The sequence below is a fragment of the Ranitomeya imitator genome, chromosome 1 (genome assembly GCF_032444005.1).
Source record: "Ranitomeya imitator isolate aRanImi1 chromosome 1, aRanImi1.pri, whole genome shotgun sequence".
Taxonomy (NCBI): Eukaryota; Metazoa; Chordata; class Amphibia; order Anura; family Dendrobatidae; genus Ranitomeya; species Ranitomeya imitator.
This window is the reverse complement of record NC_091282.1, coordinates 648,623,533-648,767,711: the sequence shown is the minus strand read 5'-3', so window position 1 is coordinate 648,767,711 and position 144,179 is coordinate 648,623,533. Positions and strand designations below refer to the sequence as shown.

Sequence of the window (144,179 nt, the reverse complement as noted above, 5' to 3'; positions counted from 1 at the left end):
AGCGAAGGAACAACAGGTACCTCATACCTCCGCAACAACGACCGATGGAACACATTATGAATAGCAAACTATGCCGGGAGATCCAAACGAAACGACACAGGGTTAAGAATTTCCAAGATCCTATAGGGACCGATGAACCGAGGCTTGAACTTAGGAGAAGAGACCTTCATAGGAACAAAACGAGAAGACAACCACACAGAGTCCCCAACAAGAAGTCGAGGACCCACGCGGCGACGGCGATTAGCAAACTGCTGAGCCTTCTCCTGGGACAACTTCAAATTGTCCACCACATGACTCCAAATCCGATGCAACCTATCCACCACCATGTCCACTCCAGGACAATCAGAAGGTTCCACCTGACCAGAGGAAAAACGAGGATGAAACCCCGAATTACAAAAGAAAGGAGAAACCAAGGTAGCAGAACTAGCCCGATTATTAAGGGCAAACTCGGCCAGCGGCAAAAAGGTAACCCAGTCATCCTGATCAGCAGAAACAAAACACCTTAAATAAGTTTCCAAGGTCTGATTAGTTCGTTCAGTCTGGCCATTCGTCTGAGGATGGAATGCAGACGAAAAGGACAAATCAATGCCCATCTTAGCACAGAACGTCCGCCAAAATCTAGACACAAACTGGGATCCCCTGTCAGAAACGATGTTCTCAGGAATCCCATGCAAACGAACCACATTCTGAAAAAACAGAGGGACCAACTCAGAAGAGGAAGGTAACTTAGGCAAGGGTACCAGATGAACCATTTTAGAAAAGCGATCACACACAACCCAGATGACGGACATTTTTTGAGAGACAGGGAGATCCGAAATAAAGTCCATGGAAATGTGCGTCCAAGGCCTCTTCGGGATAGGCAAAGGTGACAACAATCCACTGGCCCGAGAACAGCAAGGCTTAGCCCGAGCACAAACCTCACAAGACTGCACAAAAGAACGCACATCCCTCGACAAGGAAGGCCACCAAAAAGACCTGGCCACCAAGTCTCTAGTACCAAATATTCCAGGATGACCTGCCAACGCAGAAGAATGGACCTCGGAGATGACTCTACTGGTCCAATTATCCGGAACAAACAGTCTCTCAGGCGGACAACGATCAGGTTTACCCGCCTGAAACTCCTGCAAAGCACGTCGCAAGTCTGGGGAGACAGCAGACAAAATCACCCCATCCCTAAGGATACCAGAGGGCTCAGAATTTCCAAGGGAGTCAGGCACAAAACTCCTAGAAAGAGCATCCGCCTTCACATTCTTTGAACCTGGCAGGTATGAAACCACAAAATTGAAACGAGAGAAAAACAGTGACCAACGAGCCTGTCTAGGATTCAGACGCCTGGCAGACTCAAGGTAAATCAAATTTTTGTGATCAGTCAAGACCACCACACGATGTCTAGCACCCTCTAGCCAATGACGCCACTCCTCAAATGCCCACTTCATGGCCAAAAGTTCCCGATTACCAACATCATAATTCCGCTCAGCCGGCGAAAACTTTCTAGAAAAAAACGCGCATGGCTTCATCACTGAGCCATCGGAGCTTCTCTGTGACAAAACCGCCCCCGCTCCAATCTCGGAAGCATCAACCTCAACCTGAAAAGGGAGCGAAACATCTGGCTGACGCAACACAGGAGCAGAAGAAAACCGGCGCTTAAGTTCCTGAAAGGCCTCCACAGCCGCAGGAGACCAATTAGCAACATCAGCACCCTTCTTAGTCAAATCCGTCAAAGGCTTAACAACACTAGAAAAATTAGTTATAAAACGACGATAGAAATTAGCAAAGCCCAAGAACTTCTGTAGACTCTTAAGAGATGTAGGCTGCGTCCAGTCACAAATAGCCTGAACCTTGACGGGATCCATCTCAATAGTAGAAGGGGAAAAAATATACCCCAAGAAAGAAATCTTCTGGACTCCAAAGAGACACTTTGAGCCTTTTACAAACAAGGAATTGGCCCGCAGGACCTGAAACACCTTCCTGACCTGCTGAACATGAGACTCCCAGTCATCAGAAAAAACCAAAATATCATCCAAATACACAATCATAAATTTATCCAGATATTCACGGAAAATATCGTGCATAAAGGACTGGAAGACTGAAGGAGCATTAGAAAGTCCGAAAGGCATTACCAAATACTCAAAATGGCCCTCAGGCGTATTAAATGCGGTTTTCCACTCATCACCTTGCTTTATTCGTATAAGATTATACGCACCCCGAAGATCAATCTTAGTGAACCATTTAGCCCCCTTAATGCGAGCAAACAAATCAGTCAACAATGGCAAAGGATACTGATATTTTACGGTAATCTTATTCAAAAGACGATAATCTATACAAGGCCTCAAGGAACCATCTTTTTTGGCCACGAAAAAAAAACCTGCTCCCAAAGGGGACAAAGATGGACGGATATGTCCCTTTTCCAAGGACTCCTTAACATAATCCTGCATAGCAGTATGCTCTGGCACTGACAGATTGAACAAACGACCTTTTAGGAAATTTACTGCCTGGAATTAAATTTATAGCACAATCGCAATCCCTGTGAGGAGGAAGCGAACTGAGCTTAGGCTCCTCAAAAACATCCCGATAGTCAGACAAAAACACAGGAATCTCAGAAGGAGTAGATGAAGCGATAGAAATCGGAGGTGCATCATCATGAACCCCCTGACAACCCCAGCTTAACACAGACATCGATTTCCAGTCAAGGACTGGATTATGAGTTTGTAACCATGGCAGACCAAGCACTAGGACATCATGCAAATTATACAGTACCAGGAAGCGAATCACCTCCTGATGAACAGGAGTCATACGCATGGTCACTTGTGTCCAGTACTGAGGTTTATTCATAGCCAAAGGTGTAGAGTCAATTCCCTTCAAAGGAATAGGGACTTCCAGAGGCTCCAGACTAAACCCACAGCGATTGGCAAATGACCAATCCATAAGACTCAGGGCAGCGCCTGAATCCACATAGGCATCGACGGAAATGGATGATAATGAACAAATCAGAGTCACAGACAGAATGAACTTAGACTGTAAAGTACTAATGGCAACAGACTTATCAACCTTTTTTGTGCGTTTAGAGCATGCTGATATAACATGAGCTGAATCACCACAATAAAAGCACAACCTTTTTTTCCGCCTATAATTTTGCCGTTCACTTCTGGACTGAATTCTATCACATTGCATTATCTCAGGTGACGGTTCAGACGACACCGCCAAATGATGCACAGGTTTGCGCTCCCGTAAACGCCGATCAATCTGAATAGCCATAGTCATAGACTCATTTAGACCAGTAGGCGCAGGGAACCCCACCATAACATCTTTAATGGCCTCAGAAAGGCCATCTCTGAACTTTGCAGCCAGGGCGCACTCATTCCACTGAGTTAGCACCGACCACTTCCGAAATTTTTGACAATAAATTTCTGCTTCCTCTTGCCCCTGAGAGAGGGCCAACAAAGCTTTTTCAGCCTGAATCTCTTGGTTAGGTTCCTCATAGAGCAAACCCAATGCCAGAAAAAACGCATCCGCATTAAGCAACGCAGGGTCCCCTGGTGCCAATGCAAATGCCCAATCCTGAGGGTCACCCCGCAGGAAAGATATAATAATGCTGACTTGCTGAGCAGGGTCTCCAGAGGAGCGAGATTTCAAAGAAAGAAACAACTTGCAATTGTTCCTAAAATTCAGAAAACGAGATCTATCTCCAGAAAAAAACTCTGGGACAGGAATTCTAGGTTCAGACATAGGAGCATGTACAACAAAATCCTGTATATTTTGAACCTTAACGGCAAGATTATTCAGGCTGGAAGCCAAACTCTGGACGTCCATGATAAACAGCTGGGATCAGAGCCATTCAAAGATTAATAGGAGGAGGAAGTAGCCAGGCTGCAATAAGGCTAGGCAGCAAACTCTGAGGGAAAAAAAAAAAAAAAAAAAAAAACTTCCTCAGACTACTTATCCTCCTACTTCAGCCAATACAATTAACACTTTGTGGGCCGGTTATACTGTCATGATCCCAATGGCAGGGGATCACTAAAGGACAAGCACAGATACAAACAAGCTCTAGGGCGATGGAACCTAAGCTGACCGCGACCCTGAACCTAACACACAAATAAAAGTAGCCGGGGAACGTGCCTACGATGATCCTAGACGTCTCGCTCCAGCCGAAGATCTAACTTCCCCTATTAGAAGAAACACAGACCTCTCTTGCCTCCAGAGAAATACCCCACAGAAATAGCAGCCCCCCACATATGACGGTGAAATGAGAGGAAAGCACATACGCAGTATGAAAACAGTTTCAGCAAAATGAGGCCCGCTAAAGCTAGATAGCAGAGGATACAAAAGTGAACTGCGCGGTCAGCGAAAAACCCTTCAAAAAACCATCCTGAAATTACTTGAACTCATGTGCCAACTCATGGTACATGAGGAGCAATTTCAGCCCACTAGAGCAACCAGCAGCAAAGAATCACATATCTGCAGGCTGGACTAAAAAAACAAATAAAGCAAAACACCAAAACAGGAAAATCCAAACTTAGCTTGACCAGAAGGTTCTAGGAGCAGGGAGCAGAGGTAACAAGACACACTGGATACATTGATAACCGGCGAGGAAATGCCAGCAAAGCCAGGTTAAATAGGAAACTCCCATATCCTGATGGAACAGGTGGAACCCAGAGACCCAGGAAAGACAAGTCACCCAGTACCATCAGTAACCACCAGAGGGAGCCCAAAAACAGAACTCACAACAGACCTCATTGTCTCCTTGGAGGCCCGAATGGCATCCTGAGTGCGGTCCCAAATGTCCCGTGCCTCCACAGCCCAGTATGCCACCGTGGAGTCAGCGGAAGACACAGGCATGGGCACAGGGACACGCGGATGCTGGCCGTAATTAAGGAGGAATGGAGTCTGACCGGTGGAGTCGGCTTCGGCATTGTTAAGGGCAAACTCTGCCCACGGTAGCAAGGATGCCCAGTCATCCTGCCTGGCAGAAACAAAATGTCGTAAATATGTGACCAAGGTCTGGTTGGTTCTCTCTACCAACCCATTCGTCTCGGGATGATATGCCGAAGAGAGATTCAACTCAATACTGAGTAGACGATAAAACTCTCTCCAGAATTGAGACGCAAACTTGGGACCCCGGTCACTAACAATTTTGTCTGGCATACCATGTAGGCGAAAGATACGTTTGATGAACAAGACAGCCAAAGCCCGTGCAGAAGGTAGCCGTGGAAGAGGCACCAAGTGCACCATTTTGGAAAAATGGTCGGTGATCACCCAGATAATGGTGCAGTTACGAGACTTGGGTAAGTCCATCCCGACCATCTCCCAGGGCCTGTCCTCCACTAGCGGAGGGTAAAGCAAACCAGCTGGCCGTTGCCGAAGGAACTTGTTCTTGGCGCAAGAGACACACGTCCGAACATATTCTGTGACATCACGAGCCATATGCGGCCACCAGTATGTCCTCGCCAGTAATTCAGATGTCCTTTTGGAACCAAAATGCCCACCCACCCTGGACGAGTGTGCCCAAGAGAGAATCTCCGGTCGCAAACTGGATGGTACAAAAGTTTTGCCCGGAGGCAAAGACTCTAGCGAAACCGGGGCCACAGTTCTCAAGCTCTCGGTGGGGACAATAAGCCGAGGCTCCACTTCCTCCTCCACAGATGACACAACGGAGTGAGAGAGAGCGTCGGCCCGAATGTTCTTCTCCCCAGAGAGAAAATGGAGGGTGAAATGAAACTGGGAGAAGAATAAGGGCCATCTGGCCTGGCGAGAATTCAATCGCTGGGCTGTCTGCTGGTACACCAAATTTTTATGATCTGTGAAGACTTGGAAGGGAAAACGAGCTCCCTCCAAGAGATGTCTCCACTCCGAGAAAGCCAACTTCATTGCTAGCAACTCCCTGTCCCCGATGGAATAATTCCTCTCTGCTGGTGAGAAGGTCTTAGAAAAGAAGAAGCAAGGATGCTTCCGACCTTGAGCATCCTTTTGGAAGAGGACTGCTCCAGAACCAACAGAAGAGGCATCCACCTCCATGATAAATGGCTTATCAACATCGGGGCGATGTAGGATGAGAGCGCTAGCAAAGTGTGACTTTATGGAGTTAAAGGCCTTGGAGACCTCCTCAGACCACAATTTGGGATTTGCCCCCTTCTTGGTGAGGGCAACCAAGGGAGCTACCAAAGTTGAGAAGTGTGGAATGAACTGGCGATAATAATTAATGAACCCCATAAAGCGCTGCACCGCTTTAAGAGAATGGGGTTCTTGCCAGTCCATCACAGCCTGTAGTTTGGCAGGATCCATAGCCAATCCCTGGGCAGAGATGATATAGCCTAGGAAAGGTAAGGACTCCTGCTCGAACATACACTTCTCCAACTTGGCATAGAGGGAGTTTGCCCGTAGAAGGTCGAAGACTTTGCAAACATCTCTCCGGTGGGAGTCAATATCTGGAGAGTAGATGAGAATATCATCCAGATAGACTACGACCGAGGTGGAAAGCATATCCCGGAAGATGTAGTTCACAAAGTCTTGGAAAACGGCTGGGGCATTACAGAGCCCGAAGGGCATCACCAGATATTCATAGTGCCCATCCCTGTTGTAAAAAGCCGTCTTCCATTCGTCCCCCTCACGGATGCGAATCAGGTTGTAAGCACCCCGCAGATCTAATTTAGTAAATACCCTTGCTCCCCAAAGCCTATCAAAGAGCTCAGATATCAAGGGCAAAGGATACTTATTCTTAACGGTGATGGTGTTAAGACCCCTGTAGTCTATGCATGGACGCAATTCCCCATTCTTCTTCTGCACGAAGAAGAACCCTGCCCCAGCAGGTGACACTGACTTCCTAATGAATCCTCTTGCTAGATTTTCCTGGATGTACTGTGACATTGCCTCCGTCTCCGGGAGAGATAACAGATAGACTCGACCCCGGGGAGGCTCAGCACCAGGCAAGAGATCAATAGGACAGTCATAGGGGCGATGGGGCGGAAGGGTCTCCGCCGCCTTTTTGGAGAACACGTCTGCATAAGACCAATACTGCTTGGGGAGAGAGGATAGATCTGCGGGTACCTCTTTAGTAGCAACCTGAATGCACTCCCTCTGACATCCACCACCACAAGATTCACCCCATCCCAGAATTCTGCCTGAGGACCACTCGATATGAGGAGAGTGGTACCGTAGCCAAGGTATTCCCAACAGGACCTCATCAATTCCCTCAGGAATGATGAGCAGAGATATAATCTCCTGATGAGATGGCGACATGGACAGAGTAAAAGAGATGGTCTGGTGTGTTATCTGTGAGGGCAGTGTCGACCCATTCACCACTTGTACCGTTACTGGTTGGGCTAGCATAACCAGGGGTATTGCATGACGTTGGGAGAAGGCAGAAGACATAAAATTGCCCTCCGCCCCAGAATCCACGCAGAGCTCTACCGAGTGGGAGAATGAGCCTATAGTAATTGTCCCCTTAAAGGACAATTTGGAGGCAAACGTCGCCGTGTCTAGTGTACCTCCACCTACTACCACTAGACGCTGACGTTTCCTCGACCGCTGAGGACATCTGGTGGCTAGATGTCCTGACTGCTGGCAAACATGACAGACCTTGAGTGCACAAGCGGTCCGGGACTTAGATCCCGCTCGTGACACTTCCATGGCCTCATGTGACTCAGGAACCAGGACCGGAGATTCCAGAGGTTTGGCGAAGGTAGGAGCCAGCCAAAACCTCTGCCTACACTGGGCTCGCTCTAACCTCCGCTCGTTAAAACGGAGGTCAATTCGAGTGGAGACAGTTATTAACTCCTCCAGTGTGGCAGGAATCTCCCTAGTGGCCAGAGCGTCCTTAACGTGATCAGCCAGGCCCCTCCAAAATATGGGGATATGGGCTTTATCCGACCACTCCAGCTCAGAAGCTAAAGTGCAGAATTGGACGGCAAAATGACTGACCAAGGACTCACCCTGAGTTAATGCCAGCAGTTGGAGCGCAGTATCATGGGTGACTTGAGGTCCTAAAAATACCTGTTCAAAGTGCTCAGGAACAGCGGAGCACTCTGCACCACATGACCGCCACGCTCCCACAGCGGCGTAGCCCATTCCAATGCCCTGTCCGACAAGAGAGACACTATAAATCCCACCTTAGCCCGCTCTGTGGGAAAACGTGCAGCCAGGAGCTCGAGGTGAATAGAGCACTGACTCACGAATCCCCTACAAAATTTGCTATCACCAGAAAATTTTTCTGGCAGCGGGAGGCGAGATAATGTCGGAACAGGGGTGACAATGGACAAGGTTGCTGCAGCCACGCTAGCAGCCTGTACAGCAACTGCGGTAACATCCACAGCTGAGGTTGAGCTCTCGAGAGCCGCCAACCTACCCTCCAGCTGCTGGATATACCACAAGGATTGCTGTTTGTCCGTCATTACTAGCCAGACCCTGGCGCTAGTATAATGTTAGGGCTAGCGGAACGCACCAAGTAATAAGACAGATAGAGTATAGTGCGTTCGCAGCCCGGGGTCCACTGTGCAGAGATGGAACCTGCTGCCAAGTAATGATGGACTATATGGCGGTACAAAGTGAATACACACACGGGTTAACCTCACCCTGTGTGAAGGAAGTGAACCCTGTTGCGTCACAGGGCCACGGTACCGTACCAAGAGCGCAAGCATGGAGTCTCAGAACTCAAACCCAAGACACAGGATTTGAGTAGATAGACCTCATGCGCTTGACACCACTACTGGGGTGTCAGAGTGACAGCAATAGAAGCATGAGAGTGCATGCAGTGCCGCACTGGCGAACGCCACTAACCACCCAGGCTTGGGTCAGGAAAGCGCTGTGAAAGCGCACGGCGCTGCACTGGCGGTCACAGCAATAAGACGCTGTATTGTGTGTTTACATGCTGATGGCTAAGTCGGGCGCTAGATAGCAATCCTTCATTCGCGACCAGTCAACAGTACCTGAGCATGTGACCCTCGATCTCCAATGGGAGATCTTGCCCTGGGCATGCTCAGAAAGAGAAAAGCAGGACTTAGCCCCAAAAGCATCTGCTCGCTGCTGCCCAACACTGACTTCAATGGCAGAAGCAGGAAAAGCAGCAGTAACTCTTTGTACAGAGTGAGACTGAGCAAGACGCTGGGACTGACGTCTCTGCTGAGCAGACTCCACTGCGGCTGAGGAAGAATGGGAGACCGCAGAAAAGATGGCTCGAGATTTCCCTTGTGCAGAAGCGGGAACTCGACACCTAACACTGCATGGCTGACTTTATGTTGTGACGTTTCCTGTGACCCTCACATTATTAAAATTTTCGGGGACACTCATTACTGGTTGGTTACACTTCTAGACCCACACTACAAGGAGAACTTTCAATCTATTCTTCCAAAGGCAGACAGGTGTACAAAAATGTTGCTGTACCAGAGGGCCCTTGTGGGGAATTACTGAAAAAATTCCCATGTGAGATCGCTGGCAGAAGATGTCAGAGTTTGTTGTACAACTAAGGAGTCCAAGCGAGAGAGACAGAAGTACAATCAAGCTCAGGCAATGGCAAAGTTCTGGGACAGTTTGCTCAGACCCTCCCATCGTGCCAACACAGAGGCAAGGGGTGCTGGCACAATAAGTGCAATGTTTGGGAAAATGCTGAGGGAGTACCTTGCAGATCGTACAAACATCCTCTGTCATTCCTCTGTGCCTTTTAACCCCTTCATGACCCAGCCTATTTTGACCTTAAAGACCTTGCCGTTTTTTGCAATTCTGACCAGTGTCCCTTTATGATGTAATAACTCAGGAACGCTTCAACGGATCCTAGCGATTTTGAGATTGTTTTTTCGTGACATATTGGGCTTCATGTTACTGGTAAATTTAGGTCAATAAATTCTGCTTTTATTTGTGATAAAAACGGAAATTTGGCGAAAATTTAGAAAATTTCGCAATTTTCACATTTTGAATTTTTATTCTGTTAAACCAGAGAGATATGTGACACAAAATAGTTAATAAATAACATTTCCCACATGTTTACTTTACATCAGCACAATTTTGGAAACAAAATTTTTTTTTGTTAGGAAGTTATAAGGGTTAAAATTTGACCAGCGATTTGTCATTTTTACAACAAAATTTACAAAACCATTTTTTTTAGGGACCACCTCACATTTGAAGTCAGTTTGAGGGGTCTATATGGCTGAAAATACCCAAAAGTGACACCATTCTAAAAACTGCACCCCTCAAGGTACTCAAAACCACATGCAAGAAGTTTATTAACCCTTCAGGTGCTTCACAGCAGCAGAAGCAACATGGAAGGAAAAAATGAACATTTAACTTTTTAGTCACAAAAATTATATTTTAGCAACAATTTTTTTATTTTCCCAATGGTAAAAGGAGAAACTGAACCACGAAAGTTGTTGTCCAATTTGTCCTGAGTACGCTGATACCTCATATGTGGGGGTAAACCACTGTTTGGGCGCACGGCAGGGCTTGGAAGGGAAGGAGCGCCATTTGACTTTTTGAATCTAAAATTGGCTCCACTCTTTAGCGGACACCATGTCACGTTTGGAGAGCCCCCGTGTGCCTAAAAATTGGAGCTCCCCCACAAGTGACCCCATTTTGGAAACTAGACGCCCCAAGGAACTTATCTAGGTGCATAGTGAGCACTTTGAACCCCCAGGTGCTTCACAAATTGATCCGTAAAAATGAAAAAGTACTTTTTTTTCACAAAACAATTCTTTTAGCCTCAATTTTTTCATTTTCACATGGGCAACAGGATAAAATGGATCCTAAAATGTGTTGGGCAATTTCTCCTGAGTACGCCGATACCTCATATGTGGGGGTAAACCACTATTTGGGCACATGGTAAGGCTCGGAAGGGAAGGAGCGCCATTTGACTTTTTGAATGAAAAATTATTTCCATCGTTAGCAGACACCATGTCGCGTTTGGAGAGCTCCTGTGTGCCTAAATATTGGCGCTCCCCCACAAGTGACCCCATTTTGGAAACTAGACCCCCCAAGGAACTTATTTAGATGCCTAGTGAGCACTTTAAACCCTCAGGTGCTTCACAAATTGATCTGTAAAAATGAAAAAGTACTTTTTTTTCACAAAAAAATTCTTTTCGCCTCAATTTTTTCATTTTCACATGGGCAGTAGGATAAAATGGATCATAAAATTTGTTGGGCAATTTCTCCCGAGTATGCCGATACCTCATATATGGGGGTAAACCACTGTTTGGGCACACGGCAGGGCTCGGAAGGGAAGGCGCGCCATTTGACTTTTTTAATGGAAAATTAGCTCCAATTGTTAGCAGACACCATGTCGCGTTTGGAGAGCCCCTGTGTGCCTATGCATTGGAGCTCCCCCACAAGTGACCCCATTTTGGAAACTAGACCCCCCAAGGAACTTATCTAGATGCATATTGAGCACTTTAAACCCCCAGGTGCTTCACAGAAGTTTATAACGCAGAGCCATGAAAATAAAAAATAATTTTTCTTTCCTCAAAAATGATTTTTTAGCCTGGAATTTCCTATTTTGCCAAGGGTAATAGGAGAAATTGGACCCCAAATGTTGTTGTCCAGTTTGTCCTGAGTACGCTGATACCCCATATGTGGGGGTAAACCACTGTTTGGGCGCACCGCAGGGCTCGGAAGGGATGGCACGCCATTTGGCTTTTTAAATGGAAAATTAGCTCCAATCATTAGCGGACACCATGTCACGTTTGGAGAGCCCCTGTGTGCCTAAACATTGGAGATCCCCCAGAAATGACCCCATTTTGGAAACCAGACCCCCAAAGGAACTAATCTAGATGTGTGGTGAGGACTTTGAACCCCCAAGTGCTTCACAGAAGTTTATAACGCAGAGCCATGAAAATAAAAAAAAAAATTATTTTCTCAAAAATGATCTTTTAGCCTGAAATTTTTTATTTTACAAAGGGTAACAGGAGAAATTTGACCCCAAAAGTTGTTGTACAGTTTCTCCTGAGTACGCTGATACCCCATATGTGGGGGTAAACCACTGTTTGGGCACATGCCGGGGCTCGGAAGTGAAGTAGTGACGTTTTGAAATGCAGACTTTGATGGAATGCTCTGTGGGCGTCACGTTGCATTTGCAGAGCCCCTGATGTGGCTTAACAGTAGAAACCCCCCACAAGTGACCCCAGTTTGGAAACTAGACCCCGAAAGGAACTTATCTAGATGTGTGGTGAGCACTTTCAACCCCCAAGTGCTTCATAGAAGTTTATAATGCAGAGCCGTGAAAATAATAAATACATTTTCTTTCCTCAAAAATAATTATTTAGCCCAGAATTTTTTATTTTACCAAGGGTTAAAGGAGAAATTGGATACCAAAAGTTGTTGTCCAGTTTCTCCTGAGTACGCTGATACCCCATATGTGGGGGTAAACCACTGTTTGGGCACATGCCGAGGCTCGGAATTGAAGTAGTGACGTTTTGAAATGCAGACTTTGATGGAATGCTCTGCGGGCGTCACATTGCGTTTGCAGAGCCCCTGATGTGCCTAAACAGTAGAAACCCCCCACAAGTGACCCCATTTTGGAAACTAGACCCCGAAAGGAACTTATCTAGATGTGTGGTGAGCACTTTGAACCCCCAAGTGCTTCATAGAAGTTTATAATGCAGAGCCGTGAAAATAATAAATACGTTTTCTTTCCTCAAAAGTAATTATTTAGCCCAGAATTTTTTATTTTCCCAAGGGTTACAGGAGAAATTGGACCCCAAAAGTTGTTGTCCAGTTTCTTCTGAGTACGATGATACCCCATGTGTGGGGGTAAACCACTGTTTGGGCACACGTCGGGGCTCAGAAGGGAAGTAGTGACTTTTGAAATGCAGACTTTGATGGAATGGTCTGCGGGCGTCACATTGCGTTTGCAGAGCCCCTGGTGTGCCTAAACAGTAGAAACCCCCCACAAGTGACCCCATTTTAGAAACTAGACCCCCCAAGGAACTTATCTAGATATGTGGTGAGCACTTTGAACCCCCAAGTGCTTCACAGACGTTTACAACGCAGAGCCGTGAAAATAAAAAATCATTTTTTTTTCCTCAAAAATGATGTTTTAGCAAGCATTTCTTTATTTTCACAAGGGTAACAGGAGAAACTGGACCCCAGTAATTGTTGCGCAGTTTATCCTGAGTATGCTGGTACCCCATATGTGGGGGTAAACCACTGTTTGGGCACACGTCGGGGCTCGGAATTGAGGGAGCACCATTTGACTTTTTGAATACGAGATTGGCTGGAATCAATGGTGGCGCCATGTTGCGTTTGGAGACCCCCTGATGTGCCTAAACAGTGGAAACCCCTCAATTCTAACTCCAACACTAACCCCCCCACACCCCTAACCCTAATCCCAACTGTAGCCATAACCCTAATCACAACCCTAACCCCAACACACCCCTAACCCTAATCCCAACTGTAGCCATAACCCTAATTCCAACCCTAACCCTAAGGCCATGTGCCCACGTTGCGGATTCATGTGAGATTTTTCAGCATCATTTTTGAAAAATCCGTGGGTAAAAGGCACTGCGTTTTACCTGCGGATTTTCCGCGGATTTCCAGTGTTTTTTGTGCGGATTTCACCTGCGGATTCCTATTGAGGAACAGGTGTAAAACGTTGCGGAATCCGCACAAAGAATTGACATGCTGCGGAAAATACAATGCAGCGTTTCCGCGCGGTATTTTCCGCACCATGAGCACAGCGGATTTGGTTTTTCATATGTTTACATGGTACTGTAAACCTGATGGAACACTGCTGCGAATCCGCAGCGGCCAATCCGCACCGTGTGCACATAGCCTAATTCTAAAGGCATGTGCACACGCTGCGGAAAACGCTGCGGATCCGCAGCAGTTTCCCATGAGTTTACAGTTCAATGTAAACCTATGGGAAACAAAAATCGCTGTACACATGCTGCAGAAAAACTGCACGGAAACGCAGCGGTTTACATTCCGCAGCATGTCACTTCTTTGTGCGGATTCCGCAGCGGTTTTACAACTGCTCCAATAGAAAATCGCAATAGTAAAACCGCAGTGAAATGCGCAGAAAAAACGCAGTAAATCCGCCATAAATCCGCAGCGGAAAAATCCGCAGAGGACCAGAATACGTGTGCACATACCGAAACCCTAACCCTAGCCCTAACCCTACCCCTACCCCTAACCCTAACCCTACCCCTAACCCTAACCCTACGCCTACCCCTAACCCTAACCCTAACCCTAACCCTATTCTAACATTAGTGGAAAAAAAAAATTCTTTATTTTTTTATTGTCCCTACCTATGGGGGTGACAAATGGGGGGGGGTCATTTATTATTTTTTTATTTTGATCACTGAGATATAATCTATCTCAGTGATCAAAATGTACTTTGGAACGAATCTGCCGGCCGGCGCCCAGGGAGAAGACGGACGGAGCCCCGCAGGATCGGTAAGTATGATGGGGTGGGGGGGAGCATGGGGGGGGATCGGAGCATGGGGGGGGAATCGGAGCGCGGCAGGCGTGGAACGGAGCATGGGGGGCGTGGAACGGAGCACGGGGGGGCTGGAACGGAGCACGGGGGGTGGAACGGAGCACGGGGGGTGGATCGGAGTGCAGGGGGGTAATTGGAGCACGGGGGGGTGATTGGAGCACGGGGGGAGCGGACAAGAGCACGGGGGGGAGCGGAGCACTGGACGGAGGGGAGCCGGAGCAGTGTACCGGCCAGATCGGGGGGCTGGGGGGGCGATCGGTGGGGTGGGGGCACATTAGTATTTCCAGCCATGGCCGATGATATTTCAGCATCGGCCATGGCTGGATTGTAATATTTCACCCGTTATAATAGGTGAAATATTACAAATCGCTCTGATTGGCAGTTTCACTTTCAACAGCCAATCAGAGCGATCGTAGCCACGAGGGGGTGAAGCCCCCCTGGGCTAAACTACCACTCCCCCTGTCCCTGCAGATCGGGTGAAATGGGAGTTAACCCATTCACCCGATCTGCAGGGACGCGATCTTTCCATGACGCCACATAGGCGTCATGGGTCGGATTGGCACCGACTTTCATGACGCCTACGTGGCGTCATGGGTCGGGAAGGGGTGAATTATTGGGTATCCAAGCTGGACACATGGTAGGAACTGTCTCTCTATACCTTGGAGGTCCTGGCCTGCCCTGCTGCTAGCGTTCTGTCAGAGCAAGTGTTTAGTGCCGCTGGTGGAATTATAACAGATAAGCGTATCCGCCTGTCAACTGACTATGCTGACTGGCTGACTCTTATAATAATGAACAAGGGCAGGATTGGCAAGACTTCTGTACACCACAGAATGAAAACAGGTAAACATAACCTCAAATACAGTGTCTTTTTTGTGGAGGTGTATTGTCATGCACCTCTTCCCAACCACACATGGGTATACGCTTCCTGATTTGGTTTGTGTAACGGGGTCTGCTGTGCTGGAGTACCTCTTTCAGTACCATCCCGTGGTTCAGGAGGTCCACTCTGCTTTAGCTGGATTCTGAATGAAGGACACTGACTGGAATTCCATGATTACATGGGCGCATATAAAATATCACTGCTTCTCCACATATTTCCAGTGTGACAACTCTTTACTCACAGAACACAGAATATATATCACAACAGATACAGAGGGCAGGCCCTTTCAAAAGCGGCAGGCCAGACATACATTACAATAGCCGCAGGTGGCCGGAGACTGCTGAAATTTACTGTGGGAATTACAAAGGTGGGGGAGGTCAGAAGGGGATATCTTGTCTCCTCTGCCCAGGGGCGCAGCCTGTGGGCTGATGCATTAGGGACATATATCTCACATGGAACCTATTATGTATACAAATAACTGCATAACATATTCTGGGTGCTGTGGGGTTCTGTAACACGGCTCCCCCTTTCAGCGACGCGATCGGCATACACAGTCTGATCCTTAACGGATTGGTTTGGGAATGACCGAAGTTTATGGGGTTGGTACAAGTTCCGTTTGTCGACTTAGCCCATCGGCATTACCCTTTTGTTTGCCGGGTCTGTAGTGGATGGTGAAGTTCAGAGGTTGTAGAGCTAAACTCCACTGCAGTAATCTGACGTTGTCTCCGGAGACCCAATTAAGCCAGACTAGGGGATTATGGTCCATTAGGAGGGAAAACTGTCGTCCATACAAATATGGTTGTAACTTTTTGAGTGCCCATACTACTGCCAGGCACTCCTTCTCGATGGCCGCATAGCTTACTTCACGGGGCAGTAGTTTCCGACTCAGGTAAGCTACCGGGTGTTCTTGGCCGTCCAGCCCGACTTGGCTCAGTACTGCTTCAATCCAAACATAGAAGCGTCTGTGTGAACGTTTAGTTGGATCGGGTGCGGCCAATACAGGGGTATTGGTGAGGGCGTCCTTTAGCTGGCGGAAGGCTTCCTCACACTCTGGGGTCCAGGTTACTTGGCGGGGTTGGTTCTTACGGGTCAGATCAGTGAGGGGCTTGGCTATGCTGCTGTAATTGGGGATGAATTTCCTGTAATACCCTGCTGTCCCTAGAAATACCATGACCTGGGTTTTAGTGCATGGGGTGGGCCATTTGGCAATGGCCTCAATCTTGGCTAGTTCTGGTCGCTGTTTCCCACTTCCCACCCAATGTCCTAAATACTGAACCTCCGCTTTGCCCACGTGACACTTGTTTGGGTTCAGGGTGATTCCGGCCTTGTGGATCCTGTCTAATACTGTCTCTAGGTAATTTAGATGCTCTTCCCATGTCGCACTGTAGATGGCGATGTCATCCAGGTAGGCACAAGCATAGTCCTGGAGACCATCCAGAAGCCGGTCAGCCAGCCTCTGGAAGGTCGCAGGGGCATTCTTCATCCCGAATGGCATAACTCAAAACTGGAATAAGCCAAACGGGGTGACAAATGCAGACTTGGGAATAGCGTCAGGACTAAGGGGAATCTGCCAGTAGCCTTCGCATAGATCGATGGTGGTCAAATACTTTGCCCCCGCCAGCCGGTCTAAGAGCTCATCCACGCGCGGCATGGGATACGCATCCGTCACCATTTTCTCATTGAGCATGCGATAGTCTACACAAAATCGTGTAGTCCCATCCTTCTTGGGCACTAACATTACGGGGAATGCCCAGGGACTATCTGATTCTTCAATGACCCCTAAACGCAACATCTCTCGTATCTCTTGTCGCATCCCTTCTCGTACAGACTCAGGGACATGGAAGGGAGGTTGTCTCAGGGGGGTCTGATCCTGGGTCTCAACCTTGTGCCAGGTGCCAGGTGGGTGTACCCCGGTCTCCCTGAAAACATACTCTGTCGCTGCCTCAACAGCGCCTCTGCCTGCTGTCTCTCCTGGGGACCTAGGTCTTCACCCCAGTGTACCTGGTCCCATGTTTTAGACTGAGTCCTCTCCCCTAAGAAATCAGGCAAGGGAGGTCCGGCTACATCCTCTGTTTCAGGTACACAGATGGCTACTACCTCTTCAGGGCGCTCCCGGTTGGGCTTCAGCATGTTCATGTGGAACATGCGGATAACCCTGGGGTCGTCATAATCGGCGACATTATAGGTGGTGTCGGCTATTTTCCCCACTACCTGGTAGGGCCCCTGCCATGCAGCTTGGAACTTGTTCTGCCTAGTGGGTTCTAACACCAGGACCTTCTGTCCTATCTCAAAGGTGCGTTCTCTGGCCCTCCGATCGTACCATACGTGCTGGCGCTGTTGGGCCACCTGTAGGTTCCCATGTACAGCCTGGGTCAGCTCCTGTAGGCGGTCCCAGAATACCAGCACATAGGGTACAATAGGTACCCCTTCTATGGTGCCCTCCCCTTCCCAGTGTTCTAGCACTAAGTCTAGGGGTCCCCTTACCCGCCCCCCGTATACCAGTTCAAACGGGGAGAACCCTGTGGCAAGAATTTCTCCCAGTCCCTATAGGTCCTGGTAAAAGTCCCAATGAGTTGTTTCAACGTTCCGTTAAAGCGTTCACACAACCCATTGGTTTGCGGGTGGTACGGGGCGCTCCTAATGGACTTTACGCTGCACAGCTTCCACAGTTGGTTGGTCACTTCTGCTGTAAACTGGGTACCCTGGTCTGAGATAATCTCCCGGGGAAATCCAACCCGTGAGAAAACCAGGAGCAGGGCAGCCGCCACCATCTCTGCCAATATGTTAGGTAACGCAACCGCCTCTGGATACCGTGTGGCATAATCTACCACCGTCAATATATACCTTTTCCCTGATGGACTGGGTTTGGCTAACGGCCCTATCAGATCGACCGCTACTCGGCTAAATGGTTCCTCCACAATGGGGAGGGGGCATAATTTGGCCTTGCATCGATCTCCCCTCTTGCCAATGCGCTGGCAACTGTCACAGGTCTGGCAGCACTGACGAACATCATAGGTTACCCCCGGCCAAAAGAAGTTTTGTGTCAGACAATGCCTGGTGCGACTGATGCCAAAATGCCCGGCCAAGGGTATGTCATGAGAGATTCGCAGTGACTCCTGCCTGTACTTCTTGGGAACTACCAGCTGTCGTTTTATAGTGGGGCTCGTCCCTGTGTGGTGCTGTTCGGTAACCTGGTAGAGCAGTCCTTGCTGCCATACAAACTGCTCCCCTTCCAGTACTCCTCTCGCCTCCTGTGCCTTCCCACGATATCCCTCTATTGAAGGATCCTCAAGTAACTCCTTCTTAAATTCAGCTGGGGTGGCCCAAGAAATGTGTCTGGCTATGGGAATACGTGTAGGGCTGGGGTGTCTTACCTGGGCCTCCTCTGAGTGTGATTCCCCGTCCGCAGCTCGAGCTTGTCTCCAGGTGGTCACAGGATATGTCTCAGCCAGAGGGCCGACCGAGAAGGCAGACAACATAGGCCCCAAGTCATTTCCCAGCGAGATGTCTGCAGGCAATTCCTCCATCAAACCAACCTTAACCAGACCATCCCCGACTCCCCAGTTCAGGTGAATCCTGGCAGTGGGCAGTCGATGTATGGCTCCCCCTGCTACACGGACTGCCACTGTCCGGTCCATCTTCTCTTGGTCCCGGACGAGATGAGACTTCACAAGGGTCAAACTTGCTCCGGAATCTCTTAGTCCCTGCATACGTTTCCCATTAACCCACACGACCTGTCGATGCTGTTGTCGATTGTCTGCCCGGGCCGCCTGCACAGGGTCTACTTCATGCAGCACTTCCTCCATCTCTTCCATCTCCTGGTTAGTCATAGCCCCCAATGCTGGATCACCTTCACCTTGGTAGCAGTGTACAGCGGCCCGGCTGAAGGTAGCTGTTCCCGCCTTTGGCCACTGGGTACACTGAGACCGGTTGGGACATTGTCTTTGCAGGTGGCCCAGCTGATGGCAGGTGTGGTATCGCGCCCCAGGGGGACTGTGGTAGGTCAGGTTTTGAGCTGGTCCCCCGACAATCTTCTGTGGTTTGGGGGCTTCCAGACCCATGGGAGGACCTCACTCGTGACCATCTTTGATCCGGCCGACTGAGACCTCCTGGCATCATGGTATTCGTCGGCCAGACGAGCGGCCTCTTCAAGAGTCATTGGTCGTCTGTCCCGAAGCCATTCCTGTGTCTTGGGGGTTAGTCCATTAAAGAATCGCTCTAACAAGAAGCACTGGAGGACGTCCTCCTTAGTGGTTGCTTGGCTCCCTTGTACCCATTGTAGCAGTGACCGCCGTAATTTACAGGCCCATTCAGCGTGGGTATCGGTTACCCATTTTATAAGTTCGCGGAACTTTTGATGGTATGCCTCTGGTGTCAGCGCATACCGGGCCAAGATCACTTCTTTGATCCGCTCATAGTCCATACAGTCCTCATCAGGTACCATGCGATAGGCGTCCACTGCCCGGCCTGTCAGCTTGCTGGCCAGAATCTGAACCCGTTCCTCCGGCTTCACTTGATGAAGGGCACACTGCCGCTCAAAGTCCTGCAGAAAGCCATCAATGTCTTCCTCTGCCTCCCCCAACTGTCGGAAGGCATTATACTGGATCTTTTTGTGGCTTACTGTTGAAGGTACCTGGGCGGAGGCCAGAGCTCCCCCTGCTCGCTGACTCTCCTCTCTCCGCTCTGCTATCTCCATCTTGGCCAGCTCCACTTTGGTCCGCTCTGCCATCTCCATCTTGCCTAGCTCTATCCTGGTCTGCTCGGCCATCTTTTCCTTCAGATCAGTACGCACATCAGCCATCACCTCTCGTATGATCTCTACTGCAGGGTTTGGGCCATAGAACGCCAGTCTGTTCTTTACCTCCCTCTGGAATTCAGTCTCCTCCACGTTCACATTGGGGGGCGCTGCACTGTCGTGTTCCATGATGGCTGCTATCAAATCTTCTTTTGTTTTGTTGCTGGCAATTAACCCTCGAGCTTCCACCAGGTCTTTTAATGAAGTCCTCTTTAACCTCTGGTAGTTGTTTTCCATTCATTCCTTTCATCCTGTAGATGGGGTATCACATCCCACTGTCTGCCACCAGTGTAACGGGGTCTGCTGTGCTGGAGTACCTCTTTCAGTACCACCCAGTGGTCCAGGAGGTCCACTCTGCTTTGGCTGGATTCTGAATGAAGGACGCTGACTGGAATTCCTTGATTACATGGGCGCATATAATATATCACTGCTTCTCCACGTATTTCCAGTGTGATAACTCTTTACTCACAGAACACAGAATATATATCACAACAGATACAGAGAGCAGGCCCATTCAAAAGCGGCAGGCCAGACATACATTACAATAGCTGCAGGTGGCCGGAGCCTGCTGATATTTACTGTGGGAATTACAAAGGTGGGGGAGGTCAGAAGGGGGATATCTTGTCTCCTCTGCTCAGGGGCGCAGCCTGTGAGCTGATGCATTAGGGACATATATCTCACATGGAACCTATTATATATACAAATAACTGCATAACATATTCTGGGTGCTGGGGGGTTCTGTAACAGTTTGTTTGGTGTTATCCTCCTCCTTATCCTCATCCTCATCATCCACAACCAGCACAACACCAGGGTGAATGTATTCCGTGATGCAAAAGTCACTCAATTTTTGTGCAAGGGTGTTTTTATGATGCCCATTACTAATTAGAAACCAAAACAAATGTTACTCCCCCAGGGGGGAACTGTCATCAAAATAATATATGCATATTCCTCCCATTTATTCTTATATTTTCTAGTTTTACTATCTCTGGACCATCCTTTTATGACCTAGTGTATTCCTCTACAATAAAAAATATTTAAATACTATTGTATTAAAATTGTATTATTATCCCTGTCTCTGAGTTGTTGCTAGGGACAGACAAATCTCGTTGGACACATTCTGGCTTTTGTTATTTACTTTCATAGGTGGATTCACATCCTTTATTTGTTTTATTTCAGTATGATTTCTCTTTATGTCTCCTAATTCTCCACCAATAGATCACCAGAGTTAACGTGTTCTGTGCTGCTACAGGCAGTCCAATTTTTGGCAAGGGTGTCTATGATGCCCATAGTATATTTTTTAAAAATGTATCCCCCTCGGGGAACTGTTTGTCAGCCCATGCACGTGCATGGGCATTACAAGTATAGGAGACACACTCCTTTACATTGGGCCTAGTTTTTAATGAGGCCTTCAGCAATGTCTCCTCATTCTCTACCACTAGATCACCGGGGTTAATGTGTTCTGTGCTGCTACAGGCAGTCCAATTTTTGGCAAGGGTGTCTATGATGCCCATAGTATATTTTTTTTAAATGTGTCACTCTTGGGCAAATGTTTGTCAGCCCATGCACTGCGTATATGGGCATTACAAGTATAAAAGAGACACACTCCTTTACATTGGGCCTAGTTTTTAACTTTGGGTCAAGGTGGCCCTTGCATTCAATGCATAAGGAAACAGTATGTCAGGACCAACTGAAGAATGTGAAGTGGGTTTCCTGTGGCCATCCAGTACCTGGGTTCAAAGGCTTATTGGGGTGCATATTGCTTGATAGCAGGGCAGGCCTTGTATTCAATGCAACTTTTTTCAGGAGGCTCTCCTCTACCTCTCATGAAAGGGGTATTGGGGTGTGTTGTAATTCTTGGCACCCCAGCTACTCACTGCATAGGCAATAACAGCATAGGAGACCCACTGTTTAATAATGGCCCTTTAAGAATATTAATGCCGCCTGATGCCCCTCTAAAAATAGGCTCTTTTCTTAAGAGTCCCTCCTTCATAAATGAAACAAGATGTGTCCCCTTATATGTCACACACCACATGGCCAGCTAGGGTTGTTAAATGTTACAATGACATTTCCCAGTGAATGCATTTGTATTGGTTGAAAGCAATGTTGAGGTTGAAAAAACCCATCAAAAACGCTGCATGTGAACATAGCCCAAGTGGTGGAGGAACATTTTGGTCTGGGGTTAATTATTTTGCCTTATACACAAGTCATTAGCCTGGAAAGGATGTACCTTAGCATATTTCCCAGCAAAATCCATTTTGGTTACGTTTTTATATGTTTTTTGGTGCACCTGTTAACTGTAAAAATGGCGTGAAACTCTGAACATTGCTTACACCTGTGACCTAGGAGTCAGAAATGCTCCAGGGGCGATTCCTATGATGTTCCTGTGTAATTTCTGCAATGTTTCCATCATTTTCAGATGTTTTTAGACCTTAAAAGGACCCCCGGGGGTATCGCGGTAAAAATACTCGAGTTTCCCATAGACTTACATTGGGCTCGTTGCTCGGGTCGAGTACCCGAGTATTCCACTTTGCTTGACCCGAGCAATGAGAATCCGAGCATTTTAGTGCTCACCCATCACTACTGTGTACGTTATCCTAATAGTGTGACATCACTGTGCACCTTATCCTAGTACTGTGATATCACTTTCTTTATTATCTCATAGTAATGACATAATGTTTTTATTATCTCTGTATTGTGGTATAACTCTGTATATTATTGTTCTGAAGAAATTGCTGTGTACATTATCCCTATAATGTGACATCACTGTACTTATTTTCTCTACTGTGAAATAATTGTTTATCATTCCTGGTCTGTGACATCACTGTGTGCATTATTCCTGTAAAGTGACATCACTGATGACAATTATCCCTGTACTGTGAGATCACTGGGTTCATTATCCTTATACTAGAAAAATATTTAGAATTGAGAGTCCTCAGTGGTTGATACCTTTTAATGGCTAACTGAAAAGATGGTAACAAATTGCAAGCTTTCGAGACTACTCAGGTCTCTTCATCAGGCATAGACTAAAGCAAGTTCTTGCAATTTGTTACCATCTTTTCAGTTAGCCATTAAAAGGTATCAACCACTTAGGACTCTTAATTCTAAATATTTTTCTATCCACTGGCTAACACAGTACCAAGATATGTATTTTTCCTTATCCTTGTACTGTGATATCACTGTGCATTACCCCTGTACTGTGAGATCACTGTGTTCATTATCCCTGTACTGTGAGATCACTGTGTTCATTATCCCTGCACTTTGACATCACTGTGTGTATTATCCCTGTACTGTGATATCACTGTGTATTATCTCTGTACTGTGAGATCACTGTGTTCATTATCCCTGTACTGTGAGATCACTGTGTTCATTATCCCTGCACTTTGACATCACTGTGTGTATTATCCCTGTACTGTGAGATCACTGTTTTCATTACGCCTGTACTGTGAGATCACTATGTTCATTATCCCTGCACTTTGACATCACTGTGTGTATTATCCCTGTACTGTGATATCACTGTGTATTACCCCTGTACTGTGAGATCACTGTGTTCATTATCCCTGTACTGTGAGATCCCTGTGTTCATTATCCCTGCACTTTGACATCACTGTGTGTATTATCCCTGTACTGTGAGATCACTGTTTTCATTACGCCTGTACTGTGATATTACTGTGACATCACTGGGTGCATTATTCCTGTACTATGATATCACTGTGTGCGTTATCCCTGCACTATGACATCACTGGGGACAAATATCTCTGTACTGAGGCATCACTGTGAGCATTATCCCTGTAGTGTGAAATCACTGTGTGCATTATCCCTGCACTGTGGCATCACTGTTAGTGATTAGTGAGTATACTCGTTGCTCGGGTTTTTCTGAGCACGCTCGGGTGATCTCCTAGTATTTGTGACTGCTCAGAGATTTAGTTTTTGTTGACACAGCTGCATGATTTACGGCTGCTAGCCAGCCTGAGTACATGTGGGGGTTGCCTGGTTTCTAGGGAATCCCCACATGTATTCAGCCTTTCTAGCAGCCATAAATCATGCAGCTGTGTCAACAAAAACTAAATCTCTGAACACCAACAAATACTCAGAGACCACACTAGCGTGCTTGCGAAAACCCGAGCAACGAGTATACTCTCTCATCACTAATCACTGTGTGTATTATCCTTTTACTGTGACATCACTGTTTTCATTACCCCTGTACTTTGATATTACTGTGATGGTGCAATATGTTAGCATTTGAGGCCCCACTTTAAACTTTTTCCAAGGTCCCCACTTTGTCTAAAACTGGCCCTGGCTCCATTAGTATACATAGAAAACTGTTAATTCAAGTTTAATCACCAAAGTTCTGAGTCCCTGAGCTACAGTTTAGTGTAAAATAGGGCAGGTCATTTCCTATAGTTACTAATGTAAGATTTGGGGTACTGTTGTGATACTATGTGTCACTAATCCAGGCTCGCTGCCTAATGCTGGTGTGTTAGTTTTTGACATAAACTATGCCCTAAAAAGTTCCAAATTACGAAAAAAAAGATGTTGTTTACATTTTTTACCTAAAGTTGACAGCGTTACAAGCAGGGATGAGGCCAACAACTTATAGACATAAGCCAAAAAATGTTCCAGAATTTGATAAGATTTGTATTATATTTGTATAAAAAGTCACAGAAAAACATTTCGGTAAAAATATTTTTATTAAAGAAACCTCACATATCAGTTTGTAATATTTGCAAATTTGGAACTACATAACTAAAATAACTCACAATTTTCCACAGATGTGTCACTGTTTCCAGAACAAACTAATAGTCATGTCTTCCATATTCATAATGAACCCTATAAAAATAATCTGAATGGCCACTTTATTAGAGACACTTACCCTTTCTCCGATAGAGCTTCCCTGTATGAAATTGCGGTCCTTGACCCCGGGGGGTCCAGCAAAAAATATAGTGAACAAGTTTTTTCATGAATGAGTTTCAACATGAGTCCAAATTAGAAATAAAAAATCAAATAGTCTTAACGACTTCGATTGAGATTTGGCCATCGATAGCAAACTAGCAAGGGCCAGAAATTCAGAAACTGCCAACTTTGTTGGTTTTTTTTCATTTTTAAAATGTGGAGAGTATATACAGTGGGGCAAAAAAGTATTTAGTCAGTCAGCAATAGTGCAAGATCCACCACTTAAAAAGATGAGAGGCGTCTGTAATTTACATCATAGGTAGACCTCAACTATGGGAGACAAACTGAGAAAAAAAAATCCAGAAAATCACATTGTCTGTTTTTTTAACATTTTATTTGCATATTATGGTGGAAAATAAGTATTTGGTCAGAAACAAAATTTCATCTCAATACTTTGTAATATATCCTTTGTTGGCAATGACAGAGGTCAAACGTTTTCTGTAAGTCTTCACAAGGTTGCCACACACTGTTGTTGGTATGTTGGCCTATTCCTCCATGCAGATCTCCTCTAGAGCAGTGATGTTTTTGGCTTTTCGCTTGGTAACACGGACTTTCAACTCCCTCCAAAGGTTTTCTATAGGGTTGAGATCTGGAGACTGGCTAGGCCACTCCAGGATCTTGAAATGCTTCTTTCGAAGCCACTCCTTCGTTGTCCTGGCGGTGTGCTTTGGATCATTGTCATGTTGAAAGACCCAGCCACGTTTCATCTTCAATGCCCTTGCTGATGGAAGGAGGTTTGCACTCAAAATCTCACGATACATGGCCCCATTCATTCTTTAATGTACCCGGATCAGTCGTCCTGGCCCCTTTGCAGAGAAACAGCCCCAAAGCATGATGTTTCCACCACCATGCTTTACAGTAGGTATGGTGTTTGATGGATGCAACTCAGTATTCTTTTTCCTCCAAACACGACAAGTTGTGTTTCTACCAAACAGTTCCAGTTTGGTTTCATCAGACCATAGGACATTCTCCCCAAACTCCTCTGGACCATCCAAATGCTCTCTAGCAAACCTCAGACGGGCCCGGACATGTACTGGCTTAAGCAGTGGGACACGTCTGGCACTGCAGGATCTGAGTCCATGGTGGCGTAGTGTGTTACTTATGGTAGGCCTTGTTACATTGGTCCCAGCTCTCTGCAGTTCATTCACTAGGTCCCCCCGCGTGGTTCTGGGATTTTTGCTCACCGTTCTTGTGATCATTCTGACCCCACGGGGTGGGATTTTGCGTGGAGCCCCAGATCGAGGGAGATTATCAGTGGTCTTGTATGTCTTCCATTTTCTAATTATTGCTCCCACTGTTGATTTTTTCACTCCAAGCTGGTTGGCTATTGCAGATTCAGTCTTCCCAGCCTGGTGCAGGGCTACAATTTTGATTCTGGTGTCCTTTGACAGCTCTTTGGTCTTCACCATAGTGGAGTTTGGAGTCAGAGTGTTTGAGGGTGTGCACAGGTGTCTTTTTATACTGATAACAAGTTTAAACAGGTGCCATTACTACAGGTAATGAGTGGAGGAAAGAGGAGACTCTTAAAGAAGAAGTTACAGGTCTGTGAGAGCCTGAAATCTTGACTGTTTGTTTCTGACCAAATACTTATTTTCCACCATAATATGCAAATAAAATGTTAAAAAAACAGACAATGTGATTTTCTGGATTTTTTTTTCTCAGTTTGTCTCCCATAGTTGAGGTCTACCTATGATGTAAATTACAGACGCCTCTCATCTTTTTAAGTGGTGGAACTTGCACTATTGCTGACTGACTAAATACTTTTTTGCCCCACTGTAGATGATGGTGTGAGAAAGGAAAAGAAGCTAATATGTGATACTGTAGATGTAAAGTACAAGATGTAAAGGTTGTAAAGAATCACTCTAATGAAATCGGCCAGAGGAGGATGTAATGAATTATTCTCGCGAATTGGGTCGGAGGAGCATGTGAAGAATAATTTTGCTGAAAGGATCAAAGGAGGATGGGAATCATTTTGCTGAAAGGATCATAGAAGGATATGAATCATTTTGGTGAAAGGATCAGAGAAGGATGAGAATCATTTTGACAAAAGAATCAGAGGAGGATGTGAAAATTTGTCTCAATAAAAGGGTCAGATAGGATGTAATGAATTATGCTGATGGAAGAAGCCAAAAGAGGACATAGTTCATTGATCTAATTAAATGGGTCAGATGAAGATATGAAGAATCGATCTGATGAAAGAATCAGAATATGTGAAGAATTGTTCTGATAAAAGTGTCAGAGGAGGATGTGGAGAATCTTTCTGAAGAGTTTTTCTTTTTTGCACGACGCCAGAAAGGTTGAACTTGTAACCAGATGAATGTCTCTAATAAAGTAGCCATTTATGTATGTCTGAAGTAATTATTGCAGATGTCAGGTGAAATTACTTATTGATATTTGTATAGTTGAAATAAGAACATTCTCAAAGCATACGGTACCTTAAGAAAATGTATTCAATTTATGAAGTGCAACAACAAGTTGTGCATTTTCACGTCAAGGTTCACGACAGCAAATTAGAGAGCAATCCAATATTGACATATTCCATTTCATCCTTTTAGCAAAGCCAATATAACTTGAGGGCATCAATTACCCAGTCCAAAATCCTTACAGATTTCCTTGGCCATTGTGACCACCACTCTGTGACTTCATAATGATAGCAATTTCATAGAAATCTAACCGGAAACATTGTCGTCTTCCAGTTTACAGCAGCTCAAATTTGACTCCCAGTGACATGACTATAGATGAGAATTTTCTTGTTGTTGAATTTAAATCTGACACCCAACATGCGTGTGTTATAGGAAGTCTAGACCATAGTAATAATCCTCTAGCACTCAGGAGAGGAAAAACCTCCAGTGAAGGAAACCTCTAGGGAACCATGGCTGGAGGATTGCCCTTCCCTTGGGCTGATAAAGCTAGTGTATACAGGAAAACCATCAAAGCAAAAAAAGAAATACAAAATTACACAGTACTCGAGGTGTACAAATTATACATAAATACAAAACAGACATAGATACACATACATGTTAACACTACACAGATATGTTACAAAGAGAAATGTTTTTGCCACTTTTGGTGAAAGGGGAAATGAGAATGAAACAGGAAGTTACATCACTTCATAAACCCTACCCCTGCGGAACTCAATCGCACATACAGACACCTATTTCTAGAAATGACCTTATCCCAGCATATACATATAATTATATGTATTATAAAGCATCTACAGATCTTAAACTTTGATACCTCCCACAGTCATCTGTCATATGTTTTTACATTCCTTAGAAAGAAATTGTGAAATGTTGTTCTTGTTACTTGAAAATCAAATCATCTAAAGAAACAAATTCATGCTTTTCAGTTATTGTTATTTACAATATATAATGTAATATATACTTTAGGGGTGAATATTAAGAACAGAGGTTCTGATGTTCTATAACAGATCGAATGCAACCTTATGGAATAAGGGGTTTAAATACTGACAAACAAAAAATGGAGAATTCCCATGAGGTCACCAAGGGCAAGATTATAGGCTAATATTAACACATTAAAATACCCCTAACCAAAATAAATATATAAATAATAAAATAAATACTAGTAAATATAGGTGGGGATAATCTTTTTTCTTGCTTTGCATGACCAACTACATGACTAAGTGGTATGACGTAGAAATGAGCATATTTTTTCAAATTAGCCATTTTTGCCATGAAATTCAATTACCGTATATACCCGAGTATAAGCCGACCCGAGTATAAGACAAGACCCCGAACTTTGCCACAAAAACCTGGGAAAACTTAATGACTCGAGTATAAGCCTAGGGTGGAAAATGCAGCAGCTACCGGTAAATTTCAAAAATAAAGATACGTACCAATAAAAGTAAAATTATGGTCCCATAAGATGCTCCATAGAGATATTTGCCCCATATAATGCTGCACAAATGTTGATCATGACCCCATAAGATGCTCCATAGAGATTTTTGCCCCATATGCTGTTGCTGTGATTAAAAAAAAAATGACATACTCACTTCTCGTCGCTCAGGCCCCCAGCACTTGCAATGTTCACCTGTCTTCGTTCCACCGCCGGGCGCCGCTCCATCTTCTGTGTCCTCTGCACTGATGTTCAGGCAGATGGCGCGCACTAACCACGTCATCGCGCCCTCTGACCTGAACGTCACAGCAGAGGACGCGAAAGATGGAGCGGCGCCCAGCGGTGGAACGAGAACAGGTGAATATCGCACAATGCTGCTCACCCTCCCCAGTATACTCACTTGCTCCCGGCGCGGTCCCTGGCAGCTTCCCTGATTGTCTTCTCCGGGCGCTGACAGCTTCTTCCAGCATTGAGCGGTCACATGGTACCGCTCATTACAGTATTGAATATGCGGCTTCACCCCTATGGGAGTGGAGTTGCGTCCATATTCATTACTGTAATGAGCGGTACCATGTGACCACTCAACGCTTGAAGAAGCTGTCAGTACCCGGAGACCATCGAAGATGCAGGGACCATGCCAGGAGCAGGTGAGTATGTCACAGCTGCCGCTCCCCCTCCCCCGCCAACCCCCCTGGGACAATGACTCGAGTATAAGCCGAGAGGGGCACTTTCAGCCTAAAAAAAATGGGCTGAAAATATCAGCTTATACTCGAGTATATACGGTAGCTACAAATCAAAATAATTGAAAATCCATTGATTGCCCTGACAAAAGTTATATGACTCTCCTATAACTGTCTCCCTTTAAATTAAATCTGTATTTTTCTATATTCCTCACTAATCTTCTTAACTGCTGCGCTGTCATACACTATTTGTTTATTCAATGCTTTATGGCTTTCTCTCTTTATCTTCATGGCAAAGCTGTGAGATGTGATGTCCTCTCACTATCCAGATTCACCAAAATCCCTGCTATAACATATGACTTGAGCTCTGAGACTGAGACTACATTATCCTTCTCCGACTGCTGTAATCTTATGCAATTGTAGTAGCTATTTTAGGCAATTTGCAAAAAAAATATTTGAATTCACCTTGTTAGGAAAATCCTAAAAACCTCTCAAAAATTGATTTGCATTGAATCAATTGGCTCATATCTAATATGGAGTTATCTGCTTTGGTACATCACTCGAAATCTTGATCTTATAGGTGAAGGCACCACTGTGCTCCCATCCATATCAGTGCTAGTCACAATAGCACCATTGCAATGTCCTCTTAACAAACCAAGTTGTCTGCAAATGTTCTAAGAAAAAGAGTAAAGCTGGCCATACACGTGAGATAGCTGTCAGCCAAACATTAGTTCAGCAGGTAACTATCTCACCCTACTACTTTATACAAATGAGTGCTTGGCTCGGTCAGGATCTCTTGTGCTTTCAATAGACAGGGAGAAAAAGGAGCTACTAGACACTTGAAAACAAAAGAATCAGATATTTAAATGAACCGATCTTTCTCTTCACTGGACTTCAACTGTTGGGAGAGAGTCTGGAGGTCCCCATACAAATCAGATGATTTGCTGATCGCATTAAATTAGTCAGGTTCAAATAATTTCCATCGTATAATAGGATCACGTAGAAAGGCAGTCCTGAAAATGGTCAAAGAGAAATGAAGAAGCCTTTAAGTGGATCATATGCCCTCAGCCTTGAGTTGAAGTTCACTAGGGCAGAAGCACCACTGGTTGCCAAAGTAAGCATCAGATAATCGAGGGATTTCCTACTTAGAAAATCCCTATGGAAGGATAGTCAGGTCAACTCAGGTGTGAATATAGCAGTAGACGCTGTCACTATGTCTCCATATTTAGCGAGAAAGTCACAAGAGATAATCTTTTCCTGGTCCAAATTCAGTTGATATCCTTCAGCATAGACCAACGTTTAAATACCCTAAAGTACAAAAGACAAATCCTTTCTGGTCCACTCAAGCAATAATGTATAAAGAAGTGTTGGATTTTTTTCATAGATCACTGCAAAAGAAGAATGAAACTAAGATATACTGTAAAATGAAATGGTCATAAATAGTGATGCGCGAACTCCTGGATATTCAGGTCAGGCGGGTTCGACCGAACAGTTAAAAAAAGCTTGGTTTTATTTACCAGAAGAGCACCCTAACCCAAACCCGGACCTCATTCACAAGAATGGGGGGTCCGAACATCATGGGCATAACAGCATGACAAACACTGCCTGTGATCGGCAGTAAGATTAAGAGAGCTGTGATTCCCACGCTGTCAGATGACAGCCGGTGTACCTCGCAATGTCACGCAGATGACAGTGCGAGAAACACCCAATGTTCAGGGTGCTGAATCTGAACAGTAGCAAGGACTTCCTGGTGAAGTTTGTGGTTGGGGTCCATGCCCGAACAGTAGATGTTCTGTATGGACCACAAACTTTACTGTGCGGGTTCGCCAATATCTAGTCATAAACTAACTAGAGATGACGAAGCATCATACAAATCAGCATAAAATGTCTAGATTAACTAAACTCAAATACATTACTGTATGCCCTACTAGGGGATATGGACATTGAACGGATCCCCCTTTACAACTCAGAGTAGATAGGATAGAGTGTCTTACACTCTGGAAGACCCACCCTGTCCGTGTATCAAACAGTCAACTACTCATGTGAGAGGCCGGCATGTAATGCTACACTTTACCTGTAGTGGTCACTGCTGGTTAGTTGTATATTCAAAGCTTTCTGGGTGATAACAGCTGATCCAGGAACTGGGCTCAAGATGATTCCTTTTGTTGGCTAATGGATGAAACCTTAAACAAAAACACAAAATTCACTAAAAGAAATGTGATCTTTAATTTTATTCACAGGAACTAGAGACACAAAATCAGATAATAAGCTGATAATTAGCATATAGCACTCTAGAATTGCAAAAGTTTTTTGTTGTTATTGTTCTTCATTATTTGATGATGGTGGTGTTAAATGTGGACTAAATGTAATGCTGACACGACTATTTGCTGTAGGCAAGGACTGATTACAATATATGGGGGTGATGTGAGCTCTGTGTATAATATAGAATTCGGAAAAGAAGGGAATACAATGCAGGACAGGTGTTTATGGGATTGGTGTACATGTAGGGTGTGCGAACACTTACCATCATTGCTTTCTGGCAATGAGAGTCGCGGTCCGATGGTCTGACCGTATGATGAGCTTGGTCCGGAAGGACCATGTCCTGCACACACTCCCAGAGGGCAGTGGCTTCTGTCTGTGAATAACACAAGACTGAGGCTATCAGTTCAGGAAGGACAGATCCACAGGTAGAGATGAATGACTCCAAAGTCTACACTTGCAATTGAAACAACAAAGAAAACCATCCAAGTCCCTCGCTCTTGTCTCCCACCTCCCGATTCCTTTAAGTGGAAAAAGAGTTGAGTTTCCTTCCCACTATAAAGGAGGAAGTGTTTTTAATCCATCTCCTGTTCCTCTTATCCAGCTGCCAACCATCCAGGGCATCAAAGAGGTAGAGTTAGGTGGCAACCCAACTTCTGTGGTTTAGAGGGTTAGAGGGACCCTTTCAAAAGCACACTGTCATGCCTTGGCAGTCAAAAGCAAAGTACCAGAGCAATGACCTGACTCTACTATAGTCATATTTTAAACCTAAGAAGGTTACAGATTTTCATTTTTTAAATACTTCCTCATAATAAACATTTTGAAAGCAGAAAACCAATAGTTTTCCCATTATCACATTGTCACTTACCTCTAGGAATTAGAGTTTACCTGACATATTCTCTCATCAGTAGAAACTGATGATGTCATTATATTACATAGGGTACTGCAAAATACAAACCCTCCAAATGCAAGAAAAAAACATCAAAAATAAATCTACATGGTGCACACTTTACAGTTATGACTAGCAGGGGGGCAGTCAGTTAATCAAAAGGAGTCCAACCTTGAAATACATTACAAACCTCAAACACCTGGTGTCTTAAGGATTGCTTCATGTAACCTTACGTCAGGGAGTTGTGGTCCCTCAACCCACCCTACAGCAAATTTATGAGGCTGGTTTAGGCAAGTTGCCAGAGCAATATGAGAGACTATTAACAAATGATCAAAAAATGTCATCCAAAATACACTGGACCTCAACAGGTACATTTTCCAAAGGTTTTCCAGATGTCTTTACTTTAACGTATCTGAAACCAGCTCAAGTTTAGCCATCAAGAGTTCTTTACATTTCTGGCAACTTCTGGACAAATTACACTGGTCTACAAAAAATATATATATATATTTTCTGGCATGGACTTTAAGAACAGTTTTAGACTAATTTGAGGGTGCTGAATTCAAATCTGATCTTATAATTTCTCTATCACATCACGTTTTTGCGCTATAGGTATATAGCCCATTTTCATGAATTCCATTATAAATATAGGTAGTGTATGAAAAGTGCCGGTTTATACGGTTCACTAAGGTAAATTTAGTTTTCATTTAGTCTCCCAATAAATGTGAGAATATCTTTGTTTTCTTTGAACATGCATAATTCCCATTTGTTATGATAAGAAAGTAACCTAACAGTTTTCAACATACACAACAGTCGTGTGCAGGTACTGTTTTATTTATTGAAATTTTCATTGAATTTTGATATTTTTTGTTTTATCCTGCTGTTTTTCTGTTTTTTGTTTGTGAATCAATACCTAAGGTGTGTGTGTGTGTGTGTGTGTGTGTGTGTGGGGGGGGGAAACAGAAATTCAATGAACAACTCAGGTAACTAACAAATTTTATCTTGTATTTCTCTGCAGGATGTTTTGCTGATCTAACAATGGCCTCTACATCTCGCAGAAGACAGTGCTCAAATGATCCAAATATTTTTTGTTACATCTGTGGAAACTTTACTCTGAAGACTCAGAGGCGCAACATTACTGACTTTGTTAAGAGGGTGTATTTTGCGTACTTCAAAGTAAAACTTGGAGACCAAGACGAGCATTGGGCTCCTCACAAAGTGTGCAAAACCTGTATTGAGAGCTTGAGATCATGGTCTCAAGGAAAGAATGCTAAACTTCAGTTTGGAGTTCCTATGGTTTGGAGAGAACCAAGCAATCATTTAGAAGACTGCTAATTCTGCCTTGTCAATGTAAAAGGTTTCAATAAGAAAAACAAGCAATATCTGAGTATCCCTTCAGCTATTTACTGCACTTCCAGAAAACGTTGACACAGAACTCTCCTCACATTGTTATACTGATGAAGAAGACAGTCAAGATATTGTTCAGCCATGTGATGAAGAGTGTAACAAACCAATTCTGTTTACTCAGTCTGCTTTGAATGATCTGGTTAGAGATCTTTTGTTAGGGGTCGAATTCCCACCTCTGCACAGGGGGGAATCTCGGGCCATCTCCTCTGCGGTCTCCCATTCTTCTCCTGCCGCAGTGGAGCCTGCTCAGCGGAGATGTCTGTCCCAGCGTCTCGCTCAGTCTGAATCTGTACAAAGAGTTACTGCTGCCTTTCCTGCTTCTGCCATTGAAGTCAGTGCTGGGCAGCGGCGAGCAGATGCTTCTGGGACTAAGTCCTGCTTTTCTCGTTCTGAGCATGCCCAGAGTAAGGTCTCTCAGAGGAGATCAAGGGTCACATGATCAGATACTGCAGCTAAGGCCATTGGTCCTTCAGGAAGGTCCTGTAGGTGCTCACGCTCTGTGGCAGCCTCTCATTGGTCCTTCTTGGAAGGTCCTGTACGTGCTGCAACTATTTAAGGCTCGCATGGCCACACGGCCATGCGCTAGTGTTCTTTGTTATGTGCTTTCCGCCAGTGTGGTCATGTGAGAGTGTGTTCAGGGATCCGGCTGAAATAAGCCCCTAGAATGCTGGCACCTCCGGCGAGGAGTTTGTGTTTGTATGTATTCAGGGACCCGGCTGAAATAAGCCCCTAGAATGCTGGCACCTCCGGCGAGGAGTTTGTGTTTGTATGTATTCAGGGACCTGGCTGAAGTAGCCCCTAGAATGCTGGCACCTCCGGCGAGGAGTTTTGTGGTTTTGTGTGCATGCGTAACCACTGACTGCTCTCTGTTTGGGCAGTTAGCCTGTGCCTCTGTGAAGTCTAACAGGGCACAGTGCTTTGCTTTCACGGCTACTCGGTGAATTAACTGAGTTAGTCCAAACCGCCATATAGTGCCGCCATTTGCTAGCAGCAGGTACTCCTGCACGGTGGACCCCGGGCTGTGAACACACCAATATCAATAAAAACATCTCTATTTACTCGGTGCGTTCCGCTAGCCCCAACATCTTTATCTATCAAAAGAGTCTCCTGAACTATTGGCTTCAAGACTACAAGAGAATCGAATGTTAAAACCCGGTACAAGTGTCTCATTTTATCTTAACAGGGAAGCAGAACTGCGTAAGTACTTCCATTCAGATGGCCAGCTTGTCTATTGTACTGATGTTGAAGGGCTACTTCTCTTTATGGGACTTCCAGAATATGATTCAAGGGATTGGAGGCTTTTTATTGATAGTTCCAAAAGAAGTTTAAAATGTGTTCTGTTACACAATTGAAATAAGTATGGCTCTGTACCAAAAGGTCATTCTGAAAAACTTAAAGAAGAATATAAAAACATCAAGATTGTTCTAGAGAGGTTACAATATAATGTTCATGGGTGGTTAATTTGTGTTTGAAAATGGTTAACTTTCTCTTGGGTCTGCAAGGAGGGTACACAAAACACTCTTGTTTTCTGTGCTACTGGGACAGTAGAGCTACAGCAGAGCATTGGGTGAAAACTGAATGGCCTCAGCGACAGTGTTTGGCATCTGGCGATAAGAATGTCATCCATGATCCTCTAGTAGATAGGAAGAACATTGTCTTTCCTCCCTTACACATAAAACTTGAATTGATGAAGCAGTTCGTCAAAGCTCTCAATCACAGTGGAAAATGCTTTAACTATATATGTTTAACTTTTCCTGGTCTTAGTGAAGAGAAGAAAAAGGCTGGAATATTTGATGGACCTCAAATAAGAACACTTATGAGAGACCCAAATTTTATCACATCAATGAATGAGACGGAAGAAAGAGCTTGGAATGCATTTTGTAATGTGGTGCAGAATTTTCTAGGGAATAAGAAGGCAAACAACTATGAAGAGATTATGGAAGAGCTACTAACGAGTCTGCGAAATCTGGGATGTAGAAGGAGTATTAAAGGGAACCTGTCACCTGAATTTGGCGGGACCAGTTTTGGGTCATATGGGCGGAGTTTTCAGGTGTTTGATTCACCCTTTCCTTACCCGCTGGCTGCATGCTGGCCGCAATATTGGATTGAAGTTCATTCTCTGTCCTCCGTAGTACACGCCTGTGCAAGGTAATCTTGCTTTGCGCAGGCGTGTACTACGGAGGACAGAGAATGAACTTCAATCCAATATTGCGGCCAGCATGCAGCCAGCGGGTAAGGAAAGGGTGAATCAAACACCTGAAAACTCCGCCCATATGACCCAAAACTGGTCCCGCCAAATTCAGGTGACAGGTTCCCTTTAAGATTCACTATTTACACAGCCATTTGGACTTTTTTCCAGAGAACCTTGGGGATGTGAGTGAGGAACAAGGGAAGCGTTTTCATCAGGACATTAAAACAATGGAAGAACGGTATCCAGGCTGGTGGGACTCACATATGATGGCTGACTATTGCTGGAGCTTGATGAGAGACAACCCAGAAGCTGTACATCACAGATCAGCCAAGAAAAGAAAGTTCAAAGAACTGCCATTTGCCATTCATCTGTGTAGCATATATATATGTGTTTTTATATTTTGTAGTTTAATTCTGTAAGTATATTTGATTTGCTGTACATAGACTTTATAATCTTTGTTATTCCTTGATTAAAAATATACAAAATGTAGTACCGAAAATCATGTGTTTTTATCATAAAACATTAGAAAGGAGTAATTTTCATCAAAAATTGAAAATATCTCGAAATCCTGATGTGATAGCCAAAAATGGAGTTCATATTCGTAATCAGCAGCCAAAATTGACTTACCGTATATACTCGAGTATAAGCCGAGATTTTCAGCCCATTTTTTGGGGCTGAAAGTCCCCCTCTCGGCTTATACTCGAGTCATACCCGGGGGTCGGCAGGGGAGGGGGGGCGGGGGCTGTCTAATTATACTCACCTACTGCTGGCGCGGTCCCTGCGCATCCCTGCTTCTTCCAGCGCTGCATATTCTTCCTGTACTGAGCGGTCACATGGTCCCGCTCTTTACAGTAATGAATATGTGGCTCCACCTCCCATAGAGGTGGAGCCGCATATTCATTTCGGTAATGAGCGGTAACTGTGACTGCTCAATACAGGAAGATGATGAAGCGGTGGAAGAAGCAGGGACTGCACAGCGCCAGCAGTAGGTGAGTATACAGCGCTGCGCGATATTTACCGATCCTCGTTCCAGTGCGGCTCAGTCATTAGCATCCTCTGGCTTTGACGCTCAGGTCAGAGGGCACGGTGACGTAGTCAGTGCGCGCCAACTGCTGAATGTCAGTGCTGAAGATGGAGCCGCACGAGGAGCAGGTAAATATTGAAAGTGCCGGGGTCCTGAGCGAAGAGTGGTGAGTATGTGATTTTTTTTTTATTGCAGCAAAAGCATATGGGGCAAGTGACTGTACGGAGCATCTTATGGAGCCATAACACTTGTGCAGCACTATATGGGGCAGTGACTGTACGGAGCATCTTATAGGGCCATAACGATTGTGCAGCACTATAAGGGGCAGTGACTGTACAGATCATCTGTATGGGGCCAAAAGATTGTGCAGCACTAAAAGGGGTAAGTGACTGTACGGAGCATCTTATGGGGCCATAAAGCTTGTGCAGCACTATATGGGGCAAGTGACTGTATGGATGATCTTATGGGGCCATAACGCTTGTGCAGCATTATATGGGGCAAGTGTCTGTATGGAGCATCTTATGGGGCCATAACACTTGTGCAGCATTACATGGGGCAAGTGTCTGTATGGAGCATCTTATGGGGCCATAACACTTGTACAGCATTATATGGGGCAAGTGTCTGTATGGAGCATCTTATGGGGCCATAACGTTTGTGCAGCACTATATAGGGCAAATATCTCTATGGAGCATCTTATGGGGCCCTTATTACCCTTTATGCAGGATTATTTGGGGCATATTTTAATAAGGAGCATCTAATGGGGCCCATCAAACTTTATGGAGCATTATATGGGGCTCCTGATTCAATATGGATATTCAAAAACACTTAACCTACTGATGTCTCAATTAATTTTACTTTTATTGGTATCTATTTTTACTTTTGAAATTTACCGATAGCTGCTGTATTTCCCACCCTAGGCTTATACTCGAGTCATTAAGTTTTCTGAGTTTTTTGTGGCAAAATTAGGGGGGTCGGCTTATACTCGTGTCGGCTTATACTCGAGTATATACGGTAAATTATGTTTTAAAACCTTTTGCCAGAAAAATTGCGTTGACCAGTGTTATCAATGTGGAGGACTTTGAGATCCCCATATTCAGTAGATTAAAGTCAGCCAAACCTGCTGATTTCAGGAATATCAGACAACTAGGTAATATGGATGTTCAATTGACAGATATTGGGGAGCTAAGGATCGAAGCATTTGGAAATGAACTGCCTGATCCATTAGTCTAGTGGGAAAATAAGCAGATTGGCCAAGTTATCTAATGTGTAAGGCCAGCCTTAGTTTGGTCTTATAGAGGGACATAAAATGCTGCATTTATGGAGATCTATCCATAGCATGGTCAAGATGCCATGTTGTATTGTAGGGTGACTTCTAGTCCCTGGCCAACTGCAATGTGATGAGTTTAGGTTATATGGGCATCAGATCACTTGCCTTATCCTGTAATGCGCCCTGCACTTTTAAGTTCGATGTGCATTAGGTCATTTAGCTCGTCTCATCATGTGCCACGTCTTTTATTTTAATTTATTTATTTAAAAAAAAAGTTTTACATATCTTTACATAGCCTTTTAGGAACAGAAGGCATCACATCATTAGGATTGTTTTGTGTCCATTGATCTGGTTTTCAATGCTGTTGTGACATCTGTAAAATGTAACACATGACATGTTAGTACTGCTCATCCAAATATTATAAAACAACAGAAAACAAACATAACTTATGGGAGAAGAGAAGGTGAAGTGTGCAGGTGGTTAACCTGAAGGCTCCTCCGCATAACTAATTGTGGCCCATCTCATCCATGAATCTGCTTGAATAGAATTTCTGGCAAACGCTCAACTCCAGTTGTTAGGACTGGCGGAACACACCAAGAAAGATGTAATAGATGCGTTCGCAGTCCGGGGTCCACCGTGCAGGTGAAAAAATGCTGCTAGTAAATGGCAGCGTAATATGGCGGTAGAAGTGAACCCGGTAAAGCCACAGGTCCGCAATACCGCACTAAAGAGTGCAAGCAAGGAGTCAGCGAACACAACCCCAAGACACAGGATTGAAGTCCGATTAGACCACTTGCTGACACAACACCGCAACTGGGTATGTTAGGCAACTATAGTAATTAGAGCACCGAAGTGCGAACTGTGCCGTGCTGGCAGACACCACTAAGAACCCAGACGCGGGTCAGGAAGCGCACTACTGGCGCGTGGCGCCGCACTGGCGGTCACAGCAATAGACGCTGATACGTGTGTGACACATTGAGTGGTTAGTCGGGCGCTAGATAGCAGCCATACTCCATACGCGAACAGTCATACAATAGGGTAGGGGTATTTAATGAACGACTTGCACTCACAACAAACACACGTATACAATTGTACACTAGCGCATGGCCGTGCGGTCATGCGCAGTTTATATAGTTGCAGCACAGGAAGTAGCTACAGAAGTTTTGCGCTTTCAGGACCTGCCAAGAGGACCAATGGGATGTGCTGCAGTGCCTGAGCATGTGACCCTCGATCTCCAACGGGAGATCTTGCCCTGGGCATGCTCAGTGTGTGCAAATAAGGACTTAGTCCCAGAGAAGCCCGCTCGCTGCTGCCCAGCACTGGCTTTAATGGCAAAAGCTGGAGAAGCAACAGCAAGCCTAAGCACCGAGTGAGACTGAGCCAGACGCAAGGACCGTCGTCTCTGCTGAGCAGGTTTACCTGCGGCAGGAGAGGAATGGGAGACCGCAGCAGAAGCGGCCCGAGATTCCCCCTGTGCAGAAGCGGGAACTCGACCCCTAACATTACCCCCCCTCCTAGGGCCCCCCCCCCTTGGGCCTCGCTATGTTCGAAGGCAGCAATAAGCTGCGGAGCCCGAATTGTCTCAGCAGGCTCCCAGGATCTATCCTCAGGACCGTAACCCCTCCAGTCCACCAAATAACATTTTTTGCCACGAACCACCTTGTACCCCAAGATAGCGTTCACCACGTAATCGTCCGTAGACGAACCCGACGTCCCAGTAGATGACTCAGAAAACCGGGACATGTACACGGGCTTAAGGAGGGACACATGAAAGGTGTCGGTGATACCTAGGCGTGGAGGAAGGGCTAGATGGTAAACCACAGGATTAACCTGTTCGAGCACCTTAAAAGGACCTAAGTAGCGAGGTGCGAACTTAGTAGACTCAACTCGCAGCCTGATGTTACGGGCGGAGAGCCACACCAAGTCGCCAGGAGCAAAGGTCGGAGCTGGGCGCCGATGTGCGTCGGCAGAGGACCTCATTCTCTCCTTGGAAGCCCGAATGGCATCCTGAGTGCGATCCCAAATGTCCTGTGCCTCCACAGCCCAGTCTGCCACCCTGGAATCGGCGGAAGACACGGGCATGGACACAGGTACCCGCGGATGCTGACCATAGTTAAGGAGGAATGGGGTCTGTCCAGTGGAGTCAGCTACAGCATTGTTAAGAGCAAACTCCGCCCACGGTAGCAAAGATGCTCAGTCATCTTGCCTAGCAGAGACAAAATGTCGCAGATATGTGACCAAGGTCTGGTTGGCTCTCTCCATCAACCCATTCGTCTCGGGATGATAGGCAGAAGAGAGATTTAACTCAATAGTGAGAAGATGACAAAGCTCTCTCCAGAACCGAGACGCAAACTGGGGACCCCGGTCACTGACAATCTTGTCTGGCATACCGTGAAGGTGGAAGATGTGTTTAATAAACAACGCTGCCAAGGCCCGTGCAGAAGGTAGCCGAGGAAGCGGCACCAAATGCACCATTTTAGAAAAATGGTCGGTGATTACCCAAATGATGGTACAGCCACGAGACTTGGGCAAACCCACCACAAAGTCCATCCCGACCATCTCCCAGGGCCTGTCTGCCACCGGCAGAGGATATAACAATCCAGCTGGCCATTGACGAGGAGACTTATTTTTGGCACAGGAGACACATGCCCGGACATAGTCTCCAACATCACGAACCATATGCGGCCACCAGTACATTCTCGCCAGCAACTCAGATGTCCTCTTTGCCCCAAAGTGTCCACCCACTCTGGACGAATGAGCCCAAGAGAGAACCTCCGGTCGCAAATTGATGGGAACAAAAGTCTTGCCCGGAGGCACAGACTCTAGCGAAACCGGAGCTACGGTTCTCAGACTCTCTGAAGGGACAATAAGCCGAGGCTCCTCTTCCTCCTCCTCAGTTGACACAAGGGAGCGAGAGAGAGCGTCAGCACGAATGTTCTTCTCCCCGGCGAGATAATGGAGAGTGAAGTGGAACCGGGAGAAAAACAAGGACCATCTAGCCTGACGAGAATTCAGCCGCTGGGCTGTACGCAAATAGACCAAATTTTTGTGGTCCGTGAAGACTTGGAAGGGAAACCGAGCACCTTCCAAAAGATGTCTCCACTCCGAAAAAGCCAACTTCATTGCTAGCAACTCCCTGTCCCCGATGGAGTAATTTCTCTCCGCTGGTGTGAAGGTCTTTGAGAAGAAGAAGAAGCATGGATGCTTCCGACCTTGAGCATCCTTTTGATAGAGGACTGCTCCAGCACCAACGGATGAGGCATCCACCTCAATAAGGAATGGCTTATCCACATCGGGACGATGTAAGATGGGAGCGCTAGCAAAATGGGACTTTTTAGAAGTGAAGGCCTTGGAGACCTCTTCCGACCACAATTTGGGATTCGCTCCCTTCTTGGTGAGGGATACCAAGGGAGCTACCAAAGTTGAGAAGTGGGGGATGAACTGGCGATGGTAATTTATGAACCCCATAAAGCGCTGCACCGCTTTAAGAGAATGGAGTTCCTGCCAGTCCATCACAGCCTGTAGTTTGGCAGGATCCATAGCCAATCCCTGGGCCGAGATGATATAGCCCAGGAAAGGTAAGGACTCCTGCTCAAACACACACTTCTCCAACTTAGCATAAAGGGAATTCGCCCATAGGAGTTCGAAGACTCTGCCAACATCTCTCCGGTGGGAGTCAATATCTGGAGAGAAGATGAGGATATCATCCAGATAGACTACAACCGAGGTGGAAAGCCTATCCCGGAAGATATCGTTGACAAAGTCCTGAAAAACGGCTGGGGCATTACAGAGCCTGAAGGGCATCACCAGATACTCATAGTGCCCATCCCTGGTATTAAAAGCCGTTTTCCATTCGTCCCCCTCACGGATGCGAATCAGGTTGTAGGCACCCCGCAGATCTAGTTTGGTGAAAACCTTCGCTCCCCTTAGCCTGTCAAAGAGCTCAGATATCAGGGGCAACGGGTACTTATTTTTAATGGTGATAGCATTAAGACCCCTGTAATCAATGCAAGGACGTAATTCCCCGTTCTTCTTCTGTACGAAGAAGAATCCCGCACCTGCAGGAGACACTGACTTCCTAATGAACCCTCTTGCCAAATTCTCCTGATTATATTGAGACATAGCCTCCGTCTCTGGGAGAGAGAGGGGATATACCCTTCCCTGAGGAGGTTCAGCTCCAGGCAAGAGGTCAATAGGACAGTCGTAGGGGCGATGAGGCGGTAGAGTCTCAGCAGCCTTTTTAGAGAATATGTCAGCATAGCACCAATAGCACTTGGGAAGAGAAGAAAGGTCTGCGGGTACCTCGGTAGTAGAAACCTGTACACACTCACTCACACACCTGCCCATACAAGACTTACTCCAACCCAATATTCTCCCTGAGGACCACTCAATATGTGGGGAGTGGAAACGGAGCCAGGGTATTCCCAGCAAAATCTCATCCATTCCCTCGGGAAGAACAAGAAGGGAAATAATCTCCTGGTGGGAAGGGGACATGGACTGCGAGAATGGAACTGTCTGGTGTGTGATTTGCAGTGGAAGTGTCGCCCCATTCACAACTCTAACTGTAACAGGTTTGGCGAGCATGACTAGTGGTATAGCGTGGCGCAGAGCAAAAGCAGAGGACATGAAGTTTCCCTCTGCTCCTGAATCCACACAAAGCTCGACTGATAGAGTGGAGGAGCCTAACAGGATTGTCCCTTTAAAGGACAGTTTGGAGGAAAATGCAGCTGTGTCTAGTGAACCTCCCCCAATGGTTACTAGACGCGATCATTTCCCGACCGCCGTGGACATTTATTGGCGTAATGTCCTAGTTGATGACAGTTTTTACAAACCATGAGTACTCGAGCGGCATGAGACTTAGGTCCCGCTCGAGAAACCTCCATGGCCTCATGGGAGTCGGACGCCAAGACAGGAGATTCTAGAGGTTTGGCGAAGGTGGGAGCCAGCCGAAACCTCTGCCTACACTGGGTCCGCTCTAACCTCCGCTCGTGAAAACGGAGGTCGATGCGGGTAGATACAGAAATAAGCTCCTCCACGGGTATCTCCCTGGTGGCCAAGGCGTCCTTCACGTGGTCTGCCAGTCCCCTCCAGAACACCGGAATAAGAACTTTGTCTGGCCACTCTAACTCTGAAGCTAGAGTCAGGAACTGGATGGCAAACTGGCTGACCACGGACGAGCCCTGAGTAATAGTCAACAACTGGAGCGCGGTATCGTGGGTAACACGAGGTCCTAAAAAGACCTGCTTCAGAGCGCCCAGGAAGAGAGGAGCACTCTGTACCACACGATCATCTCGCTCCCAAAGTGGCGTTGCCCAATCCAACGCCCTGCCCGACAAGAGAGAGAGAATAAATCCCACTCTCGCCCGTTCCGTAGGGAAACGTGACGCCAGGAGCTCAAGGTGTATGGAGCACTGGCTCAAGAATCCGCGACATAGTTTACTGTCGCCAGCAAACTTGTCAGAAAGCGGGAGACGGGATAAAGTCGGAGCAGGGGTGGCAGCGGACAAACTGGCTGCGGCTACACTTGCAGCTTTAACAGCGACAGCAGTGACATCCACAGCTGAGGTTGAACGCTCAAGAGCCGCCAACCTTCCCTCCAGCTGCTGGATGTACCGCTGTAAACGCTGATTGTCCGCCATTTACTAGCCAGACCCTGGCGCTAGTGTTCTGTTAGGACTGGCGGAACGCACCAAGAAAGATGTAATAGATGCGTTCGCAGTCCGGCGTCCACCGTGCAGGTGAAAAAATGCTGCTAGTAAATGGCAGCGTAATATGGCGGTAGAAGTGAACCCGGTAAAGCCACAGGTCTGCAATACCGCACTAAAGAGTGCAAGCAAGGAGTCAGCGAACACAACCCCAAGACACAGGATTGAAGTCCGATTAGACCACTTGCTGACAACACCGCAACTGGGTGTGTTAGGCAACTATAGTAATTAGAGCACCGAAGTGCGAACTGTGCCGTGCTGGCAGACACCACTAAGAACCCAGACGTGGGTCAGGAAGCGCACTACTGGCGCGTGGCGCCGCACTGGCGGTCACAGCAATAGACGCTGATACGTGTGTGACACATTGAGTGGTTAGTTGGGCGCTAGATAGCAGCCATACTCCATACGCGAACAGTCATACAATAGGGTAGGGGTATTTAATGAACGACTTGCACTCACAACAAACACACGTATACAATTGTACACTAGCGCATGGCCGTGCGGTCATGCGCAGTTTATATAGTTGCAGCACAGGAAGTAGCTACAGAAGTTTTGCCCTTTCAGGACCTGCCAAGAGGACCAATGGGATGTGCTGCAGTGCCTGAGCATGTGACCCTCGATCTCCAATGGGAGATCTTGCCCTGGGCATGCTCAGTGTGTGCAAATAAGGACTTAGTCCCAGAGAAGCCCGCTCGCTGCTGCCCAGCACTGGCTTTAATGGCAAAAGCTGGAGAAGCAACAGCAAGCCTAAGCACCGAGTGAGACTGAGCCAGACGCAAGGACCGTCGTCTCTGCTGAGCAGGTTTACCTGCGGCAGGAGAGGAATGGGAGACCGCAGCAGAAGCGGCCCGAGATTCCCCCTGTGCAGAAGCGGGAACTCGACCCCTAACACCAGTATTTAATTATTCCAATTTTGGGGGGGATAAGAGCAAATATTATGTTGGTTACTTCTAATCCCTTAGGCCATTTTTTATTGTTCAACCCCGTTCTACATATTCTATGCCTCTAAAATCCACAACTAATGTCATGTAAGGGAAATATCACATGCATAATATACCACCAAATCATTTCATTTTTTTTTTACTTACAATCAGTAATTATAGTAAATATTGCAAAAATTGCCAAACAGTCATTACTCTTCACATTGCTGAAGAAGAGACACACAACAATCATAGTAATGCATTGTCAGTATAGGACTGCAATAGTGAGCAAATCACTAAATATTACAGGGTGCTGTTTGGAGATACCAATAATCTGTATAAAGTTATTATGAAGAACTACATAGTTCTTGTTAAAATAATCCTTCAAGGGAAGATCATGTAATATTTATCTCTGACTCTCTGAGAATAATAGGATTGAGCAAATTAAATTTAACATGTCTGATCCTTTGTTTACAAGGAAAATAAGCTTCTGCCAAGGGTGTGTGGCAGTGGCCTACTAACTTCTCCCTCTTTAAGACAGACATGCACTCACCAAAGTGTGGAGCTTGTCCATCCCTTCTAAAAGTCAGGCTGAACTTCAATAGTTAAGAAGCAAAAAAAAAACAATTGAGTTTGGGTTGAAGTTGGCATACATGCAGCACATAAACACATGTTCACATTGGCCAATAAACAGACAAAACCTACAAGAAACAAAATGATCATAAACCCTGCTGTAAGTGTTATCTTTCACCCAAGCTCAATGTCTTTTGTGTTTTCTCTTGGTATTTTTGCATTTTTTGCGTGTCGGGATGTGGCCTCCCTTCCTTGAGCTGGACATTACATTTAAATAGCTTCCCATGGCTGGTGTCCACAGCTCGGGACAAGGTATTTTGTCTGCCCTTATTCACATTGAGGTCAATTCTGACACATGGTAAGGTTTTTAATATTTTAAAGTGTAGGACCATCCCGAACAAGGTCACCTTGCCGCTGGTGGGATGGCTTTTATGCTTTTTTGATCAAGAACGGTGTTTCATAAGAACCCTGTGTTATTTAAATTCACTTTTGCTTTTTACTTATTTAGTTACATCAGCCTTTGTGATCGGTTTGTTTCTTGTAGGTTTTGATCGACTAGTTAAAACTAAAAATTAAAAAAAAATGTATGTTGATTTATCAATCTTCTAATGGGTTTTGAAAATGCCGACTAAGTTCCCCTCCAGACTCCTTGTTTCCTCTATCGGTAGGAACAACTCGTGAATACCACACACAATCTGTGTTGATCACCTCTGCAACCATTGACTAGCTGCAGTAGTCACCAGAGATGAGCAAATCAGCTTGAGGCAAATTAAATTTGCTTCAGATTTTCCAAAGAGATGAGATATTTTTAAGGTATTTTTTTGTAACTCCCTTTGAGTGAATTCTGAAAATAGAATTGTTTATCTGTAGAAGGATGAAAAAATGGGTGGTAAAATTAATCTTTCCTCACACCTGTCCAGCACCACAAGTCCCTGTCCAATTAACCATGCTAATAACCTCTTCACCACTGTCAGCTATTTCAGCATCTCCACTGGAAGTTCCAAAATCCCAAGCACACAACGTGCATTACCCTGAGGTGATGCCTGGGGCAATGAACATTATGATGTCAGAATGTGCATTGTGATGTCAGAAGGCTATCAAATATTTGATTTGCATCTAATAAATCTGATCCGTATCAAATTTTCTGACCAACTTGAATAGAGCTTCAAATTTTGAATTTCGGCAGATTCACTCATCATTAGTCATAAGAGGAAACAAGAAGATCAGTGGGGTCAGTGTTATGGAGAAGTCATAGATGAGGAAATAAACAATGGAGCCTAACAGAAGCATACAGATTTTTAGCATTGGCTAAAGTTTCCACTTTGTCACCCATGGAACTTCACCTCCTCCAGAAATATTACTATAGTGATCATATTTGGAAGAATATATTCTATTCTATGTACTGGTTTGACTTTCATAGAATTTATGTTTCACTACTTCTACATCATATTTACCTGTTTTTTCAAGAAGAGAACTTCCTTCATCGTCCTTATCGTCATTTTTTTTCTCATGTTCTTCCACTGCATCATTTCTCACTATGTCATCCCAATCACCTGAGAATAACAGCAAATGTAATACTTGACAATTTTTTAGAAACATTTCCAGAGAACTGGTTGTCACAGGAACAAGTAATATGTAGATTGGAGTGTGAGAGAGGCTATCAATGTGGCATCTGTTGGCCACTTGTAGGCCTCATGCAGGTTCGTTAGGCTATTAATTAAAATAAATTACCTGCATGACCCTCTGCATACCTGTCCCACTACCACAGCAAATCCTCCATACAGCTCTTCTATCTCTTGTCTTGTATCTTTCTCCTAACTAGGTCTTCCATTTACTACGCCCCATGTCACCATATGGGCCATAACGCAAGTCATTGATAAGCTTTGCTTCTCAAGTGACAGCATGGGGCTTAGTGAATGGAAGAACAAAACAAGTAAGACAGAAGAGCCAATTGCTGGATTTTGTCCTTTTGAATACAGGGTAGTTTGGGGAGAATACTGCTGCAGACAGTTATCTTTTTCTATTTTGTGCACTTTTTTAGTATATTGTAAAGTCTACTCAAGTAATATAGGGGAATTCTGAGCAACACCCCTCTCTAAAAAGTCCATATACCTGAGATGCGTATATCTCTGACTATTTGATTTGAGAAGATTTGCTCAATTGAAAGTGGAAATTTGATTTGCACTTTTTAACTCTCCTTAGCAATATGTGTACTTTTCCATCTGCCACCGCCAATCCTGCAAACCACTCTTCTTTTTATCATCCACCCAGTTGGGTCTTTCTTTCACTAGGCCATTCAACACGTAGGCTGTGTTGTCCATATGTGATGTTCGCTGTGCAAGACGTGATGGCATGTGACTAAATGAATGAAAGACCAAACAGCTAGAAAGATGAAAGTAGATAGAAGAGTTGATCAGTGAATCGGCAGTGGGACAGGTACAGTGAGGGACTAAAAGATGTTAGTATATGATTGATTTTAACCCCTTACCATCAAGCCACATTTCTACTGGATTTGCCAAAGTGAATTGCAAAAAATTCAGATTTGGGTGAATCAAATTGATTCTCTCATCTCTAGAGACAGATCCTTTTAACCTGAATATAATAGCATTTAGATTTCTCTTACCTAAATATTTACTAAATGTTACGTTATTTCATTTACATTTCTATATAAGGGATTAGTGCCCTCTTTTTCTCAAAAAGAGCTTGAAATCCCCTGCATAGACTTTGTGACGGACCGTACAGGGGAAGGGGTGTGTCAACTTCACTCATCTGGAGAGGGGAGAGAATGACCCAGCAGGGATCGGCTCTCTGGTACCACCACTTACCCCAGGTCAGTCAGGGAACTGCACTGAGGGCAAATAGTCGCCAGAAAGGCTTCCCTTATAGGTATGAGTTATTGAGGTGTTCCCAGTGAGGGGGGATATACTGTATATCACCAGTCCAGGATGGGGCTAGATATATATATAAACCTCCCGGCTATCACTGGCAGAGTTCCTCACCAACACAGTACGGTATGCTGCCACCAGTTTCTCATCAGATATAAGCCCCGTCCGAACAACAGGGTTATATTGGGTCAGAAACCAACCGCGGGGTAGAGTATAATAACCAACCGACCTTGAGGATGTGGGGATTCGTGAATTGAGACAAAAGAGCAGCCCAAGATTAATTTTGTATTTAATCGCTGAAATGTGCACTAGAAATATACAAGTATATGTATACATATACAAGACCAGTATACAAGCATACAGTCAGGAGTGTAGTACAAGGGTAGAGTACAGATAGAATTATGTAGCATGTGACCGTCGACACTCTAAATGGGACAGCGGCAGTGCCACTGGGTTCTGCTGGATTTTATCTGTGCAGGGAGACCAAATATGGCTACCGTATTTAATTCCTGGAAGCCATGCTTTAAAACTGAATAACGCATAGTTCTTGAAGTGGCTGAACGATATGGGCTTGTGGGGAAGGAATGTAGATTCCAATTATGTGCTCAGCTAGGTTCAGAGATATTGCATTATTTTATTATAGGTAATTTTCTAGATTCAAAATCTCAGAGCCTTATGCCATTGAGCCTGGAATCTGCGGGGCCAATATGTCTGCGTGTCAGCTTGAGTTTAACAAAGGAAGCCTGTTGGCTGGTAACTGCACAAGCGTTCACACCCTTGTCATAATTCCCAGACTTGGTGCTGGGGACACAGGGTCCATGCCTTTTGAACCCCCGGGGAGAGTTTCTAAGGAATATTTGCTTGAGTTAATTAAAAAAACGTTGGTCTGCTTTGTCCAAGGAAGTGACTTTGGTGGATAATGAGGTCTCATTGTTTGACGTGCATTTGACTTCCCTTTTGGCCTGTGGGAATGCCAAAGGTGGGGGCTGAGTATGGGAGCAAGTACTTTGGGCTAAACTGTATCTTTTAGGGAATTCCATCAGATAGCAAAATTATATCAATTAGATATTATTTTCCCATATCTCACAGACTTTATTTGCCATCACTCAGAATATCTGGGAGATTTCTAGAAAAAGGAAACGCTCATGGACTCTCAAAAGAGTCAGCCATTCCCTTGAAACCCCTTGAAATCAGCCAAAATATCCCAAAATCTGTAATTCTGAAGGTTTTTGTGTCCCAATGGATCAAGGCAGCAATGAAGGGATAAGGCAAAGAATAGCCAGGAACGAGTATGGAGAGGGCACATCCTCTAAAAGGGTTATGACTGCGTCCTATCACTTCTGTTTAATTTCCACAATGTCAGCTGTGGACCTTAAGCTCCTCCAGAAACATCAATGACATTTTTTATGATAATTTAATCTACTTGTTTGATCTCTGCTGGATTCCCCGTGGCCACTGCTCTCTCATTTACTTGGTAACATTGTCTTACTTGTGTCTTGGAAATCAATTTCTCTATTTTCATCTTTGTTCCAATGTTCATCCTCCGTCTTATGTTTCTTCACTTCATTTTCTTTCTTGCCTGTAGTCCACACCCTGTGTATTCCTGTGAATTTCAGTAAATTGCCATTATTTATTTAAAATTATTTCCAATATTTAAAGAGAACGTGTCACTGAATTTTTAAAAAGAAACAAAGTACCTCCTCTAATTCCCTATGCCCCACTGATTCTGGAACAGCTTTTCTATTACTTCTGTGCCTCTCCTTTTCTAAATTATGCCCCGGGTATTAATGAAGCAAATTTTCTCTTCAACTAACCGTGCATATACCACAGCACTACTCTGTGGCATGGCCATGTTGTGATTGGTCAGCATCAAGGGAGAAAAAGAAAACACACAGAAAAGTTTTTCAGTACATGCCTATTTAGTTGAAAGGTAAATTTGCATCATCATTACATGGTGGCATAACTTTTGAACAGATGGAAACAGAAGAAAAAATAAAACTGTTCCAGAATTAGCTGAGCAGTGGCAATTAGAGGAGGTATTCACTTTAAATATAAAAAATCCAGTGAAATTTCCCTTTAAAAGACACTTTTGTATTTGGAGTATAGATCATATAAGGTACATATAGTTGATGCAGCCACATCCTTCCCATAAGACATAGTAAACAGTCTTGTGTCTCCAAAACAAGATCCTGCAGAAATCCTGCAATAAGTATGAAATACATTGTTCAAAATTCTTAGGTACTTTTATAACACTGTACGATGTTGCTTTAATCTGTTCACTTTGGGGGCATTTAAATATATTTGAATAAATAAGAAATGTATACATACAGGTGCTGGATCATGTGTTTACAAAGACTGCTTGGATCTCACAGACTTCAACTCCTACTATCTGGTGGCCGACAGGTTCCCTGCACTTTGAGACACGCATTGGACATGCTATGGTGAGCTACAGTTTTCCTCGCTCTTTGACTCTTTATTTTACCCATAGACATAACATTTTTCAGAAAATATGAATTCCTTTTACTGACCTTTACATGGCTTTCAATAGATATTGCCCGATCATCTGGTTCATAATGAAGTCTTACCTATTTCTGGAACAGGATGCGTTAAGTTATCTTCATTCTGGTGTTCATCTTTCCTCTTATGTTCCTTCGTCTTGTTTTCATCCTCTTCTTCTTGTCCCTTATCTTGGTCATCTGGGAAAGATAAACCCATAGAAATCAATGCAATCAGAGTGAGGTGATCAGCAGTAATTTCTGGGGTCACCTAGTACAAGTGTCTATTTCTCCTATTGTGCCCCCACCGTGAATATGAAACATTACACTGTAATCATTACATCACTGAACTGTTTCTGTAATACATGAATGTGTTGGATCGCTTGTGATGAAAGATGCTTTATTTAGACCCTTTGTATGAATGTCTTTAGAAAGATATTACCTCTCTATTAAACAGATGCTTAGTTTAAAAATGTGCTATCCAAATGTAGCAAAATAAAAAAAATCATACTGACCTGCTGGACAATTGCTTCTACGGTCTACTGCTGATGTTCCTCACTGATCTTGTGACTTTCTCTTCTGGCAGGAAAGGAGTCTCAGGTGACTAAATCAGTGGCCACTGATTGGCTGCAGTGGTCACCAACTGTGTGAGGTGGAAGAATTAGTCTCCAAGCTTTTTCATGATGTTGGCTGGAATGTGATCACTGCTTCCAATTAGTGTCCGCTGATTTTCTTCAGTGTTCAACTGATGTCTGAGCCGACCACCTACAGGACTCTGAGTAGTTCTGGTCAATCATCTGTTCTACTTGGACTCTTGCTGCTTCTTCATTCTGCTGCTGATATCTCTCACTGATCTCATGGCTTTCTCTTCTGGCAAGGAAGCCTTCAGGCGACTAATCAGTCAATCAGTGGCACTGACTGAATGAAGTGGTCTTGATCTGTGTGAGCTTGAAGAAACAATTTCCAAGCACTTGGATACGGAATGTGTCCACTGAAGCAAATCAGTGGCTGCTGATCGACTGCAGTGGTCACCTGTAGGGTTGAGCGAAACGGGTCGTTCATTTTCCAAAGTCGCCGACTTTTGGCAAAGTCGGGTTTCATGAAACCCGATCCGACCCCTGTGCGGGGTCGGCCATGCGGTACGCGACTTTCGCGCCAAAGTCGCGTTTCAATGACGCGAAAAGCGCCATTTCTCAGCCAATGAAGGTAAACGCAGAGTGTGGGCAGCGTGATGACATAGGTCCTGGTCCCCACCATCTTAGAGAAGGGCATTGCAGTGATTGGCTTGCTGTCTGCGGCGTCACAGGGGCTATAAAGGGGCGTTCCCGCCGACCGCCATGTTACTGCTGCTGATCTGAGCTTAGGGAGAGGTTGCTGCCGCTTCGTCAGAAGCAGGGATAGCGTTAGGCAGGGTCCATTAACCACCAAACCGCTTGTGCTGTAGCGATTTGCACTGTCCAACACCACCTTCGGTGTGCAGGGACAGTGGAAGCTACATTTTTTTTTCCCTCAGCGCTGTAGCTCATTGGGCTGCCCTAGAAGGCTCCCTGATAGCTGCATTGCTGTGTGTACGCCGCTGTGCAAACCAACTGCTTTTTTCAAAGCACAAATCCTCTTGTTCCTTCCTTTCTGCACAGCTATCTTGTTTGTTTGTCCACACTTTTTATTTAATTTGTGCATCAGTCCACTCCTTATTGCTGCCTGCCATACCTGGCTGAGATTACTGCAGGGAGATAGTAATTGAAGGACACTCCCTGTTTTTTTTTTTTTTTTTTTTTGTGGGAGATTAAGATTGACATTTCTGCTAGAGTGCCATCCCTGTCTGTGCCATCTCTCACTCAGTGGGCCATAGAAAGCCTATTTATTTTTTTGCTTGATTTGGGTTCTAAAATCCACCTGAAAAAATCACTACATTAATCAGTGGGAGAAAAATATTGGCCTCAGGGCTTGTGTGCCACTCCTGACTCCTGTGTGTGCCATCTCTCACTCAGTGGGCCATAGAAAGCCTATTTATTTTTTTGCTTGATTTGGGTTCCAAAATCTACCTGAAAAAATCACTACATCAATCAGTGGGAGAAAAATATTGGCCTCAGGGCTTGTGTGCCACTCCTGACTCCTGTGTGCATCATCACTCACTCAGTGGGCCATAGAAAGCCTATTATTTTTTTTTGCTTTATTTGGGTTCTAAATTCTACCTGAAAAAATCAATAAATCAATCAGTGGGAGATTAATATTGGCCTTTGGGCTTGTGTGCCAGTCCTAAGCGTGCCATCTCTCTCTCTCAGATAGTGGGCCATAGAAAGCCTATTTATTATTTTTTTTATTGGGTTTATAAATTTTCCCTGAAAAAAAAAAAAAAAGTGGGAGATTAATATTGGCCTTTGGCCTTGTGTGCCAGTCCTGAGCGTGCCATCTCTCTCACAAATAGTGGGCCATAGAAAGCCTATTTATTTATTTTTTTTGGTTTTATAAATTCTCCCTGAAAAAAAAGGGAGATTAATATTGGCTTTTGGGCTTGTGTGCCAGTCCTAAGCGTGCCATCTCTCTCTCTCAGATAGTGGGCCATAGAAAGCCTATTTATAATTTTTTTTATTGGGTTTATAAATTTTCGCTGAAAAAAAAAAAAAAGTGGGAGATTAATATTGGCCTCTGGGCTTGTGTGCCACTCCTGACTCCTGTGTGCGTCATCTCTCACTCAGTGGGCCATAGAAAGCCTATTTTTTGTTTTATTTGTTTTCTAAATTCTCCCTGAAAAAATCATTTTATTTTATTTGGTTTCTAAATTCTTCCTGAAAAAATCATTTTTTTTTATTATTTTTTTTCCTAAAGTCTCCCTGAAAAAAAAAAAAAAAAAAAAATCAGTGGGAGATTAATATTGCCCTTTCTGCTTGTGTGCCAGTCTTGACTCCTGGGTGTGCCATCTCTCTCTCTCTCTCCAATTGTGGGCCATAGAAAGCCTATTATTTTTTTTGCTTGATTTGGGTTCCAAAATCTACCTGAAAAAATCACTACATCAATCATTGGGAGAACAATATTGGCCTCTGGGCTTGTGTGCCACTCCTGACTCCTGTGTGTGGCATCTCTCACTCAGTGGGGCATAGAAAGCCTTTTTTTTTTTTTTTTTATTTGGTTTCTAAATTGTAATTGGAAAAATCATTTTATTTTATTTTGTTTCTAAAGTCTCCCTGAAAAAAAAATTAAAAATAAAAAAAAACAGTGGGAGATTAATATTAACATTTGTGCTTCAGTGACAGTCCTGCGTGTGTGGCATCTCTCTCATTTGGTGCCACCAAAAACAGAGTGTGTAACATTGTGCCTGATTTTCGTTGTGGTCTCACCCACCTGTAAAGGGGTAGCTAAATCATACTGAAGTTATAGCTCACCGTGTAAGTTGTGTGACAGCAACAAATACCGTTAGTTTGGTTACGTTTTTAAAACAATGAGGAAGTCTGGTGGAAGAGGTCGTGGCCGGGGGCGTTCATTGTCAGCTGGTAATGAGGGTAGTGGTAGAGCATCAGGTGGTCGTGGGAAAAAAAATATTGCACCTAAGTCTGGAGCTGTGGAGCCAGGTTCATCGTCTGGCTACACAAGGCCTCGAACGCTCCCTTTTCTGGGAGTAGGAAAACCGCTTTTAAAGCCGGAGCAGCAAGAGCAAGTTTTGGCTTATCTTGCTGACTCAGCCTCTAGCTCTTTTGCCTCCTCTCGTGAAACTGGTAAGTGTAAAAGCAGCGCGTCGTTAGTGGATGTTCATGGTCAGGGACAAGTCGCTTCCTTGTCCTCTTCAGCAAAAACAACAACAGAGAAGAATGCAGCAGGCGACACAACGGGTTACTCCATGGAGCTCTTTACACATACCGTCCCTGGCTTAGAAAGTGAAGCAGTTAACAGTCCATGCCCATTACAAGTTGAATCTGACATGGAGTGCACTGATGCACAGCCACAGCCAGACTACTATGCTGGTCCTTTGACTCAGACCACAACATTGCCCTCGCAGGATAATGATCAAGAATCAGACCCTGATAAGACTATGTTGCCCCATCACGAACGCTATACCACCGACCGACACGGTGACACAGACGAAGTTGCACACGAGCTACAAGAAGAGGTAATAGATGACCCAGTTGTTGACCCCGATTGGCAGCCATTGGGGGAACAGGGTGCAGGCGGCAGCAGTTCTGAAGCGGAGGAGGAGGGGCCGCAGCAGGCATCAACATCGCAACAGGTTCCATCTGCCGGGCCCGTATTTTGCCCAAAACGCGTGGCAAAGCCAAAACCTGTTGGAGGACAGCGTGGCCATCCGGTTAAAGCTCAGTCTGCAATGCCTGAAAAGGTATCCGATGCTAGAAAGAGTGCAGTCTGGCATTTTTTTAAACAACATCCAATTGATCAGCGCAAAGTCATCTGTCAAAAATGTTCAACTACCTTAAGCAGAGGGCAGAATCTGAAAAGTCTCAATACAAGTTGCATGCATAGACATTTAACCACCATGCATTTGCAAGCTTGGACCAACTACCAAACGTCCCTTAAGGTTGTAGCACCCTCGGCCAATGAAGCTAGTCATCAACGCAACATCCCTTCCGGCAGTGTAGGGCCACCATTTTCCGCACCACCTGCAGTATCTGTGCAGGTTTCTTTGCCAGGCCAAAGCAGTCAGGGTCAGGGAATCACCAGTTTCGTAGTAGGAAACACTGCATCTAGGGCACCGGTGGCAACAATACCATCTCCCACCGTCTCTCAGTCTGCCATGTCCACCGGCACCCCCGCTAGTTCCACGATCTCCAGCTCTCCAGTCCAGCTCACCCTACATGAGACTATGGTTAGAAAAAGGAAGTACTTAGCCTCGCATCCGCGTACACAGGGTTTGAACGCCCACATAGCTACACTAATCTCGTTAGAGATGATGCCCTACCGGTTAGTTGAAAGCGAAGCTTTCAAAGCCCTGATGGACTACGCTGTACCACGCTACGAGCTACCCAGTCAACACTTTTTTTCCAGAAAAGCCATCCCAGCCCTCCACCAGCATGTTAAAGAGCGCATCGTCCATGCACTCAGGCAATCTGTGAGCACAAAGGTGCACCTGACAACAGATGCATGGACCAGTAGGCATGACCAGGGACGTTACGTGTCCATCACGGCACACTGGGTGAATGTTGTGGATGCAGGGTCCACAGGGGACAGCAAGTTTGGGACAGTTCTGCCTAGCCCACGGTCTAGGAAACAGTTGGCTGTAGCCGTTCACACCCCCTCCTCCTCCTCCTCGTCCTCCTGCAGAAGCGAGAGCTCGTCCACAGACCGCAGTCGCACAACCACTCCATCCGCAGCTGCCACTGTTGCACACCAGGTTTCCCATTATGGGGCAGCTACTGGCAAACGTCAGCAGGCTGTATTGGCTATGAAGTGTTTGGGCGACAACAGACACACCGCGGAAGTTCTGTCCGAGTTCTTGCAGAAAGAAACGCAGTCGTGGCTGGGCACTGTAGATATTGAGGCAGGCAAAGTAGTGAGTGATAACGGAAGGAATTTCATGGCTGCCATCTCCCTTTCCCAACTGAAACACATTCCTTGCCTGGCTCACACCTTAAACCTGGTGGTGCAGTGCTTCCTGAAAAGTTATCCGGGGTTATCCGACCTGCTCCTCAAAGTGCGTGGACTTTGCTCACATATCCGCCGTTCGCCCGTACACTCCAGCCGTATGCAGACCTATCAGCGTTCTTTGAACCTTCCCCAGCATCGCCTAATCATAGACGTTGCAACAAGGTGGAACTCAACACTGCACATGCTTCAGAGACTGTGCGAACAGAGGCGGGCTGTTATGTTTTTGTGGGAGGATACACATACACGGGCAGGCAGTAGGATGGCAGACATGGAGTTGTCAGGTGTGCAGTGGTCGAAGATTCAAGACATGTGTCAAGTCCTTCAGTGTTTTGAGGAATGCACACGACTGGTTAGTGCAGACAACGCCATAATAAGCATGAGCATCCCCCTAATGCGTCTACTGATGCAAAGTTTAACGCACATAAAGGATCAGGCGTCTGCAGCTGAGGAAGAGGAAAGCCTTGATGACAGTCAGCCATTGTCTGGCCAGGGCAGTGTACAGGACGAGGTAGCGGGCGAAGAGGAGGAGGACGAGGAGGATGATGGGGATGATTATATTTTTAATGAGGAAGCTTTTCCGGGGCCACTGGAAATTGTTGGCGCGGCAAGGCCGGGTTCTGGTTTTTGGAGGGACACAAGTGACGTGGATTTGCCTGAAACTGCCCCTCAACCAAGCACAACCGCAGATTTGAGAACTGGAACTTTGGCCCACATGGCGGATTATGCCTTACGTATCCTCAAAAGGGACACACGCATTACTAAAATGATGAACGATGACGATTACTGGTTGGCCTGCCTCCTTGATCCTCGCTATAAAGGCAAATTGCAAAATATAATGCCACATGACAACTTGGAAATAATATTAGCAACCAAACAATCAACTCTTGTTGACCGTTTGCTTCTGGCATTCCCTGCACACAGCGCCCGTGATCGTTCTCACACGAGCTGCAGGGGCCAGCAGACCAGAGGAGTTAGAGGGGCAGAAATCAGAAGTGGCGTTGGCCAGAGGGGTTTTCTGACCAGGTTGTGGAGTGATTTTGCTATGACCGCAGACAGGACAGGTACTGCAGCATCAATTCAAAGTGACAGGAGACAACATTTGTCCAGTATGGTTACAAACTATTTTTCATCCCTTATCGACGTTCTCCCTCAAGCGTCATTCCCATTTGATTACTGGGCATCCAAATTAGACACCTGGCCAGAATTGGCAGAATATGCATTGCTGGAGCTTGCTTGCCCGGCAGCTAGTGTCCTATCAGAAAGAGTATTCAGTGCTGCAGGTTCAATACTAACAGAAAAAAGGACTTGTCTGGCTACCCAAAATGTAGATGATCTAACCTTCATTAAAATGAACCACAACTGGATTTCAAAATCTTTTGCCCCACCTTGCCCGGCTGACACCTAGCTTTCCTATGAAAAGGTCTTGCCTGTGGACTATTCTGAATGACTTTTCCAATCTCGTAATTTTCTGCACCTGATTGTCCAGCATACGACATGTTTACACCTCACTAAATGGCCAAACTCCCCACACGGGGCCGTGGTATCGCCACTTGGCGCCAGCACCCGTGAGAGTGCTGTTTGTCTGAAGAGGTGGGTGTGCCCGCTTTTGGTCGACGGCACTGCCACTGGGTCCCTCATAGTACAATAAAGTGTCTCTGGCGGTGGTGGTGCGCACCCAACGTCAGACACACCGTTGTAATATGAGGGGCCCTGGGCCTGTACCGCCGGCCACAAGACAGTTCCCCCCCCCCAGCTCAAACAGTGCTCTACCACTTGCAAAATTATCTCTCACAGCTCCACCAATGTTTAGTCTATGCGCTGACATCCTTCAATGCCTGGCACTGACAATACCATTGTATTGACATTTTTGTTATGCTAGGCCTTCGAAGCCTGTCTGCGGTCCCTCCTTCCACTAGGCCTCCACTGACCATTGTACTGCTGCCCTTGTACCACTGGAACCAATTTTAAATTGCCAACAGCCCTATTCTTTTATGTTAGGCCTTCGAAGCCTGTCTGCGGTCCCTCCTTCCACTAGGCCTCCACTTACCATTGTACTGCTGCCCTTGTACCACTGGAACCAATTTTAAATTGCCAACAGCCCTATTTTTTTATGTTAGGTCTTCGAAGCCTGTCTGCGGTCCCCCCTTCCACTAGGCCTCCACTGACCACACCACTGCTGCCCGTGTACCCCTGGAACCAATTTAAAATTGCCGACAGCCAGCCCAATTTTATTATGTTAGGCCTTCGAAGCCTGTCTGCGGTCCGTTCTTTCTACTACTACTACACTGACCAGGCCACTGCTGCCCGTGTTCCCCTGGAACCAATTTAAAATTGCCTACAGCCATCTGTTATTATGTTAGGCCTTCGATGCCTGTCTGCGGTCACTCCTTCCACTAGGCCTCCACTGACCACACCACTGCTGCCCGTGTACCCCTGGAACCAATTTAAAATTGCCTACAGCCAGCCCAATTTTATTATGTTAGGCCTTCGAAGCCTGTCTGCGGTCCGTTCTTTCTACTACTACTACACGGACCAGGCCACTGCTGCCCGTGTTCCCCTGGAACCAATTTAAAATTGCCTACAGCCATGTGTTATTATGTTAGGCCTTCGATGCCTGTCTGCGGTCACTCCTTCCACTAGGCCTCCACTGACCACACCACTGCTGCCCGTGTACCCCTGGAACCAATTTAAAATTGCCTACAGCCAGCCCAATTTTTTATGTTAGGCCTTCTAAGCCTGTCTGCGGTCCGTTCTTTCTACTACTACTACACTGACCAGGCCACTGCTGCCCGTGTTTCCCTGGAACCAATTTAAAATTGCCTACAGCCATCTGTTATTATGTTAGTCCTTCGATGCCTGTTTGCGGTCACTCCTTCCACTAGGCCTCCACTGACCACACCACTGCTGCCCGTGTACCCCTGGAACCAATTTAAAATTGCCTACAGCCATCTGTTATTATGTTAGGCCTTCGAAGCCTGTCTGCGGCCTTTCCTTCCAATAGTTCTCCACTGACCAGACCAATGCTGGCAGTGTACCCCTGGAACCCAGCTGAAAGTGCATGTAGCCTCCTTTTTTTCTTTGTTTTATATTTAGAAAGCCCAGATGAACTACGCTGTGCAACGGTTCAAGCTACCCAGTCGACATTTCTTTTGCGAGAAAAGCCATCCCAGCCCTCCAGCAGCATGAAAAAGTCTGCATTGTCATAGCACTCAGGCAATCAAACAGTAGAAAGGTGCACCTGACAAGAGACGCATGGACCAGTAGGCATGTCCACAAAAAGTTACGTGTCCATTACGGCGCACTGGGTTAATGTGTTGGATGCATGGTCCACAGGGGACAGCCTACAAAGTCTGTCTGCAGTCCCTAATTCCAATTTTCCTCTGCTGACCACACCACTGCTGCCCGTGTACCCCTGGAACCAATTTTAAAGTGTCTACAGCCTAATTTTGTTATGTTAGGCCTACTACGCCTGTCTGCGGTCCCTCCTTCCAATACTCGTCCACTGACCACACCACTGCTGCCCGTGGACCCCTGGAACCTATTTTTAATTGCATAGAGCATCCTTTTTTTAATAGTAGGCGTACAAAGTCTGTCTGCGGTCCACTATTGAAATTGTCCTCCACTGCCCAGAGCACTGCTGCTTGTGTACCCCTGTAACTTTTTTAAGCTGCAGTGAGCCACATTTTTGGTTTAAGTCCTACTACCTGTGTCTGTCTGCGCCACTCAATTCACCTGTGTTCCTTTGAAAAAAGCTGAGCGTCAATAGTCTTGTTTTCAGCCTCTAGGAATTTTAAAACTGCATTGGGGGTACAACTTTGGTAGGGCCTACTAACGGTGTCTGCCTCCCCAAGGTGTGCCCCAGGTTTCCTCGCCATTGCTTCGATCTTAATGCTCTCGTTTAGTAGTTGTTGGAAACTACACTGCATTAGGCCTACAAATTGGGTTTGGGGTGTAGAGAGATGGTGTGTTACACTCCAAGGTGTTCCCCAGGTTTCCTCTCCATTGCTTCGATCTTCATGCTCTCGTTTAGTAGTTGTTGGAAACTACGCTGCATTAGGCCTACAAATTGGGTATGGGGTGTAGAGAGATGGTGTGTTCCACTCCAAGGTGTTCTCCAGGTTGCCTTTCCTGAGCTTCGATCTTCCGGCTCTCGTTTAGTAGTTGTTGGAAACTACACTGCATTAGGCCTACAAATTGGGTATGGGGTGTAGAGAGATGGTGTGTTACACTCCAAGGTGTTCCCCAGGTTTCCTCTCCATTGCTTCGATCTTCATGCTCTCGTTTAGTAGTTGTTGGAAACTACGCTGCATTAGGCCTACAAATTGGGTATGGGGTGTAGAGAGATGGTGTGTTCCAATCCAAGGTGTTCTCCAGGTTGCCTTTCCTGAGCTTCGATCTTCTGGCTCTCGTTTAGTAGTTGTTGGAAACTACGCTGCATTAGGCCTACAAATTGGGTATGGGGTGTAGAGAGATGGTGTGTTCCACTCCAAGGTGTTCCCCAGGTTTCCTCTCCATTGCTTCGATCTTCATGCTCTCGTTTAGTAGTTGTTGGAAACTACACTGCATTAGGCCTACAAATTGGGTATGGGGTGTAGAGAGATGGTGTGTTCCACTCCAAGGTGTTCCCCAGGTTTCCTCTCCATTGCTTCGATCTTCATGCTCTCGTTTAGTAGTTGTTGGAAACTACACTGCATTAGGCCTACAAATTGGGTATGGGGTGTAGAGAGATGGTGTGTTCCACTCCAAGGTGTTCCCCAGGTTTCGTCCACATTGCTTCGGTCTTCCGACTCTCGTTTAGTAGTTGTAGAAAACTACACTGCATTAGGCCTACAAATTGGGTATGGGGTGTAGAGAGACGGTGTGTTACACTCCAAGGTGTTCCCCAGGTTTCATCCACATTGCTTCGGTCTTCCGACTCTCGTTTAGTAGTTGTTGAAAACTACACTGCATTAGGCCTACAAATTGGGTATGGGGTGTAGAGAGATGGTGTGTTACACTCCAAGGTGTTCTCCAGGTTGCCTTTCCTGAACTTCTATCTTCAGGCTCTCATTAAATTGTGGTTAAATGGAACAACTGCATTTGGCGTACCAGTTGGTTTGGGGCCTACTATCGGTGTCTGCCACTCCTTGCTGTTCTCCTGGTTTCCTGTCCTGAAATTCCATTTTCAGGCTCTCGTTAAGTAGTTGTTAATGTTAGACTGCATTTGGCCTACTAGTTGGGTTGGGGCCTACTATCGGTGTCTGCCACTCCTTGCTGTTCTCCTCCACTGAACAAAGCTGTGCCGCCTGTTTACTACGGTTGCCAATTTTGAACTGCATTTCGACTACTTACTGATTTGGCCCTACTCTCTGTGTCAGCCTCTCATTCCAGTTGTCCTCCACTGCAATGCCCCCTGGTTAGTCCTGTGTTACCAATTTTTAACTGCATTTAGCCAACTTTATTCTTTGGGCCTATATCTGTGTTTCCTCCTCATCCTGCCCATTGCCCAGCCAGTGATAGATGAGTCTGCTGGTACATTGACCCATAACGCAAAATTCCCCGTGCACGCTACACAGCAAGATTGTGACCCTGCTGAAAGTCAGGTTCCTCTTCCCGCATACCATACCACCTTACACGGGGACAAAGAGGAAGGTGCAGATGAAAGTGCAGGTTCCTTCATCAGGTGGGGGGAGGAATACTAGTTGGCGACGTCACTGGCACAGGGCCTCTCATAGTACGCAAAAGTGTTGCTGCCGGTGGGAGGCGCCCCCGCCGTGCAAACACACCGCTGTACTTTGAGGGGCCCTGTGCCAGTGCCAATGCCAACGAGTGGGCCCCCCCTGCTTGCTCAGGATCACAGCACTTGCAAAGTTGAAATACTTACCTCTCCCTGCTCCACTGCCGTGACGTGGTCCAGATTTACTGGGCCCACTAATTACTTGAACCAGCCCTACCCCCCACAACTTTAGCCAAATGACCCCCAATTTCAAATGCCTTCCAATTATTATAAGCTAAATTACGATTGACAAGCTTCTGTAACAAGAATGTATGTTTTTGCCATTAAAATGGGCAGTGTAGGTGTTTTCCTGGCCTCCACTCACTGCCGACTATGCTCCCCCATTGACTTGCATTGGGTTTCGTGTTTCGGGCGATACCCGACTTTTCGCCATAAACGGCCGATTCCACTCGACTCGACTTCTAAGATAGTCGGGTTTCGCGAAACACGACTCGACTCTAAAAAGGTCAAGGTCGCTCAACCCTCGTCACCTGACGTTTGAGCTGACTCCCTAATGGACTCTCATTGCTCTTCTGTTTTGTTGCCACTGTCACCCACAGATCCCCTAGCTTCCAACAGAATACACCAACAGCAGTAATGAGAAGGTGCAGGGATATGGTAAGTGAATAAGTGTTGTTGTTGTTTTTTTATACACCATTGGTCTCTTTTTAAACTAAATAAAAGTAATACTGAATCAGTACTTTCAAGAGTATTAAACAACTTGATCATGGCAAGAGACAGGGTTGATGGTGCCACCATTCTGGCACTTTTAGATTTTTGTGCAGCGCTTAATATTAAGGAATTCTGCAAAATTGATTTCACAGTTCTTCAATGGTTCAGCTTCTTGCTGGCTGGAAGGCCATAAAGTGTATCTATTGGTTCCTTATTGTCCATGTCAATCCCCTAAAGCTATGGCATAGTTATTGGTATCATGTGGCCTGCAAGGGCGTAGCGCCCCCGTTTCTCCTTGATTGGCTGCACATGGAGGACTCAGGCTGAAGAAAATGATTCTTTGTGCTCAGTCATTTTCTCCAGTCCCATTCTTCCATGATGGCTAACTGAAGTCACCGGTATCGTGTGGCCTGCAAGGGTATAGCGCCCTCTGTTTCTCCTCGACTGGCTGCACATGGAGGACTCAGGCAGGAGCAAATGATTCCTTGTGCTCAGTCATTTTCTCAAGCCTCAGTGTTCGGTGAACAGTCAACTGAGGAGAAGTTTTATTTCTTCTCATGTCACAGCCCTGCTTTGGCAGCTCATGGGCTACAGTTTGTCATTTGAGATACAGATCACAGTAGCTGTGTTTCCTCTGACTAATGACATGCAACTATGATGTACTGCAGTTTGAGCTACATGACAAGGGGCGTCTTTTTCACATTTTTGGAGAACCCATTTAATAACCAATCAACTTTGACATTCTCCAATAATAACAATTGTCATCACTGGATACATTTATATTATTACTCAAAGCGCATCTCTACATCAAACTTCATACCAAATTAACAAACATATTCCCTTGACTGCTGCGCTATGAGCTCATTCTAATAAAAGTGAAATACAGATGTTTTGTTTGAACATTATATGGGTAACTCCAACTACTGTGTTATCATCCAGTTCATAATGTTTTCTTACCTATGTACTGAGCAGAATCTCTCAAATATTCTTCATTCTTGTTTTTATAGTTGTCATCTTCCTCCACTGAGTTTTTCATTTGGCTTGTTTAGACCCAGCAAAATTGTTGCACCTCAACTCATTATTTTGCAAATGTATGAAATATGATGCTCAAGATGATACAACTGTCTCCTACCATATTAGTCAGCAGTAGCAGCTATTAAAGGGAATCTACTGGGTTTTTGTCACCCCATCTGACAGCAGCATGATGAAGGGGCAGAGACCCAGATTTCAGTGATGTATAGCTTAGTTTACTGGTTGCCGCAGTTGTGATACAATCACAGTTTTCTCAGTTGCACATCTAGCGGTGCTTGAATGCTGAGCTGTATATAACTCCGCCCACACCACTGGTTGGCTGCTTACCCATACTCAGTGCTGATAGATTCCCTTTAATTCATATGATCCGTCAGACCACATCAAATTGTTATAGCTTTTGACACCATACCCTTGGCACGCTTTAAAAAGTTAATGACTTATGTAGAGACACATATGACAGGATAGGAGCTGTGAGCCCCAAATGGTAGATTTTTAATAGTTTCTGGGCAAAGTTGGTAGGTTTTTATTTTTGATGCACTGACGTAGAAATAAGGAAGTTAGAAGGAAGGAAGGAGCAGAGCATGCAGACTACGGATTGAATAAGCTTTTGGCATCCAGGGCAGAGGTTTTAGAACATACTCCACCGTCTTTTCTTTGTAAACATGAGCATTAGAGTCTTGACTAGTGTTGAGCGATACCTTCCGATATTTGAAAGTATCGGTATCGGATTCTATCGGCCAATATCCGAAAAATATCGGATATCGCCGATACCGATATCCGATACCAATACAAGTCAATGGGACACAAATATCGGAATGTATCCTGTAATGGTTCCCAGGGTCTGAAGGAGAGGAAACTCTCCTTCAGGCCCTGGGATCCATATTCATGTGTAAAATAAAGAATAAAAATAAAAAATATTGATATACTCACCCTCGGACGCGCCCTGGTTGTAACCGCTGCAACCGCCATGCTTCCCTTCCTAAGAATGAGCGCGTGAAGGGCCTTCGATGACGTCGCGGCTTGTGATTGGTCGCGTGACCGCTCATGTGACCACTCATGCAACCAATCACAAGCCGCGACGTCATCGCAAGTCATTCACACGCTCATTCTTAGGAAGGGAAGCATGGCAGTTGCAGGGGTTACAACCAGGGCGCGTCCGAGGGTGAGTATATCAATATTTTTTATTTTTATTCTTTTTTTTTTTTTACACATGATTCTTCTTCCCGATACCGATTCCCGATATCGCAAAAATATCGGAACTCGGTATCGGAATTCCGATACCGCAAATATCGGCCGATACCCGATACTTGCAGTATCGGAATGCTCAACACTAGTCTTGACCCCTTTTCCACTACTTTAAATTATAAATTTTAGCTCTTCTAATAATGCCCTCGGTAATGTCCTACTTTGCCTACTCCTCATCCTTGCACTGTTCTGGACGTATAGTAGCTGCAATTACACTATTGCCTCAAAGGACAATGCTGCTTTAACTAAAGCATATAATAAAAACACCAAGAAAAAGGTAGAGATGCTTACCTGCCCAGGCCTCGAATTGAATGCACTAACAGGGCACAGTAGACCCAATTAAAGGTGGCAGCTACACAGGTGCCTCTCTGTCTTTTTCTTGTTCTTTTTATTATAGATTTTTGGAGGATTTTCAAGTCCTCTTTTTGTGGTTTTGATTTAACCAAAGCATGACATGAACATTTAGTGTCCTGATGCGTACAATTGATCTTGTGATTTAATCAAACATCCTGGGGACACATTCTCCTCTGGAGATAGGTTTACCTTGCTCAGATGTGTTCGATGATCTGTAAGAAAATTTGAAGCGCCATACCCAAAATGCGGCCACCACAAGAGCCACCACAGGAAGCACCACCCCTATGGCAATGGATGTAGTGTTTGATTTCATTTCTGTCATGAGAAAAAAAAAACAACAGATTTAAATTCATACTACAGAATGTAATGAAGGAACCACAATATATCGATCACGTACCCCGTAATGGAATACTTGTATTAAGCCATTTAATGGAAGAAATAAGTGGCACTTCTTACATGGAAACAGAACAACAAGATGTAAGTATGTGCAGGATTTTATGAGAAGTAAGTTTATATATTCTCACTTTGCTATAAAAGTGCAGATCTGTTAAAATCCAGAGCCTCTTCCACCACATCTGGGGTTTTTCTCTAATATTTAGCATTTGCATTTCAGCCATTTTATCATAAATAATTGCAGTCATAATGACACATAAAGTGCAACCACGGTGTTATAGGTCACAGACAGCCATAGAGTTTCCATATATTGTCAACCACATAGCCCTAGCCCTATACACTACCACCCTCAAGGCCCTCATATACCATCATCCAAAGAAGCTTATAAACTACTGGCTTCCGACCTCCATAAACTGCCACCCTCAATGCCGTCATCCACTACTAGCTATAAAGCCGCATAGACTGCTAGTCTCAGTGCCTTCACTCACTGGTAGTTATACAGTTCCCATTCATTGCGATCCTCAAGGTCGTCCAACCACATACATAGCCAGTCACAGAGCCCTATACAGCACCAGCCAGACCCCTAATACATTGCCAGCCACCGGACACCCCCACACACAGATGCCGACCAGGTGGCCACTGAGTCGCTAAACACGGGGTCCTCATAGAATGTTACGTTCAAGGCACCTAAAAATTTAATGTTACAGGGGCTTCATGTATTGTTAGCAAAAGAGCCCCATATGCTGCTATTCAGAAAGCCCCCATATTGCCCCCATTCTGGCCTTCTCCTGCTCCTCATATACTGTCAGTCACATTTCCCCAAACACTGCTAGCCACAGGACCCCAAACATAGCCAGGATAAGGGCCCACATATTTCAACACATACTGACCCCATACGCTGTCATTCACTAACCCCTTCAACAGGGGCAGTTGTAGGGCCCTCATACACTATCTATACACTATCAGACACAGAGCCTCTATATACTGCCACCAAAACAATGACAAGATACTGTCAGTCATGAATCCCATACACTGCTGGCCTACCCTTGTAGTCCCTAAGTACGGACATCTGCAAGGCTCTCATAAAGTACCAGCCACAGGGTCCCCATTCAGTGTGAGGCACAGGGTCGCAATACATTGCCAGCCACAGAATTTTACACTGTCGTTTCTACCAGTGTTTATTGAAAGCTTTTAATTCCACAAACCTTCAACCTACTTATGGGTCGGCATATTATATTAGTTAGGTTTCTTTTATATGGAACTCTCAGTGATCACTGGTTTAAAAACCAGACCGTTTAATAAGATTTCTAGCCCCTACCTGAACAATACTTTACATGGACAGTGGCATTCTTGTGGTCAGCCGGGTTTTGGACTTTGCACATGAATTCTGTGTCCTGGTGATCCAGTGGTATCCGAACTGTATTTACAGTCTCATTTATATTCTGATACTCAGAGTCATGGTATCTGTATTTCCAGTTGTAAAAAAAAACATCTGTATTTGATGGGATGGAACATTTCAGACTAACATAGCACTGATCCCCAATTCTCTCCACTTCACTTTCGATCTTTGGAGTGGGAACAGGATCTGTAACAAAAAAACAAGTATAATTGATTTGCAGTATATAGTTTAACAGGTTATTTCAAATGGACGGACTCTATAAGGGAACCCCACATGTAATATTACAGATCTAGACATCAAGTCTATCGTATGAATTCATTCTTGCTAATGTAAAGAGGCAACGTAATGTAAGGATTATCAAAGCGTGTTTGTTAATTTAGCACTTTTATCCTGAGTTCCCAAAGATATTAAATTGCTCTTAGCAATCCTAACACATGCAGACTGGCCTATCAGAAGTCCACTAAAAGATCAAAGGTTCCTCACTTAAGCCAAGGCTTTGGGGCCACAATGTTATCTATATGTCCAGAAAGAGACAAAGCCATCCACACTGGATTGCAAAGCTGGTCAAGTAGTTGGTTATTGGTAATCTGAAAGGCTATTTCAAATGATCACTAGGGTTTCTTCTAGGAGACCAGAAATTCACTAGAATACAAGCCCAAAGGTTCCTCATGTAAGCCATGTCTCCAAAGCCGCAACAGGGTTATACAAGGTCCAGAAGTAGACAAAGTCATTTACACCTCGCTGGAAAGCTGATCAAATACTTCATTATTGAGTGCCTGAAGATCTACATCACATTATCCCATAGCTTTGCTTGTGAGTGTTGAAAGTCCATAGATCTGATGTCTTGTTTTATCATCAGTGCTATTCACTATAGGTGACTATTCTGTCTATGAGTAGGAGGCCATCAACTTTTGTCCACCTAATGGGAAAGGAAGGGAGAGGTGGCACCTCTTGTGCATGTCTCTCTATTCTATGGGAAATACAGAAACATCCTAGAAAGCTTGGTCATCTTTTTTTGAAAGGTTCAAAAGAATGGATTGAAAGATGGCTATATCAATGAGTGGTAATAAATGGTTGCACATCTAATTGGAAAAGTGTTTCAAGTAGGGTACCACAAAACTATGTCCTGGTCTCAGTTTTGTTCAACATTTTTATAAATGATCTAGATAAGGGAACTGAAGGTAAACTAATTAAATTTGTAGACAATACAAAGCTAGGAATGATAGCTAAAGGTACCGTCACACATAACGATATCGTTAACGATATCGTTGCTTTTTGTGACGTAGCAACGATATCGTTAAGGAAATCGTTATGTGTGACAGCGACCAACGATCAGGCCCCTGCTGGGAGATCGTTGGTCGCTGAGGAAAGTCCAGAACTTTATTTTGTCGCTGGACTCCCTGCTGACATCGCTGGATCGGCGTGTGTGACGCCGATCCAGCGATGTCTTCACTGGTAACCATGGTAAATATCGGGTTACTAAGCGCAGGGCCGTGCTTATTAACCTGATGTTTACCCTGGTTACCAGCGTAAATGTAAAAAAAAAAAACACTACATACTTACCTTCCGTGTCTGTCCACCGGCGCTGTGCTTTCCTGCACTGACTGGGAGCGCCGGCCAGCCGTAAAGCACAGCGGTGACATCACCGCTCTGCTTTTCGGCTGACCGGCGCTGACAGTGCAGAGGAAAGCAGAGCACCGGAGGACAGACACGGAAGGTAAGTATGTAGTGTTTGTTTTTTTTACGTTTACGCTGGTAACCAGGGTAAACATCAGGTTACTAAGCGCAGCCCTGCGCTTAGTAACCCGATGTTTACCCTGGTTACCAGGGGACTTCGGGATCGTTGGTCGCTGGAGAGCTGTCTGTGTGACAGCTCTCCAGCGACCAAACAGCGACGCTGCAGCGATTGACATCGTTGTCGGTATCGCTGCAGCGTCGTTTAGTGTGACGGTACCCTAACACTAGTGAAGACAGAGGAAGGATTCAGAAGGATCTAGATAAGCTTAAACAATGGGCAGTAACTAATAGAATGGTGTTTAACAGGGAAAAATGCAGGATTCTACATCTGGGCATGAAAAACAAGCATTACATGTCCAGAATGGGAGGAATAGATCTAAAGGCACCGTCACACATAACGATATCGTTAACGATATCGTTGCTTTTTGTGACGTAGCAACGATATCGTTACCGAAATCGTTATGTGTGACAGCGACCAATGATCAGGCCCCTGCTGGGAGATCGTTGGTCGCTGGGGAATGATCAGGACTTTATTTTGGTCGCTGATCTCCCGCTGACATCGCTGAATCGGCGTGTGTGACGTCGATTCAGAGATGTCTTCATTGGTAACCAGGGTAAATATCGGGTTACTAAGCGCAGGGCCGCGCTTAGTAACCCGATGTTTACCCTGGTTACCATTGTAAATGTAAAAAAAAAAAACACTACATACTTACATTCCGGTGTCTGGTCACGTCCCTCGCATTCAGCTTCCAGCACTGACTGAGCGCCGGCCAGCTGTAAAGCAGAGCACAGCGGTGACGTCACCGCTCTGCTTTACGGCCGGCCGGCGCACCTCTCACAGTCAGTGCGGGAAGCTGAAGGCGAGGGACGTGACCAGACACCGGAATGTAAGTATGTAGTGTTTTTTTTTATTTTAAATTTACAATGGTAACCAGGGTAAACATCGGGTTACTAAGCGCGGCCCTGCGCTTAGTAACCCGATGTTTACCCTGGTTACCCGGGGACTTCGGCATCGTTGGTCGCTGGAGAGCTGTCTGTGTGACAGCTCTCCAGCGACCAAACAGCGACGCTGCAGCGATCGGCATCGTTGTCTATATCGCTGCAGCATCGCTTAATGTGATGGTACCTTTAGGAACAACATGTGTGAAAAAGGCTTGGATATACAAATAGATCACAGACTGCACATGAGTCAACAGTGTGATGCAGCAGCAAAAAAGGCAAATACCATTCTGGGATGAATTAAGAAAAGCATACAGTCTAGATCACTTGAAGTAATTATCTCCCTCTACTCCTCCTTGGTCAGGCCTTATCTGGAATACTGTGTCCAGCTCTTGTCACCATATTTTAAAACAGACATAGAAAAACTGAAGCAAGTTCAGAGAAGAGCTACCAGAATTGTAAACGAACTGCAAAGTATATCCTACGAGGAACGGTTAAAGGATCCGGGAATATTTAGCTTGCAAATAAGAAGGCTAAGAGGAGACTTACTATACCTATAAATTCATAGGAAGCAGATGCCAAGTAGGTTAAAAATTACAAGAATCTTTATTAAACACTGTAGAACAAACACTTAAAAAATTTATTTTTATATTTTTCAGTGGGTACACACTAAATGGATCTGCAAACACAGGAATATTCTTGACAAAATATATGTGTACAATATTATTTTCTTTTAGATAAGTTGGTCTCTTGTTGCTAAGTTACGACAAAAGAGGAATCGACATTAATACAATCCAATTTTTGAAAAAATGTTCATGCGGTTAGTGCTTGTAAGGTTCGACGTAAGTACATGTATACAGGATTTTCCAATAAGTAATGACTCCCTACATCACAAAACTTCTTAAAGGAATAAATTCAAGTGATTTAACCCTTTAGTGACAGAGCCAATTTGGTACTTAATGACCGAGCCAATTTGTACAATTCTGACCACTGTCATTTTATGAGGTTATAACTCTGGAACGCTTTAACGAATCCTGCTGATTCTGAGCATCTTTTTTCGTGAAATATTGTACTTCATGTTAGTGGTAACATTTCTTTGATATTACTTTCAATTATTATGAAAAAAACGGAAATATGGCAAAAAAAATTAAAATGTTGCAATTTTCAAATTTTGAATTTTTATGCCCTTAAATCAGAGAGATAGGTCACACAAAATAGTTAATAAATAACATTTCCCACATGTTTACTTTACTGTTGTGAATTCTGTTGTCGGGCTCCCTCCTGTGGTTATGAATGGTACTTCGGCTGGTTCTGTCCATGGACTTCCTCTGGTGGGAGTTTCTGAGTTTCCTTCCACAGGTGACGAGGTTAATTCGTTAGCTGCTGCTCTATTTAACTCCACTTAGATCTTTGCTCCATGCCACCTGTCAATGTTCCAGTATTGGTCTAGTTCTCTCCTGGATCGTTCTTGTGACCTGTCTTCCCAGCAGAAGCTAAGTTCCAGCTTGTATTTCTTTGGTTTGCTATTTTTCTGTCCAGCTTGCTTTTTTTATTGTTGTCTTGCTTGCTGGAAGCTCTGGAACGCAGAGGGAGCGCCTCCGCACCGTGAGTCGGTGCGGAGGGTCTTTTTGCGCCCTCTGCGTGGTCTTTTTGTAGGTTTTTGTGCTGACCGCAAAGTAACCTTTCCTATCCTCGGTCTGTTCAGTAAGTCGGGCCTCACTTTGCTAAATCTATTTCATCTCTATGTTTGTATTTTCATCTTTACTCACAGTCATTATATGTGGGGGGCTGCCTTTTCCTTTGGGGAATTTCTCTGAGGCAAGGTAGGCTTTATTTTTCTATCTTCAGGGCTAGCTAGTTCCTTAGGCTGTGCCGAGTTGCATAGGGAGCGTTAGGCGCAATCCACAGCTATTTCTAGTGTGTTTGATAGGATTAGGGATTGCGGTCAGCAGAGTTCCCACGTCCCAGAGCTCGTCCTTATTATCAGAAACTATCAGGTCATTCCGTGTGCTCTTAACCACTAGGTCCACTGTTGTCCTGACCACTAGGTCATAACAGTACAGGTGGCCCAAAGTACTAATGCATCTCAATAGAGGGATAAGAGAAGTTCTGAGACCATTTTTTTTTCTTTGCAGAGTTTTTTGTCTCTCTTTTCCCCTTTACCTCTGGGTGGTTCAGGACACTGGTGTAAACATGGACAGTCAAGGTCTGTCCTCTTGGATGGATAATCTCACTACAAGGGTACAAAACATTCAAGATTTTGTGGTTCAGAATCCGATGTCAGAGCCTAGGATTCCAATTCCTGATTTGTTTTTTGGTGATAGATCTAAGTTCTTGAATTTCAAAAATAATTGTAAATTGTTTCTTGCCTTGAAACCTCGCTCCTCAGGTGACCCTGTTCAACAAGTAAAGATCATTATTTCTTTGTTACGTGGTGACCCTCAAGACTGGGCATTTTCCCTTGCGCCAGGAGATCCGGCATTGCGTGATGTTGATGCGTTTTTCCTGGCGCTTGGATTGCTTTATGACGAACCTAATTCAGTGGATCAGGCAGAGAAAATCTTGCTGGCTCTGTGTCAGGGTCAGGATGAAGCGGAGATATATTGTCAGAAGTTTAGAAAGTGGTCTGTGCTCACTCAGTGGAATGAATGTGCCCTGGCAGCAATCTTCAGAAAGGGTCTCTCTGAAGCCCTTAAGGATGTCATGGTTGGTTTTCCCATGCCTGCTGGTCTGAATGAGTCTATGTCCTTGGCCATTCAGATCGATCGACGCTTGCGTGAGCGTAAAGCTGTGCACCATTTGGCGGTACTATCTGAGCATGGGCCTGAGCCTATGCAATGTGATAGGACTTTGACCAGAGCTGAACGGCAAGAACACAGACGTCGGAATGGGCTGTTTTTACTGTGGTGATTCCACTCATGCTATCTCCGATTGTCCTAAGCGCACTAGGCGGTTCGCTAGGTCTGCCATCATTGGTACGGTACAGTCTAAATTTCTATTGTCTGTTACTCTGATTCGCTCTTTGTCATCCTATTCTGTTATGGCATTTGTGGATTCAGGCGCTGCCCTGAATTTGATGGACTTGGAGTATGCTAGGCGCTGTGATTTTTTCATGGAGCCCTTGCAGTATCCTATTCCATTGAGAGGAATTGATGCTACGCCTTTGGCCAAGAATAAGCCTCAGTACTGGACCCAATTGACCATGTGCATGGCACCTGCACATCAGGAGGATATCCGCTTTCTGGTGTTGCATAATCTGCATGATGTGGTCGTTTTGGGGTTGCCATGGCTACAGGTTCATAATCCAGTATTGGACTGGAAATCTATGTCTGTGTCCAGCTGGGGTTGCCAGGGGGTACATGGTGATGTTCCATTTTTGTCTATTTCATCTTCCACTCCTTCTGAAGTTCCAGAGATTTTGTCGGATTATCGGGATGTATTTGATGAGCCCAAAGCCAGTGCCCTACCTCCTCATAGGGATTGCGATTGTGCAATTAATTTGATTCCTGGTAGTAAGTTTCCTAAGGGCCGATTGTTCAATTTATCTGTGCCAGAACACGCCGCTATGCGGAGTTATATAAAGGAATCCTTGGAGAAAGGTCATATTCGCCCGTCGTCATCACCGTTAGGAGCAGGGTTCTTTTTTGTGGCCAAGAAGGATGGTTCTTTGAGACCTTGTATTGATTACCGCCTTCTTAATAAGATCACAGTCAAATTTCAGTATCCTTTGCCGTTGCCGTCTGATTTGTTTGCTCGTATTAAAGGGGCTAGTTGGTTCACCAAGATAGATCTTCGAGGGGCGTATAATCTTGTGCGTATTAAACAAGGCGATGAATGGAAAACAGCATTTAATACGCCCGAGGGCCATTTTGAGTACCTGGTTATGCCATTCGGGCTTTCCAATGCTCCATCAGTATTTCAGTCCTTTATGCATGACATCTTCAGAGAGTACCTGGATAAATTCCTGATTGTGTATTTGGATGATATTTTGGTCTTTTCGGATGATTGGGAGTCTCATGTGAAGCAGGTCAGAATGGTGTTCCAGGTCCTTCGTGCGAATTCCTTGTTTGTGAAGGGGTCAAAGTGTCTCTTTGGAGTTCAGAAGGTTTCATTTTTGGGGTTCATTTTTTCCCCTTCTACTATCGAGATGGACCCTGTTAAAGTCCAGGCCATTTACGATTGGACTCAGCCGACATCTGTGAAGAGCCTGCAAAAGTTCCTGGGCTTTGCTAATTTTTATCGGCGCTTCATCGCTAATTTTTCTACTGTTGCTAAACCGTTGACTGATTTGACCAAGAAGGGTGCTGATGTGGTCAATTGGTCTTCTGCGGCTGTAGAGGCTTTTCAGGAGTTGAAGCGACATTTTTCTTCTGCCCCTGTGTTGTGCCAGCCAGATGTTTCGCTTCCGTTTCAGGTTGAGGTTGATGCTTCTGAGATTGGAGCAGGGGCTGTTTTGTCGCAAAGAAGTTCTGATGGCTCGGTGATGAAGCCATGTGCTTTCTTTTCTAGAAAGTTTTCGCCTGCTGAGCGTAACTATGATGTTGGTAATCGTGAGTTGTTGGCCATGAAGTGGGCATTCGAGGAGTGGCGTCATTGGCTGGAAGGAGCCAAGCATCACGTGGTGGTCTTGACAGATCACAAGAATTTGACTTATCTTGAGTCTGCCAAACGGTTGAATCCGAGACAGGCTCGATGGTCGTTATTTTTCTCCCGTTTTGATTTTGTGGTTTCGTACCTTCCGGGCTCTAAGAATGTGAAGGCTGATGCCCTGTCAAGGAGTTTTGTGCCTGACTCTCCGGGTGTTCCTGAGCCGGCGGGTATTCTCAAAGAAGGGGTAATTTTGTCTGCCATCTCCCCTGATTTGCGGCGGGTGCTGCAAAAATTTCAGGCTGATAGACCTGACCGTTGCCCAGCGGAGAAACTGTTTGTCCCTGATAGATGGACTAGTAGAGTTATCTCTGAGATTCATTGTTCGGTGTTGGCTGGGCATCCTGGAATCTTTGGTACCAGAGATTTGGTGGCTAGATCCTTCTGGTGGCAGTCTTTGTCACGGGATGTGCGTTCTTTTGTGCAGTCCTGTGGGACTTGTGCTCGGGCTAAGCCCTGCTGTTCTCGTGCCAGTGGGTTGCTTTTGCCCTTGCCGGTCCCGAAGAGGCCCTGGACGCATATTTCTATGGATTTTATTTCGGATCTCCCCATCTCTCAAAAGATGTCGGTCATTTGGGTGGTTTGTGATCGCTTTTCTAAGATGGTCCATTTGGTACCTTTGTCTAAATTGCCTTCCTCCTCTGATTTGGTGCCATTATTTTTCCAACAAGTGGTTCGTTTACATGGTATCCCGGAGAACATCATTTCTGACAGAGGTTCCCAGTTTGTTTCGAGGTTTTGGCGATCCTTTTGTGCTAGGATGGGCATTGATTTGTCTTTTTCCTCGGCTTTCCATCCTCAGACAAATGGCCAAACCAAACGTACCAATCAAACTTTGGAAACATATCTGAGATGCTTTGTTTCTGCTGATCAGGATGATTGGGTGTCCTTTTTGCCGTTGGCTGAGTTCGCCCTTAATAATCGGGCCAGCTCGGCTACTTTGGTTTCGCCGTTTTTCTGCAATTCTGATTTCCATCCTCATTTCTCTTCAGGGCAGGTTGACTCTTCGGACTGTCCTGGTGTGGATACTGTGGTGGATAGGTTGCAGCAGACTTGACATTGTCCCAGGAGAAGGCTCAACGTTTCGCTAACCGCCGGCGCTGTGTGGGTCCCCGACTTCGTGTTGGGGATTTGGTTTGGTTGTTGTCTCGTTATGTTCCTATGAAGGTTTCCTCCCCTAAGTTTAAGCCTCGTTTCATTGGTCCGTATAAGATTTCTGAGGTTATCAATCCTGTGTCATTTCGTTTGGCCCTTCCTGCTTCTTTTGCCATCCATAATGTGTTCCATAGGTCGTTATTGCGGAGATACGTGGCGCCTGTGGTTCCATCTGTTGATCCTCCTGCCCCGGTGTTGGTTGAGGGGGAGTTGGAGTATGTGGTGGAGAAGATTTTGGATTCTCGTGTTTCGAGACGGAAACTCCAGTACCTGGTCAAGTGGAAGGGTTATGGTCAGGAAGATAATTCCTGGGTTTTTGCCTTTGATGTTCATGCTGCCGATCTGGTTCGTGCCTTTCATTTGGCTCATCCTGGTCGGCCTGGGGGCTCTGGTGAGGGTTCGGTGACCCCTCCTCAAGGGGGGGTACTGTTGTGAATTCTGTTGTCGGGCTCCCTCCTGTGGTCATGAATGGTACTTCGGCTGGTTCTGTCAATGGACTTCCTCTGGTGGGAGTTTCTGAGTTTCCTTCCACAGGTGACGAGGTTAATTCTTTAGCTGCTGCTCTATTTAACTCCACTTAGATCTTTGCTCCATGCCACCTGTCAATGTTCCAGTATTGGTCTAGTTCTCTCCTGGATCGTTCTTGTGACCTGTCTTCCCAGCAGAAGCTAAGTTCCAGCTTGTATTTCTTTGGTTTGCTATTTTTCTGTCCAGCTTGCTTTTTTTATTGTTGTCTTGCTTGCTGGAAGCTCTGGGACGCAGAGGGAGCGCCTCCGCACCGTGAGTCAGTGCGGAGGGTCTTCTTGCGCCCTCTGCTTGGTCTTTTTGTAGGTTTTTGTGCTGACTGCAAAGTAACCTTTCCTATCCTCGGTCTGTTCAGTAAGTCGGGCCTCACTTTGCTAAATCTATTTCATCTCTATGTTTGTATTTTCATCTTTACTCAGAGTCATTATATGTGGGGGGTTGCCTTTTCCTTTGGGGAATTTCTCTGAGGCAAGGTAGGCTTTATTTTTCTATCTTTAGGGCTAGCTAGTTCCTTAGGCTGTGCCGAGTTGCATAGGGAGCGTTAGGCGCAATCCACGGCTATTTCTAGTGTGTTTGATAGCATTAGGGATTGCGGTCAGCAGAGTTCCCACGTCCCAGAGCTCGTCCTTATTATCAGAAACTATCAGGTCATTCCGTGTGCTCTTAACCACTAGGTCCATTGTTGTCCTGACCACTAGGTCATATCACTTTACATCAGCACAATTTTGGAAACAAAATTTTTTTTTTGTTAGGAAGTTATAATAAGGGTTGAAATTTGACCAGCGATTTCTCAATTTTACAACAATATTTACAAAACCATCTTTTTAAGGGACCATCTCACATTTAAAGTCACTTTGAGGGGTGTACATGACAGAAAATACCCAAACTTGACACCATTCTAAAAACTACACCCATCAAGGTGCTCAAAACCACATTCAAGAAGTTTATTAACCCATGACGTGCTTCACAGCAACTGAAACAATGTGGAAGGAAAAAATGAACATTTTACTTTTTTTGCAAACATTTTACTTCAGAACCAATTTTTTTTATTTTCACAAGGGTAAAAGAGAAAATGAACCACAAAATGTTTTGTGCAATTTCTCCTGAATACGCTGATACCCCATATGTGGGGGTAAACCACTGTTTGGGCGCACGGCAGGGCTTGGAAGAGAAGGAGCGCCGTTTGACTTTTTCAATCCAAAAATTGCTGGAATTGAGATCGGATGCCATGTCTCGTTTGGAGAGACCCTGATGTGCCTAAACATGTGCTCCTTCTCTTCCAAGCCCTGTCGTGCAAGCAAACAGTGGTTTACCCCCACATATAGGGTATCAGCGTATTCAGGAGAATTTGCACAACAAATTTTGTGGTTCATTTTCTCTTTTTACCCTTGTGAAAATAAAAAAAAATTGGTTCTAAATAAAATGTTTGCAAAAAAATTTACAAAAATGATCTTTTCGCCCCCAAATTTATATTTTCACAAGGGAACAGGAGAAATTATACCCCAAAAGTTGTTGTGCAATTTGTCCTGAGTAGGCTGATACCCCATATGTGGGGGCAAACCACCACCACCACCAGTTCCGTTTGACTTTTTCAATGCAGAATTGGCTGGAATTGAGATCGGACGCCATGTCGCGTTTGGAGAGCCCCTGATGTGACTAAACAGTGGAAACCCCCCACAAGTGACCCTATTTTGGAAACTAATCCCATTAAGGAACTTATCTAGATGTGTGGTGAGCACTTTGAACCCCCCAAGTGCTTCACAGAAATTTATAACGTAGAGCCGTGAAAATCCTTTTTTTTTCCCACAAAAATGATTTTTTAGCTCACAATTTTTTATTTTCTCAAGGGTAACAGGAGAAATTGGACCCCAAAATTTGTTGTCCAGTTTGTCCTGAGTACGCTGATACCCCATATGTGGGGGGGGACCACTGTTTGGGCACACATCGGGGCTCAGAAGGGAAGTAGTGATGTTTTAAAATGCAGACTTTGATGGGATGGTCTGCGGGTGTCATGTTGCTTTTTCAGAGCCCTGATGTACCTTAACAGTAGAAACCCCCCACAAGTGACCTTATTTTGGAATCTAGACCACCCAAGGAACTTATATAGGTATGTGTTGAGTATTTTGAACGCCCAAGTGCATCACAGAAGTTTTACGCAGAGCCATGAAATTAAAAAAACATTTTTTCCCCACAAAAATGATTTTTTAGCCCCCAATTTTTTTTGCACGAGGGTAACAGGAGAAACTGGACCCTAAAAGTTGTTGTCCAATTAGTCCTGAGTACGCTGATACCCTATATGTAGGGGTAAACCACTGTTTGGGCGCACGGCAGAGCTCAGAAGGGAGGGAGTACCAATTGAATTTTGAACCCAAAATTGGCTGTCGCTTTTCGAGACCCCCTGAGGTACTCTATCTCCAACCGTAACCCCAACACACCCCTAACACTAATCCCAACCCAATCCATAACCCTAATCAAAACCCTGACCCCAAAACACCCCTAACCCTAATCCCAACCCTAACCCTAATCAAATCCCTAAACCCAACACACCCCTAATCATAATCTCAACCCTTAACTCAAACCTAACCCTAACCCCAACCCTAACCTTGTCCCTAATCCCAAACCTAATCCTAATGCCAACCTTAACCCTAATACCAACCCTAACCCTAATCCCAACCCTAACCCTAACATTAACCCCAACTCTAATCCTAACTTTAGCCCCAACCCAAACCCTAATTTTACCCCAACCCTAACCCTAACTTTAAAACCAAACCTAGCCCTAACCTTAACTTTAGCCCCATCCCTACCCTAACCCTAGCCCTTACCCTAACCCTAGCCCTATCCCTAGTTGGAAAATAGAAATAAATACTTTTTTATTTTATCATTTTTTTCCTAACTAAGGGGGTGATAAAGGGGGTTTTTTTTACAATTTTTTTTTTATTTTGATCACTGTGATAGGATCTCACAGTGACCAAAATAAAACAAGAGGAAGAATCTTCCTCTGCCGACCGGCACATCACGGCGGGCTCACTGCGAATGCACCCACCATTTTCTTCCCGGAGGAAGAAGCCGGCGGCCAGGAGGGGACGCAGGAGGGCCCAGGGACACCGGTAAGTATGATAGGGTCCCCGAATCCCTCTATTTCTCTGTCCTCTGATGTGCGATCACATCAGAGGACAGAGAATGACACGCTGCTTTTTTTTTTCCTTTTTGCATTCGCCAGTAAACGGTTAATTACCGGCGATCACAAAACAGGGGTCGGTAAAAACCGACCCCAATCATGTTCTTTGGGGTCTCGGCTACCCCCGGCAACCGGGTGCACTGCGCATGCGCCTGCCATTTTTTCCCAGAAAAAGATGGCGGCGCCCATCGGGAGCCACGAGGAGCATCGGGGGAGATGGCTGAGTATTGGGGGGCTATCGGGGACCCCATTTCTCTGTCCTCTGATGTGCGATCACATCGGATAACAGAGAAATTAAATGGGAAATCGCGTTTTGTTTTGTTTTTTTTACGGCCGCCGGTAAATGGTTATTTACCGGCGATCGCAACCCGGGGGTCGGTAAAAACTCCCCAAATCATGTTCTCTGGGGTATCGGCTACCCTCGGCAACCGAGGCCTGATGCTATACACGTTTTCCACAGTGCCATTAATTAACAGTGCTATGGTTTAAGTACCCTTAACTGCCGCGTTAAAAGGCGCATTGGCGGTCGTTAAGGGGTTAATGATATTAAAGGAGGGTCAGTAAGCCATTTGTGCTAGTCTATTCATCAAATAATTTCCAACATAGCAGGATGAATCACATAGTAGTTGTCACGCCGTTTAAGGCGATAAAGGGGCAAGATGGCGTACTGGGACCCGAACCTGTCCCTGCCACTATAAGGGGCCCTGGCTTTCCCTTATCTCAGGGGTACCTATGAAGGTTAGGAGGCCTGAGCCACCAGCGTATCCCTGTCTCCTGTGCAGGCCCTATCAGTGACTCCCTCTCCCCCCAAGGGAGGTGAATTGCACCAGTATATAAATATTACAATAAACAGGTTATACAGACAAGGTAAAGGAAAACCACACTTAGCTTAATGCTGCAAGGCACAGCACAGCAGGAAGAAACACCAGATACAACGGACACAGCTGTAGAACAACAGTTCCCAGCTAGCTCCTACTCCCGGCTTGGTCGCTGAAGAATGAACTCACACTGACAGTCAGCTGATGAACCAGGTGACCTCTTAAAGGATGGAGGGAGTGGTCACCACAAACATCAGCTGACCCAGCAGCAATGCAATAACATCAGCGGCCACCGGGGGGAAAAAACTGCATTAACCCCCGATGGCCAGAAAGGAAAAAAGGTCTTAAACTGAGGCAAACCAGATCTGCCACAAATCCAAAATTAGATCCTGACAGTAGTGACGAGAACCAAAGAACTAAAAGGCACACTCCTCACACAAAAACAAAAAGGATCATCTTTATTCTCATTTGCACAAGGAAAATGAGAACCAATGGAATTAAACTGAAAGGGAGAAGACACAGATTAGATATTAGAAAAAACTTTTTGACAGTGAGGGTGATCAATGAGTGGAACAGGCTGCCATGAGAGGTGGTGAGTTCTACTTTAATGGAAGTCTTGAAATAGAGGCTGGACAGAAATCTGTCTGAGATGGTTTCGTGAATCCTGCATTGAGCAGAGGTTGGACACGATGACCCTTGAGGTCCCTTCCAATTCATTCTGCCTATTGAATGTATCAGCCAACTGGGTAGATCAAGGATCAGAGGATGACCGTTCTAAATTTAGATGTGAAAATGTTGTAAATGTCTGTAATGGAAACTTGTCTAAAAAAAACAATATAAAAACCTAAAGAGATAAACTGGAGTATAAGCTGGTATACATGCAATGTGTAGGCGCATGTACACACTGGCCACTAACCAGACAAAACCCAAGATAAAAAGAAAATGAGCAAATACCCTGCAGTAAATAAATAACACCAGTGCATGAAAATAACATACGGTGCTTAGTTAACATAATTTTGATTTAAAAAATCCATAAAAACCATTCCACCACATCAAGGCGACCTTTTTTGGGACAGTACTAAAATCTAGAATTAAAACTTATCTTATATCAAATGACGTAAATGTGAATAAGGACTGTTCAGGACGGTCACCCAGCCACGGGGAACTATATAAATGTAATGTTTAGTTCAAAGAAAAGGGAAGCCATACCCTTGTATGTACTGAGTGCAGAAACCTGAAACAAAAACCTGACATGAGTCATGCTTGAAATAATATTTAACCTAAAGGGTTACTCCACCACATCTATTACATGCCACTTTTTCTTGTATTTCTTGTATTTACCTACAATTTCCGCCTTTGAAATTCCCCTAAGGCACAGAGTTCTCTAGCCAAGCACATGTCCTATTGCAAAACCTGATATGCAAGCTAGATTTAGTCTCAGAATGTGTGCACGCAGTCTTTCAAGCAAATTTCACTGAGAATCCATCCCAGTAAGGTTAGAAAAACCTGGAAAAGTGACATATTCATTCTTATTTATACTCAACAGTAAAGACTAGTGAAAGATGGTGTAACTGAAAATTAATTTAAGGAAAATGACTGCCAGCCAGAGTTTTCCTGAAGCGGTTTTGTGTGGGAAAATTATAAATTATCTGACATTTAAATTACGCCATATGCAGATACCCTATGGGAGTTTTCACACTGAGTTTTTTAGGAGTTTGTGGAGCACAATCTCTGCAAATCTCCATTCAAAGCTTCTGTTATTTCAACTCCTGTTTTTTAACTATTCATGGTTTTCTTAGACTTCTTTCAGTAGTTTTTGGAGCAAAATATCTCCAAAAACCATGAGCATTTCAAAAAAAAACAAAATCTTTGGATGCAGAGTTGGAGAGTTCCTGCACAAGAAACTCCAGCAGGGGGGGGGCTGTAGAAACGCAGTTAAACGAAAGCCCCCCATGACTGCGTTACCAAGGGAACGCAGGGGAGCAATTTTTGAAATAAGGCAGGGACGAGGGTGATTGGTTTAAGGGATGGGGAGGGAAGGGGGTGGTCCGTGAATTATGGGGCGGGTTGTAGGAAAAGTGCGGGAAAGGGGGCCATTACCTTTTGGTAGCAGAGCTGAGAAGACGTGCACGATGTCCTCTGTCGACCAAATACTCGGGCAGCTGAGGGAGATGGCGCGGTCTCGGCGAGGAGGATGGCTGGAGGACCAGCTGGCGTCATTGCTGGGCAGTCCGGGAGCCCAAGGGACCAGATCCAGGAGGACCCGTCCCCCGGAGCGCTTGTCCCCGGAGCTTGGAGGGCGTGGCAGTGGTCACCTACCCTCCCCGGCCCGTCCTCCGGCAGGAATCCATAGGCCGGTGCTGCTGGCGCTGGGCGGCGGTCAGGAGCAGCGGCGGCGCAGGCCCGGAGAGAGGTGAAGGCCGCACCGGAAGTGCCTTCTGGAGTTCCGGGTCAAAGTGCCAACATGGCGGCGGTGAGTAGGAGCGGTACCCGGCGAGCAGCGGCGGTGTCTGCGGCGCCGGCAACGTCACCGGCAACGAGGAGAAAATCCCAGGGAGTGGCGTCGGGGCAAGTGTGCAGCAGCGGTGTGGCGGCAGGTAACTCGGGGTTTGACTCACCCCGGGTGCCTGGCAGGGGCGGCGCGGCAAGAGGCAGAGCGACGGGCAGGCGTACCCCAACCCCACAGCCTGGCCCAGCACGGCGGGGGCGCAGCTTGGCAGCGGCTGGGGCTCGTGGCAGAGCCCAGCAAGAAGACAGGTCCGGAGTCGGGCTGGCGGCGGCCAGGTCCAGGTCACCCAGGAGGTCCAGGGAGAGTTCCAGTTCGCCTGCTCCGGTCCCCCCTGGTGACGAGGAGGCCAGGGGCGCGGGCCAGGAGCAACACAGCGGCGCGGAGGATTCCGGATCCAGGAGCGACCCGCGGGAGTTTGGTGATCGCACGGCTGGCGGGGACACAGCACCTGCGCAGCTTAGTGAGTATGAGAATAATTCTGTTGTGGGGTGGGATAGTGGTGCTCGGGCTGGGGAGTTGGTACGGGGGGGTCGATTTGGCAGGGAGTGGAGGGCCTAGCACTGGGGGGGTCCTGGGGGTCAGGGAGCTTTTGGTGGGCATGTCCCAGATTTTGAGGAGATTGGATGGGGAGGGCCGGGATGGTGTGCGGTCGTCCCCGATAGGTGCATGGTTGCCGGCATCTGGTACTGGTTCGGGAGGGGTAGCCGGGTCCGATACGTCGAGTGGGGTAGAGCAGGCGACGGCAGGGGTGTCGGTGTCGGTACAGACTGACAAGGATAAAGGGGATAGGATTAAATTGAATGATAGAGCTAAGGGGGAGGTTTATGTGTGTTTTGAAGGGCCGTTGGGGGCTCATTTAAAGAAGGAGGTTAAAGAAAAGATATGGAAAGAAGAATACGTAGAGATTTTCTCCCTGTTGCCCCTGGAGAAGTTTAACTTAGACAAGGGTAAGAAGGAGGATAGTAAAAAGCAGGAGGAAGAAAAGAGGCGTTGGCGATTAATACCGCAGACGTTTGTGAATTGGCAGCAGGCGTTTTTCATTTTGGCAGGTGTTATTGGAGAAAAGTTCCCGGAGAACTGTTCAGGTCTGTTCTGCTACGTGGATGCGATAGGAGAGGCATACAGGGCGTATGGGGGCCAGGCGTGGTTATGCTATGACGAGCAATTTCGGCAAAGGAAGGCGATTAGGCCCGAGATAAAATGGGACCAGAAAGATATAGGGTTGTGGTTGAAGGTTATGGCTCCGACGCGGTTTGGGCAGTCCTTTCATGGGGGGGAGGGAGCAGTGGTCAGCAGTCAGGGCAAGGAGCTGGTGGACAGGGGTCACAAGGAGCTAAGGACAAAGCAGGGACGTGTTGGCAGTTTAATGACGGCCAATGCAAATACGGCAGTACATGCAAGTTCAAGCATGTCTGTTCTCACTGCGGAGGGGCCTCGCATGGAGTGGCCAAGTGTTTCAAGAAAGCAAGGGGCAAACCAGCAGTGGGAGGCGGTCAAGGGGGTGACACCAGTGAGGGTTCTAAAGATGGCCCCTTATCTAAGTAGGTATCCGGATAAGGAAAAGGCTAAGTTATTGTGGGATGGTTTTTCGGAGGATTTTCGGATTCCTCATCCGGCTCATACTATCCCCTTTTCTAAAAAGAATTTGAGGTCGGCTAACCTTCAGGCGGATGTGGTTACGGCTAAATTGGCAAAGGAGGTTGAGTTAGGGCGCATGGCGTGGCAGTTTAGTGATTTACCTGTGGAGGGGGTGGTTGTTTCGCCTCTGGGGGTTGTCCCTAAAAAAGAGCCTAATAAGTTTCGCCTTATTCAACATCTGTCGTATCCAAAGGGCCAGTCAGTTAATGACGGCATAGCGGAGGAGCTCTGTTCCGTGGTTTATACCTCCTTCGATGCCATGGTGCAATGGGTGCGTAGGTATGGCACTGGTGCATTAATGGCTAAGACACATGTTGAATCGGGTTTTCGTTTGCTTCCGGTTCACCCCGATAGTATCCCGCTGTTAGGATGTTTTTGGAACGGGGGGTTCTATCTGGACAGGTGTTTGCCTATGGGTTGTTCGTTTTCCTGCTCGTTGTTCGAGGCCTTTAGTACTTTTTTGGAGTGGGTTGTTCGGGATGTTTCCCAGGTTCCGTCTGTTATTCATTACTTAGATGATTTTTTGTTTGTTGGCCCCCCGGAGTCTTTGTTGTGTGGCAATTTGTTGGCTACGATGGAATGGGTGGCGGGACAGTTTGGTGTGCCCTTAGCGCGGAAAAAAACGGAGGGACCTGGAATGGTTTTGAGTTTTTTAGGTATTCTCATAGACTTGGAGAAGATGGAGTGCCGCTTGCCTGAGGAGAAGCTGTTGGCTCTACGGCAGAAGGTGATGAGATGTGAAAAGTTGCGCAAGGTTACTTTGAAAGATCTGCAGTCACTGTTGGGGCGTTTGAATTTTGTGTGCCGTATTATGCCTATGGGCATATTTTGCAGGAGATTGTCGAGGGCTACGGCTGGAGTGCGGTCAGCACATCATTTTGTACGGTTGAACAAAGATCACAGGGAGGATTTGGTAGTTTGGCGGCGTTTTTTGGACAATTATAACGGCAGGGCCCTTATCCAACAGGAGGATTTGAACGATTTTGATTGCAAAATTTTTACGGACGCGGCTGGTAGTGTTGGATACGGGGCTTATTGTGCTGGAAAATGGAGTGTTGGAGGGTGGCCTGATTGGTGGCGTGAAGCTGGTTTCACCAAAAATTTGGCGTTGTTGGAGCTGATTCCAATTGTGGTTTCGGTGTTCATTTGGGGCAGTACTTTTAAGGATAGGCGAATTTGTTTTCATTGTGATAGTTCGAGTGTGGTGTCGGTGATCAATAGTCTTTCTTCGTCCTCTCCCCCGGTAATCAGATTGGTTCAGGAGTTAGTTTTGCGGTGCCTGGAGTTGAATACATGGATTTCGGCAGTACATGTTCCCGGCGTTCAAAATTCTATAGCCGATGCTCTGTCTCGTTTTCAGTGGGAACGTTTCCGGGAGTTGGCTCCAGAAGCGGAAGATGCAGGAACGACATGCCCTTTTCATTTGTGGCAGATTGTTGCGGACGTGGAGGTCGGCTGATACAGTCCTCGGTGTCCGGAAGGACGTGGTCAGGTTATGAGGCGTCATGGCATCTGTGGGAAGGGTGGTTGGAGCAGTTGGGTTCAGTTGAATCGGATGGTGACAGGGTGATGGCGATTTTGCTTTTGATTGGGTCGGCGGAGGAATGGGGTTGGTCTGTGTCGAAGCTGAATAAATTTATAGCTGGTGTGGCTTTTGGTTTTAAGCTCCAGGGTGTCGTGGATGCTACTAAGGATTTCTTGATCCGGCAGGCGTTAAAAGGTTTTCGGAAGGGTTTTTCAACTTGCGATACACGAAGGCCCATATCTTCCGGGACGTTGGAGCGGTTGGGGGAAGCGTTGGGGGAAGTTTGTAGTTCTTACTTTGAGGCTGTTCTGTTTCGATTGGCCTTTTCGTTGGCTTTTTTCGGGGCGTTGAGAATAGGGGAGCTGGTGTCCCCTAACAGGTTTAAAGCCAGGGGTTTGTTGGCGGAGGATATTGAATTTTAGTCAGGTGGGATTGCCTTTTGGATCCGGCGGTCGAAGACCGATCAATTGGGAAAAGGAAGACGTGTGGTTTTAGGGAAGGTGGTTGGGGGTTCGATGTGCCCTCATCGGTGTTTGGAGGATTATTGGGGGCTAGAGCCGGATAGGTCAGGCCCACTTTTACGGCACCGTCAAGGTGAGTTTTTGTCGCGGTTTCAGTTCACGGCAGTTTGGAGACAGGCGTTGACATTTTTAGGCCTTGATCCCGTGTCATTTGGAACGCATTCATTTAGAATTGGGGCAGCATCTGAGGCTGCTGGTTTAGGGCTGGGACCGGATGTTATTCGTTGTATCCTATGTGCGTAATTGATTTTGTTACTTGCTGGGTGGGGTATTAATTATCGTTGTATTTTGCAGGTCTGACCCCACTTCTGGCGTGGATTTTCGGACATTCTTTTGTGCATTGGGGGGCGATTCGTGCCGATGTTAGATAAGATGGTAGGCAATTGGGTTTTCAGAGAGATGCGGTGGTGGTCCGATGGTTGGGTTTTCGGGGCATGTTGTGGCGCGGGTTATTGACCGAGTTTGCCCGATCTGCTAGTTTGGATCGTTCCCCGGATATTGTAGTTGTACATTTGGGTGGGAATGACTTGGGGTCTAAGCCGGTGAGGGAGTTAATTAGGGATATCCGGTACGATTTTTTAAGATTATGGGTATCCTTCCCAGGGATGGTTACAGTTTGGTCGGACATCGTGCCCAGGAAAACGTGGAGGGCAGCACGTTCTATGAAAGAGATCAATAGGGCCCGGGTAAAGTTGAACAGGGCTGTGGCGAGTTTTGTTTCCCGTAACGGGGGGGTGGCGGTTCGCCATTTTGAGTTGGAAGCTGGTGTGGGAAATTATTGGAGGAATGATGGCATTCATTTGAACGATATTGGCTTGGATTTGTGGATGTTGGCAATACAGGAAGGGGTGGAGAGGGCCATGGCGGTGGTGGGGCACTCGCGAGCCTGAGGTGTTCAGTGCTGCTCGTGGTTGGCGGGGGGCGGGGTTGTTGGAGTTGGTTTTATGGGGCTGATCTGGCTTTGGTTTACTGGCTCTGGACGGGGATTTTACCTCGGGAGCTTTAGGGTTGGTTTGCCCGGTAAACGGGTTACATGGTGCCCTCGAGCTGGTGGTTACGGCTGAGGGTAAAGAAGGGTTTTCGCTTCAAGTTGGTTTGGGCTTTTGCCTATTAGGTGCCAGATTTATTAGCTCCAAGAACCCTCCCCTCAAGTTTTATACAAATGTATAAATGGTTGTTTATGTTTGTTATTAATAAAATGGCCGCTGTGGCCAAATTATCCAAAGAAATAACTATCATGTCTTAATTTAGGGGTAGAAACATTCCTTTGGTAAAGGATCAGGGGGGTAAGTTTGGCGTGGTATCTCGGAGGTCCCATCTTGGGATACGCAGTCAAGCGGGGGGGCTGTAGGAACGCAGTTAAACGAAAGCCCCCCATGACTGCGTTACCAAGGGAACGCAGGGGAGCAATTTTTGAAATAAGGCAAGGACGAGGGTGATTGGTTTAAGGGATGGGGAGGGAAGGGGGTGGTCCGTGAATTATGGGGCGGGTTGGAGGAAAAGTGCAGGAAAGGGGGCCATTACCTTTTGGTAGCAGAGCTGAGAAGCCCACCCTCCCTTGTTTTTTGTTATTGCTTGGGGTGCTTGATATGGGTTAATGGGGGAGTAGTAAGGGAACTTAGGAGCTAATTTACTCATTTTACAGGGGTTTGAGTTGTACTGTTGTCACAGTGGCTGGTTGGCGGGGTTCTTGGAGTTGGTTTTATGGGGCTGATCTGGCTTTGGTTTACTGGCTCTGGACGGGGATTTTACCTCGGGAGCTTTGGGGTTGGTTTGCCCGGTAAACGGGTAACATGGTGCCCTCGAGCTGGTGGTTACGGCTGAGGGTAAAGAATGGTTTTCGCTTCAAGTTGGTTTGGGCTTTTGCCTATTAGGTGCCAGATTTATTAGCTCCAAGAACCCTCCCTCAAGTTTTATACAAATGTATAAATGGTTGTTTATGTTTGTTATTAATAAAATGGCCGCTGTGGCCAAATTAGCCAAAGAAATAACTGTCATGTCTTAATTTAGGGGTAGAAACATTCCTTTGGGATCAGGGGGGTAAGTTCGGCGTGGTATCTCGGAGGTCCCATCTTGGGATACACAGTCATGAAAAAAACCTTGGTGTGAACACACCAACATCTGGAATTTAAACTAACTTCTATAGATGTGGAGAGTTTGTACACTCTTATTTTAAATAGTAGAGGCATCCAGTGAGTCAAATGTGATCTAACAGTTCCCATACGCATTTGACTACAATTGGCCAAACCAGCCATTGTTGTTGGATTGGTTGACTCTCCAGTCTAATGTGTACAGGGCCTCCAGACTCTACAGCAATAGATGATGCCAGGTGGGAGGGGGGAAGAGATAGATCAGGCATGCTGAATTTTTGACAGTGGATACCTTGGTTCTCCAAAAGATAAGCAGCTGTCAGAGGAGTCTGGCAGAGGCTTTCTCATAGAGATCACTGGAGACCTTTGCCAAGCCAAATTTTTTGTGCATGGAGAATTCTAAGACATAGCTGTAGGCCAAAAGATTGTCCTCATAAATATTGCCTTTACGCTTTACAGCAAGTAGTACTATCAAGAATCAGGTACTGCAATGGGAACATCCCATGCCTACACCTACTGTATGTAAACATTTTTCTCTCAATATTTGAAGATATGTACATTTATAATTTAACTAACCCATCCTTGTAGTTTATCCACTTATAAGTTAAGGTTTTTGTTGACATTTTTATCATTTCTTCTGGTTCTGAAGACCAAGTTAAATCCTTCATAGGATTCATAGTCTTGACTATCCAAAGGTCACTATTGACCATGGCAACTTTAATGCCATACATTTCAGAAATTCTACTGCCTTGCCTTCCCTAGAACATCTTTAGAGATCCCAATACCTCATGTTACAAGATCACTGCGATATAGTCAATGTGATAATTCGGCAAATAAATAGTAGTGAAGGATGTTTTCATATGCAATCTGACTAATTAAAACTAAGACTGCTTTGGCAAGGCTCCTCTGCTAAGGACTTAGAAAGGTCGCTAAATTGAGCATAAAAAACAAACATAAAAATACACGAAATTGGAAAAAAGGTGAAAGAAACTGTTTTATGTTGTACACACTTAAAATTAATGATTGCTTTTAATGAAATCACAACCTTAGGAGTATTCACAGGTGTAACAGGTTTCGCATTACGACACTTAATTAGTTAGAGAACACTGTGCTCAAAGGCAATTTCAAATGTGGAAATTGTTTTGTAAATCTAAGTCAAAGCAGAATGTGACAACTTTCGGTGGAGTAAAGGTACCGTCACACATAGCGACGCTGCAGCGATACCGACAACGATCCGGATCGCTGCAGCGTCGCTGTTTGGTCGCTGGAGAGCTGTCACACAGACAGCTCTCCAGCGACCAACGATCCCGAGGTCCCCGGTAACCAGGGTAAACATCGGGTAACTAAGCGCAGGGCCGCGCTTAGTAACCCGATGTTTACCCTGGTTACCATCCTAAAAAGTAAAAAAACAAACGCTACATACTTACCTACCGCTGTCTGTCCTCGGCGCTCTGCTTCTCTGGTCTGGCTGTGAGCGCCGGGCAGCCAGAAAGCAGAGCGGTGACGTCACCGCTCTGCTTTCCGGCTGACCGACGCTCACAGCCAGAGCAGGAGGAGAGCAGAGCACAGCGCTGGAGGACAGATGGCTGTAGGTAAGTATGTACTGTTTGTTTTTTTACTTTTAGGATGGTAACCAGGGTAAACATCGGGTTACTAAGCGCGGCCCTGCGCTTAGTTACCCGATGTTTACCCTGGTTACCAGCAAAGACATCGCTGAATCGGTGTCACACACGCCGATTCAGCGATGTCTACGGGGAGTCCAGCGACGAAATAAAGTTCTGGACTTTCTTCCCCGACCAGCGATCTCCCAGCAGGGGCCTGATCGCTGCTGCCTGTCACACTGGACGATATCGCTAGCGAGGACGCTGCAACGTCACGGATCGCTAGCGATATCGTCTAGTGTGACAGTACCTTAACCCTTCAGGGTAAACATTGCTTTATGCAAAGCTCTTGGTCTATGCATTTCTTTTGTTCTTTTACATAGGGAAAAACTACACTCCTCCTGTACAAGAGGTCCTAGCCTAGGAACATGTTAAATCAATTACTGTAGAAGGAAGTTCCTTCATCTAATAAAACAATGCTGACATATTACGTTTTGCTGGCTGAGGTACAATCACACCTCTCCTGCAAGGGATTGTCATTAAAAACAAATCCTCAACAGATGCAATGAGCATTAGATCTAAAAGAGAAAAAAAAATGACTAAAGTTTTTTTTTTCTATAACATATAATAGGTTACCTTTATGATATTTATGATTTGCTGATGTTTAATGTAGACAGTTTGCCCTTACATTACTCCCACCGCTCCCTTGATTATTCTGTTTTTCAAAATCCACCACACTGTGCAGTTTTATTTTGTGCTAATTTTTATGGTCTTTACCTTGAGGGTGTAGCTCACAGGATGATTATGCAAAGCAGAATAAGCACACGCCCCAGAGGATTCTGTGAGCAATACCCTTGTGCTAGGTATCATAAAAATTGGCAATAAATATAAGAGTAAAAGCATTTTTGACCTGCTGACAGGTCCGCGTTAACTGTTTTTAATAAGCACTTTATATTTTTATACTATGATTGTGACAATCTTGCACAACATGCATGAAGACTGAGGCATAGACGTCATTAAACAGTTCAGACAAGACATAGGCAGCACAAAACGGATGTTGCCTACTGGCTGAGTTTTGTGTTTTTGAGAATAAAGCAAATGTTAGAAGATACCCCCTAGGTTACCACTGCTTTTCTTCTGCTTGCTTGTGGGTCTGTAATGGAAATTGCCATTTCATGTAGCCATTTTATTTAGACTAAACGTACCATAAATACATACCGTACACTGTAAGGTCAATGTTGTCTTCTTTCATGACATTATTCCACATGGTATTCACAGCCTTGTAGTTTCCACTATCACTTTTGGTCACATTATCGATGCCTAATACGGTTCCATTATGAGTCGGCTCATATCGGTTGTTTAGATTTTCAACCACTTGGCCATTTTGAATCTTGATGATACGATAATAATCTTGCTGGTTTTTAAAAATCCAGCTTAAGTCTTTGACATTAACTTGGTCAAAATCTGCTATCAATTTGATAGACGATTGTGAAAGCGCAATTACTTGACGTGACTGTTGTCCTGCAACTGAAAATATGAAAAGGTCATTTTTATTTATGGACGCTTTCCTTTTTATAAGTTCCCTCCTCAGATACATTGTATAAGCCAAGTAGAAGGAATAATATTTATTTTAGACATCAAAGGAGACAAATATACATCAGCTGTGCTGATGATGGAATTGACTGAAGGCAAATCAAATTTGTTTTGAATTTTAAAAATATTGGATTCGGACAGAACTCATCTTTTTTAGAGGGAAAATTTCAATTTGCATGAGTAAAGTAAAATGGCAGCTTACTGTCATTTTGCTGGATTTTCTTTGGAAGCATGAAAAGTAAAATAAAAACATCTTGCTTTCATCATGTCTTAGTAGTCCTAGTATTGCAGCTTTCCGCTCTTTTGGTTCACCCCCTTTCTGGCCTTCTCTTCCATCTTCACTATTTGGTGTCGCAGCCATTGGCTAGTCCTAAAGTGTCATGAAGGAGCTTGATTCCTACCTCATTAGTACTCGAGGTTCTGGTGAGTGATGATAAAAGAGAAGACCAGAAAGGAAGAGTAGGCCAAATGTCACACCTCCACGAGAGCCTAATCCTGCAAGTTCTGGTTGTGTCCCCAGGCACTGCCATATTCACTCTGCTGGCAGAACTAGAAGCTCTGAACAGCATAGGATTTGTACAACCACTAAGGTTAGGATGGGTATGATCTTCAGTACTGTCCAGTCTGACAGTATGGGTGTGGGTGCGCTGTCTAGCTGAAGTTATCAGATCCCTGCTCCAGCAATTGGAAAGCACAAGACACTTCTTAAGATTCTAGCAAACTGCTGGAAGCTGCCAGATATAGCTTTGTGCTTCCCTGGTTTAGGTCTATGTTTTCTACTTCAGTTTAGTATTGTGTTTTCCTGACTGTACCTTGGGTTGCTTACTGACATTTGTCCTGTCTGACCATTTTGTACCTTTGCTGCCCTCTTGCTTTAGTCCCAGCTACCTGACTATCCTTCTTAACAGCTTGCATTGCCGAACAGCAGCTGTCTATGTGGCACTTGAATAGAGACCACTGTGTAAGTCTACGTCACTGTATAAGGGTTAAAGGTTGAAGACCAGGCCGAACGCAGGGGTTTTGCAAACTGGAATAGCTTGAGCCAAGCCTGGCAGAGCCTCCATACACCAACAGAGCACCAGGGGTGAGTTGAGTATTAAATTTTTTTTTTCAACCTTTCTGCTTACCATGATTTGGGGTCTGATGAGACATCAGAGAATAACAAACATGTTTAACTGGCATTTTGATTTGCATTCAAGCTCTTTTGGTGAATTTGTATTTCAGCAGATTCACACATCTTTAGTCAACAGTGAGTTCCCAGGTTCTATATATCCCTGCTCTCAGAATTGCTTTGGGTCCAAGTGGTCAGACCCCCAGAAATAAGTAATAGGTTATTTGCCTACTTTTTGGGGAATGTAACCTCTGATATAATTTTATTTAGCAGTATAATATCATCCAGGGTTCTAAATAATACTGCGAAGCAGTACGCAAATAATGGTGCCATGTAGAGCCCAATGATGCCATATAGTAAGCAAATAGCAGTGCTTGGTGGAGTGGGAAGAGTTCCACATTAATGTGTACGATTAATAATTCTACATAATATAACATCTAAATATTATATACTCTATAATGTATCAATTTTTCTCACGGGCCAAGAGTCTATGTGGAAGCAATGGCAGATTTGGTCCGATGAACCAAAATAGTGGATATAAATGGCACACTGCTCCGACATTAGGAGGAGCACATGGAGATGCACTCGATTTGCGGATGTTACTGGCCCAAGATTTTGTAGGTCCATCTGAAACTGCCCTCAGTATGTTAGTGATGATATATGAGGGAATCGTAGTTAGAATCAGCTGTGAATTGTCCTGAAGTGGAGTTGTTGAGATTTGGGGGGCTTTGGGATGTTGGTTTTCTCTCCCCATACTATGATAGATAGCAGCTGATTAACATTCCTAACAATGTTCACTTTGACGTTTCTCGAGGCATAGTAAAGTGGCTAAAGAAGAGGGTGTGAATAGGGGATTTCCACGTCAGAGGAAAAACCGGATTATCGAGGGCAAAGTATACAAAAAAACAGCAAAGAAATTAGAAGCAAAACACTAACTATAAAGAAGACACACAAATAATATAAAATCTCTGAACTCTGCGAGAGATTTCTGGCACAACTTTAGGGTGACTTACCAGCAGCAGATACCATTAATAGCATTAATAAGTATGAAGTCTCCATGATGTACGTCCCGAAAAAGAAGTAGAAGCCGCTTTATGTTCTCACAGCTGCTAATCTTCTCCGACTAATTTGGATGAAAATCAAGTTTCTACTGCTTCTGGAAAAGCTGAAATAAAATGCATTTTTTTTCTGAGTTCATTTTTTTCAGATAGACAGACGTGAGACAGTAAGTTTAGGCAAAGGTCTGCTCTTACTGTGATGTATTGTACATAGTTTGTTTAGTGTCTTGTGCTTAGGTGCGAGGTAGACACAGTAGACACAGGTTTAGTTATGACTTACCTGTATTACCGCATACAAGTATGCCACAGGGGAAAAGGTTTTACACAATTGCAGGTACACAGGCAGGAGACACGGCAGGTCAGAGTAAACGTTAAGTTCAACATTAACCACAAACTGGTTCAGAGTCTCTGTTACTTCCCTTGCAAATGTAGATTAGCATGCAACAGAGTTCCAGTGTCCACAAGTGTCCCAGAGATCCACAGTAGGAGATGGAAGGAATACTAAGTCCAATACTTCCAGGAGCAGGTCACAGGCTGACTGCAGACATGATTGCACTGATTGAACAGCTGAGGCTGCTTATAAAGTCAAGAGGCGGAGAACAGGGCGGAAACATAGAAGCTAGAAACTCCATTCTGACAAGTAGCTGCAGCAGGACAAAGCAAAATGGCCGACGGAAAAGTTAGGTTTCAATAAGGCTACATTCAGATTAGCGTTGCGCGCCGCTCGAAAAAACGCGTGCAAACGCACGCAAAAACGCTGCGTTTTGCGACGCGTGCGTCGTTTTTTGACGAAAATCGGACGCAAGAAAAATGCAACTTGTTGCATTTTCTTGCGTCCGACGCTAGCGTCAAAAACGACGCACGTGTCGGAAAACGCAACAAGAAAAACGCATGCGTCCCCCATGTTAAACATAGGGGCGCATGACGCGTGCGTCGGGAAACGCTAATCTGAACGTAGCCTAACAGAAAACAACAGCAGATATAGCAAAAATACTGATAACCTTACACTTACCTTCTGTGATCTAGGTGGAAAGGATCACATTCTTACATAGTCCTCGTCATCTCGGCAGTGACCCAGGATTGGTTGAAATATTATTTCACTTACAGTAATAACATTGAAACCTTACAAACATGCCAAGTTGCAATAAGATTTTTCACAAAAGGTATTCTCATAGCGCATGACCTCTTTGACAGGCCATGCTCCTCCGTGACATTATGTCCTGTTTACAAGTTTTCTGAATGTATGTTTGGGATCCAAGAAGTATCGTTTCTCCTTGTGGAGAGTGACATGATAAGCATGTCGAGGTGAGGAGACTTAAAGCCGCAATGCTCCTCTGGGAAACATGCAAATTGTCTCTTCAGAGAGGAAGAGGACTAGAACTCTAGTGCCACCTATTGGAAGTAGCAATCCTAACAGTCAATGTCGACTCTTTAACGAGCCTTGTCACATGACTTAGGATAATAGCCAAACCAGAATCTCAATTTGCAGACACTGTGTTTTGGGGCACTGCGGCTTTAAGTCTCCTCACCTTGATATGCTTATTATGTCACTCTCCACAAGGAGAAATGATACTTCTTGGATCCCGGTCAGACGCCTCTCAATCAGCCAAACCAGATCTCCACTTTGCACTGACGAATGGGCAGTACCCCGAAACACACCAGATGTGTCCATCAAACGTATACTTCTATGTAAGCAAAATTACTCAAAATAATAAAAGGTGAAATAAGATAAGTGAGGACAAACAAGAAAGGTGAATAAAAAATGGTGTTTTAATAAAAAGATATTAGAACATGACAAAGTGATGTGAATTAAAACTACCCAGGAGGAAAACAACCTGAATCATACATATATAAATAGTTACATGTGAATAAATACTTTAGCTAACACTATGAAATCCCATTACTTTATGTGTTGTGAATATTAGGGCAGAGATTCCACTCACATAATATCAACAATTCAATCGCACATAGATTTCATTGTCCAAATCCCATCTACTATATCATTGTCTAAGGGTCACTTCTGTCTGTCTGTCTGTCTGTCATGGATATTCATTGGTCGCGGCCTCTGTCTGTCATGGAAATCCAAGTCGCTGATTGGTCGTGGCAAAACGTCCATGACCATTGCCACGACCAATCAGCGATGGCCATAGTCTGGCAGCAAAATGGGCGCTGCTTTACTGCCCTGCAGTCAGCGCTGAGTGCTCACATAGGGTTAATGCCAGCATTAACGGACCGCGGTGTAATGCACTCCGTTAACGCAGTTATTAACCCTGTGTGACCAACTTTTTACTATTGATGCTGCGTATGCAGCATCAATATTAAAAGATCTAGTGTTATAAATAATAATAACTAAAAAAAAGGTTATTCTCACCCTCCGACGTCACGCGCTGTTCTCGGCAGTGCAAGCGGCAGGTTCCGGTGCCAAGGATGCTATGCGAGAAGGACCTGCTATGACGTCACGGTCATGTGACCGCGACGTCATCACAGGTACTGCGCTCATACCAACCCTGGGACCGTAAGCTGCCGCATGCACCGCACACAGGTGCCAGGACTACAAGGGGCCTTCGGAAGGTGAATATATGTTTATTTTTTATTTTAAGTCTTTTTTAACTACGCATATAGTGCCCACATTGCTATCTACTACGTGGGCTGTGTTACATACTGCATGGGCTCTGTTATATACTACATCTCTGTGCTATATACTATGTAGCTGGGCAATATACAACGTGACTGTGCAATATACAATGTGACTGTCCAATATACTACGTGGCTGTCCAATATACTACGTTGTTGTGAATTCTGTGGCTGAATTCACTCCTGTGGTCACAAGTGGTACTGCAGCTTCTGAGCTTCCTCCCTCAGGTGTTCTGGTGAGCTCGTTGGCTGCTTTGTTATTTAACTCCACCTGATTCTGTCTTCCTTGCTCCTTGTCAATGTTCCAGTGTTGGATCTGAGCTTCTGGATCTTCCTGTGGCCTGCTGCTCTGCTTAGATAAGTGCTTTTTGCTTTTGTTGCTACTTTTTCTGTCCAGCTTGTCATTTCGTTTTGCTGGAAGCTCTGAGACGCAAAGGGTGTACCGCCGTGCCGTTAGTTCGGCACGGTGGGTCTTTTTGCCCCTTTGCGTGGTTTTTTGCTTTAGGGTTTTTTCGTAGACTGCAAAGTTCTCTTTGCTATCCTCGCTCTAGCTAGAATATCGGGCCTCACTTTGCTGAATCTATTTCATCCCTACGTTTGTCTTTTCATCTTGCTAACAGTCATTATATGTGGGGGGCTGCCTTTTCCTTTGGGGTATTTCTCTGAGGCAAGTCAGGCTTGTTTTTCTATCTTCAGGCTAGTCAGCTCCTCAGGCTGTGCCGAGTTGCATAGGTAGTGTTAGGCGCAATCCACAGCTGCCTTTAGTTGTGTTAAGGTTAGGTTCAGGTATTGCGGTCTACAGAGATTCCACGTCTCAGAGCTCGTTCTATCGTTTTTGGGTTATTGTCAGATCACTGTATGTGCTCTGATTGCTGGCACACTGTGTCACTGGATTGCCTACATAACAGTACAAGGAGCCACTTAATGATTCTCAATAGAGGGAAAAAAGAAGTTCTGACATCATTTTTTTTTCTCAGCTCTGTGTTCAGTCTTTTTTTTCCCCTAGACATTTGGGTGTTTCAGGACACAGGTGTGGACATGGATATTCAGGGTCTGTGCTCTTCAATGGATAATCTCGTTACACATGTACAAAGGATTCAAGATACTATTGATCAGAAATCTATGTTAGAACCAAGAATTCCTATTCCTGATTTGTTTTTTGGTGATAGAACTAAGTTTCTTAATTTCAAAAATAATTGTAAGCTATATCTGGCCTTGAAACCTCATTCTTCTGGTAATCCTATTCAACAGGTTTTGATTATTATTTCTTTTTTGCGCGGCGATCCTCAGGACTGGGCATTTTCTCTTGCGCCAGGAGACCCTGCATTGAGTAATGTCAATGCGTTTTTCCTGGCGCTCGTATTACTTTACGATGAGCCTAATTTAGTGGATCAGGCTGAGAAAAATTTGCTGGCTTTGTGCCAGGGTCAGGATGATATAGAAGTATATTGTCAGAAATTTAGGAAGTGGTCAGTACTCACTCTGTGGAATGAATCTGCGCTGGCAGCTTTGTTCAGAAATGGTCTCTCTGAGGCTCTTAAGGATGTCATGGTGGGTTTTCCTATGCCTGCTGGTTTGAATGAGTCTATGTCTTTGGCCATTCAGATCGGTCGACGCTTGCGCGAGCTTAAATCTGTGCACCATTTGGCGGTATTGTCTAAGATTAAATCTGAGCCTATGCAGTGCGATAGGACTATGACCAGAGTTGAACGGCAAGAACACAGACGTCTGAATGGTCTGTGTTTCTACTGTGGTGATTCCACTCATGCTATTTCTGATTGTCCTAAGCGCACTAAGCGGTTCGATAGGTCTGCCGTCATTGGTACTGTACAATCCAAATTCCTTCTGTCCATTACCTTGATATGCTCTTTGTCATCGTATTCTGTCATGGCGTTTGTGGATTCAGGCGCTGCCCTGAATCTGATGGATTTGGATTATGCTAAACGTTGTGGGTTTTTCTTGGAGCCTTTGCGGTGTCCTATTCCGTTGAGAGGAATTGATGCTACACCTTTGGCCAAGAATTAACCTCAGTACTGGGCCCAGCTGACCATGTGCATGGCTCCTGCACATCAGGAAGTTATTCGCTTTCTGGTGCTACATAATCTGCATGATGTGGTCGTGTTGGGGTTGCCATGGCTGCAAACCCATAATCCAGTATTGGATTGGAACTCTATGTCGGTATCCAGCTGGGGTTGTCAGGGGGTACATGGTGATGTTCCATTTTTGTCTATTTCGTCATCCACTCCTTCTGAGGTCCCAGAGTTCTTGTCTGATTATCAGGATGTATTTGAAGAGCCCAAGTCCGATGCCCTACCTCCGCATAGGGATTGTGATTGTGCTATCAATTTGATTCCTGGTAGTAAATTCCCTAAAGGTCGATTATTTAATTTATCCGTGCCTGAACACGCCGCTATGCGCAGTTATGTGAAGGAATCCCTGGAGAAGGGACATATTCGCCCATCGTCATCACCACTGGGAGCAGGGTTCTTTTTTGTAGCCAAGAAGGATGGTTCGCTGAGACCGTGTATTGATTACCGCCTTCTTAATAAGATCACTGTGAAATTTCAGTATCCCATGCCATTGTTATCTGACTTGTTTGCTCGGATTAAGGGGGCTAGTTGGTTCACCAAGATAGATCTTCGTGGTGCGTTTAATCTGGTGAGAATCAGGCAAGGAGATGAATGGAAAACTGCATTTAATACGCCCGAGGGTCATTTTGAGTATCTAGTGATGCCGTTCGGACTTGTCAATGCTCCATCTGTGTTTCAGTCTTTTATGCATGACATCTTCCGTGAGTATCTGGATAAATTCCTGATTGTTTACTTGGATGACATTTTGATCTTCTCAAATGATTGGGACTCTCATGTGAAGCAGGTCAGAATGGTTTTCCAGGTCCTGCGTGCTAATTCTTTGTTTGTGAAGGGATCAAAGTGTCTCTTCGGTGTGCAGAAAGTTTCATTTTTGGGGTTCATCTTTTCCCCTTCTACTATCGAGATGGATCCGGTTAAGGTCCAAGCCATCCAGGATTGGACTCAGCCGACATCTCTGAAAAGTCTGCAAAAATTCCTGGGCTTTGCTAATTTTTATCGTCGCTTCATCTGTAATTTTTCTAGCATTGCCAAACCATTGACCGATTTGACCAAGAAGGGTGCTGATTTGGTTAATTGGTCTTCTGCTGCTGTGGAAGCTTTTCAGGAGTTGAAGCATCGTTTTTGTTCTGCCCCTGTGTTGTGTCAACCAGATGTTTCTCTTCCGTTCCAGGTCGAGGTTGATGCTTCTGAGATTGGAGCAGGGGCAGTTTTGTCACAGAGAGGTTCTGGTTGCTCAGTGTTGAAACCATGTGCTTTCTTTTCCAGGAAGTTTTCGGCTGCTGAGCGTAATTATGATGTGGGCAACCAAGAGTTGCTGGCCATGAAGTGGGCATTCGAGGAATGGCGTCATTGGCTTGAAGGAGCTAAGCATCGCGTGGTGGTATTGACTGATCATAAGAACCTTACTTATCTCGAGTCTGCCAAGTGCTTGAATCCTAGACAGGCCCGTTGGTCGTTATTTTTTGCCCGCTTCGATTTTGTGATTTCGTACCTTCCGGGCTCTAAAAATGTGAAGGCGGATGCTCTGTCTAGGAGTTTTGTGCCCGACTCTCCGGGTTCATCTGAGCCGGCGAGTATCCTCAAGGAAGGAGTCAGTGTCTGCCATCTCCCCTGATTTGCGGCGAGTGTTGCAAAAATTTCAGGCGAATAAACCTGATCGTTGTCCGGCGGAGAAACTGTTCGTCCCTGATAGGTGGACTAGTAAAGTTATCTCTGAACTTCATTGTTCGGTGTTGGCTGGTCATCCTGGAATCTTTGGTACCAGAGAGTTAGTGGCTAGATCCTTCTGGTGGCCATCTCTGTCACGGGATGTACGTACTTTTGTGCAGTCCTGTGGGATTTGTGCTAAGGCTAAGCCCTGCTGTTCACGTGCCAGTGGGTTGCTTTTGCCCTTGCCAGTCCCAAAGAGGCCTTGGACACATATTTCGATGGATTTCATTTCTGACCTTCCCGTTTCTCAAAAGATGTCAGTCGTTTGGGTGGTCTGTGATCGCTTTTCTAAAATGGTCCATCTGGTGTCCTTGGTTAAATTGCCTTCCTCCTCTGATTTGGTGCCTTTGTTCTTCCAGCATGTGGTTCGTTTGCGTGGCATTCCTGAGAATATTGTTTCTGACAGAGGTTCCCAGTTTGTTTCAAGGCTTTGGCGAGCCTTTTGTGGTAGGATGGGCATTGACCTATCTTTTTCCTCGGCTTTCCATCCTCAGACTAATGGCCAGACCGAACGAACCAATCAGACCTTGGAAACATATCTGAGATGTTTTGTTTCTGCAGACCAGGATGATTGGGTGTCCTTTTTGCCGTTGGCTGAGTTCGCCCTTAATAATCGGGCCAGCTCGGCTACCTTGGTCTCTCCATTTTTCTGCAATTCTGGGTTCCATCCTCGTTTCTCTTCAGGACAGGTTGAGTCTTCGGACTGTCCTGGTGTGGATTCTGTGGTGGACAGGTTGCAGCAGATCTGGACTCAGGTAGTGGACAATTTGACCTTGTCCCAGGAGAAGGCTCAACTTTTCGCTAATCGCAGACGCCGTGTGGGTCCCCGACTTCGTGTTGGGGATCTGGTTTGGTTATCGTCTCGTCATATTCCTATGAAGGTTTCCTCTCCTAAATTTAAACCTCGTTTTATTGGTCCGTATAGGATTTCTGAGATTCTCAATCCTGTGTCTTTTCGTCTGACCCTCCCAGACTCCTTTTCCATACATAATGTATTCCATAGGTCGTTGTTGCGGAGATACGTGGCACCTATGGTTCCATCTGTTGAGCCTCCTGCCCCGGTTTTGGTGGAGGGGGAATTGGAGTATATTGTGGAGAAAATTTTGGATTCTCGTGTTTCTAGACGGAAACTCCAGTATCTGGTTAAATGGAAGGGTTATGCTCAGGAAGATAATTCCTGGGTTTTTGCCTCTGATGTCCATGCTCCAGATCTTGTTCGTGCCTTTCATGTGGCTCATCCTGGTCGGCCTGGGGGCTCTGGTGAGGGTTCGGTGACCCCTCCTCAAGGGGGGGGTACTGTTGTGAATTCTGTGGCTGAATTCACTCCTGTGGTCACAAGTGGTACTGCAGCTTCTGAGCTTCCTCCCTCAGGTGTTCTGGTGAGCTCGTTGGCTGCTTTGTTATTTAACTCCACCTGATTCTGTCTTCCTTGCTCCTTGTCAATGTTCCAGTGTTGGATCTGAGCTTCTGGATCTTCCTGTGGCCTGCTGCTCTGCTTAGATAAGTGCTTTTTGCTTTTGTTGCTACTTTTTCTGTCCAGCTTGTCATTTCGTTTTGCTGGAAGCTCTGAGACGCAAAGGGTGTACCGCCATGCCGTTAGTTCGGCACGGTGGGTCTTTTTGCCCCTTTGCGTGGTTTTTTGCTTTAGGGTTTTTTTGTAGACTGCAAAGTTCTCTTTGCTATCCTCGCTCTATCTAGAATATCGGGCCTCACTTTGCTGAATCTATTTCATCCCTACGTTTGTCTTTTCATCTTGCTAACAGTCATTATATGTGGGGGGCTGCCTTTTCCTTTGGGGTATTTCTCTGAGGCAAGTCAGGCTTGTTTTTCTATCTTCAGGCTAGTCAGCTCCTCAGGCTGTGCCGAGTTGCATAGGTAGTGTTAGGTGCAATCCACAGCTGCCTTTAGTTGTGTTAAGGTTAGGTTCAGGTATTGCGGTCTACAGAGATTCCACGTCTCAGAGCTCGTTCTATCGTTTTTGGGTTATTGTCAGATCACTGTATGTGCTCTGATTGCTGGCACACTGTCACTGGATTGCCTACATAACACTACGTGCTCTGTGTTATATACTACGTAGCTGTGCAATATACTATGTGGCTGTGCAATATACAACTTGGCTCTGTTATATACTACGTGGCTGTGCAATATACTACGTAGCTATGCGATATACTACGTGCCTCTACAATATACTACGTGGCTATGCTATATACTACGTGGCTCTGCTATATACTACGTCGCTGACCAATATACTACATAGCTGTGCAATACACTACATAGCTGTACAATACACTACGTGACTGTTATATACTACGTGGCTGTGCAATATACTACGTGGCTGTGCAATATACTACGTGGCTGTGCAATATACTACGTGGATCTACAATATACTACGTGGCTGTGTTATATACTACGTAGCTCTGCTATATACTACGTACGCTGTGTTACATACTACATAGCTCTGTAATATACTATGTAGCTCTGTTATATACTACGAAGCTATGTAATATACTACGTCGGTTGTGTAATATACTACGTCACTGTGCAATATAGTACGTAGCCTGTGCTATATACGGTACTACCTACATATTCTAGAATACCCGATACGTTAGAATCGGGTCACCATCTAGTTGATTCAATATTTACCCAGAGGAAAAATAAAACCAAACAAAAACAAATTAAGAACACTTCATGCATAGGATAGAATACTATTTAAGTCCACCACTACAGTGCTCAGCATATATACTGGCAACAATTATAGCCCACGAAAATCTTCCATCTTGATTAATATTGAATTACAGAAATCTTCTTTCTTGATTAATATAGGAAGTAATGATCGAGTCCGCCTTCAAACATACTAGAAGGGAGTATCAGCAGATATAGCAAACGCATAATATTTTCAGTCTTAATTCGTTTTTGCTGTGTTGGCACCGCATTCTTCAAATTCCCATCCGATGACAGAGTAGAAGCTGGAGTATGTAACCTGAAACATACGGCTTTCACATATGTGACCAAATAAGACCTAAATAGACAAATACCAATTAATATCTGTCAGCATGGAGGTAGCAGGCCAAATTGCCGGATACACAGCAGGGGATCACCTGACGTTACTGAAACCCAATAACTCGGCAGCAAGTGTTGACTGTGCAAACGGCACTTCCGGGCAGCAACTGGTGGTGTTGGAGCCCAGGGAATGCAGGAGAAGCAGAGTGTAGGCTGAGGCCTAATTGGAGCAAGTTGAAACGGAAACCTTTAACCCCCCAGGCGTTTGTAACTGAAAGAGCCACCTTGTGCAGCACTAATTCTGCACAAGGAAAAAGGTGGCTCTTTTATTTATGCTCCTTGCAAGCGCAGAACTAAACACTTATAAAATGTGTCCCCTCATACCGTGAAACTGTCCCAGAGGTGGGACTTTCCTTCATAATGAGACGCAGATGGCTATCTTTCATACCCCATTGGTAGCGGGCGCTGCCTCCTCAGCGTTGCTAGAATCTGTCCCGGAGCCTCCACTGTTATGTTAAACTTTGGGCATGGGCAGTTAGCGCTGCCCATCTTCTGACATGATTTGGTGTCAGGCAGACTGCGCTTGTGCGGCCGCGCTGCCCGAGATCATGCTCCACAGTGTCTTCTGATTTATTCACACTGCGGGGCAGGGATTTATGGGCATGTGCAGTGCATATCTTCACCTCTCACTCATCTCCTTCTGCCTTCTTCAGACTGTGCGGCGTCATTGCCTTGGCATGCGATTAGGGATCAGCTGATGGTGCACAGCAGGGGATCAGCTCACGTTACTGAAACCCAATAACACTGGGTCATGTGTTGACTGTGCAGATGGCACTTCTGAGCAGCAACTGGCAGTGTTGGAGCCAAGGGATTACAGTTCAGGTGGTAGAAACATGAACACAACAGGAGACCTGGATACTGTAGCCAACCAATTATTTAATCTGGAAGAGGAGTGGCAAATTCCTGGGAGATCCAGGACTTGTTCATTTTCAGAAAAGTAAGCCGGTCAATGTTGTCGGAGGATAGTCGCATACGACGGTCTGTTAGTACACCACCTGCGGCACTAAAAACGCGTTCCGATAATATACTAGCAGCAGGGCAAGCCAGCACCTCCAATGCATACTGGCTAAGCTCTGGCCATGTATCAAGCTTAGAGACCCAAAACTTGAAGGGGGAAGAGCCATCTGGGAGTACACTGAGAGGGCAAGACATGTAGTCTGTCACCATCTGACGGAAACATTGCCTCCTGCTGACTGGAGCCATCTGTGATGGTGTAGACATTTGTGGTGTGCACACAAAACTTTGCCACAGTTGGGTCATACTGGTCTTGCCTTGTGCTGAGGCACTGCTTCTGCTCCCTCTTTGTGCAGAGCTTCCTCCACTGCCTCAATGCACTGAGCTGCATTGTAAAGCACTAGCAGCACTGATCTCGATTGGACTGGAGAAGATGATGGTCTGCACCAGTGTGTCTTGGTACTCCTGCATTTTACGCTCCCGGTTCAACGGTGTTATGAGGCTTTGAAAGTTGTCCTTGTAGTGAGGATCTAGGAGGGTGTACACCCAATAATCAGCTGTGCTGAGAATGTAGGCGATGTGGCGGTCGTTTCTCAGGCACTGCATCATGAAATCAACCATGTGCTGCAGACTGCCAACTGGCCAAGAAACGTTGTCCCCTGCTTGAGGCGTGATCTCTGCCTTCTCAGCATCACCCCACCCTCGCTCTGCATACTGACTACTGGAGAATTGTGTAACTCCCTCCTCTGGACGGATGTCTTCCTCCTCCATTGACTCCTCCTCATCCTCCTCACAAAGTGTCCAATGCCTAGGACTTTGAGAGGAACCACGTTGCGCAGACTGTCCAGAAACAGATGGCATTTGTGACTTCTCATCCTCCACCTCTTCCACAACATCAACCCTTAGTGCTTGCAGTGTTCTTTCAAGCAGGCAGATAAGGGGTATAGTCATGCTGACTAGTGCATCACCTGCACTCGCCATACGTGTGAAATCATCGAAGGCATGCAAAACCTGGCAGACGTCCTTCATAGTGGCACACTCAGTAGTTGTGAAGTCAGAACGGCGCTCAGTGCGACTTCTTTGCGCCTGATGCAGCTGGTACTCCATTACTGCTGGCTGCTGCTCACACAACCGCTCCAACATATGTAACGTTGAATTCCACCTGGTGGGTAGGTCACATATGATGCGATGTTCTGGAAGGCGGAATCGGCGCTGCAGAGCTACAATGTGCGATCTTGCCATGCTGGAACGCCGCAAGTGAACACACTCTAGGCGGACCTTGTGCAGCAGTGCTTCAAGATCTGGATAGTCCCTCAAAAAGAGCAAAAAAGGGGAAGAAGCCAGCGCAGCCTAAGGTTAAGACGCAATACATAAAGTGCAAATGGACATATTAATTTCTAACTGTATTTTCAAAATGAGACATTTAGCAAACAATTGATCAATTCTTTGAGCCACCCCGCCTCTTCACGGCAATCTCATATTGGGGCAGTCCTACACTACGTTTTTTATATTCGCTGTGCCATAAAGGCCTCCTAAATGAACTAAAAGCAAGACCACATTAAAAGCATGCTGTACCTGGAGCATTACTGAGTCACCCCCATGGCGCCAGAGTAGGCAAGCGAGGATAAAGGTTGACCAGGTCCAGACAGACATTTCGGATCCAACCTCCACACTACCCATCCAGAGCCAGCATTCAGAGCCTGTGCTCGGGGGTGGTTTGCCGAGAATGGCCACCTTTTCTCCCATGCCTGTGCTACCGATGGCTGTAGACTGGGCTGGGAGTGTGAGGATGACTGGGAACGTGGTGCTGTGGGTGGAATTACACTGGGTCTCTGGACAACAGTGCCAGAGGTTCTTTCATTGCTATCCTGTGAGGAAGCCGAATCAGCTGTGTGTGAGCTGGAGGAAGAGGCTACAACACGAGCTGAAGAGGAGGTAGGTGCTGCTGTAGGTTGGCCTAGGTCTTCAGTGTGTTTTTGTAACTCAACCACGTGCTTGGTCCGCACATGATTCCACATATTTGTGGTATTGAGTAGATGTTAGGACTGGCGGAACGCACCAAGTATAAGGTGTAATGGTATTAGGTGCGTTCGCCGTCCGAGGTCCACCGTGCAGGTGAAAACCCTGCTGCTAGTAGAGACGGACGAGATGGCGGTACAATATGAATACACACTTGGGTTAACTTCACCCAGTTGAATATGTTCTCTTCAACATATTCATTAATGATCTGGTAGAAGGTTTACACAGTAAAATATCGATATTTGCAGATGATACAAAACTATGTAAAGCAGTTAATACAAGAGAAGATAGTATTCTGCTACAGATGGATCTGGATAAGTTGGAAACTTGGGCTGAAAGGTGGCAGATGAGGTTTAACAATGATAAATGTAAGGTTATACACATGGGAAGAAGGAATCAATGTCACCATTACACACTGAATGGGAAACCACTGGGTAAATCTGACAGGGAGAAGGACTTGGGGATCCTAGTTAATGATAAACTTACCTGGAGCAGCCAGTGCCAGGCAGCAGCTGCCAAGGCAAACAGGATCATGGGGTGCATTAAAAGAGGTCTGGATACACATGATGAGAGCATTATACTGCCTCTGTACAAATCCCTAGTTAGACCGCACATGGAGTACTGTGTCCAGTTTTGGGCACCGGTGCTCAGGAAGGATATAATGGAACTAGAGAGAGTACAAAGGAGGGCAACAAAATTAATAAAGGGGATGGGAGAACTACAATACCCAGATAGATTAGCGAAATTAGGATTATTTAGTCTAGAAAAAAGACGACTGAGGGGCGATCTAATAACCATGTATAAGTATATAAGGGGACAATACAAATATCTCGCTGAGGATCTGTTTATACCAAGGAAGGTGACGGGCACAAGGGGGCATTCTTTGCGTCTGGAGGAGAGAAGGTTTTTCCACCAACATAGAAGAGGATTCTTTACTGTTAGGGCAGTGAGAATCTGGAATTGCTTGCCTGAGGAGGTGGTGATGGCGAACTCAGTCGAGGGGTTCAAGAGAGGCCTGGATGTCTTCCTGGAGCAGAACAATATTGTATCATACAATTAGGTTCTGTAGAAGGACGTAGATCTGGGAATTCATTATGATGGAATATAGGCTGAACTGGATGGACAAATGTCTTTTTTCGGCCTTACTAACTATGTTACTATGTTACTATGTTACAGTGTGAAAGAATCAAACCCTGTTGAGTCACAGGGCCGCGGTACCGCACCAAGAGAATATATTTAGAGGCACGAGAGTGCGTGCGGTGCCGCACTGGCAGACGCCACTAACCACCCAGGCTTGGGTTAGGAAAGCGCAGAGAAAGCGCACGGCGCCGCACTGGCGGTCACAGCAATAAGACGCTGTAATGTGTGTACCGTGCTGATGGCTAAGTCGGGCGCTAGGTAGCAATCACCCACCTTCCGCGAGCAGTCATAAAATAGGGAGGGGATTTTAAAGAACGACTTTCACTCACAACACACACACATTTACAAAAGACAATAAAGTGCGGCCATGCGAGGCTTAAATAGCTGCAGCATGTTTAGGACCTTCCAAAGAAGGACCAATGGAGTGCTGCAGCACCTGAGCATGTGACCCTGGATCTCCACTGAGAGATCTCGCCCTGGGCATGCTCAGAGTGCAAAGCAGGATTTAGTCCTAGCAGCTACAAGGACCTTAGCTGCAGTATCTGATCATGTGACCTTTGATCTCCACTGAGAGATCTTACTCTGGGCATGCTCAGAATGTAAAAAGCAGGACTTAGCCCCAGATACGTCCGCTCGCCGCTGCCCAGCACTGACTTCAATGGGAGAAGCAGGAAACGCAGCAGTAACTCTAAGCACAGAGTCAGACTGAGCGAGACGCTGGGATTGACTGTTATGGCTGGCAATCAGGCAACACAGCGTGCAGTAATCAGCGCACATACAGAGATCTGGCAATAATCAAAAACAATAGGACGAGCTCTGAGACGTGGAATCTCTGTAGACTGCAGTACCTGATCTATCCTCACACAACTATAAGCAGCAGTGGATTGCGCCTATCACTACCTATGCAACTCGGCACTGCCTGAGGAGCTGACTAGCCTGAAGATAGAAATACAAGCCTGACTTACCTCAGAGAAATACCCCAAAGGAATAGGCAGCCCCCCACATATAATGACTGTTAGCAAGATGAAAAGACAAACGTAGGAATGAAATAGATTCAGCAAAGTGAGGCCCGATATTCTAGACAGAGCGAGGATAGCAAAGAGAACTATGCAGTCTACAAAAAACCCTAAAACGAAAACCACGCAAAGGGGCAAAAAGACCCACCGTGCCGAACTAACAGCACGGCGGTGCACCCCTTTGCTTCTCAGAGCTTCCAGCAAAAGTTAATAGCAAGCTGGACAGAAAAAACAGAAAACAAACTAGAAGCACTTATCTAGCAGAGCAGCAGGCCCAAGGAAAGATGCAGTAGCTCAGATCCAACACTGGAACATTGACAAGGAGCAAGGAAGACAGACTCAGGTGGAGCTAAATAGCAAGGCAGCCAACGAGCTCACCAAAACACCTGAGGGAGGAAGCCCAGAGACTGCAATACCACTTGTGACCACAGAAGTGAACTCAGCCACAGAATTCACAACAGTACCCCCCCCCTTGAGGAGGGGTCACCGAACCCTCACCAGAACCCCCAGGCCGACCAGGATGAGCCACATGAAAGGCACGAACAAGATCTGGGGCATGGACATCAGAGGCAAAAACCCAGGAATTATCTTCCTGAGCATAACCCTTCCATTTGACCAGATACTGGAGTTTCCGTCTAGAGACACGAGAATCCAAAATCTTCTCCACAATATACTCCAATTCCCCCTCCACCAAAACAGGGGCAGGAGGCTCCACAGATGGAACCATAGGTGCCACATATCTCCTCAACAACGACCTATGGAATACATTATGTATGGAAAAGGAGTCTGGGAGGGTCAGACGAAAAGACACCGGATTGAGAATCTCAGAAATCCTATACGGACCAATAAAACGAGGTTTAAATTTAGGAGAGGAAACCTTCATAGGAATATGACGAGAAGATAACCAAACCAGATCCCCAACACGAAGTCGGGGTCCCACACGGCGTCTGCGATTAGCGAAAAGCTGAGCATTCTCCTGGGACAAGGTCAAATTGTCCACTACCTGAGTCCAGATCTGCTGCAACCTGTCCACCACAGAATCCACACCAGGACAGTCCGAAGACTCAACCTGTCCTGAAGAGAAACGAGGATGGAACCCAGAATTGCAGAAAAATGGAGAGACCAAGGTAGCCGAGCTGGCCCGATTATTAAGGGCGAACTCAGCCAACGGCAAAAATGACACCCAATCATCCTGGTCAGCGGAAACAAAACATCTCAGATATGTTTCCAAGGTCTGATTGGTTCGTTCGGTCTGGCCATTAGTCTGAGGATGGAAGGCCGAGGAGAAAGATAGGTCAATGCCCATCCTACCACAAAAGGCTCGCCAGAACCTCGAGACAAACTGGGAACCTCTGTCAGAAACAATATTCTCAGGAATGCCATGTAAACGAACCACATGCTGGAAGAACAAAGGCACCAAATCAGAGGAGGAAGGCAATTTAACCAAGGGCACCAGATGGACCATTTTAGAAAAGCGATCACAGACCACCCAAATGACCGACATTTTTTGAGAAACGGGAAGGTCAGAAATGAAATCCATCGAAATATGTGTCCAAGGCCTCTTCGGGACCGGCAAGGGCAAAAGCAACCCACTGGCACGTGAACAGCAGGGCTTAGCCCTAGCACAAATTCCACAGGACTGCACAAAAGCACGCACATCCCGTGACAGAGATGGCCACCAGAAGGATCTAGCAACCAACTCCCTGGTACCAAAGATTCCTGGATGACCGGCCAGCACCGAACAATGAAGTTCAGAGATAACTTTACTAGTCCACCTATCAGGGACGAACAGTTTCTCGGCCGGACAACGATCAGGTTTATTAGCCTGAAATTTCTGCAACACTCTCCGCAAATCAGGGGAGATGGCAGACACAATGACTCCTTCCTTGAGGATACTCGCCGGCTCAGATAACCCCGGAGAGTCGGGCACAAAACTCCTAGACAGAGCATCCGCCTTCACATTTTTAGAGCCCGGAAGGTATGAAATCACAAAATCAAAACGAGCAAAAAATAACGACTAGGATTCAAGCGCTTGGCAGACTCAAGATAAGTAAGGTTCTTATGATCAGTCAATACCACCACGCGATGCTTAGCACCCTCAAGCCAATGACGCCACTCCTCGAATGCCCACTTCATGGCCAGCAACTCTCGGTTGCCCACATCATAATTACGCTCAGCAGCAGAAAATTTCCTGGAAAAGAAAGCACATGGTTTGAACACTGAGCAACCAGAACCTCTCTGTGACAAAACCGCCCCTGCACCAATCTCAGAAGCATCAACCTCGTCCTGGAACGGAAGAGAAACATCAGGTTGACACAACACAGGAGCACAGCAAAAACGACGCTTCAACTCCTGAAAAGCTTCCACGGCAGCAGAAGACCAATTAACCAAATCAGCACCCTTCTTGGTCAAATCGGTCAATGGTCTGGCAATGCTAGAAAAATTACAGATGAAGCGACGATAAAAATTAGCAAAGCCCAGGAATTTCTGCAGACTTTTTAGAGATGTCGGCTGAGTCCAATCCTGGATGGCCTGAACCTTAACCGGATCCATCTCGATAGTAGAAGGGGAAAAGATGAACCCCAAAAATGAAACTTTCTGCACACCGAAGAGACACTTTGATCCCTTCACGAACAAGGAATTAGCACGCAGTACCTGGAAAACCATTCTGACTTGCTTCACATGAGACTCCCAATCATCTGAGAAGATCAAAATGTCATCCAAGTAAACAATCAAGAATTTATCCAGATACTCACGGAAAATGTCATGCATAAAAGACTGAAAAACAGATGGAGCATTGGCAAGTCCGAACGGCATCACCAAATACTCAAAATGACCCTCGGGCGTATTAAATGCCGTTTTCCATTCATCTCCCTGCCTGATTCTCACCAGATTATACGCACCACGAAGATCAATCTTAGTAAACCAACTAGCCCCCTTAATCCGAGCAAACAAGTCAGAAATCAATGGCAAGGGATACTGAAACTTAACAGTGATCTTATTAAGAAGGCGGTAATCAATACACGGTCTTAGCGAACCATCCTTCTTGGCTACAAAAAAGAACCCTGCTCCCAATGGTGACGACGATGGGCGAATATGTCCCTTCTCCAGGGACTCCTTCACATAACTGCGCATAGCGGTGTGTTCAGGTACGGACAAATTAAATAAACGACCCTTAGGGAATTTACTACCAGGAATCAAATCGATAGCACAATCACAATTCCTATGCGGAGGTAGGGCATCAGACTTGGACTCTTCAAATACATCCTGAAAGTCAGACAAGAACTCTGGGATGTCAGAAGGAATGGATGACGAAATAGACAAAAATGGAACATCACCATGTACTCCCTGACAACCCCAGCTGGTTACCGACATAGAGTTCCAATCCAATACTGGATTATGGGTTTGTAGCCATGGCAACCCCAACACGACCACATCATGCAAATTATGCAGTACCAGAAAGCGAATAACTTCCTGATGTGCAGGAGCCATGCACATGGTCAGCTGGGCCCAGTACTGAGGCTTATTCTTGGCCAAAGGTGTAGCATCAATTCCTCTCAACGGAATAGGACACCGCAAAGGCTCCAAGAAAAATCCACAACGTTTAGCATAATCCAAATCCATCAGATTCAGGGCAGCGCCTGAATCCACAAACGCCATGACAGAATACGATGACAAAGAGCACATTAAGGTAATGGACAAAAGGAATTTGGACTGTACAGTACCAATAACGGCAGAGCTATCGAACCGCCTAGTGCGTTTAGGACAATTAGAAATAGCATGAGTAGAATCACCACAATAGAAACACAGTCTGTTCTGACGTCTGTGTTCTTGCCGTTCTACTTTAGTCATAGTCCTGTCGCACTGCATAGGCTCAGGTTTACTCTCAGACAATACCGCCAGATGGTGCACAGATTTACGCTCGCGCAAGCGACGACCGATCTGAATGGCCAAGGACATAGACTCATTCAAACCAGCAGGCATAGGAAATCCCACCATTACATCCTTAAGAGCTTCAGAGAGACCCTTTCTGAACAAAGCCGCTAGTGCAGATTCATTCCACAGAGTGAGTACTGACCACTTCCTAAATTTCTGACAATATACTTCTACATCATCCTGACCCTGGCATAAAGCCAGCAGATTTTTCTCAGCCTGATCCACTGAATTAGGCTCATCGTAAAGCAATCCCAGCGCCTGGAAAAATGCATCAACATTACTCAATGCAGAATCTCCTGGTGCAAGAGAAAACGCCCAGTCCTGTGGGTCGCCGCGCAAAAAAGAAATAATAATCAAAACCTGTTGAATAGGATTACCAGAAGAATGAGGTTTCAAGGCCAAAAATAGCTTACAATTATTTCTGAAGCTCAGGAACTTAGTTCTGTCACCAAAAAACAAATCAGGAATCGGAATTCTTGGTTCTAGCATCGATTTCTGATCAATAGTATCTTGAATCTTTTGTACATTTACAACGAGATTATCCATTGAGGAGCACAGAGCCTGAATATCCATGTCCACAGCTGTGTCCTGAAGCACTCTAATGTCTAGGGGAAAAAAAAGACTGAAGACAGAGCTAAGAAAAAAAAATGATGTCAGGATTTCTTTTTTCCCTCTATTGGGAATCATTGGTTGGCTCCTTGTACTGTTATGGCTGGCAATCAGGCAACACAGCGTGCAGTAATCAGCGCACATACAGAGATCTGGCAATAACCAAAAACAATAGGACGAGCTCTGAGACGTGGAATCTCTGTAGACTGCAGTACCTGATCTATCCTCACACAACTATAAGCAGCAGTGGATTGCGCCTATCACTACCTATGCAACTCGGCACTGCCTGAGGAGCTGACTAGCCTGAAGATAGAAATACAAGCCTGACTTACCTCAGAGAAATACCCCAAAGGAATAGGCAGCCCCCCACATATAATGACTGTTAGCAAGATGAAAAGACAAACGTAGGAATGAAATAGATTCAGCAAAGTGAGGCCCGATATTCTAGACAGAGCGAGGATAGCAAAGAGAACTATGCAGTCTACAAAAAACCCTAAAACGAAAACCACGCAAAGGGGCAAAAAGACCCACCGTGCCGAACTAACAGCACGGCGGTGCACCCCTTTGCTTCTCAGAGCTTCCAGCAAAAGTTAATAGCAAGCTGGACAGAAAAAACAGAAAACAAACTAGAAGCACTTATCTAGCAGAGCAGCAGGCCCAAGGAAAGATGCAGTAGCTCAGATCCAACACTGGAACATTGACAAGGAGCAAGGAAGACAGACTCAGGTGGAGCTAAATAGCAAGGCAGCCAACGAGCTCACCAAAACACCTGAGGGAGGAAGCCCAGAGACTGCAATACCACTTGTGACCACAGAAGTGAACTCAGCCACAGAATTCACAACAATCGACGTCTCTGCTGAGCAAGCTCCACTGCGGCAGGAGAAGAATGGGAGACCGCAGCGGAGATGGCCTGAGATTCCCCCTGTGCAGAGGCAGGAACTCGACCCCTATCATTACCCCCCGCCCCTCTTTGGGCCTCGCTACGTTCGAAGGCAGCAATGAGCTGCGGAGCCCGAATGTGCTCAGCAGGCTCCCAGGACCTGTCCTCAGGGCCATAACCCTTCCAATCCACCAAATAGAATTTTTTACCACGTACCACCTTGTACCCCAAAATAGCGTTCACCTCGTAATCATCCGTAGACGAACCCGATGTCCCGGCAGATGACTCAGAAAACCGGAACATGTATGCGGGCTTAAGGAGGGACACATGAAAGGTGTCGGTGATACCAAGGCGTGGAGGAAGGGCCAGACGGTAGACCACAGGATTAACCTGTTCGAGGACCTTGAAGGGACCCAAGTAGCGAGGTGCAAACTTAGTGGACTCTACACGCAGCCTGATGTTACGGGCGGAGAGTCACACTAAATCGCCAGGAGCAAAGGTCGGGGCAGGGCGCCGATGTGCATCGGCGGAGGACCTCATTCTCTCCTTTGAGGCCCGAATGGCATCCTGAGTGCGGTCCCAAATGTCCCGTGCCTCCACTGCCCAGTCTGCCACCCTGGAGTCAGCAGAGGACACGGGCATAGGCACAGGAACCCGCGGATGCTGGCCGTAATTAAGGAGGAAAGGTGTCTGACCAGTGGAGTCGGCTACAGCGTTATTAAGGGCGAACTCTGCCCATGGTAATAAAGATGCCCAGTCATCCTGCCTGGCAGAAACAAAATGTCGTAGATATGTGACCAGAGTCTGATTGGCCCTCTCTACCAACCCATTCGTCTCAGGATGATATGCGGAAGAGAGATTTACCTCAATGCTGAGAAGACGACAAAGCTCTCTCCAGAACCGAGACGCAAACTGGGGACCCCGGTCACTGACAATTTTGTCTGGCATGCCATGTAGGCGGAAGATATGTCTTATGAACAACGCTGCCAAGGCCCATGCAGAAGGTAACCGTGGGAGCGGCACCAAATGTACCATTTTCGAGAAATGATCGGTAATAACCCAAATGACGGTACAGCCGCGAGACTTGGGCAAACCCACTACAAAGTCCATCCCGACCATCTCCCAGGGCCTGTCTGCCACCGGCAAGGGATAGAGTAACCCAGACGGCCGTTGTTGAGGAGACTTATTTTTGGCACATGACACACATGCCAGAACGTAATCTCTGACATCTCGGAGCATATGCGGCCACTAGTACGTCCTCGCCAGCAGCTCAGATGTCCTTTTTGTCCCAAAGTGTCCACCCACCCTGGAGGAATGAGCCCAAGAGAGAACCTCCGGTCACAAATTTATGGGCACAAAAGTCTTGCCCGGAGTCACAGACTCAAGCGACACCGGAGCCATGGTTCTCAAGCTCTCAGAAGGAACAATAAGCCGAGGCTCTCCTTCCTCCTCCTCAGATGACACAACAGAGCGAGAAAGGGCATCAGCTCGAATGTTCTTCTCCCCAGTGAGATAATGGAGGGTGAAGTGGAATCGGGAGAAGAATAAGGACCATCTGGCCTGGCGAGAATTTATCCGCTGGGCTGTTTGCAAATATAGCAAATTTTTGTGGTCTGTGAAAACTTGAAAGGGAAAACGAGCCCCCTCCAAGAGATGTCTCCACTCTGAGAAAGCCAATTTCATCGCTAGCAACTCCCTGTCCCCGATGGAATAATTCCTCTCCGCTGGTGTGAAGGTCTTGGAGAAGAAGAAGCACGGATGCTTCCGACCTTGAGCATCCTTTTGGAAGAGGACTGCTCCAGCACCAACGGAAGAGGCATCCACCTCCATTATAAACGGCTTATCGACATCGGGACGATGTAGGATGGGAGCGCTAGCAAAATGAGACTTAGTAGAAGAAAAGGCCCTGGAGACCTCTTCAGACCACACTTTGGGATTTGCTCCCTTCTTGGTGAGGGCTACCAAGGGAGCTACCAGAGTTGAGAAGTGGGGAATGAACTGGCGGTAATAATTAATGAACCCCATAAAGCGCTGCACCGCCTTAAGAGAGTGGGGCTCTTGCCAGTCCATCACAGCCTGTAGTTTGGCAGGATCCATAGCCAATCCCTGGGCGGAGATGATATAGCCCAGGAACGGTAAAGACTCCTGCTCAAACATACACTTCTCCAACTTTGCATAAAGAGAGTTTGCCCGTAGGAGGTCGAAGACTCTGCCAACATCTCTCCAGTGGGAGTCAATATCTGGAGAAAAGATGAGAATATCATCCAGATAGACTACAACCGAGGTGGAAAGCATATCCCGGAAGATGTCGTTGACAAAGTCTTGGAAAACGGCTGGGGCATTACAGAGCCCGAAGGGCATCACCAGATACTCATAGTGCCCATCTCTGGTGTTAAACGCCGTTTTCCATTCGTCCCCCTCACGGATGCGAATCAGGTTGTAAGCACCCCGCAGATCTAGTTTGGTAAACACCCTTGCTCCCCGAAGCCTATCGAAAAGCTCAGATATCAAGGGCAAAGGATACTTGTTCTCAACGGTGATAGCGTTAAGACCCCTGTAGTCTATGCATGGACGTAGTTCCCCATTCTTCTTCTGCACGAAAAAGAACCCTGCCCCAGCAGGTGACACTGACTTCCTGATGAACCCTCTTGCCAGATTCTCTTGAATGTACTGAGACATTGCCTCCGTCTCCGGGAGAGATAATGGATAGACTCGACCCCGGGGAGGCTCAGCACCAGGCAAGAGATCAATAGGACAGTCATAGGGGCGATGGGGCGGAAGGGTCTCCGCCGCCTTTTTGGAGAACACGTCTGCATACGACCAATATTGCTTGGGGAGAGAGGATAGATCTGCGGGTACCTCTGTAGTAGCAACCTGAATGCACTCTCGGTGACACCTACCCCCACATGATTCACCCCATCCCAGAATTCTGCCTGAGGACCACTCGATATGAGGAGAGTGGTACCGTAACCAAGGTATCCCCAACAGGACCTCATCAATCCCCTCAGGAATGATGAGCAGAGATATAATCTCCTGATGGGATGGTGACATGGACAGAGTAAAAGGGATGGTCTGATGTGTTATCTGTGCGGGCAGTGTCGACCCATTCACCACTCGTACCGTTACTGGTTGAGGTAGCATAACCAGGGGTATTGCGTGACGTTGGGCGAAGGCAGAAGACATAAAATTGCCCTCCGCCCCAGAATCCACGCAGAGGTCTACCGAGTGGGAGGATGAGCCTAATGTTATTGTCCCCTTAAAGGATAATTTGGAGGCAAACATCGCCGTGTCAAGTGCACCTCCACCTACTACCACTAGACGCTGACGTTTGCTCGACCGCTGGAGACATCTGGTGGCAAGATGTCCTGACTGTTGGCAAACATGACAAACCTGGAGTGCACGAGCGGTCCGGGACTTAGATCCCGCTCGTGACACTACCATAGGCTCATGGGACTCAGGAGCCTGGACTGGAGATTCCAAAGGTTTGGCGAAGGTGGGAGCCAGCCAAAACCTCTGCCTACACTGGGCTCGCTCTAACCTCCGCTCGTGAAAACGGAGGTCAATACGAGTGGATACTGTTATTAATTCCTCCAGTGTGGTGGGAATCTCCCTAGTGGCCAGGGCATCCTTAACGTCGTCAGCCAGCCCCCTCCAAAATATAGGAATAAGGGCCTTATCCGACCACTCCAGCTCAGATGCTAAGGTGCGGAAGTGGACGGCAAACCGGCTGACCAAGGACGAGCCCTGAGTCAATGCCAACAGTTGGAGCGCCGTATCATGGGTGACACGAGGTCCTAAAAAGACCTGTTTCAGAGTGCTCAGGAATAACGGAGCACTCTGCACCACATGATCGCCACGCTCCCACAGCGGCGTAGCCCACTGCAACGCCCTGTCCGACAATAAAGATATGATAAAGCCCACCTTAGCCCGCTCTGTAGGGAAACGAGAGGCCAGAAGCTCGAGATGTATTGAGCACTTACTCACGAAACCCCTACAGGACTTACTGTCACCAGAAAATTTCTCTGGAAGCGGGAGGCGAGATAGCGTCGGTACAGGGGTGGCAGTGGACAAGGTAGCTGCAGCCACACTTGCAGCCTGAACAGCGACAGCAGTAACATCCACAGCTGAGGTTGAACGCTCAAGAGCCGCCAACCTTCCCTCCAGCTGCTGGATGTACCTCTGTGAACGCTGATCGTCCGTCATTACTAGCCAGACCTTGTATTATGTTAGGACTGGCGGAACGCACCAAGTATAAGGTGTAATGGTATTAGGTGCGTTCGCCGTCCGAGGTCCACCGTGCAGGTGAAAACCCTGCTGCTAGTAGAGACGGACGAGATGGCGGTACAATATGAATACACACTTGGGTTAACTTCACCCAGTGTGAAGGAAGCGAACCCTGTTGAGTCACAGGGCCGCGGTACCGCACCAAGAGAATATATTTAGAGGCACGAGAGTGCGTGCGGTGCCGCACTGGCGGACGCCACTAACCACCCAGGCTTGGGTTAGGAAAGCGCAGAGAAAGCGCACGGCGCCGCACTGGCGGTAACAGCAATAAGACGCTGTAATGTGTGTACCGTGCTGATGGCTAAGTCGGGCGCTAGGTAGCAATCACCCACCTTCCGCGAGCAGTCATACAATAGGGAGGGGATTTTAAAGAACGACTTTCACTCACAACAAACACACATTTACAAAAGACAATACTAGCGCATGGCCGTGCGGCCATGCGAGGCTTAAATAGCTGCAGCATGTTTAGGACCTTCCAAAGAAGGACCAATGGAGTGCTGCAGCACCTGAGCATGTGACCCTGGATCTCCACTGAGAGATCTCGCCCTGGGCATGCTCAGAGTGCAAAGCAGGATTTAGTCCTAGCAGCTACAAGGACCTTAGCTGCAGTATCTGATCATGTGACCCTCGATCTCCACTGAGAGATCTTACTCTGGGCATGCTCAGAATGTAAAAAGCAGGACTTAGCCCCAGAAACGTCCGCTCGCCGCTGCCCAGCACTGACTTCAATGGGAGAAGCAGGAAACGCAGCAGTAACTCTAAGCACAGAGTCAGACTGAGCGAGACGCTGGGATCGACGTCTCTGCTGAGCAAGCTCCACTGCGGCAGGAGAAGAATGGGAAACCGCAGCGGAGATGGCCTGAGATTCCCCCTGTGCAGAGGCAGGAACTCGACCCCTAACAGTAGAGTTGAGCGACTTTTACTTTTTTCGGATTGAGTTGGGTTTCGCGAAACCCAACTTTGTAAAAAGTAGGGTCGGGTGAAATCGGCCGATTATTGCGAAATGTCGGGGGCCGACTGAAACACGAAACCCAATGCAAGTCAATGGGGAATCAAAGTGGAGGACAGGAAAACACCTACAGTGCCCATTTTAATGCTAAAAACATAAATTCTTATTACTTAAGCTTGTCAATCTTAACTTTATAATAATAGTTAGGCATTGAAAACTGGGGGTCATTTTGCTAAAGATGTGGGGGGTAGGACTGGCTCAAGATTTTCTTGGGCCCAGAAAACGTGGAATACGTCACCGCGGTGGAGCAGGGAGAGGTAAGTATTTCAACTTTGCAAGTGCTGTAATCCTGAGCAAGCAGGGGGGCCCACTTGTTGGCACTGGCACAGGGCCCCTCATAGTACGGCGGTGTGTTTGACGGCGGGTGGCGCCTCCCACTTGCAGAGACACTTTTGTGTACTATGAAGGGCCCTGTGCCAGTGAAGTCACCAATGAGTATGCCCCCCCACCTGATGAAGGAACCTGCACTTTCATCTGCACCTTCCTCTTTGTCCCCGTGTAAGGTGGTACAGTATGCGGGAAGGGGAACCTGACTTTCAGCAGGGTCAGATTCTGGCTGTGTAGAGTGCAAGGGGAATGTAGTGGTCTGGGTCAATGTACCAGCAGACTCATCTAGCAGTGGCTGGGCAATGGGCTGGATGAGAAGGAAACACAGATATAGGCCCAAATAATAAAGTAGGCTAAATGCAGTTCAAAATTGGTAACAAAACTAAACAGGCGGCATTGCTTTGTTCAGTGGAGGAAAACTGTAATGAATGGCAGTCACAGTTAGTAGGCCCAAATAATAAAGTAGGCTAAATGCAGTTCAAAATTGGTAATAGGTAGTGTTGAGCATTCCGATACCGCAAGTATCGGGTATCGGCTGATACTTGCGGTATCGGAATTCCGATACCGAATTCCGATACTTCCCGCGTATCGGATACCGGAATCGGAAGTTCCCATAATTCAAACTGAACACAGCAGCCAATGAGGAATGAATGGAAGTGTGGGCACATCCTGTTTAGCATGGTGGGCATGTAAGTACTGGCAAGGCTGTGATTGGCTGCTGAAATGATGTCACTCTGCACTATAAAAAACGCTGCCGCCATTTTGCGCTCACTCTGCTGTGATTTCAGTTAGGGACAGGACGCTGTGTTCTAACTGAGGGCCAGTTGAGATAGCTAATTGCTTTATTTTGCTTTTCCAAGGCTAATTTAGCAAGCGATGTGTTCACTGTTCAGTTCACCTTGCTCTTGCCTTGCAGCGCTGTTTTAACAGTGTTCTGCAAGGTCTCAGTGTGTGTGTGTGTGTGTGTGCAGCTCACTCTGTAGTCTGTGTGCAGCCATATACCAGGTTGTATTCAGCTCAGGGGGGGGTTCACACTGCCTCACACAGTTCTATCCATTGTCCTTTTTTGCTCATAGTGCAGCCTGCTGCACATTTTTTCTAAAATTTCCTATTAGTGTCTTTCCACCCGTCTCCAGCCAAATAGTGGAAAAACACTAGATAGGATAACCTTTGGGGGGGGTTTTTGGGCCTTGCAGCGCCGTTTACGGTTGTCTGCACGGTCTCCGTGTGAGCGCAGCTCGTCCTGTAGTCTGTGTGCAGCCACAGCCGGTTGTATTCAGCTCAGGGTTTGTCACTGCCTCATACTGTAAAATAACTTGTCCTTTTTTCAAATAGTGCAGCCTGTTGAAAATTTTTTTTAAAATTTCCTATTAGTGTCTTTCCACCCGTCTCCAGCAAAATAGTGGAAAAACACTAGATAGGATAACCTAGAGGAGGGTTTTTGGGCCTTGCAGCGCCGTTTACGGCTGTCTGCACGGTCTCCGTGTGAGCGCAGCTCGCCCTGTAGTCTGTGTGCAGCCACAGCCCGTTGTATTCAGCTCAGGGTTTGTCACTGCCTCATACCGTTAAATAACTTGTCCTTTTTTTCAACTAGTGCAGCCTGTTTAAAACTTATTTAAAAAATTCCTATTAGTGTCTTTCCACCCGTCTCCAGCTAAATAGTGGAAAAACACTAGATAGGATAACCTAGAGGAGGGTTTTTGGGCCTTGCAGCGCCGTTTACGGCTGTCTCCACGGTCTCCGTGTGAGCGCAGCTCGCCCTGTAGTCTGTGTGCAGCCACAGCCCGTTGTATTCAGCTCAGGGTTTGTCACTGCCTCATACCGTTAAATAACTTTTCCTTTTTTTTCAACTAGTGCAGCCTGTTGAAAATTTTGTAAACAATTTCCTATTAGTGTCTTTCCACCCGTCTCCAGCAAAATAGTGGAAAAACACTAGATAGGATAACCTAGAGGAGGGTTTTTTGGCCTTGCAGCGCCGTTTACGGCTGTCTGCACGGTCTCCGTGTGAGTTAAACTCGCTCTGTAGCCCGATCTGCACAAAAAAAAAAAAAGTAAAGTTCACCAAACACCACTTAACACTTGTGTAGGCCACATTTTATCAATAATAAAGTCTAGTCCACACTTTACAACATTAATGTTTCTTACACCTGTTAGGAGGAGCATTTCAGGAATAAGCACACTAAGGCCTTAGTACTTTTCTGCTTATCTTTATCAACCAAGATGAAGAGGGCAGGGAGTAAGGGTCGTGGGCGTGGGCGTGGAGCAGGGAGAGGAGCAGGGAGAGGACGTGGTGATTCTGTGCCTGCTGCGGGCATCGGTGACTCATCATCACCCAGTTTCAGCAGGGAACAGTCCTTCATGCGCAGCTTTGTCGGAGAGCGCCGTGCACCGCTGCTGCGTGAAGATCAAATTGAAGCCGTTGTCGGATGGATGGCAGCTAATGCATCGACTTCAATGAGTGCCACATCCTCTCAGGCACAGACCACTGGAGAGCAGCCATCTGTCTCTTCACCACCTGCCAAATTGGCCAGGCAGTCAGAGAGCCCAGGACAGGAGCCGTCTCTACTTCTGTTCTCTGAATCTCTTGGCTTGGAAACAGAGGGCCAGCCAAGAAGTTTGGAGAAATGGAAGAAGAGGCAGTGTGCAGTGATGCCCAACAGCTTTGTCTCTCTGACTCTGAAGAGGCGGGTGGGTCAGTGCCTGCGGTGACCACAGCGCAGTACGCATCTGATGATTAAACTCAGGTGCCGCTTTCTGGTGCGTACTGTGCTGCCGAGACTACCCAGGAGGAGCAGTTGGTGGCAGAGGGTAGTGGAGATGATGAGGTCCTTGACCCATCGTGGCGTGAGGAACAGGAAGGTGGTGGGAGCAGCTCAGAGGAAGAGATTCCCCTAACGGGCCAAAGAGGGAGAGGGAGGGGGAAGACTGCGGAGCCTGTAGCCTCCACTTTGGCACCAGTTAGGAGCCTGTCTCTTTCAAAAGCCAAAAAGGGCGCTCCCAAGACTTGCAGTGCCTGGTCCTTTTTTGACACAGTTGCATATGACATTTGTTTTGTCAAATGCAAGCTGTGTCATCAGAAAGTAAAAAGAGGTAAAAGTGTCAGCAACCTCAATACCACAAATATGTGGAAACATGTGCGGACCAGGCACGCGGTGGAGTTCCAAAAACACACTGAAGACCTAGGCCAACCAACAGCGGCAGCTACCACCTCTTCAGCTCGTGTTGCTTCTTCTTCGTGTTGCACAGCTGGTTCGGCTTCCTCCTTGGATCGCCATGGAAGAACCTCTGGCACTGTTGTCCAGAGACCTAGTGTAATTCCACCCACAGCACCACGTTCCCAGTCATCCTCACACTTCCAGCCTAGTCTACAGCCATCGGTAGTACAGGCATGGGAGAAAAGGCGGGCATTTTCGGCAAACCACCCCCGAGCACAGGCTCTGAATGCAGGCATTGCCAAACTTCTGTCCCTGGAAATGCTCTCATTCAGGCTGGTGGAGACTGACAGCTTCCGTGACTTGATGGCATTGGCAGTCCCACAATACAAGGTGCCCAGCCGCTTTTACTTCAGCAGGCAAGCTGTCCCTGCCCTGCACAAGCATGTGGAGGGACAAATCAAACTTGCGCTACTGAACGCCGTCAGTAGCAAGGTCCACCTCACCACCGATGCGTGGACCAGTCAACATGGACAGGGGCGATACCTTTCCGTCACTGCCCATTGGTTTAATGTTGTTGAGCCGGGTACAGACCGTGCGAGTGGCGCAGGACGTGTCCTGCCCACTCCAAGGATTGCAGGAATCCAGTCTGTACGCATTGACTCCTCCTCTTACACCAGTTCCTCAGATTCATCGCTGCAGGATCCGTTACAGTCCACCTCCACATGGACCCGTGAACGTTTACCTGTTACGACTGACATGAGCACAGCCGTGGCCAAACGTCAGCAGGCCGTCTTGAAATTAGTTTCTTTGGGGAATCGAAGCCACACAGCGCAGGAGCTCTGGAATGCCCTAAAGCAGGAGAGCGATGTGTGGTTTGTGCCAGCGAATCTCCAGCCAGGCATGGTAGTGTGTGACAATGGCCGAAATCTGGTGGCAGCTTTAGGCCTTGGCAAAATCACTCACATCCAATGTCTGGCACATGTGCTCAATTTGGTTGTGCAGAGTTTTCTGAGGGACTATCCGGATCTTGATGCACTTCTGCACAAGGCCCGTCTAGAGTGTGCTCACTTGCGGCGTTCCAGCTTGGCAAGATCCCGCATTGCTGCTCTGCAGTGTCGGTTTCGCCTTCCTGAACATCGCATCATATGTGACCTACCTACCAGGTGGAATTCCACGTTACATATGTTGGAGCGGTTGTGTGAGCAGCAGCAAGCAGTAATGGAGTACCAGCTGCATCAGGCGCAAAAAAGTCGCAGTCAGCGCCGCTCAGACTTCACAACCACAGAGTGGGCCACTATGAAGGACGTCTGCCAGGTTTTGTGTCCTTTTGATTATTCCACGTGGATGGCAAGTGCAGATGATGCACTAGTCAGCATGACTGTCCCCCTTATCTGCTTGCTTCAAGAAACCCTGCAAGGGATAAGGGATGATGTGGAAGAGGTGGAGGATGAGGAGTCACCTTTTCCATCAGCTTCTGGACAGTCAGCGCCACGTGGTTCCTCAAAAAGGGGTCGGGAGGGGACCCTTTGTGAGGAGGATGAGGAGGAGTCAATGGACGAGGAAGAGCTACGTCCAGAGGAGGGAGTTACACCATTGTCCAGTGGTCAGTGTGTACAGCGAGGGTGGGGTGATGAAGAGCGGGCAGAGATCATGTCTCAAGCAGGGGACAGCGTTTCTGGGCCAGTTGGCAGTCTGCAGCACATGGTTGAGTTCATGTTGCAGTGCCTGAGAGACGACCGCCTCATCGACCACATTCTCAACGTGCCTGATTATTGGGTGTACGCCCTCCTCGATCCTCGCTACCGTGACAATGTCCAAAACCTCATCCCGGCGTTGACACGGGAGCGTAAAATGCGGGAATACCACGACACACTGGTGAATTCCATCATCTTCTCCAGTCCAACTGAGAGCAGTGCTGCTAGTGCTTTACAAAGCAGCTCAGTGCGTCGAGGTAGTGGAAGAGGAGGCTCTGCACAAAGAGGGAGCAGAAGCAGTGCCTCTGCCCAAGGCAAGCCAAGTATGGCACAACTGTGGAAAACTTTTGTGTGCCCGCCCCAAATGTCTACACCATCACCGGCGGCTCCAGTCAGCAGGAGGCAACGGTTCCGTCAGATGGTGACAGACTACATGGCTTGCCCTCTTAGTGTACTCCCAGACGGCTCTTCCCCGTTCAAGTTTTGGGTCTCTAAGCTGGATACATGGCCAGAGCTAAGCCAGTATGCATTGGAGGTGCTGGCTTGCCCTGCGGCTACTGTCTTATCGGAACGTGTCTTTAGTGCCGCAGGTGGTGTACTAACAGACCGTCGCATGCGACTATCCTCCGATAACGTTGACCGGCTTACTTTCCTGAAAATGAACCAGGCCTGGATCTCGCAGGAATTTGCCACTCCTCTGCCTGATTAAGTAATTGGGTGTCATCCAGGTCTCCTGATGTGTTCATCTTTCTACCACCTGAACTGCTATTCCTGGGCTCCAACACCGCCAGTTGCGGCTCAGAAGTGCAGGCTGCACAGTCTAAACATACGACCCAGTGTTATTGGGTTTCAGTAACGTCAGCTGATCCCCAGCTGTGTAGCCGGCAATGTGTCCTGCGACCGCCACGCTGGCACAACAACCTAAATGTAAGGGAACCTGTCCCCCCCCCCTCGGCGTTTGTTACTAAAAGAGCCATCTTGTGCAGCAGTAATGTTGCACAAGGAAAAGGTAGCTCTTTTATTTTAGCTCCTTGCACACGCAGAACTTAACACTTATAAAATGTGTTCACTGATACCATTATACCGTCCCGGAGCTGGGACTTTCCTTCATAATGTGACGCAGCACAGGCGTGATTCCTACCCCCTTGGTGCCATACGCTGCCTCCTCAGCGTTGTTTTAAGCTGTCACGGAGCCTGCGCTGTTCTGTTATCCCTTGGCCATGGCCAGTTTGCGCTGCCTGTCTTCTGACATAATTTGGTGTCAGGATGGCTGCGCCTGTGTGCCCGCGCTGCCCGAGAACCCGCCTCGCAGTGTCTTCTGATTGAATCACACTGCGAGCCTGGGATCCATGGGCATGCGCAGTGCATATCTTCACCTCGGGCTCTCGCCCATCTCCCTCCGCCTTCTTTAGACTGTGTGCCGTCAGCTGATCCCTAATAGCATGCCACGGCCGTGACGCCGCACAGTCTGAAGAAGAGAGAAGGAGGGGAGTGAGAGTCGAGGATATGCACTGTGCATGTCCATGGATCCAAGGCCCGCAGTGGGATTACAATAGATGACACTGCGAGGTGAGATCTGGAGCAGCGTGGACGCACAGGCACTGACAGCCTGACACCAAATTATGTCAGAAGACAGGCAGCGCTAATTGGGCATGGCCAAGGGATAACAGAACAGCGCAGGCTCCGTGACAGCTTAAAACAACGCTGAGGAGGCAGCGCACGGCACCAAGGGAATAGGAATGACAGCTGTGCTGCGTCCCATTACGAAGGAAATTCCCACCTCCGGGACGGTTTTACGGTATAAGGTGACACATTTTTAGTGTTTACTTCTGTGTTTGCAAGGAGCATAATTAAAAGAGCAACCTTTTCCTTTTGCATCCTTAGTGCTGCACAAGATGGCTCTTTCAGCTACAAACGTCTTGGGGGGGGTTAAAGGTTCCCTTTCAACTTGCTCCAATCAGGCTTCGGCCTACACTCTGTTCCTCTGCTCCTCCTGCTGTCCCTGGGCTCTAACACCACCAGTTGGTGCCTGGAAGTGCTGTCTGCACAGTCAACAGTCGCTCCTCTGTTATTGGGGTTCAGTAACATCAGCTGATCCCCAGCTGTGTGTGCGGCAATACCTCCAATCTGCTCCTCCTGCTGTCCCTGGGCTCTAACACCGCCAGTTGGTGCCTGGAAGTGCTGTCTGCACAGTCAACAGTCGCTCCTCTGTTATTGGGGTTCAGTAACATCAGCTGATCCCCAGCTGTGTGTGCGGCAATACCTCCAATCTGCTCCCCCTGCTGTCCCTGGGCTCTAACACCGCCAGTTGGTGCCTGGAAGTGCTGTCTGCACAGTCAACAGTCGCTCCTCTGTTATTGTGGTTCAGTAACGTCAGCTGATCCCCAGCTGTGTATCCGGCAATGTGTCATGCGACCACCACGCTGGCACAACTAAAATGTAAGGGGACCTGTCCCCCCCCTAGGCGTTTGTTACTGAAAGAGCCACCTTGTGCAGCACTAATACTGCACAAGGAAAAGGTCGCTCTTGAAATTATGCTCCTTGCAAACGCTGAACTACACACTCATGTAATGTGTCCCCTCACACCGTCCAACCGTCCCGGAGGTGGGACTTTCCTTTGTAATGTGACGCAGCACAGCCGTCATTGCTACCCCCTTGGCACCGTGCGCTGCCTCCTTAGCGTTGTTTGATTCCGTCATGGACCCTGCGCTGTTATGTTATCCCTTGGCCATGCACAGTTTGCGCTGCCCGTCCTCTGACATCATTTGTTGTCGTCCTGGCTGCGCCTGTGCGTCCACGCTGTCCGAAATGCCACCTCGCAGTGTCGTCTAATGTGATCCCACAGTGGGCCTGGTATCCATGGCCATGCGCAGTGCATATACTAGCCTCTCACTCCCCTTCTTCACGCTTCTTCAGACTAGTCGGCGTCAGCTGTTCCCTAATAGCATGCCACGGCCGTGACGCCGCACAGTCTGAAGAAGCAGGAAGGAGGTGAGTGAGAGGCGATGATATGCACTGCGCATACCCATGGATCCCTGGCCCGCAGTGGGATTACATTAGATGACACTGCGAGGTTGTATCTCGGGCAGCTTTGACGCACAGGCACTGCCAGCCTGACACCTAAATGATGTCAGAAGACGGGCACCGCTAACTGTGCATGGCCAAGGGATAACATTACAGTGCGGGCTCCGTGACAGAACCAAACAACGTTGAGGAGGTGGCGCACGGCACCAAGGTGGTTGGAATGATGGCTGTGTCACATTACAATGGAAAGTCCCACTTCCGGGACGGTTTGACGGTGTGAGGGGACACATTATATGAGTGTGTACTTCAGCGTTTGCAAGGAGCATAATTTTTGGAGCCACCATTTTCCATGTGCAGTATTACTGCTGTACAAGATGGCTCTTTCAGCAACAAATGCCTGGGGGGGGTTAAAGGTTCCCTTTCAACTTGCTCCACTGCAGGCTTCGGCCTACACTCTGCTCCTCTTTGATTCCCTGGGTTTCAACACTGTCAGTGTTGCCACCTGGAAGTGTTGTCTACACAGAAAAAACACTAGCTGATGTGTCAGTGGGGTTCAGCACCGCCAGCTGTTCCCCTGCTGTGTAGTCGGCAACGTGTCCAGCACAAGCCACGCTGGCACAACAGAACAAAAGCTGCCACCAGTGCAGGCTTCGGCCTACACTCTGCTCCTCTCCTCCTCCTGCTGACCCTGGGCTCTAACACCGCCAGTTTTTGCCCGGAACTGCTAGCTGCACAGAGAAAAACACCAGCCAATGTGTTAGTGGGGTTCAGCACTGCCAGCTGTTCCCCTGCTGTGTAGCCGGCAACGTGACCTGCAAACGCCACGCAGGCACATGAACTGAAATTAAAGGGACCCTGCCACCCACCCCAAGGTGTTTCTATGTATAACAGCTACCTTGTACAGCAGTAATGCTGCATTTGTACAAGGTGGCTGACTTTTTCTCCTTGCCAACGTGGAACTCAACTCGTACAAAATGTGTCTCATTGAGACCATTTCACTGTCCCTGAGGTGTGACTTTCCTTTCTAATGGTACGCAGCACCACCCTTGGTAGCGCTGCCCGTCTTCTGACATCATTGGTTGGCTGCCTGTGCCTGTGCGTCCGCCCTGCCCGACACAACCCCCCTCATTGTCTCATATATTTTGGCTGCGAGGGTGTGATTGATGGGCATGTGCAGTGCATATGTTCGCCTGTCTTAACTCATCTCCTTCCGCCTTCTTCAGACTGTGCGGCCTCATGGCCGTGGTAGGCGATAAGTGATCAGCTGAGGCCGCCCAGTCTGAAGCAGGTGTAAGGACATGTGTGAGCGGCAAACATATTTACTGCACAAGGCCACGAATCCCAGCCACGCAGTGTGAATTTTTGAAAACACACTGCGGGTCTGGGATTCATGGCCATTGCTAACCGCACCGGCCAACATGAAATGAGGTGAGAAGACAGGCAGCGCTCACAGCGCATGGCCAAGGGATCACAATAGCGCTGACTCCTGTACAGCAAATAACAACGCTCAGGAGGCTGCGCCCAGCACCAAGGTGTTATTTATGTGCACCTGTGCTGCATCTCAAAAAGACAAGTCACGCCTACAATACAGAACTGAACTACTGTTCAATGGGCTAAATTGTGTACGTCTTTCATTCTGCGTGTGCAATGAGCAAAACTTAAAGAGCAACCTTTATCTTGTGGAGCTTTACTGCTGCACAAGGTGTGGCTCTTCAACATTGTAACACCTGAGGGTGGGTTAAAGGTTACCTTTGAAATTGGTTCAATTAGGCTTCGGCCGAAACTCTGCTCCTCCTGCAGACCCTGTGCTCTAACTACGCCAGTTGGGGCACGGAAGTGCTGGCTGCACAGAGAAAAACACCCACCATTGTGTCATTGGGGTTCAGCACCGCCAGCTGTTCCCCTGCTGTGTAGCCGGCATCGTGTCCAGCACAAGCCACGCTGGCACAACAGACCAAAAGCTGCCACCAGTGCAGGCTTCTGCCTACACTCTGCTCCTCTCCTCCTCCTGCTGCCCCTGGGCTCAAACATCGCTAGTTTTTGCCCGGAAGTGCTAGCTGCACAGAGAAAAACACCAGCCAATGTGTTAGTGGGGTTCAGCACCGCCAGCTGTTCCCCTGCTGTGTAGCCGGCATCGTGTCCAGCACAAGCCACGCTGGCACAACTGACCAAAAGCTGCCACCAGTGCAGGCTTCGGCCTACACTCTGCTCCTCTCCTCCTCCTGCTGACCCTGGGCTCAAACACCGCTAGTTTTTGCCTGGAAGTGCTAGCTGCACAGAGAAGAACACCAGCCAATGTGTTAGTGGGGTTCAGCACCGCCAGCTGTTCCCCTGCTGTATAGCCGGCAACGTGACCTGCAAACGCCACGCTGGCACATGAACTGAAATTGAAGGGAGCCTGCCCCCCACCCCCAGGTGTTTCTATGTATAACAGCCACTTTGTACAGCAGTAATGCTGCATTTGTACAAGGTGGCTAACTTTTTCTCCTTGCCCACGTGGAACTCAACACGTACAAAATGTGTCTCATTGAGACCATTCCACTGTCACTGAGGTGTGACTTTCCTTTCTAATGATACGCAGCACCACCCTTTGTAGCACTGCCCGTCTTTTGACATCATTGGTTAGCTGGCTGCGCCTGTGCGTCTGCCCTGCTCGAAACAACGCCCCTAGGTGTCTTATTTATTTTGTTAGCGAGGGTGTGGTTTATGGGCACGAGCAGTGCATATGTTCGCCTGTCGTCACTCATCTCCTTCCGCCTTCTTCAGACTGTGCAGCCTCATGGCCGCGGCATGCGAGAAGGGATCAGCAGAGGCCGCCCAGTCTGAAGCAGGTGTAAGGACGTGTGTGAGCGGCGAAAATATTTACTGCTCAAGGCCACAAATCCCAGCACCGCAGTGTCACTTTATGAAAAGGCACTGTGGGTCTGGGATTCATGGCCATCGTTAACCGCACCAGCCAACATGAAATGAGGTCATAAGACGAGCTGCGCTAACAGGGTATTGCCAAGGGATAACACAAGAGCGCAGACTACTGTACTGCAAATAACAACGCTCAGGAATCTGCGCCCAGCACCTAGGTGTAAATTTTGACACCTGTGCTGCGTCTTCTTAAAAAGACAAGTCACGCCTCCACTACTGTTTGACAGTATAATGGGATAAATAGTGTACGTGTTTTATTCAGCGTGTGCAAGGAGCAAAATTTATAGAGCAACATTTTACTTGTGCAGCATTAATGCTGCACAAGGTGTGGCTCTTGTACCTTGCAACACCTGAGGGGGGGGTTAAAGGTTACCTTTGAAATTGGTTCAACTAGGCTTCGGCCTACACTCTGCTCCTCTCCTCCTCCTGCTGACCCTGGGCTCTAACACCGCTAGTTTTTGCCCGGAAATGCTAGCTGCACAGAGAAAAACACCAGCCAATGTGTTAGTGGGGTTCAGCACTGCCAGCTGTTCCCCTGCTGTGTAGCCGGCATCGTGTCCAGCACAAGCCATGCTGGCACAACTGACCAAAGGCTGCCACCAGTGCAGGCTTGGGCCTACACTCTGCTCCTCTCCTCCTCCTGCTGACCCTGGGCTCAAACACCGCTAGTTTTTGCCCGGAAGTGCTAGCTGCACAGAGAAAAACACCAGCCAATGTGTTAGTGGGGTTCAGCACCGCCAGCTGTTCCCCTACTGTGTAGCCAGCAACGTGACCTGAACACGACACGCAGGCACATGAACTGAAATTAAAGGGACCCTGCCCCCCCCCAGGTGGTTCTATGTATAACAGCCACCTTGTACAGCAGTAATGCTGCATTTGTACAAAGTGGCTGACTTTTTCTCCTTGCCCACGTGGAACTCAACACGTACAAAATGTGTCTCATTGAGACCATTCCACTGTCCCTGAGGTGTGACTTTCCTTTCTAATGATACGCAGCACCACCCTTTGTAGCACTGCCCGTCTTTTGACATCATTGGTTAGCTGGCTGCGCCTGTGCGTCCGCCCTGCTCGAAACAACGCCCCTCGGTGTCTTATTTATTTTGTCAGCGAGGGTGTGGTTTATGGGCACGAGCAGTGCATATGTTCGCCTGTCATCACTCATCTCCTTCCGCCTTCTTTAGACTGTGCAGCCTCATGGCCGCGGCATGCGAGAAGGGATCAGCAGAGGCCGCCCAGTCTGAAGCAGGTGTAAGGACGTGTGTGAGCGGCGAAAATATTTACTGCTCAAGGCCACAAATCCCAGCACCGCAGTGTGACTTTATGAAAAGGCACTGTGGGTCTGGGATTCATGGCCATCGTTAACCGCACCAGCCAACATGAAATGAGGTCATAAGACGGGCAGCGCTAACAGGGCATTGCCAAGGGATAACACAAGAGCGCAGACTCCTGTACAGCAAATAACAATGCTCAGGAAGCTGCGCCAAGCACCAAGGCGTTATTTGGGACACCTGTGCTGCGTCTCCTTAAAAAGACAAGTCACGCATCCACTACAGTTTGACTGTAGAATGGGCTAAATTGTGTACGTCTTTCATTCAGCGTGTGCAAGTAGACAAATTAATAGAGCAACCTTTGACTTGTGCAGCATTAATACTGCACAAGGTGTGGCTCTTGTACTTTGTAACACCTGGGGGGGGGGTTAAAGGTTTCCTTTGAAATTGGTTCAACTAGGCTTCGGCCTACACTCTGCTCCTCTCCTCCTCCTGCTGCCCCTGGGCTCTAACACCGCTAGTTTTTGCCCGGAAGTGCTAGCTGCACAGAGAAAAACACCCGCCATTGTGTCAGTGGGGTTCAGCAACACCAGCTGTTCCCCCACTGTGTAGCCGGCAAAGTGTCCTGCAAACGCAACGCAGACACAAAGCTGCCTCCAGTGCAGGCTTCGGCCTACACTCTGCTCCCCCTGCTTACCCTTTGCTCCAACACCGCTAGTTGGGGCTCTAGGAAAACAATCTTTAATAGGCAACGCATCCGGGTTCCAGCAACGTCAGCTGGTTCTCGGCAGTGTCTTTGTCACGGGTACTCCCTCCTGCCCAGCCTGGTTCCAGCACCCTCAGCTGGTTCCGGGTAGTGTCAATGTCACTTACATGCCGATACGTTGTCCCGTCGTGTTGCGGCCGGGTTAGCCAACTCCATGGTGCCTCCAGTTTAGGAGCTTCCTATGTGGGCTGCGTGAATTGGTAGTCAAGGCTGGTTCTGTAGTGCCAGTAGGCCAAGCTCCCCCTGTAGGACTGTTGGGGTTCGGTAACTGCGGCTGCCTCGCGGCCTAGCTGTTCTCTCATCTCCTGTGGACCTTGTGGTCCACCACCTGGTTCCAGCACCGTCAGCTGGTTCCGGGCCGAGCCTTTGGCTTAGGTGCCTCCTCCTAGGTATCCGAGTTCCGCCAACATCAGGCGGTCCTTGGTAGTGCTTTTAAGCGCGGGCACCTACAGCTTAGTAACCGGGTTCCAGCACCGTCAGCTGGTCCTCGGTCATGCCATTGGCTCTTGCACACTGGGGCGACGCATCTGGGTTCCAGCACCGCCAGCTGGTTCTCGGCAGTGTTTTTGTCACGGGTACTCCCTCGTGCCCAGCCTGGTTCCAGCACCGTCAGCTGTTTCCGGGTACTGTCAAACTCACTGAGACACCTATGCGTTGCCCCGTCGTGTTGCGGTCGAGTTAGCCAACTCCAGGGTGCCTCCAGTTTAGGAGCTTCCTATGTGGTCTGCGTGAATTGGTAGTCAAGGCTGGTTCTGTAGTGCCAGTAGGCCAAGCTCCCCCTGTAGGACTGTTGGGGTTCGGTAACTGCGGCTGCCTCGCGGCCTAGCTGTTCTCTCCTCTCCTGTGGACCTTCTGGTCCACCACCTTGTTCCAGCACCGTCAGCTGGTTCCAGGCCGAGCCTTTGGCTTAGGTGCCTCCTCCTAGGTATCCGAGTTCCGCCAACGTCAGGCGGTCCTTGGTAGTGCTTTTAAGCGCAGGCACCTACAGCTTAGTAACCGGGTTCCAGCACCGTCAGCTGGTCCTCGGTCGTGCCATTGGCTCTTGCACACTGGGGCGACGCATCCAGGTTCCAGCACCGCCAGCTGGTTCTCGGCAGTGTTTTTGTCACGGGTACTCCCTCGTGCCCAGCCTGGTTCCAGCACCGTCAGCTGTTTCCGGGTAGTGTCAAGCTCACTGAGATGCCTATGCTTGCCCCGTCGTGTTGCGGTCGAGTTAGCCAACTCCAGGGTGCCTCCAGTTTAGGAGCTTCCTATGTGGGCTGCGTGAATTGGTAGTCAAGGCTGGTTCTGTAGTGCCAGTAGGCCAAGCTCCCCCTGTAGGACTGTTGGGGTTCGGTAACTGTGGCTGCCTCGCGGCCTAGCTGTTCTCTCCTCTCCTGTGGACCTTGTGGTCCACCACCTGGTTCCAGCACCGTCAGCTGGTTCCGGGCCGAGCCTTTGGCTTAGGTGCCTCCTCCTAGGTATCCGAGTTCCGCCAACGTCAGGCGGTCCTTGGTAGTGCTTTTAAGCGCGGGCACCTACAGCTTAGTAACCGGGTTCCAGCACCGTCAGATGGTCCTCGGTTGTGCCATTGGCTCTTGCACACTGGGGTGACTCATCCGGGTTCCAGCACCGCCAGCTGGTTCTCGGCAGTGTTTTTGTCACGGGCACTCCCTCGTGCCCAGCCTGGTTCCAGCACCGTCAGCTGTTTCCGGGTAGTGTCAAGCTCACTGAGACGCCTATGCTTGCCCCGTCGTGTTGCGGTCGAGTTAGCCAACTCCAGGGTGCCTCCAGTTTAGGAGCTTCCTATATGGGCTGCGTGAATTGGTAGTCAAGGCTGGTTCTGTAGTGCCAGTAGGCCAAGTTCCCCCTGTAGGACTGTTGGGGTTCGGTAACTGCGGCTGCCTCGCGGCCTAGCTGTTCTCTCATCTCCTGTGGACCTTGTGGTCCACCACCTGGTTCCAGCACCATCAGCTGGTTCCGGGCCGAGCCTTTGGCTTAGGTGCCTCCTCCTCCTTGGTATCCGAGTTCCGCCAACGTCAGGCGGTCCTTGGTAGTGCTTTTAAGCGCGGGCACCTACAGCTTAGTAACCGGGTTCCAGCACCGTCAGCTGGTCCTCGGTCGTGCCATTGGCTCTTGCACACTGGGGCGACGCATCCGGGTTCCAGCACCGCCAGCTGGTTCTCGGCAGTGTTTTTGTCATGGGTACTCCCTCGTGCCCAGCCTGGTTCCAGCACCGTCAGCTGTTTCCGGGTAGTGTCAAGCTCACTGAGACTCCTATGCTTGCCCCGTCGTGTTGCGGTCGGGTTAGCCAACTCCATGGTGCCTCCAGTTTAGGAGCTTCCTATGTGGGCTGCGTGAATTGGTAGTCAAGGCTGGTTCTGTAGTGCCAGTAGGCCAAGCTCCCCCTGTAGGACTGTTGGGGTTCGGTAACTGCGGCTGCCTCACGGCCTAGCTGTTCTCTCCTCTCCTGTGGACCATCTGGTCCACCACCTGGTTCCAGCACCATCAGCTGGCTCCGGGCCGAGCCTTTGGCTTAGGTGCCTCCTCCTGGGTATCCGAGTTCCGCCAACGTCAGGCGGTCCTTGGTAGTGCTTTTAAGCGCGGGCACCTACAGCTTAGTAACCGGGTTCCAGCACCGTCAGCTGGTCCTCGGTCGTGCCATTGGCTCTTGCACACTGGGGCGACGCATCCGGGTTCCAGCACCGCCAGCTGGTTCTCGGCAGTGTTTTTGTCACGGGTACTCCCTCGTGCCCAGCCTGGTTCCAGCACCGTCAGCTGTTTCCGGGTACTGTCAAACTCACTGAGACACCTATGCGTTGCCCCGTCGTGTTGCGGTCGAGTTAGCCAACTCCAGGGTGCCTCCAGTTTAGGAGCTTCCTATGTGGGCTGCGTGAATTGGTAGTCAAGGCTGGTTCTGTAGTGCCAGTAGGCCAAGCTCCCCCTGTAGGACTGTTGGGGTTCGGTAACTGCGGCTGCCTCGCGGCCTAGCTGTTCTCTCCTCTCCTGTGGACCTTCTGGTCCACATCCTGGTTCCAGCACCGTCAGCTGGTTCTCGGCAGTGTCTTTTGCTCTTGTACCTTCTGCTCCCCATCCTGGTTCCAGTACCGTCAGCTGGTTCCGGGAAGAGCCTTTGGCTTAGGTGCCTCCTTCTGGGTATCCAAGTTCCACCAACTTCAGGTGGTCCTTGGTAGTGCTTTCAGGCACGGGTACCTCCTGCTTAGTAACCGGGTTCCAGTAACGTCAGCTGGTCCTCGGTAGTTCCATTGGCTCTTGGACCTTCGGCTACCCATCCGGGTTCCAGTACCGTCAGCTGGTTCTTGGCTGTGTCTTTTGCTCTTGTACCTTCTGCTCCCCATCCTGGTTCCAGTAACGTCAGCTGGTTCCGGGCAGAGCCTTTGGCTTAGGTGCCTCCTTCTGGGTATCCGAGTTCCGCCAACGTCAGGCGGTCCTTGGTAGTGCTTTTTAGCACGGGTACCTCCTGCTTAGTAACCGGGTTCCAGTAACGTCAGCTGGTCCTCGGTAGTTCCATAGGCTCTTGAACCTTCGGGTAGCCATCCGAGTTCCAGTTCCATCAGCTGGTTCTTGGCATTTTCTCAGCCTTCTTGTACCTTCTGCTACATTTCCAAGTTGAAGACCCTAAAGTCGACGACCCGGAAGACCACCCCGATGACGACGACGACGGTGGAGACGACGACGGCGTAGACGACGACCCTGGAGACGACGACATGGAAGACCGAGAAGCAGAAGAACAAGAGGCTGCAGAACAAAGAGCAGAAGAACATTAAGCATAACACTTAATATCAGAGCAAAAGATATTATCTAAATTATATGCAGAAGAAGACTAAGCAGTGTATGGGGGTGAGTCCGTTCCTCCTCGTGGTGCCCCTGGATAAAGCCTGATGCTGCAGGCCAAAATGAACGCGGACAAATGTAACTTTTGTGACTGGCAGAACGGAAGGTGTAATCTTCAAACTTTTATTGATAACAACTACGGGAATGCCTGTCACAAATGAGAATATGATGAAGAAGTAGAATAGGAAGAATAATAATAGTTGAATAAAATGAATATGTAGAATAGGAAGAATAATAATAATAGTTGAATAAAATGAATATGAAGAATGTAATAAAAAAAAAAATAGGTAGAAGATGAAGAAGAAGATGAATAAGGTGAAGAAGAAGTTGATGTCAAAGATGCTGATGATGATGAAGATGAAAGTGTGGGAAAAGTAAAAAAAAAAAAAAGGGGAAGGGCGTGGAATAGTGAAACATCAATATCTGACAAAATAAAAAAAAAAATTACATAGTCAATATCTTTGTCACTCCGAACGTCTTGAGAACGTCTTAAAAAAAAAAAAAATAAGGCTATTCTATTTGATTGGGCTAAACCTCTATGACTTTAATGTCTCCGCCACCTCCCCAAATACATCCTGCATTATTCTTTGTTGTTTTCCTTCATGTAGAATGAACCTACAAGGCAAGAAAGGGTTTATTTTAATTCCGATATTTTGGTCCCATTGACTTGAACTGGGATCGGGTATCGGTATCGGGTATTTTTTGAATATCGGCCGATCCAATCCGATACCGATACTTTCCGATATCGGAAGGTATCGCTCAACACTAGTAATAGGACTAAACAGGCGGCATTGCTTTGTTCAGTGGAGGAAAACTGCAATGAGTGGCAGACACAGTTAGTAGGCCCAAACAATAAAGTGTGCTAAATGTCTACCAAAAAATTGTTCATAAATAAACAGGTGGCATAGCTAGGTAAAGGGGTGGGCTCCTCTGCTGAGTAGCAGACAGTGATAGTAGCAGGGCCGGCTCCAGGTTTTTGAGGGCCCCGGACGAAAGAGTCTCAGTGGGCCCCCCTTTAACACATACCACGATTCATGATCGCATATAACACAGTCATGTAGTATATAACACGCCCACATAGTATATAGCACAGCCACATAGCATATAACACAGCCATGTAGTATATAACAGCCCACGTAGCATATAACAGAGCCACGTAGTGTATAGCACAGCCCACATATTATATAACACAGCCCACGAAGTATATAGAACAGCCATGTAGTATATAGCACAGCACATGTAGCATATAACAGCCCACGTAGTATATAGAACAGACATGTAGTATATAGCACAGCCCACGTAGCATATAACAGCCCACATAGTATGTAGCACAGCCACATATTATATAACACAGTCCACGAAGTATATAGAACAGCCATGTAGTATATAGCACAGCCCACGTAGGATATAACAGCCCACGTAGTATATAACATGGCCCACATAGTATATAGAACAGCCATGTAGTATATAGCACAGCCCACATAGCATATAACAGCCCTCGTAGTATATAACACGGCCCACGTAGTATATAGAACAGCCATGTAGTATATAGCACAGCCCACGTAGCATATAACAACCCACATAGTATATAGCACTGCCACACATTATATAACACAGCCCACGAAGTATATAGAACAGCCATGTAGTATATATCACAGCCCACATAGCATATAACAGCCCATATAGTATATAGCACAGCCACAAATTATATAACACAGCCCACGTAGTATATAGAACAGCCATGTAGTATATAGCACAGCCCACATAGCATATAACAGCCCATATAGTATATAGCACAGCCACATATTATATAACACAGCCCACGTAGTATATAGAACAGCCATGTAGTATATAGCACAGCCGACGTAGCATATAACAGCCCACATAGTATATAACATGGCCCACGTAGTATATAGCACAGCCATGTAGTATATAGAACAGCCATGTAGTATGTAGCACAGACATGTAGTATACAGCACAGCCCCCCTCACCCCAAGAATGGCCCCATTGTGATAGAAATATGTATATCATGTAGATCTCTCTTGCATGTATACTCCTTTAAACCATATATACTCCTTTAAATCACATATACTCATATAAACGCAAATATATCTATATACACTATAATCAATTGCTTAAAATGGCTGACATAAACTGATAAAAGCCAGACAGACAGTTCGGTGTTTTCCACCCAAAAAGCAGAAGAACTCCAGATGTATTAAGTGCTGATCAGTTGTCTCAACTTTGTCCCAGATGCAGAGAACTTCATTTTAGTTGCTTAATCAGCAGTCATATGTGCATTAATCACAATATTCCATATATATTCAGATACCAATATTCAGAACCAATAACAGAGGAGCTAGACAATATGTTAATTAATTAACCGCCCAAACCACTCCTTTCTATATGTTATTATAAAATCTATGTATCAGGAAATAAATCTCCAGTCTTTGATTGAATGTCAAGCTGTCACCACGTGTCAGACTCATTCTTGAGGGCTCAAAAATAATTGGGAGCGGCCGCAGCACACATGGGTAGATTTATCCAACCCAAATCTCCATATCAAATGGCGCCCAACGGCTCGACGAAGATATCACAGGGGGGGATCCTGCTGACCGGACAGACGAGGGTGCCGGCCACGGCCTTGGCCCACGGGACGGAGACTGCAGCTCCATCAGAGTAAGGTAAGAAAATTCTATCATCTTACCTGAATGTCCCCTGTGCCCAGTCCGGGTCTGTACCTTTAGCCGGTCAGGTGTGGTCACCACCGCATTCCCAGGTAGTGTAAAAAGTCCGAGCCTGAACCTAAACCCTGGGATATAAGTCAAGGTGTCTGCTGTGTGCCGTGTTTGTGTTCTGTGTTTGTGTAACATCCGGGAGAAGCAAGGAACAGTGACTGTTTGTGGTTGCTGGGTAACAGACCGCAGGAAGTCAAATCGCTCGATAAGTTATTGCAGGATTCCCGTGCATTAGGAGGGACATGTAGTCATGGGGCAGGTGGTCCCAGGCTCCAGGCACGGGTAGTGATAACTTAGAGGGCTACTGCAGATTCCCGTAGTGCCGACTATCTAGTTAGATAGGTCGGACCGGGGTGGTAGAAATCCCACCTGTTGTGTTTCTCACTCAGGTGGCCCGGGCATAGGTGTGCTCAGTGCGATTGGCAGTAGTCTGTTTCCCAGCACACCCTGCACATGTCACAAAATAATAAAGAGGTTGTCGAATCTCCTGGATGTCAATGTTCTTTGTCTGTTAATGTCACGTACTGTTGCCTAACTGCATAGAATTTAAAAAGAAGGTTTTTTCTCTCCTTCTCTCTCCCCGTCTGTTCTCTATTTAGAACTTCCCCTCCTCCATGCAGTTAGGAGAAACATATGCATTGTAAATCACACGGTCACCACCGTTTTTTTTTGTCTTTTTTTTTTTCTTCTCCTCTTCTTTTTGTTGCTAAGTTTTCTGTTTTGGCATATATCTGGTTATGGTATAACATTTATTTGAAGAGGTGAAACTAAATGATATCTATCATTTTTGATGTGACATATGTGATTTTTGGTATAACAGCAGCTGCTGATAAACAGGGGAAGTGTGTCTCTGACTGCATTTGAGCGCAGAGTACGGAGAAAAATAAAAAAAGGGGGGGGAGAGGAGAAGCCGTTTTAATTTTATTTTATTTTCTGTTGTTTTGTTGCATTTTTAAGTTTTCAGACTTTTTTTTAAAGTTTTTCAAAGTCTCTTTTCTTTTCTGCCTCTTCACTTTTTTTGTTTAAAAGGGGTTTTTTTGTTTTATTTATTTATTTTTCTTCCCTTTCTGTAAAGATCCTGAGTTTTGGATCGTGTACCGAGTTTTGGATGGTTCTTTTGTTTTGATTTCAACATCTTGCATCAATTTTTTGAAAGCTCCCTTTTTCTTCTATTTTTCGTGTTTTTATATACTTACCTACTTGAGATTTTTATTGTTGTGTTTTTTATTTCTCTTTTTGCAATGGGGAATAGATTGGCCAAGCAACAGGAGAGCCTTTTGCTTCCTCATGAGAAAACGGCTCCTCAAATAGTAGCAGAGCACGAAGGTGTCAGATATGTGAAGAATTACAGGCAGCTCATGAAAGTATGTGAAATCCATCAGGGAGGCAGGCTTAGAGCTGCAGAGTGACATGATGTCTTAAAAAGAAAGAAAGGAAAGCTAGTTGATACTAACTTGCTGCCCACTGCAACAGCATGGTATAAGGTGGCTACAGATTTACAACGTTTGGGGAGCACTGAAAGATATGTGAAGGAGTCAGGAAGTGATTTTTATGTATACAAAGTAGGGAAAGGTGTTAAACCATCAGCACCTCCCCCATATGGGGATGAAAAATATTGGGTGTGTGCAGTCTGCACCCAGCAGAATCCATTGTACAGGGAGACTTGCTCAGCATGTGGTGCGCCCCGCCCAAACTTGGTACAGGGAGATGGCACTGTTACTCTGACGATGCTGGCACGGGCTGCATCAAAGACGAAGGAATTCTCTTCTTGTCTTTCTCCTCCATCTTTTTCCTCTCCGTCTTCTGCACTGCCCTCTCCTCCTCCTCTTACTTCTCCACCTATTTCTCCTCCTCTTTCTCTTCCTCACCCTTCTCATTATTCCGCACCTCCTCCTCCTATACGCCTTTCATCAACCCCTCCTTCTTCTTCTTCTTCATCTCCTCCTCCTACACCACACCCACCTCCTTCATCACACTTTTCATCTCCTCCTCCTACACCACACCCTCCTCCTTCATCACACTTTTCATCTCCTCCTCCATCTCTCTCTCCGAAGCACTCTCACCCTCCTCTAAATCACCCATCTTTTCCTCACTCAGTTAATCCCTCCCACCCTTCATCTCCGCTTTCTGCGCACCTCATATTTCATTCTGTGCCATACTCTCCTTCTCCTGATCTGCTGCCTGTCAGGCAGGTGCCGAGTCCAGGCAGTGTGGTGTCTCTGTATCCAGTGACCCCAGTGTGGGGTCGGCCATGAAGTCGGCGATCTTTTGAATCTAGAATCGGAATTCCGATACCGATTCCCGATATGTTTAAGATATCGGGAATTGGTATCGGAATTCAGATTTAAGTGTAAAATAAAGAATTAAAATAAAAAATATCGCAATACTTACCCTCTGACGCGCCCTGGTACTAACCGGGAACCTTCCTTCCTTAGAATCAGCCTTCCAGGACCCTGCGGTGATGTCGCGGTGACGTCGCGGCTTGTGATTGGCCGCGCGGCCGCCCATGTGACCGCTCGCGCGGCCAATCACAAGTCGCGACGTCACCCGCGACGTCACCGAAGGTCCTGGAAGGGCTGATTCTTAGGAAGGAAGGCTGCCGGAAAGAAGCAGGGCGCGTCCGAGGGTGAGTATATTCCTATTAGGTATATACTCACCCTCGGACGCGCCCTGCTTCTTTCCGGCAGCCTTCCTTCCTAAGAATCAGCCCTTCCAGGACCTTCGGTGACGTCGCGGGTGACGTCGCGGCTTGTGATTGGCCGCGCGAGCGGTCACATGGGCGGCCGCGCGGCCAATCACAAGCCGCGACGTCACCGCGACGTCACTGCAAGGTCCTGGAAGGCTGATTCTAAGGAAGGAAGGTTCCCGGTTAGTACCAGGGCGCGTCAGAGGGTAAGTATTGCGATATTTTTTATTTTAATTCTTTATTTTACACAAAAATATGGATCGCAGGGCCTGAAGGAGAGTTTCCGCTCCTTCAGACCCTGGGAACCATGGAAACCCAATGCACTCAATTGGGTTTCGAGTTTCGTCCGACCCCGACCCCGACTTTTTTATAGGATCGGCCGATTTCACTCGACCCGACTTTTTCAAAAGTTGGGTTTCGTGAAACCCGACCCGATCCTATAAAAGTAAAGGTCCCTCAACTCTACTCACAGCACAAGGCACATTCTATGTTCCCAATACAGCCCAGCCTCTGACAGTCATGGTATCGGGGGAGGAAGGTGGAGATCCCCCAGTAGAAGGCACCCCCCAGGCAAACCCAGCAGCAGGCTTCCCCCAGGCAAACCAAGCAGCAGGCAGCTCAGGTCCGGGGACAGGGGGGGGGGGAGACAGGCATCACCATCAGATGGTGATCAGTATCCCCGGTCAGAGCAGCCAACATTCACACCACAATGAAACTATAATCCTCCACAGCCTCAGCAGGGTGGGGACACATCCTCTCACAAAAAGACAATATCCAAGACCGCTTATCAGCCACTGCATGACCCCAGTGCACTCTATCACAACTATTCCTCTGATGAGGATGAAGAGGGGACTTCATACATGCTACCCAGTACTAGAAAGAAAAACCCACGGGCACCTAGGAGACAGGGGAACATAGAAGCACCACCATTACACTATGTGCACTTCACCCCAAGTCAGGTGACCAGTATCCTCAACAATCTTCCAGATCCAGAGATGCACCCCATGCCATTCTACAGAAGAATGCAGCAGAACCAGCGCACATATGCAGCCACCTGGAATCATCTGTGGGCCGTGATGGAGATAAAGGCAGGTGATGCCTTCTGGCCAATCATGAAAGAACACTTCAAGCTTTCAGCAGACTTAGACGTACATGCCTGGGAGTCAGGGCCGAAGCTGATTGAACAACTCAGAGAGTGGGCCAAAGGCAGGCTAGCCGGACAGGCCCTCAGCCTACATGACATGAGTCAGGAGAAGACAGAGTCTGTGGAGAAGTTTCATGGCAGAGTAATGCAGGTTTTCCAGGACCTGGGCTTCACCATTCATGATCAGATACACAGGCAGATGTTGGCACAGGCCTTTGTGCATGGACTCAGAGAACCAATCAAGAAGCCACTGATAGTGGCTAGGCCCGAGTACAGGTCAATAGCAATGGACACCCTGCTCACTGTAGCCAAAGGGATCGAGTCCCAACCAGGAGTGCGGAAGACAACACCCCTTATGGCGGCCATAGACTCTGAAGAGCCACCGCAATACCGAGACAGAAGGAACGTCAGATGTTTCAACTGCGGCAAATTGGGTCATTACCAGAGCCGGTGCAGAGCTCCATCACAACCCAAGACCCTGCCCAGAGGAGCAAGCCGAGGAGCAGACAAGGTGGACAGTGAAGCGCCCCATCCATAGGACAGGGGCAAGCCAGGTCCGCAAGACACCACGCTCCTGACATGCAAAACCCCTTCAGCAGGACCTCAATTTACCCTGAAAGTGGATGGCGTTGTCAGGTCTTTTCTTGTGGACACTGGTGCAGCCAGAAGTGTGATGAGACATGTGGAACTCCCTGACCCTACCTGCCTATCAGAATCCTCTGTGTCTTGCGTAGGCATCGATGGTCAAGTCAGAAATTCTCAGCTTACAAAGCCTCTGAGTGTGTGCACTCAGCCAGGACACTCTATCCTGTCCCAGTTTGTGGTGTCAAGAACCTGCCCCCTCAACCTACTGGGGGCAGACCTACAGAAACTAATAGCAACCATAGTGTTCCAGGAAGATGGGACCGTGACCCTTTCTTCACCTCTGACCCAGGAAGAGTCAGTCATGCTGGCAGCCTTACAGGAACCTCAAACAACCCATGAAGGCCTACCCAAGGAGGTACTGGACATAGT

At 46.7% G+C, this 144,179-nt stretch overlaps 1 protein-coding gene and 1 long non-coding RNA gene across 2 annotated transcripts; both read right to left on the bottom strand.

Moving 5' to 3' along the window:
* Positions 1-29,131: 29,131 nt before the first annotated feature.
* On the bottom strand, positions 29,132-33,736 carry LOC138638854 (uncharacterized). Its single transcript, XR_011312557.1, has 3 exons — positions 32,092-33,736; positions 31,642-31,750; positions 29,132-30,955 (listed from the first exon to the last, which is right to left on the bottom strand). It is a non-coding gene; the product is annotated as an uncharacterized lncRNA (long non-coding RNA).
* Positions 33,737-37,250: 3,514 nt separating this feature from the next.
* On the bottom strand, positions 37,251-94,823 carry LOC138638850 (CD48 antigen-like). Its single transcript, XM_069728518.1, has 9 exons — positions 94,550-94,823; positions 94,225-94,376; positions 91,726-92,034; positions 67,544-67,810; positions 66,022-66,147; positions 51,270-51,380; positions 50,174-50,287; positions 47,254-47,352; positions 37,251-38,974 (listed from the first exon to the last, which is right to left on the bottom strand). The coding sequence occupies exons 2-9, from the start codon at positions 94,268-94,270 to the stop codon at positions 38,925-38,927; spliced, it is 1,122 nt and encodes a 373-aa protein (XP_069584619.1). The 5' UTR covers positions 94,271-94,376; positions 94,550-94,823; the 3' UTR covers positions 37,251-38,924.
* Positions 94,824-144,179: the final 49,356 nt, after the last annotated feature.

Coding starts and splice junctions, on each gene's coding strand:
- LOC138638850 (XM_069728518.1), bottom strand. CDS start 94,270: ATGGAGACTTCATACTTATTAATGCTATTAATGGTATCTGCTGCTG. Junction 50,288..51,269: donor GCATCCTGTTCCAGAAATAG/GTAAGACTTCAT, acceptor TGAAATTCACAG/GAATACACAGGGTGTGGACT. Junction 47,353..50,173: donor AATTGATTTCCAAGACACAA/GTAAGACAATGT, acceptor TGTTATTCTCAG/GTGATTGGGATGACATAGTG.